At 37.7% G+C, this 144,179-nt stretch overlaps 1 protein-coding gene across 6 annotated transcripts; it reads left to right on the forward strand.

Moving 5' to 3' along the window:
• Positions 1 to 24,407: 24,407 nt before the first annotated feature.
• Positions 24,408 to 100,414, forward strand: SLC13A1 (solute carrier family 13 member 1). 6 transcript variants are annotated; one of them, XM_072965414.1, is made up of 15 exons: positions 28,597 to 28,727; positions 33,372 to 33,508; positions 35,678 to 35,865; positions 36,476 to 36,533; positions 36,621 to 36,663; positions 51,959 to 52,110; positions 60,921 to 61,040; positions 65,356 to 65,454; positions 65,826 to 65,927; positions 69,049 to 69,155; positions 71,179 to 71,288; positions 76,029 to 76,190; positions 77,524 to 77,661; positions 99,214 to 99,324; positions 100,192 to 100,276. In XM_072965414.1, the coding sequence occupies exons 1-14, from the start codon at positions 28,686 to 28,688 to the stop codon at positions 99,283 to 99,285; spliced, it is 1,530 nt and encodes a 509-aa protein (XP_072821515.1). In that variant the 5' UTR covers positions 28,597 to 28,685; the 3' UTR covers positions 99,286 to 99,324; positions 100,192 to 100,276. The 6 variants fall into 6 exon arrangements, with proteins under 6 accessions (XP_015093088.2, XP_072821515.1, XP_072821514.1 ...); XM_015237602.3 differs by lacking the exons at positions 28,597 to 28,727; positions 99,214 to 99,324; positions 100,192 to 100,276 and adding exons at positions 24,408 to 24,533; positions 79,354 to 79,801; XM_072965413.1 differs by lacking the exon at positions 99,214 to 99,324 and having other exon boundaries at positions 100,192 to 100,414.
• The last annotated feature ends 43,765 nt before the right edge of the window (positions 100,415 to 144,179 follow it).

Below are 144,179 nucleotides of genomic sequence, written 5' to 3' on the forward strand. Positions count from 1 at the left end.
GGTAAAGAAAATGGACAAGAATGAAAGCATAAATAACTTGCCAGAATAAATGTTGGGATATTTCTTCATAAGGTTGCTAGTAACCACAAGGCACACATTTCCTTCCCTTAAGAGTGAGTTTACTCTATGAGTAACCATTTTGAACCGAAAGCCACCAAATCCAAATGGTAATAAAAGGCCAAGTCGCCAAGAAAAGCAGTGATGCTGTAGCTATGCCAACAGAAAATTACTGCAAGAGGGCACCCTGGCTAACTTCCTGTAGTCATGTTAATGGCATATTGTGAAATATTCTACGCTTATGGAAAAATTTATTTCCAAGGAAGATGGGTTAGCCTGGCGGCTGGATTGTGTCAACACCGCTTACTACACTTAAAATAAAATCACCATCAGGAACTTTATTTTTTCATTGTCATCAAGGGCAGGAGATGTACCAGGCTCAAATGGACAACAGTTTTGGTGGCAAAGATGGTGGGAGAAATACTAATTTTTTTTTTCTGGGAGAGAAAAATGGACACATTTGGCTATGAGCAACAGTGAATTCATAGCAGCACTGAGATTACCAGGGCAAAACTTTTACCTCTGTGGCTTCTTTAAACAGGTCTCTCTAGCTATACCCCAAAGCAGTTCCTGACTGCCTAGTTTGAACTATATGGAATGCTACTGACGTCCGAGGAGGGGACCCTCGGGTCAGCTGGGCTGGTATGGTAGCTGTATGTAATTTATTTCATGGATCCTCAGCTTCCATTCTGAGGAGTCCTAGTGCCACAGCAATCCTCTTAGAGCACCTCGAACTCTGGTCTCCTTTCCCACCCAGGTACTCGTTATTTATGCTACATCCAGGAGTCCTGGCTCACTTCTGAATACCCTAAAAGGTCTCACGAAGGTCCCCATGCTGTCTCATGTGTGAAGGCTGCTGCAGTACGATTATTACAGAAGGTGACCGGGCAGGGAGGTGAGGGACAAGCAGGGAGCAGGAGTAAAGAGAGATCTAGACATTTTGGGGCAGCTTTATTCAGTTTCCTTTTCTAACAATATGCTGCTTATTAGAGCATGTCCTTTCTCCTTTCTTCTTCCCAACATCCCCCTCTTTCTTCTTCCATCCCTGGATTTTCCCCTTTTATCCCTCAGGGTGCCCAAGAGAAAGACATGGTCAGGGAAAAACGTTCCTCGCACCCAGGTGGAGGGTGTGACCGGTTGTGTCTGAACAGGAGTGCTCAGCTGTTCAGGCAGCTGCTGTTTTTGCCAAAAATAGATCCTCCTCTTTTGGAATTTGCTTTGCTTCTCGGTTCATGGGAGTTCAGGTCATCACCTTGTAGGTCATGGTTCAGTCTCCATCTGTTCAGTCAGTCATTTACTTCATGGTATTGGAGGAATGATTATTGAAGTTGTGGTTAATAATGAATGATACCAATTTAGGTGTCTAGAGGGTTGTGCATGAGCCAGGAGTCTCTAGGGTAGATTATCCATCCCGAGGTAATACCTTTATCCTTTATTTTAGGCAATGAAAATAAAAACTGATACAGTTAATTGATGTGGGCCTGGAAATTTCACTACAATATTCTTACATTTCACTTTCATCAAGGGAATTCATCATCTTAAGGAATAGAAAAGTTGAACGTGAAGAAACTGAAAATATTAAAAAGTGGTGAAGGGAATGACTGCTAGATGCCAGTTAGGAGGGGAAAAATGATCTTAGTTTTCAGAGTATCTAAAAAGGTTTTAGGGCATAGCTCACACATGGAGCTCAGAGAGTAAACAATTTACGATGCAGTATCTGGAAATGATAGAATTTATGAAGGTAACCAGAATATATAAAAGGGGATGGACCATGAGTGAGATTCAGAATTAAGGATTAGTTGAGGCTTAGAAATAAATGACTGTGAAGAGAAAATCTGACTTACATCCTGACTCGACAATCTCAACAACAGCAATCAGCTAAAACTGGACTGCACTTTGAGCTCCACACATTCTAACGGTGAAAATTGGAACACACAATTGAAGTGAATGCAGTCAGTCTTTTATATACAAATGTTTATAATGCCTGCTTTCACCAACAGGAAAGGCTTTTGACTTTTTTTTTCCTAGTCAAAGTGTACACTGAGCATACACACTTTCTCATCTAAGTATTTATATATATATTTGCAATGGAGCAAATATTCCCCCGTTGAGCAAGTCGTATCTCTTTGAAGTCCTGAATGCTTTATTGAAGAACTTCTCCTGTAAACCACACTATATAAACAGTGAGGCTAATTGGTTCCCGTTTATCTACATTTATAGGTAAATCCAGAGAAAATTTTCACCGAGTATTCACCTGTCACTTTGCTAGGGACATAGGGAAGGAAATTAATGTCCCCTGTACTCAGACAGTTAGCAAGTTTATTGAGGATTTAAGATTTATGTGCATTATATCACCCATGTATGGGATCAAAATAAAAAAGAAAGAAAGAGGACATTTATGAGCTCATCTGCAAAACAGAAACAGACTCACAGACATAGTAAATAATCTTATGGTTGCCAGGGGAAACGGGGTGGGAAGGGATAAATTTGGGAGTTTGAGATTTGCAAATGTTAACCACTATATATAAAAATAGATGAAAAACAAATTTCTTTTGTATTGCCCAGGGAAGTATATTCAATATCTTGTAACAACCTTTAATGAAAAAGAATATGAAATGAATATATGTGTGTGTATATATATACACACACACACACACGGCTGGGACATTATGCTGTGCACTGGAAATTGACACACTGCAACTGACCGTAAACTTCAATTAAAAGAAATAGTAATTAATTTAAATCTGTCTACTCACAGGCCAGAATGCATCTTACAGATACTGTGTCAATGGGTCTCAAATCTTAGTGTGCACAAGAACTTCGTAGGGATCCAACTAAACATGAAGACACATTTTGACCCAGTAGGGCAGGGAATCTGCACTTTTGTGGAGCTCTCAAGACTATTCGGATACGGTTGGCCCAGGAGCTTCCCCTGTGGAAAGCCAGGAATCATCAGTTTGGATTTATAGGAAGCAGCAGATTTGAGATGAGTCTACGAATTCAAACTTTGAGGATGGGTGGGGTTTAAAGACAGAGAAAGGAAGCATGTTCTTGGAATAGGGAGAGACTTGAAGAAGAGCACAGAGTTGAGAGTTAATGTGGCATAAGGAAGGGGTGGCCAGAAAACAAGCCTGAGAGAAGTGTGTGGCATGGTATGAAAGCTGGTTTCTGCTCCCCTCATGTTGACTGTCTATACAACTTCAGCACCAAACTTCTTCATGAAAATAATCAGAATATAAAGAAGGAATCTTTCTTTCTCTTTATGCCCGAACCTGATTTTCACGTAAGTTGTGTCCCATCATAAGGCTTGATGGACATTAACGTAAACAAGCCCTAGAGCTACAATCCGTCCCTCAGCCAGCCAAACCACGTGCCGATATACAAATGCTGGATTCGATGATTTAGTGTTTAGTGTCCAGTTAACAGTCAGCATGGTAGGCACATGACATATTACCCCCAAAAAATGCCTTAGGTACGAGAAAGAACTGGATTTAAATCATTGTTATACCACTTAGTACCTGTTGTGTTTTACATGGCCTCTTTGAATTTTAGTTTCAAAATCTGTACGAGAGAAATAGTTATAAAAATACACACAATACCAACAATGTGCATTGGGTTTTGAAGGTTAAATGAGATGGTAAACTTTCTGGAACATAGTATATAACTGTGAATGAATGAACAATATTTGTAATATTCTTATATTTGTAGAGAAGATGTTTTAAATGGACTAATCTTTGATTACACAATGGTGTGATTCATTTTAGGTCAGATAGATAAAACAATACATTTGTGATGTAGTAAGAGAGATTTATGTTTTTCTGTACCAAGAAGAGGTGAAACCTCATGACTGTGGAACTGGTTAGTAATGTGATGTGATTTGAAAGACACCTTAAGATATGTTTCCAAGGGGCCCATAGTCTCCCATTAGCGTTTCATTTCCTGCTGACTCTTCCAGAGGTAGGTAGACCGCTCATATTAGTCATTCGTGTTTAGTGTGAATTGTTCTATCAGATCTTTTCTCTCTATGATAATGGAGAGAAGACCCTTAGGAACAGAAGATTGGCTGGACATAAAGAAAAGTAGAACCATTTTTTAGTAAGGGGCCACCACAGAAGATGGAGCTGGCTAGAACCTCGGTTTATAGGAGGGTCCTGCAAAACTTTGTCCGGTGAGAAAGGGGCACCAGAATAGAGAAAACAGGGCACAGAAAGGAGGCCCTGACAGATGTCAAGTGTTTTTCCTTTAGCCTCTGTCTGGTTTGAGTGCCACTAGTCCCTGTATGCATAGGCACTCACTTCCATTAAATGTCCCATCAATGCCTTTTCATTTTTGGTGTCATTTCACAGAGTAAAATTTAAGATGAGGAAAGTGAAGTTCAAATGGTCTCACCAGGTGGCCCAGGAAATTTCAGAACAGAAATGGTTTCTTGAAAAAAATCTCAAAAAAAAAAGCATGCAATTAAATGTACAGGGTGTTATATATTGAAAAAAAATGTATCAAAATTGCTTTAAGTAACTCTGTTCCTTTAATGTGTTTTTTAACACTATTATTATTACTGCTCATTTATTACTGCTCACTATTTATTGCTACTATTTATAATTACCCACTTTTTTTTTCACCTGAGAAATTCAAGATATGATGTGCCTTTCTGGTTTGGAGACTTTTTTTCTTCTGTGTACTATGGTGATTTTCCTGAATCACTATATATATTTAGAAATTTAGACTTTTACAGGGAAGAAAATGCTTTCTCACCCACATTAACAGTACAGTGAGTTGAGTGTTGGTGAAATTATCTTCCTTGATGGAAAAAGAGAGCAGAGTTACATTAGTGAGGAATTAGAAATAAGGTCTGAATGCTAACCATAGATTACATAAAAGTAAGGTTATTTGTGCCAAGAGACATTGACTATAAATTATAGAAGGGAATGTGTTTTGTTTATACCTAGGGCTGGGTGCAAAGTAATTGTTTAGTTGATGTCTTTTGGATGATTAATTTACAACACAACGAGAAACAAACCACCCAGTCCCTAGCCCTGAGGCATTTCAAAACAGATCCTTGATATCACTGTCAGAACATCTCCCATCTATACGCATACACACGCAGCCCCTCGTACATGGCTCTAATGACTTATCTCTGTGCAGGTTCCCTCATAGTTAACTCATCAGTCTAGTCAGTATCAGAGCAATACTATCAACTCAGTCTTTTGGTTTCCTATTGAAAGAGGTCACAAAGTCCAAGAAATACACAGAACTTTGCTTCCAAACAGTGAAGAAGTCATTGTACAACCAAGTGTGGTATTGGGGGTACTCACTGTCAGAAGCAGGTATTTATCTTTTGAATGAGAGCAGAGAATTCCTGAACGAGAGAGGTCCGGAGCCCTCCTCTGGGCCGAACCCCACGTGGGCAGTGAGACAGCTGCCTTAATACATTATCTAAGAAGCCCTAGAAAAACCCATCTGCACCCAAAACTTGCCCTTTCACACTGGAATTCCCACTACTGGGGCTGCTATTTCAATTCACACTCTGAAAATGGGCTTCACTGGACAGGACACTGGAGTGACCCAGTAAAGACTTGCTCAAGGCACCACCCAAGTGTGGAGCCTCAAAGTCAGGGGACATCGAAACGGACAGAGGGTCCTCACTGCGGGCAGACTCAACCCACTTCACAGTTCTGCCTTCTCCTAGGCTTGGCTGGTCTATATTCCGGTTAATGTGAACAAAGGAAATAAGGAGAGTTTGGCCTTTCAAAAACCGTACCTGTAAATGGTCTTTGGTTTCTTGAAAACACTGTTGGGCTTATCTCTCCATGTTAATTGTGACAGTAAAACAATAAAAATCAAGATTTAATTTTAACTCATGTTGGTCAGTCTGGGGCAGTAAATGAAGATGATGAGCTGGAGAAATATTAATCCAGGTTGGTTATTTAACATCTGCCTTATTTTGAGGAGAACACTATTGAAGGCACCTGCTCGGGACAATGAAATTCTTCAGTTATATTCTAGTTTATCGCCAGCTTCTCCTTGTGGTTTTCAGTCTGTTGATCCTATTGCCATTGCCAATCGTCCTCCACACCAAGGTAAGCGAACCCAGAGAATAGGCTGGTGGATTTTCTGATTTATCTAATTGTCATTTATTGTTGCTATGTAATTGGCTCAGAGCTGAATGGATGGTGACACTTTGGGCTTGAAATCAGGATGGTTATACATTGTGTTTTGTCCATTTTTCTCCTTTTTAATGACTAATGTTGTAGATTCTCAGTATGGTTAACTAGCATAATTAAATAGTATATTCAAGCAGAATTATTCTCTGCCTGGTAACCAGGTGAGAGGAAGAACAAAAAAAAGCACAGCTCTTGAGATCTTGTTGTCCTGGTTATCCGTCTCCAGGGAGCATCCTGGGTTAACACAGTCCCTTTCCCTGAGATTAGGCAGCACTGTGACATTGGGGGAAAGAGCTAGAACAACTGGTGTAGCACAGACTAATTTACTTGTCAGCTTCATGGCTTGGTGTAAGCCTTGGAACTTCTGGAAATTTAGTTTCCTCATGGGATAAGAAGACATTGAAAACATGAAGTAATTTTCTTGGTTAATCAGAAAATCTATTAAATTATTGTACATATTCTAATTCTTTGAGATTTTATTTTGGTGTACTTGTAGGGATTTTTCTGTTTGCTTTTACCTGTGGTCAGTCTAGTAAGTCCAGAACAATAAACCCAATGCATTTTTAATACTTTGGTAAAATGATTTGTATCAGCAAATATTTAATGAACATCTTCCCTATGCCAGGCACGACAGGTGTCTCTTGGTGCTAAGAGGACGGTCACGAGAGCCAGGCTGTCTCCTTGAGGTGCCAGTATTCCACTTAGAGCTGTGTGACCTGGGAAAATTAATTAACCTCTCTGTGCTTCCATTTTCTCATATGTAAGATTGGAATAGTAGTGGGCTTGTTGTGAGGATTAAATGAATAAGCGCTCATCAGGCACTTACTTGGAGCAGTGGCTGGCACATCGTACGTGGGTTAGTGAGCATCTCCCCAAACCTGTTGACCCCACAGCTGTGTGATTCCTGCCACCCCATGACGCCTTTTCTCTGAGTAGAAGAGAACGTGTCTGATGTTCTCCAACAAGTATTAACCAAGGTTATACTAGTCTTAGGTTAAAATAGAATCACGGTAATTATAATACTCCATCCTGCCTCAGAAGCCTGTCACTGGTCTGGGAATCTCTGAAGGAAATTCACGTGAGATAATGAAAAGTCCTTTTGAACTCTGCCAAGATCTCCTCCACCTGCAAAGCTGACAGAGGGACCGACCTCTGCTGCCCACAGCTGTGGGTCACCTCCTGCAGGGGATCGGGGGGCAACCACTCAGCTGGGCCTCTCTTGGCACTGAGGTCTTAGTGCCCGGTGGAGGGGGGGAAGAGCTCCCCTCACCCCCTTTTCATCAAACATTGTTCTTAACCCTGAAAGTCTAACAGAATTTCTAGTGAAAACAGCAGGCACACTCCAGTTCTTTATGGTTTGGTGGTTTTGTTCTTTAAATTCTGTGTGACTAATCCTCCCCTCTTCCCTCTGCCCCCCAACCCCACCTCAGCTACTTCTTTTTTTTAATTAAGTATGTTCAGTTTGCTATGTTGTGTTAATTTCCGATGTACAGCACAGTGATTCACTTATACATATATATACATATATTCCTTGTCATATTCTTTTTCATTATAGGCTGTTACAAGATACTGAATATAGTTCCCTCTGCTATACAGTAGGACCCTGTTGTTCATCTATTTTATATATAGTAGTTAGTATCTGCAGATCTCGAACTCCCAATTTATCCCTCCCCACCGTCTTCTCCTCCTGATAACCGTAAGTTTGTTTTCTATGTCTGTTAATCTGTCTTTCTTTCATAAATAAGTTCATTTGTGTCATTTTTTAAGATTCCACAGATAAATGATATCATATGGTATTTTTCTTTCTCTTTCTAGTGTACTTCACTTTGTATGGCAATCTTCAGGTCCATCCATGTTGCTACAAATGTCAATATTTTATTCCTTTTTATGGCTGAGTAGTATTCTATTGTATATATATACCATAGCTTCCTTATCTAGTCATCTGTCGATGGACATTTAGGTTGCTTCCATGTCTTGGCTATTGTAAATAGTGCTGCTATGAACATTGGGGTGTATGTAACTTTTCAAATTAGTTTCCTCCAGATATATGCTCAGGAGTGGGATTGCTAGATCATAGGATAACTCTGTTTTTAGTTTTTTAAGGAATCTCTATACTGTTTTTCATAATGGCTGCACCAAACTACATTCCCACCAATAGTGTAGGAGGGTTCCCTTTTCTCCACACCCTCTCCAGCATTTATCATTTGTGAACTGAGGACCCTTCTATGAGTCTCTGGCAGCCAGTAGATGACAAATTTGAGTCACAGACACAAAACTCTAAGCTGAACTCCTACCCTCACCCTCTTCAAAGACCCGATACTCCATCTAGTGTGTGTGATGGATTTCTTTTTCCGACTCCCCTGGTCCCACTTGTCCCCTAGACCTGGCTGAATCCTACCATGAGTACATCTTGATTCATACCGGGACCCCTGCTATATTTTAATATTTCTGGATTAGTCTCAGCATAAGTCCTTACTTAAGGCAGAGAAACTAAGAAGTTAAAGTAGTCAAGACAAACTTTGGCCATGACTGCATATCATCAGTGATGCTCCTTTGACATATATACACTCGACACTTTGATTATCTTGCATAGTTTTCAGAGAAAGTGAGTATAAACTCTTTGAAAAGGCAAACAAGTAAATAAATTAAAAGCAACAATCTCTGTGCATGATTCATTAACCAGAAAGTGTATTCTTGCTAAGAAAGGCAGTCGCTGATTTTTTCCCTGAGGTGCTATGATAAGAGTACATTAGGTCTGTGGGGAAGCCTGGCATCAAGTTGCATTTGATGAACTGTGTTCCTCTTTCTTTTCCTTCTAATCAACTCATTTGTTAAAACTCAGTAAATGTTAGTGAGAGGATATTTTCCTAGTACAATAACATGATTTCATTTTTTGGCTACTTTAAATGCATATTTAATCATTCAATCAACTGCTAATTAAACTCAAAGAATATTATTTTAACTGTTGCTTACAATGAAAGCAGAACTTTTTTTTTTTCAGAGACCATGAGCCTTTGGAGGGTATAAAATTTAAGTAGAGGTTTACTTTGACAGGGCTGCAAATCAATGCATTGTAACTTTTAAGTTACCAAACTGGAGAACTAATAGAACAACTAAAGAATTCAACCCCCTCAAATAGTCAATTTTGCTTTATAAAAGCACAATCAATCTATATGACATAGAACCAACAAACAATAAATTATTGACTGATTTTTTTTCATTTTCCTCCTGATTATTGAATTGTTTCTATAGACTGGCCTTAACTCTTACCTTAATTCCATATCAATTCAAAAATGTAGTATCAGTGGTGAGAGACCCTAAGTGATTTTGCAAGGTAAAGTTCAAACAGAAGAGAAAGGGGTTCATTTTGCAGAGCATGCTTCTGCTCCAGGTATTCTGCCAGCTGCTTTATCCAAATTATCTTCTTTAACTTTCATTACAAGCTAATAAGACAAGCACATATGTTCTATCATTCTCCTTTCACACTTGAGGAAACTGATACTCCAAGACAGTTGACCCAACCAAAGCCACACAGATGTTACTGACACTGGATTTGAACTCAGGTTCTGTACATAGTTACATAAAGTGTGGCTTGGTAATCATTTACCAACTCAGGCATATCTCTTTAAGATAATGCTTTAGACAGGTGAAACCAGAGAAGAGGTATATCTTAGCCATTTCCCCAATTGGTCTCATGTTACTCAGTGTCTTTAAGATAGAAAATTACAGTGATTCTAACTACAGGATGTGGAACTATCAGAACCAGTCATTTGCTGAATGTCCCAGAGTCCCAGCTACACAAGCTGGTATTATCAACTTGTCAGGATGTTTTTTTCTTCCCTTCACACCTGTGCCCAAATGTTTACTATGGATCATAGCATTAGATTGGCATCTTGATAACTTCTAGTTGGAAAGAGACCTTGGAACTATGTACTTGAATGTTTTCACGGAAATAATATTTTATAGGAAAGGAAGGTGTGTCTCGTCCCAGAAGCCCATGAGTGTAAGTCAAACAGAAGCTCAAATTCAATCCTTATGAATTCGCTGTCATACTTGGTCAAATTATGCAGATCGGAAATGGAGACAGAAACAAGTAAATGGCTTACCCAGATGTGGCTATACAGATGCTTCCTACCAACACCTGTCTGACTCTACGGCCAGTGAGCCCATATTTGTGTCCTTATAGCTTCCACAGTGGTAATAAGTATACTCCTAAAACACTGGTGTGATGCCACTTTACTAAAGGAATCCTGATTTCTTACTGCTTTTTGCTAAAACATCAGAAATCCTGTCTTTTTAACTGCCACACAAACATAAAGGTAGGCTTGGTCTTCCCCAGTCAGTAGTTAGTGATCAGTAAAACAAGCCTGTCATGTAACTGATATTTATGTAAATGTTTGAATAACATTAACAGGCTGCACTGAACCTTTCCCTTTCTGGAGCCAAATTTTCTTAAATAACCCCAGATAAAAACCTGTTAAAACTGGTCCAGACTCTGTGCCATAGTTCCAGTGATGTTCTCTACGCAGCTTTGTTCTTGTATGCCCACTTCTAGCAGCTTGTTCATTTTTATTTTTCTCAGAACTCTGTACTATTTTCTTACTTATTTCTCTAGTCCTTGGCTTTTCTTCATACTTCTTTTGATGGGACAAAAATGATAAAAAGAATGCCAGATTTGTTTGAGAAGGAGTAAGAGAAGAAAATTGAACAATAATACTTCCTGTTTGTAGTGAGCATTTCTTCCAGGTACGCCACTCCTCCATCCAGTTTATCCATTCATTATGGATCCCTTTTTCTCAGTTAAGGAGTCGGGAAAACAGCCGCACAGATATTGAGCAGCATTCCCTAGTTGATTGGTTGTAAAACCGAGACCAGATTCTGGATTTCTGTCAGATACTTCAGGATTTCTCTAGAAGATATTTTACGCTGAGAGAAACTTGAAGAGAGAAGAGAGTGGGAGCATGAGCAGAGCAGAGTGCTGGTGCGCAGGACCGACCCCGTTAGACATGGAGGAGATACGGCTGGGAGGGCCGCCTCTGTTCCTGCAGCTGTCATGTGCTGCTTCTTTCCTTCCCAACCTAGGCATCTGATGCATCACAAATATAATAGAAATTATAGTAAGGATAAGAAATGATGCATAGTGAGAGATGCGGTGCTACATCTGTACAAATGAAACATGGGAGAAATACAGTGCTTGTAAAGAAGTGTAAACTTTGGCGGGATACAGGCTCTAAGGGGAAGGGGAAAGTGGTAGGTTGGGAAGTCTGACAAAGCAAATGAAAATGAGTGGGAGAGCATTTTAAAAGACTACAAGTGAGAGAAGAGGGAGGGGAGGAATTCCCAGAAAACATGAAGAACTTTCAAAGCAGGAAATCGAGTAATGAAACATATTAATAGAAACAATTGGTATTGTTTTGGATGTTGGTTTAGAATATTGTAGGGATTTAAGATAAGGGGGAGAATACTATAAAATCTAAGACAGTGAACATTTTAGATCCAAAAGAGCATCAAAATGATGGCAGGCAAGAAAAAAGAAAACATAGAAATCCACCAATAATAATGTGGTAGGAAAGGACCAAAACCAGAAAATCCAAATGTGAGATACATTTATTTCATGAATATTTTCTGAGAACCTGCAAAGGCCAAAGGGTCGTGCTAAGTGAACGGTGACATTACACAGAAGTTTAATGTTTCTGCTTTCCAGGAGCTGGTACAGTTGCTGAAAGTCAATATATACTGTGGCAAACATTCATCACAAAACAAGGCTGCTTATAAATTTATGCCAAATGATTGGAATACATCATTTGTGGTATAGATGTGTAACTAAAAGGTGGGTGCCCCTCTAGGGAGTCATCATCGTCCTGCCCTCTGTTCCCCCGACCACACACGGCCCCACTTGCCCACAACCTGCTGCTCCTTCTGTTTTCTTTATCTCAGAGAATCTGCTACTCTTCACCCCACTTCCAGGCCTGAAACCTGCGCGTCATGTCAGATGCTTCAGAGATTCCTGAGCTCCCATCACTCAGTGTATGTAGCTTCACTGCCCGAATCCACCCATCTCCCATCTGCGGCCCCATCTCCACTCCCACTGGCCCTGCTCTCCTCGAGGCTATCTTCACCTCTCTCTTCAATAGGCCATCGTCACACTCCTTCCCCGCCAAGTCTCCTGCCGGAGCACCAAGTCAGAAATGCCAGCCTGGTCCTATTGTACCCCTGGTCAGACTTCTGCAATGGCTCCCTTTTGCTGACAGGTGGAAAATATCTAAATAAAACACATACGTATTAATGGAGTTTTAGGGTTTTGTCATTTATGTGTCCTAACAGCCCTCCCCAAAACCCCCCATACTTATCTCCCACATTCACATTTCCTGCATTAACAGTATTTCACTGTCTGTTGCCCTTGGAATACTCATGACTATTCTTCCTCTCTGTCTGTGTCCTCTTCCTGGAATGCCCTCTCCTCCCGCCCTGTGCTCTTTGGGAAAGGCAGCTCAGGTTGAGATATAATCAGAATCATCCTCCATGCTCTCATTGCACCATCATGGAGATGTCGGCCTCCACTACAATATGTATTCCTCTTTGCTTTTATCTTTGCTTCCCCCTCTCAGCCGTAAATACCTCAAGAATATGGAATGTGTGGTTTGGCTTGTTTCCTCCTCTGGCCCAAATGCAGTGCCTGTCACCCAGGAGAGAGTTGATCATTGTGCTGAATGGATGGACTAAAGACCTCTTGAGGCAGAAGGATGTAGGGACTTCAGCCAGATCTTATAGGAAAGATAGGAGGCAGGAGACAGAAGATGATGAAAGGAAGGAACTTCAAAAACAGTGAAGAGAGTGACTAAGAGACAGGACAAAGGGTGTGTCTCTTCCATGGAGCTCTTCTTGACCTTTCATGATACATTTTTATACTTTGTTTGGTAATAATATATGTGAATGTTGGCTATCAGCCTCCTAACAACCATTAGAAATAGTCAACATTATCCCCATTTTACTGATGAGCAAATGGACACTCAAAGAGGTTAAGTAATTTGCCTAAAGTCACACAGTCTATAAAGAAGGTGGGAGGATTTAAACACTGACTCCCAAGCTCATCAATGATATTGCCTCTTCAGTGGCATTTATATCAGATTTCTAATAGCTCGTGCACCGTTCTTCCTGCATTTGCAATTACGAAAACACATACTGAGATGAGTCTCCCACTGACTGGATTGCAGACCAACCACAATCCTTGATGAACAAATAGTGTGAACAAGAAATAAATTTTGGTTGTTGTAAGCCGCTGAGGTTTAGGGAGTTTTGCCACAACATAACCTATGCTGTCCTGACTTGTCTGCTATATTCTGAAAAACTCCCCAAGTGATTCCGTCATGCTGCCCTCTGGGCCATGTCCTCATCTGTAAAATGAATAAGACTCTTAAAAGTGTTTTAGATATTATCTGTGGATTGGCTCTCCCAGATTCACCGGAGGTACTTGTTTAAAATCACAACCTCTGGATGTGAAGTCTGGGATGCTGCACTTTCAACAGACTCCTCGTGATTACGAAGCAGTTAATCCAGGGACCGCATTTCCATCACACCCTAACAATGTAAAGTCAGGTTGGAGAACCGGATGACCTCTACAGCTGTTTCCAGTTCCACTGTGTGCATGGGGTATGAACGCAGTACATCTCCATTGCTAAACGGTGGTAGACGTTAAATGAAAAGAAAGAGTTAAAAATCCCTTGTAATTGACATAGTGGAGCCACCAGTTGCCTTTCCCTGCTATCCATTTTGGGCTAAAGACTAACAAGAAATGCTGATTATTTTTCCTTGACTTTGTAGTTGAGCTCTTTCTTACTCTCAAGATCAAGGATTAAGTCTTGAGAAATTCCTGCAGCAGTAGGGGTAGGTGTATCACGAACCAGGCAAAGCCCTTCATGGGCTCTGTCAAATAATAATAGTGTTTTTCTTGTAGCACACAGATTTAGAAAGCATGATTTTTTTCCCTTCTTAAATTGCTTGGCGTTCCTTTTAGAAAGTCAACTGCAGTGAGTGAGGCCTGGGATTGGTCCTACTTTTCTCAAGCTGTGCTGCTCAAGCTGATCGTACCCACATACATGCTAATTCATCAGCCAAATTACTCCCTAATATCAGTCAGTGTGTTATTAAAAAGGGGGAGGTGAAAAGACTATATTTTAAAGCCTAATTTATATTTCAGTTCCATCTGGAGTTATAATTTAAAAGCGAACTAAGGTGATTTTTCAATATAATCAGCCACATTTCCCAAGAGAATATGTTTGGCACTCAGGACTTTGGGGGGGGGTAGCCGTGGCTGCCTCCTCGGATTGCATTTGCTTTTCTGCCTCGGGGGCAGTTGCCTGGCTGCACTTACTGAGGTGGTGGAGACAGGAGATGACTATAATATTGTCAAATGGGGAAGCGGGAGAGTGCCAGGTATGGGAAACTGACCTACGCAGGTAAAAGTTTTAGTTCCAATTCTAGCTTTTTGGCAAGAGAGATGAGAACCTCAGGAGAAATAAGCATTTAGCCACCAGGACGAGGGTCAAGAGATCCACTGCCAGGCAAGAAGAAGAGAGAACAGAAAAGAAAACAAAGCAAAAGATTCCCGTGCTAAAGAATTTTATGGCCAGGATGGTGATTGAGTGTTTTATTTAGGGGTCAAGATATATGAATTAAAACAGTTGTAGAAAAGACAGAGTGAAGGGGGAAAACCTCATCATTCAACAAATGTTACTGAGCACTTACCATATGCCAGGCACTGTTCTGGTGCTGGGAATAGGGCAGTAAATGAACAAGAGATGCTCTCATGGGTCTACGTGGATTGAACTCTACTACATACTAGCAAGGTGATTATGGACCCTTGGTTCAACATGGAATTACAATACCTACTTTCCTCTCCTCTTATTTAGTCATAGGTCAGAAAAACAGATCTGTCTGCTTATTGGCAAATATCTTCACCTTGTAAATACGATTGCCTGTCTATAAAGCCTGTGATCAATCAGCAGTCTACATGATGTTGGTGCAGTTAAGACCCCTCCACCCCACCACACTCTCCACCATAAACACAAGGCAAATAAATATTTCTGTAGACCCGAATGGGGCAGAAAAGCAAACAAGCAAACCCCAAAAGTGAGAACCTGTATGGTCTACTATGCTCCCACATCATTCTGAGGTCAGAACTAATGTCAGTGCCACAGACTAAGGGCTGGAGAGTGGTTTTCTTGCAGCTATGAAAGCGCTAAAAAAGTAGACTGACCGCTGTCTGTGGTGGCATTCACAGAAAGCAGCCCAGCCTCCCAGCCAGCTAGAAGCCTGGATTTGCATTCTTCTGGCAGGACAGGACCTCAGGCTGACAAATAAGGCACATTCTGGACTGTGAGCCAGGGACTGGCTGGAGGCAACTGTAAAACTTCTAGATGGGGAGTAATGAGTACAGAAAGAAAAGAAACCACTAAAACAAAACAACTACCACTCAAGGTGAATCTGAAAATAAAAATAAAAATGCAGTAAGACAATTAAGAAAGTCTGACAATGGAATCAACACAAAGATGAAAACAGTCCAAATAAAATGAAAATAACAGGGCAATCATCAGATGAGGAAGGGGGGAAATTTGCAAAAGATGACAAATTATTTTTAAAAGAGAAATATATCAATTACACACCAACAAATTGAATAATCTAGAGCTAAATAAATTCCTAGAAACACACAGTCTATCAAGACTGAATCATAAATAAATAAGAAACCTTAACAAACCAACAATTACTGAAGCGCTTGAATCAGTAATCAAAAACATCCTAACAAAGAAAAGCTCAAGACCAGATGGCTCCACTGGTAACTTCTACCAGATATTTTAAAAAGAATTGATGCCAATCCTTTTCAAACTCTTCGAAAATACTGGAGAGGAGGAAACACTTCCAAACTGCTTTTATGAGGCCAACATGACCCTGCTACCAAAGCCAGGCAAAGAGACTACAATGAAAGAAAATTGTCCCTAATGAACATGCACATAAAAATCCTTAACAGAACACTAGCAGACCAAATTCATTAGTGCATTAAAGGATCATACAACACGGCCACGTGGGATTTACAGGGGTGATTCAGTTATACACAAATCAGTTCATGTGATGCATCAGAATAACAGATTTTTTTTAAATCATATGATCATCTCAATAGATGCAGACGAATCATTTGACAAAATTCAACATTCTTTCATAATGAAAAAAAAACTGTCAAGAAATTAGGCGACAACAATTAAGGAACAAACCTCAACATAATAAAGGATGTATATGACAAGCCCACATGTAACATCATACTCAATGTTGAAAAACTGAAAGCTTTTCCTCTAAGCTCAGGAATAAGACAAAGATGCCCATTCTCACCGCTTCTATTTAATACAGTGTTGGAAGTCCTAATCAGACCGGTTAGGTAAGAAAAAGAAATACAAGGCAACAAATTGGAAAAAGAAGAAGTAAAATGATCTTATGCGTGGAAAACTCTAAATATGCCACAAAAAACTATTAGAATTAATAAACAAATTCAGTAAAGGTACAGGATTCAATATCAATGTAAAAATTCAGTTGTGGAATTTATACACTAACAACTATCAGAAAAGAAAATTAAGAAAACAATTCCATTTACAGTAGCATCAAAAAATAAAATACTTAGGAATAAACTTAAGCAAGGAATTTCACCTTCTACACTGAAAATTACAAAACTATAAAACATTGATGAAAGAAAACAAAGCCATTTGGACATTGGTCCAAACCTTGGACGTGTCTGTTTATGGTGATGGTGACTGATTGTGGTGACAGTTATATGGGTATGTGTATATATCACATATATCCAAACTCAGCAAACTGCTTACAATACATATACACAATTTTTTTGTATATAAGTTACACCTCATTAAAACTGTTTTTTAAAAAAGAAATACGAAACAAGAATAAGTAAATGTAAAAAATGACTAGTTAGAAATCCAGGAAATGAAAAAGATAATCTCTGAAATTAAAAAAGAAAAAAAGCAACTCAATTGGAATTTTAAAAACTCAAGATAAAATAAACTATAATCTTTAAAGTGAGTACACCTGAAGACATAATTATGTGGACTAAGAATACTAGGAATTCACCTAAAAAATCAGGCAGAATAGTAAGTAAATACGTTTTAAGTTAAAGAATAATTTGAGGAAGGAATTCAGAATTCCCAAAATGCATGCAAGAGGTATTCCTGAAAGAGACAGAATAGAAAAGAGATTATATTCAAAGTAATAATGGCTAATTTTTTCAGAATTAAAAAAGACATCAATCCTCAGGCAGAATATACATTTCTAAGTACAAAATAATTTAATATTAGCCCATGTTCAGACACATCATAAATGGAACTTCAGACCATCGAAAATAAGGAGAAAATGTTAAAGCTACTAAACAGTAGAGAGGAAAAAACTTTCTACAATAGGATGATAATTAGATTCATTTCTCATTCTCAGCAATAATGAAGATATTTAATAAAGATATACAAAACTCCTGCAGAGAAAATTATAAGATATTATAGAAGGAATTTAATGAACACCTAAATGAATAGAGAGATTAATAGATGGGAATATTTTAAGGCTATTTCTTACTCTATAAATTCTGTGTAATTTGAATACAAATCTAAAAATCAAAGAGAAAAATGAAAGCTTAAAACGATCAAGGCAAGTTTGAGAAAATGTAAGTTAAGGGACTTTAGATAGAGATTATAAAACTTATTGAAAAGCTATAGTAGTTATAAGAGTTTAATAATTCTACAAGAATTGATTTTTGAAAGCTGTGGTGAGGGTAGGAGTTGAGGGACAAAATTAAAAAGTCCATAAACATATGTGCCTACATTGTAGAAATTCCTGTGTAGCAACATGAATTTGTGGGCAAAAGATGGACCATTCAATAAAAAAAAAAAATCCAGACCATTTTGGTTATTCATTTAGAAAAAGAGTTATCAGATTCCTACACAAATAAATTTAGGACCTACACTTGAAAAACAAAATTTAAAGCTTTAGGAAAAACATGGGAATACAATATAATATAGAGAGAATTTTTCATACAAGACAGTAAAAACATAAAACATAACAGAAAGGATTTAAAATAACTGCATTAAAATTGAAATCCTCTTATCAACCAGAAATACAATAAAACAAATTTCATAGATGAGCCAGAGACTAAGAAAAATACTTGCAAAAATATACTTATAAAGAAATATTATCAAGAATCTAAAAATAACTCCACAAATGCATGAAAAAAAGGAAACAACCAAACAGAAAGATAGAAAGAGACTATAAACAAAGTAATTTGCAGGAAAGAAACAATTATGTTCAATAGCCATAAAAAAATACTTCAGTAGTATTCAAGCAAATGCAAATTAAATTTAGAACTTTCCATACCATCAGATTGTCAAATACATAAATTAGTCCAATATACCAATGGTTGGTGAAACTGAACTTTCTCACATTGCTGGTGCTAATATAAACTGACACAAGCATCTTGCATAGCATCTGGCAATTCCCAGTAAAGTTCAAATGCATCCCTTCCACCCAGAAATATTGATACTACTTTTATACAATACCTTAGAAAATCTCTTTCCTATATTCACATGGAACTAGGTACAAGGATGGTCATAGTCTTGTGATAATGAAGAATTGGGGAAAGAGCCCTAAAGAGCCATCAGTAGAAAAAAGCACAAATGAATTGTAATATATTTATAAAAAGAAATGCTATATTCACTTAAAAGTAATTAACAATAGGTCTACATGTATCAACATGAATGCATTTGAAGTACATAAAATACTGAGTGAAGAAGCAAGTTGAAAAATCACATACACAGAAAGTCTTATTTATTCTTAAAATTGCATGTTTATTAATGTATTAATGTCTACATATAGTAAAATCACAAAAGCATGGATAGAAGGGATGCAGACCACACTCTAAACAATGGTTGACTTCTAAGATTTCCAAGGAGAAAGAAATGGAGTGGTCTATATAAATCTCGCATGTTTTATTTAGTTTTTAAAAAGTCAAGCAAATGTGGCAAAATGTCAACATTTTTAAAATGTGAATACAAGTGCAGTTACTATTATAATTTTTCCATGTGTTCTTAATATTTCACAATTTTAAAAATATTTTTAAAAGATATTCTGCTAGAAGAGTTATACTTAAATTTTTTTTTTTTAAATCAGGAAACAGAAATTTCTCGTCCCTGTTGGTAATAAGTCTGCAAGGAATCGCTTCATCTGTCTGGTAGTTTGAGAGAAGCGTCTTTTAATAGGAAAGGTGGAGATGGCCCTAAAAGAGCCAGAAAGGCATAGTGTACACACAGAGCAGGAAAGCATGGTTACTTGACATTCCACCTCATACTGTCTGACAGAATTTACAGCATCTGTTTCTGCACAGCTGCCCCTGTCTGGATGGATGTGATTTGTTTGCTGAACTTCTCCATGTAACTTTTGGAAGTGGTAGGGGGTGTATAGATTTTTAAAAAGAAAAAATTTTGAGGAAGTCCTCTGGACTTTCCCCTTTTTGTTTCATATAGAGTTTTGAGAAGGAATCATGACTTAAAAAGTATTCTTATAAGATCAGTCAGTCATAATTTTGAATCATTTTTTTCTTCCTATATTTTCCTTCACAATAAACAAAATAAAAGTGGACATTATTTGTGTTGCTCTCATTCAGTTCAGAATTTTATGATACTGAAATGCTTTGCTTTATCTAGAACAGAATTTGATTCAACATTACTTGTTATGGCTGCAGGATTAATTTTATGAAAGGCATCGGATTGTAGTCATGACTTGCACTAGACTTGAGAGGGCTTGAGAAAGGAAAATGATTCACCCACAGTATAACTTATTTGACAATTGGCCTTCTTTTATTGTTGTATTATTGGTTGTCGGTGGTAGTATTAGCGGTGGTTGTGGTATATAACGGTGGTGATGGTGGCGTCCCTCTGTTTTAGGAGTAGGGGCTTGATAAGAAAGTAGAAAAAGAGAAGTAAGAGAACAAAATTAAAGAGCTCAATGAGAGACAAAGATACTATAGCTAGAGAGAACAGGTGATGAAGCATTTCCAGGGATAAAATGAAGCAATTTTCCCCTTTATCTCAGAGATGATTCTACAGATCAAACATTCAGGGTGTCTTTGGAGTTGCAGCACATTCAGACAGGGATAATTCTGTTTTTCTCCTATTCTAGGCTTTGAGTTTAAGATATGGGGACAAGGAAGCATTTCCTACAAATTCTGGGAGGGTAGCTGTCAGAGACAATAGATATGGTGCCTTAGCCAGATGCAGCTGTAATCCCCTGGGACATAGATGCAAAAATATGAAATGTACATAAGTGTTTAGGGGAAGCTCTGCAGACAAGACGTAAATTTGAACTTCACATTGAAGAATGGATAAGTATTCAGAATAGGTTATGAGTCTAAGGATTCAGCTTAAGCAAAATGACCCTTCTTGGAAGCGTGTTTCTGGTTTGAAAGTTGGACCCAGCAATAAAGATAAAAGGGAAGGTCCAAAAGAGGTAGTAACCCAGGGCTTAGCAAATTTTAACTTAATTAATAATCAACTGGGGAACTTGAATATGGTGATCTGGACTCAGTATGTCTGGGGAAAAGCCTGAGAATCTGCATTTCTCACAAGCTCCCAGTCCATGGACCACACAGCCAGTAGGCAGAGAAATCCAAATAAGCAATCCAGGTATTGATGCGGGAATGGTAAAAGAAGATGGTAAAAGGCAGTGTTTTTATTACCGGAGATTTTACTTAAATACTAAGGCCAAATGGGAAAGAGAATGAATTTGATGGTGCAGAGTTACTGTACACAACCGCAAAGCACAAGTCAGCCTCTAAAGGGGAAGCTCTCCTCGAATCTGGAGAGTTGTTGACCTGGAAGAATATGATCTCAGTGTTACCAAATTCCTTAGTTTGTCAAGAGAAGCCAGAAATTCAGGTTTTATTTCTAACGTGAAATCTGTTGATTTACCAATTTTGACCCAAATTAAATGCGCGCGCGCACACACACACACTCCCCTCATTGTAAGTCAGATAAGCTGTATTTTCTTGCTAGAGTTGGCCATTAGCTTGCAACTACTTCATTTAAATAGTCAAACTTGGTCAAAGGGCCCAAGAGGCCAGAATATAGTCATAGGCAGGTAGAAGCTGTCACTTAAGAGTATCTGGGGGCTTACTGGTATGAACGTTATGGATTAGAGTTTAGAAAAAGAGTGCATGATGAGGAGCAGGGATCAGAACCCAAACATGAGGAAGGAATGCCACTAAGACTCTTTAGAAATATTTCAGGAAATACTGGGATGAGTCTTATTATAGTTAGAGTGAAGATGGCCTTGAAGGCAAGATGAGGATTTTGGATTCTTTACAATGAACTACTGAAAAATCACTAACTTGATCATTTTAAATCAGGGCTGTGCCAGTTAAAATATGAAAGCAGTCTAGGCAAGTTAATAATTTAATACCTGAAATTTTGTTTTTTATTTTATCTCCAAAATTGCCCTGTCTAAGCAGACCACACATGTCTAGTTGAAGTAGACCTAGGTGGAAGTGAAATTTCAACACGATGGCCAGGGTTATGTGTGGTGAACAGCATCCTCTTGCACTGTGTTTTCTATTTCTTTTCCTGGTGTTTTAGCAGGCCCTTATAGATTGGTGCTCCAGACAGTTGTCAGGGTAGCTAGTCTTTTAATCCAGCTGTATGCAAGAGGATGACAAAATCGAAGTGGATTCTTGGAAGATGATCTGGCTTTGAATCAGCATTGCCTACAGAGGAGGACATGGAATGGAGACTAAAGGGCAGATCTGAGAGGTAAAGGGGCAGATTTGAGAGGACCAAAAGACTGGTTAGCTGTGGCTAAAAAACAAGGTAGTAAAAAGATCCATTTTATCTTTGAAATCTAGGTTCTTATAAGTAAGATAGAAAACACAGAGTCACAGTGAAGAACTTTTGCTTTATCCATGTGTTCTGACTAAGAGAAAAAGCGGACCCCGTCTTTCTTTTACTCTGGCATTTTAAATCAAGCCCGTATTCACAAATTCTCTCCGGAGCAAGTCAGGAAGATTTAGTCAAGGCTCAGCTTTGTTTCACTGTTTTATTGTTTGTCAAGATTATAGAGGCAGACTTTGTATAAAATTGTCAACATCGAAACGCCTTTATTCTTTCTCCTTGAAAAAGAGTGCACAATAAAGATATGACACAATCTTGGCTTACTAAGAATTGCTTACAAACCCACTAAAAGTGCAGGGATGCTGGGTGAGTAAATACCAGGCCCAGAGGACTCACCCTGAGGTAGGTGAACCAGAGGGCAGCAGAGCTAGAAATCTTTATTGCCCTGGGAAAGCCTTAAATAAAAGACCTCATTAACTCGGACAGCAGTTTTGTAAAAATTTTAAATGCAGCTCAAAATTTGCAGAGATTAAGCTTTGTGAGAGCAAAACAAAGCCACAGAAGAGATGCTAACCTTTACCGATCACTTAGTACATTCAGGTGATTTCATATCAAAATTATTTCTATCAACCAAATACAATGATAAATTTCAACCATTTCTCAACAGTGGCCTAAAACAGAAACCCACACTGTTAAACGTAGCAAGGCAACAGTATCTATTAAGAGTGTCTATCCTGTTGAGTCTCCCTGTGTCTCCCTAGAAGCTCAGCTAGCTTTCTAAAAAGCAAGGCAGAAGGCAATCACCTCTAGGCCCGGGTCACTTAGGAGCTAATTCAGTATTATCCATGCCATGTAACTAGGCACTGTCGTCCTTTCTCTGCAAAAAAAATACCAAAAATTTTCTTCTAGGTTGATTTCCCTTTTTAGTAGAGGGAAAGGAAGGCAAGTGCGCATGGGTCCCACCCAACCAGGCACCAAAAAATGCAGTTAAAAGGCAGGTGTGTCCAGCCCCGGGGAAAGGCGGTAATTTGGCTATTTCTGCACTCCAGGCAGATGGGTGTGCATTTTATAGGCCACACGAAGGTGAGTGCAAACACCCATATATGCTGACAAAAGCACAGACAACTGATAATATACTGTTATCTGTTGTGAAGGAAATGCGAAGGAAACTTCAATGAGAATTTTTTTGTATCATTGGTTTTTCACATGTATTAAATTTTGACTCTTAGAACCCCTAAGAGATGACTATTTGCTGCCTAACTCAAAGGTGCAGAGGTCTTCAGTTTCTTCTTGACTTTCTCTGTGACTCAACTCAGCTCTATTCAGCAAAAGTGTGATTTTTTAAAAAAAAATTTTTATTGAAGTGTAGTTGATTTACAATGTTAGTTTCAGGTATACAGCAAAGTGATTCAGTTATACATATACATAGATATATGTACATTTTCTCTTCAGATGCTTTTTCATTATATGTTATTGCAAGAAACTGAATATAGTTCCCTATGCTATACAGTAGGTCCTTGTTGTTTATCTATTGTATATATAGTAATGTGTGTCTGTTAATCCCCAATCCCTAATTTATATCCTCTGTCCTTTCCCCTTTGGTAACCATACTTTGTTTTCTATGTCAGTGAATCTGTTTTTGGTTTGTAAATAGAATTTTTTATCATTTTCTTTTTAGATTCCACATGTAAGTGATATCATATGACATTTGTCTTTCTCTGTCTGACTTCACTTACTATGATGATCTCTAGGTCCATCCATGTTGCTGCAAATGGCATTATTTCATTCCTTTTTATGGCTGAGTAGTATTCCATTGTATGTACACACCACATCTTCTTTGTCCAGTCATCTGTCGATGGACGTTTAGGTTGTTTCCACATCTCAGCTATTGTAAATAGTGCTGCTATGAACGTTGGGGTGCATGTATCTTTTTTGAATTAGAGTTCCCTCTGGATATATGCCCAGGAGTGGGATTGCTGGATCATATGATGACTCTATTTTTAGTTTTTTAAAGAATCTCCATACTGTTCTCCATAGTGGCTGCACCTTACATTCCCACCAACAGTGTAGGAAGGTTCCTTTTTCTCCACACCCTCTCCGGCATTTATTAATTGTAGACTTTTTCACGATGGCCGTTCTGACTGGTGTGAGGTGAGGTATGAGGTGATACCTCATTGTAGTTTTGATAGTGATTTGAATGTGATTGTGATTTAACTGATGATTTCCAACCTCGTTACTTCACCTCGCACTATGCTTTTGTTCTGTCCAGGAAGCAGAATGCGCCTACATCCTCTTTGTCATCGCCATCTTTTGGCTGACAGAAGCTTTGCCTCTGTCGGTAACAGCTCTGCTGCCTGCTTTAATGTTGCCTTTGTTTGGGATCATGGCTTCTAAGGAGGTAAGTACTCCTGCGAATGTTTGTCATGATCAGATTCCCTACTCTGTGCTGATACTTCCAATGAGAAAGTTGTATTTAAAAGGAGCGATGATCTTGTTGATAAGGCTTCCACATAAGTCCTCCAAGCTCCTGTTCGTTTCTTGCCTCTAGAATTCTGCGTGTGTGTCCACCTTCAGGTGGACAAAAACAAAACTCAAGCTGCAGCTTTTTGAGTCATGCGTGTCAGTGGAAGAAATGTGTGTCCCATCTCCCCAGGCTGACATCTGTGCCCAGTGTCTCCCTCCCAACAAAAGGGCTGACTTTTTCATGTCCTGCATCAGCTTTTTTCTATTCAACAGAATTTGGTCTCACACAGTGTTGGAAAAGCAATTTTTGTTTTTAATGAAGAAAAAGCCTCCCTGTTTTCTTTTCCAGAAACCTGCCATTTCAGAAGATAAAGCCAAATTAACTTTCACGTGCATTTCCATTTTGTTCTTGCTGAGAGGAGTTTATTCATGCTGCGAGGTGTTTCTTACCTTTATACAATCTAAGGGTACCCATCTGAAGAAAATAGATTCAGTTTCCCATTAAAAGCATGAAATGCATTGAAACCAGGATATCTATCTCCATGCAGCTTTCAGCCACCCAGCACACAGCTGCCTAAACCACCACTGAAACGTTCTCAGGAAAGATGTCACGTTCAAGATGCCAGTCCATGCAGTTTATCACCCTTGGACTTCTGTCTTCAGTCCGGGTCCAGTACTGCTAACATGAGGCTCATCTGTCTTGTAATGTGGGCTGAGATTTTTCTTTTTAACTAACCCGTGATACAGTTTTTTTACTTTCCTATAAGAGAAGCTATTCCTTTTCTGACCTTCATGTCATTCTTCCCCATTTTCGAGTCCAACTCCATCTCTTTGCCTTTCTGATCCTTTCTGCTCCTCTTTTCCATCTGCATTTTCCCATCCCTCACAATCCTCACTTTTTTCTTTAATAAGCACCACTGATTTGGAAGAGAGTTTAGCCAGGGCTGTATTTTGTTCCTTTCACCCCAGACTGAAGCTTTGCTGCCCCCCAGAACCCAGGATCTATAATCTAAGAAGTTTCTCAAATGCTCCAACAAGGCTCTCAATAAAGGAAATATAAAAAGAAGGGGTTGAAAAACTCTCAAAAGTAAAGTGTCAAGTTACCAGCCCCTGTCTTGCTGGAGTGGGGAGTCCTACTCCCAGAGTTAATTAAGTTTGACAGTCGCACAGTTGTCCCTTGTGATTTAATAACAATCAGTTTTTTTAAAAGGAGGCTGAGATAGATTAACTGGAATCACGAGGCATCTGTGTAGCAAGCAGGCTAGAGGCAGACAGGAGGAAGAGGATGCCTAGGAGGGCCTGGCTTTGTGGGAGCTGCCAAAGAAATCTCTGCATCTTTTGGGGCTGTGGAGGCCCAACTAGAGGCAGCAAAATTCTAGGTGCCAATGGTAGTTGCATTATTCAAGCTGCCAATTCCTGCCCAAGAGACCTCTATCCTCAAGAGTATAACCCTAGACTAATTTCACAGTTGTAGACTCTCTGACTTGGAAGGGAGTTCTGGGTCACTCACCCTGGGCAAGGACTCCCCTCCGCAATATCCCTTACAGACGAGATCACTCAGCAAGTGCTGAAGAGTTCCCTGTGTGGACCTGTAATACCTCACAGGGATATCCATACCATTTTTGAATAATTTTAACACTTAAGCAACTCAGCTTTATTGAGCCCGTGTCTGAACTCAGTGACTTTGATTCTTTAAACTTTTCTCTAACATCTAAGATTCTACAGATAATTCTTGTCTTTATTCCACATGATAGCATTGCTAGGATTTGAACATAGACACTATGTCCTCAAGTCTCCCCACCTGCAGTCTTGATGGTTTCCAGAACCAACTCCCCATCTCTACCCACCACCCACACCTCCATCATCACCAGCATCTCCTTTTCTCTTCCAGGATCTGTGTCTAGTTTAGCAATGAGATTTAAGGACTCAATAATTAATAACTGTAAAGTCTGTCACAAATTAAACACTCCATATATGTTAGTTAATATTATTGTTATTTGTATATTGACAAATGTGAATAGATCACTCAGGAAATGAGTGTTGCAAAGCTTGGTGAATCTATCCTCTCCCCTCTGGTATGTCAGCCTAAATTTGTTTTTAACGTGACTTCCTTCTCCTGTTAAGCTTGATGGGGACTTGGAGCAAATCAGAAGTCCTTAGGACTTTCAGTGGAGAAAACTATTCTTTGGTCTTGTGATCCTCTTTCCAGGCAGGGTAACTGACCTTTTACTCAGAAGTAGCTGAGCAAAGCTACAGGGAATGAGCTACAGATTTGGTCAGAAGACCTGAGTTTAAGACCTAATATTCATCACTAATTACTTGTATGCCTGATCATGTGTCTTAATAATGCTTTTTTAAAAAAATCTGTAAATAGGGAATGATAATGCCTTGTAATTCAAGGGTTGTTGTAACCATTAAATCAAATAATATATGTGAAACATACTAGCTATCAAGTGTTCCCATGAGTTTTAATAGTGACAGTTAAAGTTTGCTTGTGAGTGTTAGCCTGCTGTAACACTTGGAATCTCAACTCTGTCATGGAGGAGACTGATGTATTTTCAATATCCTTATCTAAGTTTAGAGCCCTGCACATCACTCTCTTTGGTCACCACAGTCTTCAACTTACTTTACCTGTTTGTTAATGCTTAATACCTATATCTTACTAAGCACATGGTTGTATTGAAGAATATCAACAAATATTGACTTTCTCTCCTATCTGTTGAATTAAACCTGAAATGCTAAATATTTAGTGTTCCTAATTAGATATTTCAAAACATGTATACTTATTATTATTGTTGAAAATATGTTTATATGTAAGTTTTACATATACAAATGTTAAGATAACATACATCTATATATACATATATATGTTATATGTATGTGTGTGTGTGTGTGTGTGTGTGTGTGTATATGTTATAGTACAAATTTACTCAGTCAGTAAATAAATACATGCTAGGACTCTGCCAGGCACTTGAGAGTACATTAATAAATAAAAACAGACAAAAAAATCCCTATCTTCCTAGGAGAAAAGAGACAACAAACATACCTTAATGACCTGGTCAGTTATATAGTGAGTTAGAAGGTAATTGATGCTATGGAAAAAATGCAGAAGGATGATGAGGATTAGGAGAGGGCTGTAGTTCTAAATAGGATGACCAGAGAAGACCTCAATGAGATGTCAGTACCTGGAGAAAGATTTACACAGGATGAGGGAGTTAGCCATTTGGTAAAATGAGGAACATACATACTGTTGCAGAAAAATGTGTTACTGCTCAGTGTTGCAACTCTTGTGTTACAGCTCAGTTGTGACAGCAACCTGGATCCGGGTGAGATACCAAGCAGCACTCACAGAGTTGGAGAACTCAGGTTTATTATGCCAGTGGGCCCAGAGGAGTTAACACTACAAACTCTGGACCCCGTCTGTAGGTTTACACAGGGTTTTATAGGCTGCCGGTTTACACCTTGCAACATCGTATGCAAATAAGGTATAACAAAAATTGACTAATTAGGAACAAGCTTTGTAGAAATGGACCAATCAGGAGTGAGAGAAATAACCAATCAGGAGTGAGCTTCATGCAAATAAAGTACTACAAATGAACCAATCAGAAGTTAGGGAAATGGACCAATCAGGAGTGAAGGAAATAACCAATCAGGAGTGAGCTCAGGGAACCAGTAGAATTCTAGGGGTAAGTAAGCCATTTCAGAGGCAAAAAGTGAGAGAGCCTCTGGGCCAGAGAACTGGATGGTGCTGGCAGGAGAGTAGTGGCCCTGCGTGGGAGTCCTGCCGGTCTTTTTATGGGGCTTCCCACCTCAATACCATTGCTAACAGGGCAATATTCAGTGCAGAGACCTTAAATTGGGTTTATGTCTGCAGTGTGACTGGAGCAGAGTGAAGGGGAAAATGAGAGATGATGGTGACACCAGGAAGACAATGTGAAGAGGGACTGGATCATGTGTGGCCAAAGTAGGCCACCGTGAAGTTTAACTTTGAATGAAGAGACCCTCTATAGAGTTTAAAGTAGAAGAGTGACATGATCCATTTATCTTTCATGTAATAAGGATAACTTGGGCCACGGTGTTGAAAAACATGGTGAAAAATGGTGACAGGGAGGTTGCTGCAATAATCCAGGTGAGAGGCCATGGTAATCCAGACAAAGGAGACCAATAGGAATCTTGCATATAGTATTGATATATTTTTAAGGTAAAACCAACAAAATTTCCTAAATAACATAATATGGCATGATTATGGAAAGAAAGGAGTCCAGGATAACACACAGCTTTTTTTACCTGCCAGGTGATAAAATGGAGTTGCCACCAATTGAAATTGATGGGCAGAGTAGGCTTGTTGCAGAAGAAAAGCTGACACCTGGAGTTCAGTGCTGCACATGAAGGTTGAAATACCTGTTTGACATCTAAGTGAAGATGTTGAGTAAGCAGTTAGATGCAGATGAGTCCAGAGTTCACGAGAGAGACCTGAACAGGAAATAAGGATTTGAGAATTATCAGCATGTGGATGGTATTTAAAGCCTGCAGTTTGATAAGATCATTTAGGGAGTGAATGGAGGTAGAAAAGCAAAGAGGAGTAAGAACTGAGCCCTGGGGAATTGCTTCATTAGGGTTTGGTGAGAGAGAAAGTTACTAGGGAAGAATACTGTGAAGGGGAAGTTACTGAGGGAAGAGGGAGACCCTAAGAATGTGGAATCCTGGAATCCAAGTGAAGCAATGGTTTAAGGATGAGGCAATGATGAGATATGTTATACCTGTTAACAGGTCAATTAATGTGAGAACTGGAAATTGACTTACTGGATTTAACAACACAAGTCAGTATTTTTTAAAAAAACAACAAAAAAATAGGCTTTATAATTATACACAGTATAACTGACAAAGCACCTTTTAAAAAATTTCATTAAATTCACAAACTTAACATGAAGTATTATTTAACTTTTATAGGTAAATATATTGATTTGTAGAAAGATTGCTGAACTGGTATAAATTACATAGCTAAGAGAGAACACAGGTGTTTTGATCATAAATGTTCATTTTTTTTTAATGAAATCCCATTTTCAAGCATAAATGTAACTACCTTGATCTTGTAAATAGAATTCAAATTTTATTAGGACTGTTACTTGAAATACTAATTTTTCCTAGAATATAGTTATATTTACCTATGCCATTTACAACCAATAACATCTTTTCTTATTACATCTTATACAAGTAGATTATTAGCAAACACATTTGCCTGTGGCTAAAGTTCTTCTGCAAATACACTAACTGATGAAAAACAAAGAATGGGTAACAAAGGAAAAGAGAGAATGTGAAAATTCCTCCTTAGATTTAACATCTAATGTCATTTAGACAACTGAGCTGCAGGCCATAGGTTGTTTACATAGTCTACCAAGGGATTGACAGGGATGAGTCTGAGGGCCAGATCCAGCCAGCTACCCAATTTTTGAAATAAAGTTTCATTGGAAACACACAGCTGTTCATTTACATATTGTCTTTGGCTACTTTTGCGCTCCAAAGACAAGCTGTGATAGTTGTGAAAGGCTCATAAAGTCTAAAATGTTTATTATCTGACCCTTTACAAAGTCTGTCAACTGCTGGTATAATTTAAAGAGATTATGACCAGAATATCTCATGTTCTTAGATTTCTTTCTGTGTTTAATTGCTTCCTAATAATGACTTGCTTCTATGTGTCCCTTTGTAGTTTTAAAGTAATTCTGTATTTATCCTCTCATTTAATTCTCAGAGTGTTGGTGAAATAGGGTCAGTGGGGTTTATTTCCATGAGCAAAACTGCAAAAGAGATAAGGGCAGAGGAAAACTCAAATGTCTATTAATCTTTTAATAATCAACACAAATATCGGCGCTTGTGAGAAGACTTTTTCAATTCCCCTAGGAAAAAGTGGTCACTTACCCTTTGAATCCCAACTGTATTGAAGAAGTAGCTCTCATGCCCTTACGATGTGTTATTGCACTTTTCATTAACTTTAACAAACAAACTTGTTTCACTTGTTACAGTAACTTGTAAGCTTCTTGTGCTTAGGGACTTACTAGTTCAACATCCACTACGTGCCAGACATGTGCTAAGTCCATAAATACAGGGATCAATAAGACACACTTCAAAAAAAAAAAAAAAGACACGTCTGCCTTCAAAATACGTCTGGTCTAATGAACAGGGTAGTTAATTAAATACAGAAAATGATCATTGTATAGAGTAAGTTGTGCTATAACAAAAGGAATTACCATCCAACTAAGTAGAGGGTGGTCAGGGAAGGCATCTAGGAAAGAATGACATCTGAGTTAATCCATGAAGGAAGATAAAGTTTAGCAAGGTGAGAGAAGAGGGTCATTCCAGGTTAAATGACAAGAAGTGCTAAAGCATTTCTGTGTTTGGGGAACTGCACACGTGGGGAGAAGCTGGTGCAGCACTGAAAGTGTGTGCAGGAGAGATGAGCTCAGACCAAATGATGAGGAGTCTTGTAACATATTGAGAATATTGGATTTAGTCTCAAAAGACCTGGGGTCTGCTAAAAGAGTTTAGGAAAGACAGTGTGATCAGACGTACCCGTTGGAAGAGTGACAATGGCAACAGTAAGGGGTAGATAAGAAAAGGATCATACAGTAACCAGGTAAGAAATGGTGAGGCGCTTAATTAAGGTAGTAGTGTGCGAACAGAGGAAAGTAGACAAATTTAAAAGGAACTAGAAATGATAAGACTTGGTGATACACACATATTGGAAGTTAAAAAGGCATCATAACTGACCCTCTGGTTTCTGGCTTGGGCAACTGAGTAGATGGAACTTTCATTCACAAAAGGAGGTACATGAGGAGGCGCACGTGTGAAGGATGCGGAGTGAGAAGATGAGAAGCGTTAGTTTGGACATGTTGAGTTTTTAGATGCTTGTGGGAAATTCGAATGGAAGTATCCATTGGATACACCGAGTCTGGACCTCAGCAGACATATCTGCCTGGATGCAAAGATTTTAGTGTCTTTAGCATTCATTCAACAAATGTGTACTGAACACCTACCATGTGCCAAACATTATTTAGACACATAGAAACGGTAGCTGAATCCATAAGATTCAGCCATCGAGTGGATAAGACAAGAATACTGCGGAGAGAACCCTGTAGAACACCAGCATTTAAGGAAGGCAGCGGAAAACGAATTTTTAGAGTCGGCTGAGAAGAAAACTTCAGAGAGGCAGTGATAGAACCAGGGAGGTGTAAAAATAGTTCACAAGTGTAGAAACATGAGTAAATTAGTAAATTGAAATAATGCTTTTACCAAGAGTAAGTTAGAGGGAGTTGGGAAGATAGGAGTTTGGGAAGAGAGTATAGACAATGGGCTGAGTTGCTCAGAGACCACAGCTTATACATTGACTCCCGCCTACTGCCCACTCTCCGGCCCAAAACTGTGCGAGGTGCCAGATATGTGATGGTTAGCAAAACAGATTCCTGGCCCACACGGAATGTGTGTATAATAGAAAAGATATACAATAAGCAAGTAAACAAATAGTCTTTACACAATGTCACAATGTGCTATGCTATGAGGAAAACAAACAGGGCTCTGCGATGCAGAAAAATGGCAGGACCTACTTGGAAAAGCTCACCGTTTAAGAATTGTAAAGGCATAAACAGGGAAAAACCATGCTAGACATCTTACCGGTATCCCCTGCTCCTGGAGCAGTTTTGGTGCATCGTAGATGCTCACGCAATGTTAGAGTAATTAACAAATGAAAATAATAAGGAAATTGATGCAATTACTTACTTTCTATTATACAATTACTACAAAGTGTAAAGAGAAATATAAACTTTGAAAAGCATCATAAACTAACCTTTCATAAACCATAAACCACTCATTGACTTTTAATTCCAAGGGTAATTTTCAATTTTTTTTAAAACCCAGGCAGGCAAGCTTAGTGAGTTGTATTAAAAATGCAGATACAATTTAAAATAGCAAATTCATCATCAGAATTGATTTTCCTATTCGTTCATGGTTTCATAACAGAGTAGTTTTGTTCCAACTCTTTCATTTTTTCTACTAGACGTTATGTGATTTTTTTTTAAAGCGATATTTCCTCTTAGAATCCTCTCCTCTTCCCACAGTCTTGTGATTCAGTTTAGCCAAGTATTTCATACAGTCAGGACTCTTGAATATCTATACCTTGAGGTAATTTAAAATAATATTTCTATGATTAGATAAGTTTAGAAAACACATAGTATAGGGTATCCCCCTCGCTGAGAGTTATAATAGTATACACTGTGTTTAAAGGTTTTGAGAAGGTCTATATAAAAGAAGATTCTAGAATTTTAGAAAACAGTTTTCTAAACTTATTTGACCACACGGCTGCTCGATTAAGTGTCTGTACACTCTACTAATCTCCATTCAAAATACAAAAGCGTGACTCTGCAGGTTTGGCATAATGAGTGGGGATGAAGATATTGGCGAGCTGGTGTTAGTCACGGCCAGTTTACAGATGGAGAAATTAAGGCATAGAAGGCACTTACCTGAGGTTACTCAGCTCTTTCAAAACCTAGTATATGGGTACTTTTTAAAATGTATTTATTTTTTTCTTAACAGTACTATTTCTAGGTAAGGATATGGAACTTATCTAAATTTGTATTCAGACACATCTACATTTCCTTCAACAAAATAGAAAGATAATGCAGTTGAAGGTCAAATTTAAGAGCAGTGAGAACAACATCTTTCTTATGCAATGTTATTTTCCCCTCACCAACGTAAATAATCATGGGTTTAATTGTAATTTCAGGTGGCATCTGCTTATTTCAAAGATTTTCACCTACTGCTAATTGGAGTCATCTGTTTAGCAACATCAATAGAAAAATGGAATCTGCATAAAAGGATTGCTCTGAGGATGGTGATGATGGTGGGTGTGAACCCAGCATGGTAAGTACTGTGTTTACTGTTCGAGATTTATATTCCAAACAGAAAATTTTTGTGCAGAGCAAATAACCAGATAAGTAATGCACATCCAGACAATCATTTGTATGGCAGTGTAATTCATGATTTTTTTTCCCTCTCTGCAAATATGAAAGTGATATAAAGGGCACTTGAGTTGGAGGGGGGAAAAAAAACCCCAGCAACTTTCCTTTCACTGCCGGTCTAATTACAGGGAGATTGGAATAAGTGCACACAACTCTGTCACCTTTTATGCACCATAGGAGTCAAAGCCGAGAGAAGCCTTGAACCTCAACAGACAAGACTGATAGACTTCAGAGTAGATTTCAGTGCTATCTTGTTTATTTGGCTGATTACACATTCAAGACTTGTTCAAGAGTATCCTTGATCATCAGGGAGGATGTTAAGAACCAAAGACAAAGACGTTATTGACAAAATACAAATGTGTGCAGAAAAATTCCAAGGTGAACTTTTCTCTTTTTAAATGAACAGTTGCAAAGTGAAGCAATTACGAAGTTTCATCTATAGAATGTGAAAGCAGGCAGTTGACTGAATTTTCCCACTAAAATAAATGTTCTTTTTTCTTTAAATTAATTGGGTGTTTTGATTTTAATTCTAGCTCTTGTTAAGAACATAAATGTGAGTTAAAAAAATTCCAGTGTCATAATCATTTGCATAATGGCATGCTTTAAAGCCTTAGGTGGTTCTTTCCTTCTCATCTTTCTTTAGAAATAGGAAAACTGTATTGAACTGTGTTGCATAATTCATTCTAGGGTATAAGCACGTCTGTGTTTATCATTTGTGGAGCAAACTGTTTTGTTAAATAGAAAAATATTAAATAACTCAGATGAGACAGATCTTTAAAAAAAGATTTGTTACTGAAAAATTTTATAACATGCAGGTATTAAGGGCATTTCAGTCTTAAAATGAAATGATGTTCCACGCTTCTCAAAGCGCTATAGAAATGTGTCTCTTCTTGGCCACTGACCCCAGGGGGTAGACAGAGTGGGGCACTGCATAGTGTGCGAAAGTCCTGTTCATTATACCACTAAATGGCTTTTCAGTTTAAGGCATTTTTACCAGATAGAAGGTTTATTAGATCCCAGCCTTTTTGTATTGAAAGATTTCATGTTTTGCCAATGCCTTAAGTTAAAATTGTTTCTGTTTTTTTTTAATTAAGAATCATTTCTGGTTTAAACAATTTTCTTAAAAGTTTTCTTTTAGAAATAGAAAATATTTGCCTTATTCGTAATTGAAACTTATACTGTGGAATTTTTCTTATAGATCTGTTTCAAAAGAAGAGTCAAAGAATTTCATAAATGGCTCTATATGGAAAGATGTGCTTCTGAGTGATTTTCTGGAACCTCCTACTCATACGAGATCATGTTTTTTTTTTTTTCTAAGTGTGATTTTGAAAGTTTATAGACATGGTTTAAAATCCTCTAATCTTAGGTATGTTATTTTTAAGGGAGAAGAATTACTCTATTTATAAGAGAAGACAATGCAATATATCCAGTTCTGACAACAGGCAGGAATGTCAGATTCAGGAGAGCATAAATCATTGAATCTACAGAAAACTCTGAAACTTCATTTTAGCTAGTGGTTTTAAAACCATTTCCTCCACGTACCACGTATTAAACCAGAGTAGTGAACAAGTGAAAAACAGATTTATAAATATTAATCTCCCTCCTTGCCTTGTGCCTCCCTGGCACACTAATAAACAGAGCTATAACCCAAAGACAAAGGGAAGAATAAGTGTTCTAAATTCAAATGCTGATGGCACCATGTCTTACCAGGATTTGAAGGTAGGTGTCATCTGTAAAGGGCATTCAAATATTGGCATTACATTATAGCTGGTATGTCATCTACCAACTTGCAGTTTGATTATAAGTTTTATCATTTTTCTGTTTTTGGAGAGAAGATTCTTAACGGTTTCCAGGGAGACAAATCTCATAAGAAATCCACTCTTACTGTGTGCCATTTTGATTTCCACTTGGCTATCACTGTCCTCAGAGTTCTTCATCTGGGAGGAATCCTAACCTTCTGTGTTTTGAAAAAATTAATTTCCAACTCACAAACAACATCCCTTACAGTTAAATAACACAGAGCTAGTTAATCTAGACAGCAGAGTTCATACTAAACGCCCTCTCATTTCAGGCTGACCTTGGGGTTCATGAGCAGTACCGCCTTCTTATCCATGTGGCTGAGCAACACCTCAACTGCGGCCATGGTGATGCCCATCGTGGAGGCTGTGGTGCAGCAGATCATCAGTGCTGAAGCAGAGGTCGAGGCCACTCAGATGACTTATTTCAGTGGATCAACCAACCAGGGACTGGAAATTGATGGTATCTCATGCTGATATGGCCACAGTGGGGTCTAGTCATTTGGGCAATAGAATAAACTCAAGAATTCTGTATTGTATTTTGAATGAACTGTTCATATATACATGTACGACATGAAATTAACCTTCCTTTTTCTGTATTTCCCAATATTATACAAAGTAATTACATTACCCAAATATTTTACCTGCAATTAATGGTTGAATTTACATTCTCTGGCAAAAGGGAAAGAATAAGGATGACTTTTCTATTCTTCAGCCTTTTTATCTCTCTTTTAAGGGTTTATCAGTAGACCTTCAGGTTTCTCTTTTGTACTGAAATGACTTTTCTGCATAGTATTGGGAACCTTTAATTCCTATATTCTGTTTGGAAACAGCATCACATTTCACTTGGTTATTTCTGGCCCTGAAAAAACTACTCTAATGCAGTGAAAAAATGTTGGGAGGACATTTGTATTTGTAAAATACTTCATTACAAGGAGTGTTATCTCAGTATAAAGTGAATTCATTTATTTTTAGTTTCTAATAATGCTTTCATCTTCATACACCCCCCCACCCCTCAGACACATGCTGATAATCCTTCATTTAACTTTTTTTTTCTATTTACTATTTTGCAGAAAGTGTTGATGGAAATGAAACAAATGAGAAGAAAGAGAAAACAAAACCAGTTCCAGGGTAAAGAATATTGACATTTTGATTAGGATTTTCCAAATTACGTTTTAATAAAATTATAAACTGGGTCAATTTATTTTTCATATACAGGAATGATGCAGGGAAAACGTCAAGCAAGATGGAGCTGGAAAAGGTACATTAAATTTGATTCTTTCTAAATAATTATACATGAAATTATATTAGATCTGCAGTTAGATATTGTATGCATTTTCAGACCTGTAAAACCTATAAATTATTTGCTTTCCTAAGTCAAAGCCTGGTATAATGGTTTGATAAGCCTTCATGGGTAGACACATAATCAACATCCTGATAGGAAACATTTTAGGCTCTGAAAATTAGCATCATTTTCTCCTTTTACCAGGTTCATGGTGATGTCAGTGAGCACATGTGTTTTAAAGAAATGCAATGCTGGTCTCAGAATATTGTTTCACTTTCTTATTAAAATCTTGCTGCCTGTTTTATTAGGAGCATCCTGTCTTTCAGGTTATGAACTTAGAGCAGCTGCTATGTATGTAATTACAACCCAGTTATCTTTAGTGTCCTCACTGCCACTAGAAACTGCGATGCAGAATTCCCGAGTCGCTACTGCCCAATACAGATGGGGTTGGAGCTATCCTAGCTATTAAAGGAAGGAAGGAGACTTTTGTAAATTATCCCATAGAATTCATTTCCCCAAGATAAATCAATATAAAAATACTATACTAGGTTGTATTGGGAATAATATATCTCGAGACCACTGAAAAATAATCCTGCATAGAAATAGTCCTACGGTAACCATGGCATTAGAAATATGAGAGTGGAGCATATGTTCCTTCCTCAGGCTATGATGCATTAGCATGTAATTCAATAGGAAGAAGAAAACCCTTTTGTTATTTACAGAAATCTTCAAGGGAAGAACGATTTCTATATAAAGAGAAAACTGATACAAAGATTAATTTTAAGCCATTAGCTACCATATATATTAAGGGTTTTTAAGATGAGAATTGAATATGTATTTATGAAAACCTTATCATCTTTAGGGCTGGAAGTAATTGTTTTAAAACACAGAAAATCAATAGTATGCCAGGTGTATTACAGAAGAATACATTAGAAATAGTTTTTAAAAACTGTTGGATATACTTGCACTCAGTAACTTTCTTGTGGTCATCTTTAGAAACCCTGTTTTCTGGCATGATGCCTAAATTTTGGGTCAAAGCCTTTCCAATAGATTTGCCATCTAACGCTGCCCCAGGTGTTACAAGAAAGTCTATTGATGAAAAGACCTGCTCCTTAGTGTAAGCAGCTCAGAGTCTAGTGGGGAAGATGACTTTAGAAAAAAACAAGTGTGATATAAATACCACAGCACAGGCACATACAGAGGCCAAGTCTTCTAGAAGCTGGAGCAACCAGCTCACCTGGGCATATTGCCAGAAGGAAATATGAGGTAAAGGAATTTGAGAATGGAGGGAAGATGGCTCTTGCAGTCAGAGGAGTGCAGATTCCATGCCTGCAGGGACCAAGTCTGCTTGGTTCCCCATTCAATCCCCTAGCTCGTTCCATTGCCTGAAGCAGAGTAAGTATTCAATAGATACTTACCTTGACTAATGAAGGAGTGAAAAAGAAAGAGGTAATGTACTCAGAATACAATGTATTCAAAGACCCAATTATTTAGAGAGCCGGGCTTTTTCAGAAACATCTCCAGTGCAGGTGCCGGGTGATGAGTTGTAGGGAGTGAAACGTTCAGATAGGTTGGACCAGGATAAAAATAGCTGTTCATGCTATGCAGAGGAGTTTAGTTTCTCTTAAGGGGAATAGAGAGCCTTGAAACTAGGGGACGGCATGGTAGATTCTGCCCTTTGAAGAGCTTACTGTGGCAATAATGCGTAGGGCAGAAGGTATGGACCTAACTGGACTTCTTGATTAATCTGACTGGGTGGATGAGAGAGAGAAAAGCACTGGAGATGCCTCTGCTACAGGAAGCTGGGCAAAGGCGGGGTGTGAAGCCACTGACGAGGTGAGGAACACCAAGGGAGCAGTAAGTTTTGAACAGGGGAAAGTAAGATAATTTGGGTGTATCTTAGGCCGTAAAGATTGAGATCTGAGTTCAAACAAGGCCTTTGAACATAAAAATGTAGCTTTATGTCAAAGAAAAATTAAGGGATAACGTTGTAGTCTATAATAGTATTCTTTGTAAGAGATTGCATGAAAGTATTATTTTACATATTGTAGATTGGAGATGTGTTTTGATTTTTAACAATTATAAATCTTCGATATGCAGGTTTTGTATAGTTTGTGTTATAATTGTTATAAGTTGTACCTGTTCTTTGCCAGGTTTTAACTAGATAATTTAACATTAACTGATTATGTGGAAGAATCTGTATCTAGTTAAACTAGCTATGAAATGGAAGGAATATTCATAACATAATATTTTGGTCTTCTGCTTTCTTCATGATGTAGGTGAGGCATTTCATTTAATTAAAAGTAAATCCTGGGTGGTTTGACTTTGAATGTGAACTACAAGTCAAAAAGATCTAAATATCACTCCCTTTGAAGAGAAATGGTTTAAAATAAATTTCAAAGAAGAGGAAAAACAATGAAGGGCATAGACTTTTTGGTAATTTGCACTAAAAAATTGTTTGATTTCTATGAAAATTAATGAAATTTCACACATTGGAATCACCAATCTGTTGATTTGATATACCTATATATTGTAAATGATTACCACCAGTGTTATTTAACACCTCCATTGCGGTACATAATTACCATTTCTTTTTTTTTTTTTTTGAGGGGGGGAATTAGGTTTATTTATTCATTCATTCATTCGTTTGTTTGTTTGTTTGTTTGATAGAGGTACTGGGGGTTGAATCCAGGACCTCATGCATGTTAGGCGCGCACTCTACCACCGAGCTATGCTCTCCCCCTCCATAATTACCACTTCTTTACTTCAATGTGACCATTTAAGATCTACTGTCTTAGTCGCTTCCAGCTATGTATATAGTACTATTAATTATAATAGTCATGCTGTACATTAGATCCCAAGAACTTACTCATCTTATAACTGGGAGTTTGTACCCTTTGACCAATGTCTCCCCATTCCTGCTCCCGCCTCCCCTCCCCAGACCCTAGTCACCACCACTCTACTTCTGTTCTATGAGTTTGGCTTTCATCGATCCCACGTATAAATGATACCAGGCAGCATCTGTCTTTCTCTGTCTGACTTACTTCACTTAGCATAGTGCTATTATAATGACAGCCATTCTAACAGGGGTGAGATGATAACTCTTTGTGCTTTTGATTTGCATCTCCCTGATGATTAGTGATGTTGAGTACCTTCTCATGTACCTGTTGACCATTTTTATGTCTTCCGTGTAAAAAAGGTCTATTCAGTTCCTCTGCCTGTTTTTCAATTGGATATCCTGGGGTGGGTTGGTTGGTTTTTTACTGTTGAGTTGTATGGGTTCTTTATATACTTTCTCAGCCAAAAAATTCTTGTTAATAGCACTGCAAAGTTTTGATACAGATAATAATGGTGAATAATTTGAAGATAATTTTCCCATTGCTGCTGCTCCTGCAGATGATGGTGATGATTATATGTTGATTTTGAAGATGATGGATATTCAGTAGTCCCTTAGATTCCAGGAACTGATTACAGAGCACTCCTAAGAGTCGTATTCCTATGCTTCGTACATAAAAAAGAGATGTCTTCCATGACTCCCCAGGTGCCCTTTTCACTATAGGCCACGACCCAGACAATAGCAGCGTTCCCTCCTTGTGCCCCGAATAAAAGCAGTGGGTAGACACTTAGCCCATAAATTCTGTGTTACTTCAAATTAGCTGAAATATTTTAGAGAAGAAAAGGAACAAGAAGAAAGGAAGGCCCCAAAAGAACACTGACATACATGGGGGAATAGATTCGGCAGGTTCCAGTGGAGAAACTGGGAGACCAATCATTGCTTATAGTATTTCCATGAGAAATAAGTTCTGAGTATCCAAAAGTCAACTTCTACACACCGAAAGAAAAACCAAGTTACTGTATTTTTTTCCTTCATGACACTAGTGTTATTCAAAGAGATACCCCAGATTTTTTATACCAGCTCAATTTCTAAACCTCCAGGCATCTTTGAATGAAAACAATTGGAAAATCAGTATGCTTTTAATGAGAGGCCTAAGGTAATTGTTTTCCGTTCATCTTATATAATTTGAACTTCCCCAAAGGGAAAAGTTCAAAGGAAATTTTCCTTGAACAAATTGAATCTTGCTTTTAATTAGGTGATGTTTAGTTTGGGGGTGAAAATTCTTGTTATTCAAAATCAAATTCTGTAAGACAGAACTCTTTAATGTTCTCCAAGAACTCAAGGTACCATGCAACAGTAATAAGCACGGGTCATAATACTAGGGACTAGGGACATTCGTTCTGTCAGGTAAGAAGCTAGCAATTCTAGAATATCTGGCCCCTAGATCAAATATGGAAAATGTATTTTACTTTAGATCGGGTAGGTGCTACAAACCACAGTCCTTCTTGACGACTTTCCCCTTCTCCTAGACTGGGTGAAATTGGGCAGCAAAGCCAATTGTTAGTGCTGCCCAGTCCTGACCTGACACAACCCAGGCGTCTCCTTTACTCATCCAGCCAAACCCTGACGTTTACAGAGAGGTGAGCAGGGAGGGACAGAGACTATCACACACCCTTGAGGAATCACAGAAGCATCAAAAAGACAAGAGGTAACAAGTGTTAAACGTGGGGAGAATAGGAACCCCTTTTGCGTTGTTGGTGGGACTGTAAACTGGCGCAATCACTGTGGAAACCCAGGTCATTCATTCTCCCTTTGGCTATGTCTGTTTTGTTGCTTAACCCATTGACTGAATCTTTTAATTCAGTAACTTAAATTTCAATTTCTATAAATTCTATTTGTCTCTTTTTAAGATTTGCTTGGTAATTTGATAGTCTCTTTCTCCTTACTCATATTTCCCATCTTCTAACTTGTTAATCACAAATAAGTGTATTTATATTCTGTGTCTAATTGCTCTAGTGTCTGAAGCCCCGTGGATCTCATTCTTTGGCCTATTTTTGTTTTCTGCTGGTTCTCATTTTTGTTGTCTTATTTTCTTGCATGTTTTGTGCTTTCAAATATTGAAATGCCGATTTTCTTTGAAACTCTATGGGAATTCCTCAAGTCCTAAGCTGCAGTTGCCTGGAAGAGCTTTGAATTATATTGCTGTTTTTTGTCTAATGCACAGGTAGCATCAGTTTAGGCTAGAAATGCTCGTGGTTTAGGAGTTTTCAGGGAACATTGCATTTTTCCTTAAGTCAGCATGAGATTTCCTTGCCTTCTGCTTCTGCAAAGGATACCAGCTTTATGAGTGTTTTCCTATACTGTTCACCACACAGGGTGGGCCTTAGGCATTATCTGCCATCTTCAGCTCTCTCTGCAAAAGAATAAACTGAAATCCTCAGGTCAAAAACTGTTTAGACACTTCACTTAAGATTCCCACTTGCACATTATTTGGGGCCAAGGCAGATTCCTTACTTCTGTATCAGTTTAGTGATATATTTTTAAAGGGACTTTTTAATATTTTAAACAGCATTTCATTTAACAGAAAATCTGATTTGTCAATCAGCTGGATAGAGAAATATCTGTTATATTATTTACACATTATTTCAGTCATTTCTATCACTATGAAAAGAAAACAAGATTTTTTTTTTTCCAACAGCATGTATATTTTTATTTTTTGGTCTTCACTACGAAATCACAAAGGAGGCTTCTAAATAACATTCAAGATACAACATTTTGTAAAACGGATTTTGGGTTTAATTGATTTTCAACATTGCTGAAAAAATATAAATTTTATGAAGAATCCTCATGTCTTGAGTGCTAAATTTTAAATATCCTTCTGTGCCTCATACCATTACTGTATAAACTAATATCCCAATTCACAATATGTGACATAATTCTTTATTAACTACAGTAGATATAAATCATATTTCAAAGAGTCCTACTGATTACTTCAAACTTGTCACCAACTCTTCTGCGCTGTTCAGGTTATTGCTGATTAGGTCTTCACCAGATCCTCATGAGGAGGTCATATCAGGAGTAGGAGAAGGATGTCTCTTAAAATTTTCTTGCGTGTTTACTTATGCATTATCTTCATTCTACAGTTTCGTTACATAAGTCATTTCCTATAGAAATTATTTAAAGCCATATGTACATTATGGGAGGGCTGGCTTAATTAAAACTAGAAAGGTTATTCTGTTATCCACTTAACCAAGCACATGTAAACTCAGTGTGCCGAGTGAACAGAGGAGACAGGCCCCACTGTCAATCCCCTCTGTGCACCATGGACTCTCCCCTCCCTTTTGCCTAGGGCATCCACCATGTATGGCCTACAAGGGCACCAAGGTCAATGCAATGACTACTAGTTAAGAATCATTTAGTTCTTGGTTTGTTTTTTTTAATGTAAAAAGAGAAATATTGCATCTTCCAATAAGATGATAGATTGAATGGGCCCATTTACCTTCACTCTATCCCAAATCTCCGTTAAAACAGGAATAGACTTTCTAAGTCATAAGTCACAGTTATAAAAATGTCAAGAAAGGAGATGACAGCAAAATCACTTTGGAGGCCAGAAAGTTAAAGAGTGAGTGGGAAATGCCTCAGTTATCCCACGAAAGTGGAATCCCGTCAGCCGTGAGGAAGGACAATAAGCTACTGATCTAATTTACTCAGCCGCAGCCCTCAGAGTCTTAAAATGTTGAAAAGTGGGAGTAAGTAAAAAAAATTGCTTATGAAACAGTTAAATCCCCAAACTTCTTCCTCAACTCCACCTGAATGCAGCTGCTTCCCCTCCACCAGACAAGTGTCATCTTTAGACGTGGTAAAGCAGAGGGTAAGGAGGACCCGACACCGTTCAGGCTCAGGAAAGGGCTTCATAGTGAAAACTGAAGCACCGAGTGATCGTTTGTACGTTCAATGGTGAGAGCCTTGCCCCATCTCACCGGCCCCAATAGCCAGGCCTCTACCCTCCAGGTGTCAGCAGGCAAGAGGCCAGGTTTTTCTTCGGGGAATGTAATCAACACAAGATAAAAGATGAAAATATATTGCATTAAGTTTTCTCAAAAAAAAGATCCAGGCAGATGATAGCATCTATGAGCCCACAGTCAACAACAAGTTCCAAAGAGCAGGTACAGGGCTTCCAACCAGCTTTCCACTGCCTTAAATAGGAGCAAACCACCCGAGTTCTTGGGTACCTGAAGACAACCGCAGGCATGAAAGAGAGAGATCCAAACAAACCAAAAGGAAACAAACTGGCAGGAAACAAAACTGTGCAGAAAGATGAAAACACAAGAAAAAAAATTATCATTAATATATATTCAGAGAGGTGAACAAAGAAATTGCAGTCATGAAATATGAATGAAATTTTATAAAAAAGGAATAAGACAAAAATAAATATATATAATAGAAAATAAATATATAAAATACAAACTATAAATATAAAATATATAATATAAAGATAGAAATATAAAGCTATAAAATATAAATGAAAATTTTAGTATAAAAATAGGAAGAAACAAGATAAGATAGTAGGAGTTTCAGAAAAAGAATTGCGAAAACTAAGAAGGTTACCTCAAAATTCAAGAAAATTTTCATAGTGAAAGAATATAATTTTTATGACATACAGCCCCACTGGGTGCCAGCAAAACTGATGAAACAGACCCACATAGGAAAGGGCCTTGAAATTTCAGAACATGGTAAATGAAGAGAAAACCCTAAAAGTTTCCAGAAAGGGGGAAAAACAGATTCCTTAGGATAAAAACATGAATGACAGAAGACTTCTTTATAGCAACACTGAAAACTCAGAGACAATAGGGGAAAATGCTTTCAAAATTCTGGGTAACATTGTTTCCAATCTAGAAATCAATACCCAAACTATCAATGAAGTGAGAGGGTAGACCTGAGTCTAGATAGCTCTTTGCAGGTCTAGAAGAAGAAGATGGGGATTTAGGACAGGCAGGAAAGCCCTGGAAGAGATGTGTCTAAGGCATGGAATTGGTAGAATATTTGATGTAGATTCATTATCCTATCATTTGATCATGTGGAGAGAAGATTTAAACAACCACAGAATATTTGGGGCTAATTTGGTGGTATCCACTTAGAAAACTAAGCAAGTAATGGGGGGATACAAAACACGAAAAGTAATATATATCCTATTGTTCAGCTGTTAATAGATCTCTAGACAACATTCTGAACGTTGAGCTCTGCTCTACGCAAAATTTCAATGCAGCCACTGATGGGAGGATGATGGTGACATAAAAAGTATGAGTGTGTATGAGTATTGAATATGGGAGGAGGCTGTGAAAGAAAGCTAAAGTCTCATCTAACATAGTGGAATTTTAATTGTAATGCCTACAACTGAGAAATCAGGAGATTTTATCATATGAATATAGTTAAAATAAGTGCAAATAAATATCCAAAAATAGCTGGAAGGTTTTAAACTGGCTGTATTTGAAAAGCAGAAAATTGTTAATGAGAACTAACATTTTGTGCAATTAGCCTTGAATAATTACTTGAATATAAATAGAACCCCTAATGTTTTTATATCACACTCACCCAAATGAATTATTTTGTACTCGCAGTGGCGACCACTGGTTTAGTCCATGGTGATTCGTGTGTGCATTACTAGCACCCGAGATCCGTGTATAACATGCCCCTGGAATCTGCAACCACTGCCACCAGGTGGCAATAGTGAGTTATATCTGGACTTGCAGGATTTTTGTTCTGAAATGTCCCGGGAGCACCACTCGTTCTGTGATGTCTTAGGATTCTGAATTTGGTCATATCCTGTATAAAATGCTTTCAGCCACTTGGAAGAAGTTGTGGAAGACATACTGACAAGGTCTTAGATGTCACATATTTGTGGGAAATACGAATGTATGACAGAGAATTGGGATTGAATAAAATCCCAATAGGTTACAATTGGTTTGGATACAAGCGTGATGAAATAAAATTGACCGTAAAGTCTTATATCCATTAAAGAGCTCACATAAGTAAAAATTGTTCTGGAAGGCAAGGTGACACAAGGGAGATCACTGAGAGGGAACGCATATGCCATGGATTCTGCATCAGTTCTGCTGTGACCAGTTACGTATGTCACAGTGAGACTCATTTTACTCCTCTAAAAAGTTAGGTCTTTGTACAGATTATCTCTAAATATGTATCTTCTCTAGTAGTCTATGATTTTTTTAAAATACACTTAAAAACTTTTTTTTATGATTGTGGAAGATACAATAAGTATAAGGAAGGTAGTGGCTACTCCCCCCGCCCCATAATCCTATTGTTAATATTTTGACATATTTCATTTCAGCCTTATTTCTAGGCACATATATGTGTGTGGATATATTTTTTATTTTAAAAATTGTATTCTGTGTATTTGGTTTCAGATAAGTCTCCCAAAATGAAACATAAAGCAAGCGCTTTCCTAGTCTATCCATGGCAGTCTCCTTTGATCACCAGCACAAGAGGTTTTCTCTGGCCTCTTCATCCCTGACCGTCTCCAGCCTCACCTCATTAGATGCTTTGCGTCTCATCCCTTCTTTGTTTGTTTGTTTGTTTGTTTGTTTGTTTGTTTGTTTTCTCTCCCAAACCCCTAGGAGAAAATACACCATACGTGTAACACACACACGCATGCGCGCCGACGAACACCGATCTCCTCTTTCACTTACGGAAAAATGTGATGAGTTCTATCTGCAAACATGTGCTGTCAGGCTCTGGGTCTGATTCTCTACCCCAAATAACTTATTTTAACTCCCTTTTAGATCAGGGTCAAACCCTTGGTCTCAGGTTGAAACTACTGTCTCGAGCGGAAGACTGGCCTGCTGAGGACCCTCCCCCACCCCTTTCCGTACCAGTCGCTGGCTTAATTAGTGGCTCCTCTTAGACTTTCTTAAGAGCACTATTTTCTTGCCCATTGTCCTCTACTACTGTCCCTCTGGTCCGTAATCTTTACTTCTTACTACACAGCGTGGTCTCTTCAGCCAGTTCAGCCCAGCAGTCACATGCCCTAAGCAAAAAACGGAATAGAGCTGACTACCCCGGGCTCTTGTTTACTGTCTAGATAACACAAGTGGTGCACCCCATCCCGCCCCCCAGACACCTGCACTTAACCCTGAACATGTTTTGTGATGTATTAGGACTACCATTTACTGCAGAATTTCAATCTATCTTGAATTCATAATGCCTTTCTAAATTGTCCGGGATATTTACATAATCGTGTATGTAGCATTCATGTATATTTTAAAAGTCTTTATGTAGGGAAAAAGAGAGATGTCCATAAATTATGCCAATATATTAATATTTTTCTATTTTGATATTTTAACTTTGTATTTGCCAATGCAGTTTCATCATTGCTTCATATATAGGAATATATGTGCATTTATTGCAGTTAAGCTTTAATATGGAATCTAATTTTTTTCTTTATATTTTGGAAGTTTTAATGTAACAGTGAGAAGTTATATACACATTACATCTCTATGTTTGTCCTTATTATCAACTTAATAGTATCCAAATTATATATCACTTTCTGATTTGCGTTTGAGGTCTTTCCTTAGTAAAATAGTTAAAAGTTAAGCCCTAAATTTCATTTGTCATTTTTGCATCACTCGTAAGAATTTTTAAACTTATTTTGCTGTCTTATTTACGTATCATTTGTTATTCAAATTTCCAATGGAAAGTTTTATTATGGGGAAAATGCAGATCTTTTCCATGTAGAAAATATAAGGCAAAAGGAGACATTTGTAAATTAGTTTATTAGGGGTGAAGAGTGGGTACCTTTGGGGGCTAACCTTTAAGTTAATTAGAAAGTTAAAGGCAAATTACAGTGCACCTGACCCTGCCATGCTAAATGCTATGCCCACACCCATGATGGCTTTTAGAGAGTAGAAATTTTCTCCTGTCATTCATATAATTTCTCAAGAAGATCTTTCAGTGCCAGTGTCGCACACAGCATGCTTATTTGTGTGAGATAAGGCAATTCTTCTGTTTGCATATTTCTTATTTCTTAAATACATCTAGCTTTTTAAAAGGCTCAGTGTTGAAGACAGTTCTGAAATAGGCAAGAATTGAAGCACCAAAGGCTGGAAGGAGCTATTGCAATAACCCAAGTCAGGGACAATGACAACTTAGACTCACGTGGTAGCAGAGATGGAAAAAACCCAACAGAGTCCAGACGTATTTAAGTAGATAAAATTGACAGGATTTCATGGGATGAGGAAGACAATGATTTCAAGGAGGACAAGCAATATAGTGTAGTGGCTGACGGTGTGAGGGTATAAGCCCTACATGGTCTCAAACTTCAAGTCTGCCATTTCCAGGCTCTGTAACCTTGGGCAACACACTTAACCTCTCTGTGTTTCACATCTTCATGTGTAAAGTGAGATAAAAGCAGCTCTACCTTCATTGTGTTGTAAGAAAAAGGTGAATTAAACCATTTATTTGATTGTAACTTAAAGCAATGCCTTTACATACGAAGCCCACTCTAAGTGTTTGTAATTATGGTGCTGGTAATGCTATTATCTTATATAGATGATCCTGAAGAAAAACAGCGTTTGAGAAAGGAAATAATGAATTCGGTTTTGAACATTTTGGGGTTGGAGTTTTATTTTAAAACATTCAAATTATGTTGAATGGACAGTTGGATATATAGGTCTAAAAGGAGTCTGGCTAAAGACAGAAGTTCAGTGGTCTCGTATGTCTTTCATTATATCAATGAAAACATATGAAATTTCCTAAGGAGAAATATTACTGTGAGAAGAGACAAGTACCTTTGATAAAGTTTCAAGCAATTTGTTTTAAGAAAGGATCAAGGGAAATAAACTGGTGAGGAAGACAGAGGAACAGGGAGAGATGTAGAAGAAAAACTGGAAGACTGAGTTATCACAGAGCCCAAGCAAGAGTTTTCCGGCAGAAAGGAGTGATCAGCTCTTTTATGTGCTGCTAAGAGGTCTACCAAACTGACACTGAGAAGTATCCATTGGGTTTAGGAATGTGGAGGTTATTGATAATCACAGCAAGTGCGTGTTGGGTGGATTGAAGAGACAGAAGCCAGATTTGATTGGGTAAAGCAATGGAGTCAGTGAATGCTGAGAACTCTTTTGAGTAGTTTGGTTGTGAAAATGGAGGTGATGTGGGTCATTGAGAGGGGGCTTAAGAAGGCCTTCTCTGTTTTCTTTTGAAAAGATGACTTGAAAATGATTAAACATTGATGGGAAGATTCCAGTAAAGTCTACTGTATAAGGTTTCTGAGAATGTCTGAGAGACAGGAGTCCAGAAACAAGTTGAAGGTGAGACATTTATTCTTTTGTATGTTGAGAGGAGGAGAAGGAGGGGCAGGTGCAAGTAGGTTTCTAGTTTGTCTGCTGGCTTCCATTTTCCCTGGGGAGTGGGAGGCAAAGCTACGTGTGAAGAGTGAAAGGAGGGAAGTGGGAAGGTTCCCAGGTTTCTCGGGGAGACAGCTAGAATCATTTGGTCAGAGAAACACAGCAGGGTAGAGGTGCGGCAGGAACGAAGCAATTGAAGGCGGTGATCCTGAATGTAGGGAACCCATTCTCTACCGTGTTTAATTCTCACCACCTGTACTGGGCTGCTCAGGGGCAGACATGACATGGAGAAAGTAAACGGTTGGGTTCATCCAAAGTGAACATTTTGCTGAATAACTACCACTCAGAGAGAGACAAGAGAGTTTAGGGTTTTGTTGAGAAAGTTATTGATGGTGGTGATGGCTTCCTAGGTATGTACTTATCCCCAAACTCATCAACTTGTATGCATTAAGTATGCACAGCATTTTACATGGCAATCATACCTCAGTGAATTGGCTTTAAAACTACACGCCTAAAAAAAGAGAAAGTTACTGAGTTGGTTTACCAAGGAATCCAAACTGGATAAGACAGGAAGCGAAGAGAGGAGAATAGTAACTAGGTACTTCGGTGACCTAGACTTGTCAGTAGAGCTGAAGGAAAGCAGAGATAAAAGTAAGTCACCAGCAGTTGGAAAAGACGCTGTGGTTAAACAGGAGAACTCTTGGTTAATAGGGTGGTAAAATGAGACTCTTTCTATCCCTGAAGAACAAGCACATACCATAAGTATTCCCATGCTTTTTTTGCATGGGATTTGCAAAGGGAGCAGCCAAAAAACCCTTTTAGACTCTTAAATTTAGTTTTGAAGATGAGAGGGCTGAAAGATAGTCTACCTTTGAAGGAAGTTAGAATATTTTCCCAAACCCGGTCTGACCTGTATGGTCAAGGTCGGGGCGGGGGGAGTCGTCCACTTACCTCAAGACAGTGTGATAGATGTTGAGAAATCACCGCTTGGAGAACTTGAGAGTCTGTTTCCTAGACTTAGAGGCAATCAATAGGCCAGTATTTGAGGTACTCCTGAAATATTTAGAAGTGAAAGTCATGGCTGAATCTCCTTACTAACGGAGTTCCAGCTGCACTCTCACTGAACAGGTAGAGGAGCCTGTTTCCCGTGGACCAGATATAGGGAATATATAAAAGGAGTGGCACTTGGGGTCATTTCAAAAGCAACTTTCCCCAAAACAGCTTCTTGACAGGCATGTTGACCTCCACATAAAGAGACTGGGTGGACGACCATCACACTCAGAAACCACGAGTGTGTCGTAAGAGGAAGAGATGGATTACTACACAGGAGGGGCAGCAACCTGATGTCCCTACCTGGGTGATAGGAATCCATAATCCATAAAAATCCATGGCAGGCCCACTGGATAGAGCCATTTTGAACACCCATCAAACCCACAGAGTACTGATGTCACATCTAATTTAAACCAGTCAAATAAGACCTCTTCTAAGCTGAACCACTCCTCTCCTGAACCTGTTCGTTCCCTGCCACTCCGAATATGGAGGATTTAGAAACTTGAACTAGCAGGTGGTGGGAGCAGTTGGAGCTAGAAGAGGGAGACAAAGCCTAACCCACAAGCCCACTTCTGACTGCGGGCTGTTCAGCGGGCCTGACCTAGGGGGCGAGTGCAAGTAACCTTAGTAGAGGTGGGACTTTTGTTATTAAATAGCACACGATTCATTTTAGCCCTGAAATTAGATTTTTTTTCTAAACATGACTAAAAGATCATTTATTAAATGAAGTGATCAAAAAATGTAGATTTTGCCCCAGATACCACCCCAACGATAGCACGAATCAGACCCACAGAGTGTGTTAAATGGGCCGTGCATGAGAGAAGGAATGAAGTTCCTGTTATCTTATCCCTTAGGAAGTTCCGTTCTTAAGCAAAAATATTAAAATAGTGATTTTTCAGATGGAGCCATTTGAGGATGTGCTGTTGTCCAGGAGCTGTAGGAGGGGGTGACTGAGGGAGAGCAGGCTTGAAGGTCTCTAAAAAATGTGTAAGGCCAGGATGTTTGAAGGGCTATAATGAACACGGTATAGTTACCCAGATGCTGATGGATTTGGAGGATAGAGGAATGCTGTGTCATCTTAAGTGGAGGAATGCAAATGTCACCTTAAATGATAGCCGTGGGTGACCAGGAGATTAGGACATCATATTCAAAACAGAGCAGAGAGAGAGAGATACCCAAGTTACATGAGCCTTAAAGAAAAATAGGTTTATTTCCATGTGAGTAGAGGATTAATGTTCTGGAAGAGAGTAGGGAACAGGAGAACACTAACTCCATCTCTCAATGCCGAAGTATACGGGGTTGAAAGCATTCAATTTAGACATAGTTGTATCCTCTGGGGGGCCATCAAAAGCACCAAAGCACAAAAATAGAGAAATGCTCTAAAAAGAGGTTTAGGAACTCATTGACCGTGTACCACCAGTGCAGAGGGAAAACTGGGAAGATTTGGGGTGGTGGTGAGAAGGGAAAAAAGGAGGTAAGAGTTAGCTCAGGAATAAGAAAGAAGAATGACTGAATGAATGAAATTATGTTCATAAAATATATCAGTGTTTAAATATTTTTATTGTTAACATTTCTATTGATGGAAAGACAAATGCTGCATTATTGGGCTACCATAACAGAATACCATAGACTTAACAGGAATTTATTTCTCCCCATTCTGGAGCCTGAAAATCCAAGATCAAAGTGCCAGCAGGATTAGTGTCTGATGAGAGCTCTCTCCTTAGGTTGCAGATGGCTGCCTTCTCTCTGTGTTCTCATGTGGCAGAGAGAGAGATCAAGCTCTCTGGTGTCTCCTTTTATAAGAGCACTCATCCCGTCATGCCAGGGTCCCACCGGCATGATCTCATCTACCCCTCATTACCTCCCAAAGTCCCCATCTCCAAATACCATCATACTGGGGGCTATGGCTTCAGCATATGAATTTGGGGGATGGGGTAGACACAAACATTCAGCCCATGACAGATGCCATTACTGCTTGTTACGACCACAAACAGAGCTACTTCTCATAGTACATTTTATTGTTGAACAGAATTCAGGCACAGGAAACAGATATCGAACGAAGAAGGACCACATGATGTGTAAACTTATGTGCTTGTGCATTGCCTACTCTTCTACCATTGGTGGACTGACAACGATCACTGGTACCTCCACCAACTTGATCTTCGCTGAGCATTTCAATACGTAAGTAAAATTATTGGGTTGGTGATTTGCTAAATGGGCAGCACACAAATTATAAGAATTATTCTTAACTTGTTTCAGAGAATCCAAAGACAGAGATGCCATATTGAATCCCGCCAGGACTTCTATAGGTCTAGAAATGTTCTCTTCTACTGAGAGTTAAATATGTAGTGAATTAACAGATGTCTGCAGATTCCAAGGCCAGCTTAGAAGAAATAGCTTGTAGATGACCACGCTAATCGAACACAGGAGATACTCTTCATTACAAATAATATTGCAAATTATAGTTACCTAAGGGAAAAAGGGATTGTTTACATGGGACAATTTATGTAGGGCTTGGCAACTGACATTTGAACTTCAGTGATGAGTGGTAAACAGAAGTGCCCATCACAGAAGGTTTGGCATTGCAGTCGAAAAAGATATGAAAGATTGAGCAACTACAAAAAAAAATTGCAGTAATAGCATATTCTAAGGACAGATGTACAAATCTAAATATAGTTAGTACTGTGATGTCAGTCCAATGCAGGAAATGGGGAAAGTTGGATACAGTCAGAGCATTTGAGTTAAAAATTCCATAGTTTCCAGTCATTTATTTGGTGAATTTGAACAATAAAAAGTGAATAACTCTTTTTTCATATCTCAAATAGTCACAGTTGATATGATGATTGTGAGAATTAAATGAAATAAACTATGTAAAAATACTTAACACTACATAAGAACTATTGGAGCAGTAGTTTGAAAGTCCATGCTTCTTTGTGAGAGCTCAAACTGATCCGATACCCAAGGTGTATTTTCAAGTACTAATAGAATAGATAATAGTCAGAGTTTCAGAAGGTGGGTGGCATTGAGGATGTCCTGGAACAGGATTTAGGTCCTTTTCACAGAAAAATTAGGGTTCAGAGGCAGGAAAACCACATTCTAGGAAGCAGATTCACAGACTTTGTGAACTTTCTGAAATTATTTGCAAAATGTTCCAAGAAATCCAAGATCAAAAAGTGTCGTCCTCCATTCTGTAAAGAATGAAAGCTTGTGTACAAAAAACACTGGTGGGTATAGCTCAGTGGTAAAATGTATGCTTAGCATGCATGAGGTCCTGGGTTCAGTCCCCAGTACCTCCATTTTAAAAAATAAAGAAACAACAAAAAAATCACTGGCATAGCAGTTTAGGGACAATATAACACAGACCTCCACGTGCACTCATTGTTTCTGTGAGTACACATCTATCGTGCAAACTCCGCCTGCCGACTTAGAATAGAAATTTTGAAAGACATTTAGTTTGTAAGTGGGAGACTTCTGAAGTTCACAGTGCCAGAAAGGATTTATCCAATATATCTCCTAGTTCAAGACAAGACAGGAAATGTACTTGATCCTTTTCTATGAGCTGGACCTCTGTCCTTTCTCATGAATTCCCCAAAGAAAGAGATTCCACTTCTTAGTCCTTTCTGTAAATCTCTTTTTCTAAAAATTAGAGCAAGTTTTTCTTGTTTTATCTTTTTTGATGTTAAAGAACTGCTGGTTTCCATCATTCCCATGAAATTAACTTGAGATCGTCAAAGTAATCCATATTGAGTTTGCCTTTGGTCTTTGTGTTCTTGCCCGATGTATCAACGAGATTTCCTTTTTTTTATTTAACTGTTCCCGTGACTCTCTGAATGCATTCATCCATTTGCAGTGACAGATTGAGAGCACTGTAGCACTTTGAGCAAAACGCTTCAGCAACTATTTTCTCTAATTGTCTAAACTTCTAATTCTCCTAATCATGGGAATTTGGCCAAAATCTTCTTTAAATTTAGAAAATGCTTAAAATGTACTTTGAAATTTAGTGATTTTTTTTTCTTCAAGTTTGTTTAACATTAAAACTTATTTGAAAACTGGAAAAAAATCAAAGTATCCCCTCTTGATAGAAAATATTGAAATAGAAGGGGGAAAACAACCTTATGTGACAAAATATAACTGATACTATTAAACAAGCTAGATATTTAATAAATGTTTCCATGAATATTGACCCAGAAGGATACAGCAGCATCCCAAAGTAACAATAGGATGAAATGCATTCAGTTTCACGGGAAAAAGTTCCAGAAACTTAAAACTGCAAAAAATAAAAAAAAAGATTCCTACTGTATGTCCAGATGTTTGGAGTCAAAGAGAAATCGCCCTTTATTTCCAAATCCATTACAATAATCTCACCTTTCGTCTTGACACTGTTTGCCATCTCTTTGAGCAATACCAATGATCATTTTGTACAAATTCATTTTGGGTCTTACCAAGCTCCAAAGGGCACATAAGACTGACAGTCAATGATTTCCTACCATTGACATTTAGAGAAAGGCAACATCTTACAAATGAACTATGGGAGGAAGAGATTGGATAAAACATTTCAAAGCTTTATCTATCTGTCTATTTATTTGTATATAAAATATATATTTATATTATATATGTAATGTCTTTTGTTCTCTTTTTTACACAAAGAAAATAATAATGAATTCTGAGAAAACTAAATTTTATTCAGTGCAAATAAAAACACGTCTTCATTCATTCACATAGTCAATCAACAAACATTTGTCAAGGACTGACTTGCACATTGCACAGTATAACCAAAGGCAGAGAGTTCCTTTAGAACAAAGGAGATGTCAGTTTGCTTTTATACTCAGAGAAAGGAGCCAGTAAAAATAGATACGTGAGGTTTAGGGGAAAAAAGAGAAAGAGAATATTGATTGGCTAAGTGTCAAGTGGAATGAAATGAAATTAGAAACAAGAGTAGAAATGTTAGTCTTGGAAAAGAAGGACATGTCCTCCTGAGTGATAATGAAAGGGAATAAGTGAAGACAAAGAAATCTCACATTGAGTATACAATGCCCTCATTTCACAGGTGAGGAAACCAAGGCTCCAAGAGTTTAAGTGACAATCACTAGTCAGTGGAGGCCCTGGGAGGTGAAGCAGATGGCCTGAGTCCCAGTGCCCTTTCCAACCTGCAGCCTCATTGCCTCGCAGACCATCTGTGAGGGGCCATGTGGGCAAAATTCTAAAAAAGAAAGTTTGCTGCCAGTGACAATTAAAAACTGCATTGGTATTTGCACTCATGTGTTGCAATTTCTTTTTCATAAAGTATAAACATGCACATGTAACAGGTACAGTTTGAAATAGTTGCAAAGCTGAGAATGTGGCTAGTTTGGCTGAACCATCTCCTTCTTGTCATAAACTGATGTATAGCTTGGAAGGTGATTTTCAGAACAACACTAACAAGACTGAGGCGATTAGCTAACTCAACCATAAGGTATGGAATTTCTCGCATTCTTAGTCTTTGAATCTAGGACCTGTGGTGCCTGAATTCTGACTCCCCTGTGATTAATTCATCATTAGTTTTGACTAATCTTTGGGGTAGGGCATTCTGGAAATGTTCTTTGTTCACTCTACCTTCTGTTACGATCTGACAGGTCCTTTGGATTCTTGTTGGCTCCTCATTAGGGAAATCCTGCTTGCTCGGTGCTCTACCTGACCCTTCTGCTCCACTGCTCCACTCTTCCAGTCATCACCCAATCTTCTCCTTTCCTCACACTATTGTTAGTAAATGCCATCCTGTAATTCACCCATTTCTTCCTACTCTGCTTCTAGAAAGACCCACCAATTCTGCCACCTTCTTTCTCGACTTGTGTGGATTCTATACCATTTGAGACTCTGTTCAGTTTCTCCTAAACTTCCGTTCCCATCTCCTCTTGTCATAAACTGTGTTCACATTTCTATAAACTTGCCTCATCCACATACATGCACAGCCACCACCCTGGGTCGCCAGCTTGTAAAAGCTGAATGAATTTTGTCTCCTTCTTGAAGCCTACACGGGGCACCAGTAGGTGATCGATAAGCATTGATTGAGATGAACTGTACCAAGAAACTCATGAAGTGCTGACTGTTCCTGGGAATCACCTAAGTAACTGCATAATCTTTTGATATTAAAATAAAATTATTAAGGGAAATACTACTAGGGACAGTTACTGCTTTCCTAACAGTGCAGTTTTGATGCATCAATATCGCTTAACAAATACAACAGCTATTAGTTAAACATAAAAAGCAAATCTTTTTTGTTTAAGATCAAGAATGGAAAAGTATCCCAAGTAAAATTGCACGGCTTGCTGATTATCAAAGTATATTCATTCAGCTTGTGGGTGTCAGCTGTGAAATACGTGGGTACACAAAGCAGCTTAGAAGGAAGTTGAATTATCGATGATTAGCACAGTCGTTGTTACTAATTACATGTTAAATAATAACTATTATAGGTTCCCAGACCAAGAAATAGTAAAAGAAATGTGTTTATAGGTGCCCTAAATTCAAAGCCCACCTCCCTAGCCTCTCTTCTTGGCTAATTAGAGAGGGAGAAGGTAAACCAGTTACTTAGCAATAGCTACTTTCAAAAGTTACTGTGATTTTCCTCTGCAGAAAAGAGCAATATGTAATTCTAATAAAGAATTTCTCTAGCAGATACTATAGAAGAAATGTGGGCATTGCAGAGTTTGGATTCAGATTTTGGTTCAGATTTCAATCTTGCCATATATTGGCTTAACTTCTGTGAACATCAGTTCCTTCATCTGTAAAATGGGGACGAAACTCCTCATCATTATGAGAAATAAATGGCTTAATGCATACATGGCTCTTAGCAGGGGGTCTGGCAGGTAGGAAATTGTCAATAACGCCAGCCATTGAATTGGCACTAATTCTTCTTTAAATGTTTGGTAGAATTCACTAGTGAAACCATCTGGCCCTAAGCTTTTCTGTGTCGCCACTGCTTCTAGTTTTGCTATTGCTGTTAGAAATCTAAGCCAGGCTCATGGGTAACAGGTAGTTAATGTTTGAAAAGAAACCTCTGGAAGTACACAAATACAAGACTGAAAAGTGACTTTGACTCAGAAATAATCAAAATGGTCATTAATCAAAAGGGCTATAATCAGTATGGATAACAGCTTATCATCCTCTCAATGGCCAAAATCTGTTTCAAAGCTGTGAATGTCCACAACCACATCCCTTCTTTTGAGATCCCTGCTATGTATTTAATTAGTATTATTTGTGATTTTGTAGTTGGGCATCAGAACTGCATCAATAACACTGTCTTCTTAAATTCCAACATTGACGCACATGGATGCTTTAAGTCAAAGCATGTCTCTCCTATGCTGCAATCATTTCTACTGTGTTTTGAAATGTCCTTAAAACATAAGGTTTATACTCTAGCTTATTTATATTTTGCAATATATATGGAATTTTCTCTTTTTGCCTGGGAGCTGGAGTTGAGAACACCATGCTTTAATGAAAAGAGGTTGTGTTTGCAGCACGCCTTGTGGGTTTAAATATCCAGCTTGACTGCACATTCTGTGACCTTGAGCAATACACTTGACCTTCTGAGATTTGGTGTTTTCTGTGTAAAATGGAAATACAATGTTTTTCTCACAGGATTTTTGTTAGAATTAAATGTTCTTAGCCCATTCCTACACCTCTGCCTGACTTATAAGACTTAGGGTGCATTCCGTGTTCCTAACACCTCCACTTACTCCCAAAATTATCACGCCCATTTCCATGGCTTATAAACCCACCTGTATGTTGGTAACCACCAGCTTTATGTCTCTAACCTGCCTTCTCAATTCCAGACTCATTTATCTAACTGCCTACCCAACATGGCCACTTGGGAGACTAAGGGACATCTCAAACGGACATGCCTGAGCAGCATTCTTGATCCACCACTCCCTTCTGCCAAACTGTTCCTCCCTCAGCCTTCATTTCAATCAATGGCACCTTTTCCTCATTTCCTACATTTTATCTCAAATATATGTAGAATGTATTGCCTTCTCTTCATCTTTGCTTTTTACCAATCTAAATTAAGCTAAAATCTACTCAACTCCCTGCTCTATTCTGCTCCTCTGTAAAACTGCCTGACGGATTTCCTGTCTATGTTTTCTGTTGCTGTGTTACAGCTTACCATCAGCTTAGTGGTTTAAAACAGCATGAATTTACTGCCTCATAATTGCTGTGGGTTAGAAGTCTAGGCTCTGGTTAGCCAGGTCCTTTGCTCAGCTGAAATCATGGTGTCAGCTAGGCCTGTAATCTCCCCAGAAGCTCAGGGTTCCACTGCAAGCTGATTCAGATTGTTGACAGAATTCAGTTCCCTGTGTTTAAATTACTGAAGTACCCATTTTATTGCTGACTATTGCTATAAGGTCACTGTCAACAACTAGAGGTTACCCCAGACCCTTGCCATGTGGCCCCTTCCTTTGACAACATGGAAGCTTACTTTTTTAGGCCAGCAGGAAAATCTCTTTTTTAAGAGTTCACTTGATTAATTCAGGTCCACCTAAGATAATCTCCTTTTTGATTAACTCAAAGTTAATTGATGGGGATCTTGATTATCTCTGCAAAATTCCTTCACTTTAGATATAAAAGAACCATAAAAGATAGCAGAAATAAAATCTCATTGTATTTACAACTTCTGTCCACACCAGAAGGGGAGAGGAATATACTAGGCATATATACTAGGGGCAGGAAATTTAGGGGTTGCTTGGAATTCTGCCTCCCACACTTGGTTTCCACTCGTCTTACCTTCAATCTTGAGAATCCAGCTAGCCAACATGTTTTATGAAATTCATAAATTTACATAAACTTTAAATTAGATCATGATACTAACTTACTATGTTCCAATTACTCCTAATTGCGTTAGTACTAAAATCCAAATTCCTTCTGATAGGCTACAAGGTTTTGCATGGTTTGAACCCTATTGACTACTTCTTGGACTTTGTTTCATGTGACTGTAAACTTAGCTCACTACCCACAGCCACACTGGCCTTCTCTCTGACCCGCAAACATTCCAAACTCATTCCTACCCCAGGACCTTTGCACTTGCCATTTCCTCTGTCTGGAATGCTATTTCTCAGTTATTTACATGATTGGTTCCTTCTTTCCAGTTAGATCTCATCTCAAATATCACTTTTCTTGGTCACACAATATAAAATTTCTCCCTCTGCCTAATAACTTTTTAATCACATTAAAATGTTTTATTTTCTGATTCAGTATATGCTTATCTGTTCATTATCTGTGTCCTTCATTTAACTGTAAACTTGTGAGAACCTGGACTATATCCATCTAACTAACCATTATATCCCCAGTAGCTTGAAGAGCACCTGGCACGTGGGAGACAGTCATGGTGTGTTGGGTGAAAGAAACGGATTCCATCAGAATTAAATGTACTCAGCATAGTTTCTGATAGAAGAAATCTATGTGGGCTGAACAGAATAACATCGGTCATTGACCTGTAATCCAAGTCTAATAAACTGACTGGAGATAAACCTCTTCCTGCTTATTTTATTTTTCAATTGGAAACAACATTTTTTAAGAAGGCAATTCTCACTAGAGCCATGATAAAGCATTTTTTTCTATTCATCAATTCTGTGTATCCTTTAGCATTTTTTACCTATCATTTACCACTTTCTAACTGCATAAATATATAAGCTAATTCTAGGATCTCTTCAGGGTGGGGAAAATCATCCAGTTGCCAGTGTTAACTCTAGGACCCAGGGAGATTAGTTCAGAGAAATTGTAGACAACTTCAGAAATCTTCAGTTTTGAAAGATTATTTTTGGTTTTTTTTTTTCTTTTAAAACAGCCTTTGCATTGCTTAGGAACCATTTTAAAGTAGAGGGAGTACTCCAAAATAAATAAATTTGGCTTATTGTTGATGCAGGCTTTATTTATTTACATGTTTTTAAGTGGAAAAATACAAAGTGTGATTTAAATAGAAAAATACTGAAAATCTATCATTTCTATAAAGTTCTTTATAGTTTTTATGATTTGAAAAATAATAAAAATATGTTAATGGTGTTTTTATTACTTCTGTGTTATTTTCTGTACTTTTCCAATGTCCAATTCTTGGTGTTACTGCTTCAAGAAGAAAAATTAAAGACAACTATTTCTCAATTTTTCTTTTTTTTCCCCACAATAAAATAGATAACTGAATGAGAATGTAGACTACATTTGGAAACAATAGATGTGAGGTTACCAAAGAAACTGTGCTTGTACCTGACCTTCTTTATTGCTATTCTTTTTTGTTGTTGTTGTTGTTGTTATTCTGTGAGCCAAAAAGCTGAAAATAACTAGGGGAGATAAAGGAAAAGTTGATATTTTTCACAGAACTTTTAATTATTTTTGTCTGGTCCAGATTTATTCCATTTGACTACGCCCCAAAGCACTATCTATTCTAGGAAGAGCAAGAATACGTCTGGTAAGATGGTTGCAGTTACTTTGGGGCAGAAGAAACAGAGGGGAAACAGCTTTGAGAAGCAAAGTGGACCAGACCAGAGTCCCTTCAGAGCCTGGGATGCCAGCTACCAATGTGAAATGCTAACGGACACATTCAGTTCTGTTAAGCTCATTTTCATCTGCTCCCAAGTCTGCTCGTTTGTCTTTCCTCACTCACGTGCGGATGATGTGTGTACTAACCACAAAACACCCCCCCCCCCGCACACCCGTTTCTCGTGCATTCCCATGAGTATCAAGTACTGCGCTAGGTTCCTTCGCAAGCACTTCCTTTTAGACTGAATAAAGGGAACAACAATTATGACATACTCACTCTTGTCTTTGTGGGAAGCAGCGATGACTCTCCAGTTAGAGAGTCAAGAGATGCAGAGTCAAGGTCACCTCTTTCCTCAGTGGTGAGCATCCCCCTCATCTCCCTTCTGCGCTGGTAGCACAGGGAAGGCGGGAGCTGCCGCTTCCCACTGACCGTCAGAGACGATTCTGCTCGTGCTCCTTCCGTGAACGCTTTTCCCCGTGTTTTCACACAGGCGCTACCCTGAGTGTCACTGCATCAACTTCGGGTCGTGGTTTATCATGTCTTTCCCGGCTGCTGTTATTATTCTCCTCTTGTCCTGGGTCTGGCTTCAGTGGCTGTTCCTAGGATTCAAGTGAGTACATCCTCCATTTCAGTCGGAGAAAAAAGGTGTCTGGGTTCCACGTTCTTGGCTCCTCGTGCAGGGCGTTTACACTCATTTCACATGTGCTGCGTTTTTTTGCACTACTTTTGCCCCGCACAGCTGACACGTATGAACACATACAGTAAAGATACTCTAGAATATCACCTAAACCATGCTGGCTGTGAAAGAGAGTTTGCAGAAAGCAAATGCATCTTGGTCTCCTTTGATCCTAAGCCATGAAGGTATTAATAGACCAGAAGGGCATAAGGAGCTTATTATGAGGAGGACGGACACAGTCCAACCTGTTAAAGTGGAATTTTCAGAAGTTTTGTCTCTCCTCTTGGTTTAATGTGGGGATTTCCTCAGGTTGTCAAGTTACCTTAAACTGATGTGCAGGGCTTCCTGCTTCATCCTAGCACCAACATTGATACATCCTTGAAAAACTAAAATAAAGATCTGAGAGTATGCTCTGAGGAAAGAATATTGGATTGGAATCAGGAGACCAAGGACAAAGCTGTGGCTTCTTTCAAGCCAGATGAGTGACCCTTGCAAGTCCCAACCCATTCTCAATCTTAGTGTCTTCAACTAAATATGATAGAATTTAACCGGAAGATCAGCAAGATCACTTACAACGCCGTGATTCTAACACGGATGGGCCCAAGGTGAATACAGAGAAGTCAAGGTAGGATACACTGATCAATAAAGAGCCAGAAGTTACCTACCTCCTCCCAAAGAAAATAAAATTTAAAAACAAAGAGCCAGAAAATGTCAAATATACATATTCACGGAGAATTTGCAAATGTTACCTTGGCTGGGACTAAAGTCGGTGGTTCATAAATACCGATGAGTCATATAACTTATCCCAGCTTTGAAAATTATCATGCCAGGCTTCAGAGCAAAATCTCAAATGCTGCATCATAAATCCAACATGACAATACTCCAAACAGAAAGGGGAAAGGGCTGGGTATCAAATCTTGAGGAGTTTTTCCTAAAAATAACAAAACAATTTAACTTCATTTTTAGAGAGTTTGATCTGAATAATTGCAGGGACCTATCAATGAAACAGCATGTTATCCACCAAGCGATGAAACTGAAGTCAGCTATTTGTGCTGCCTTTGAAAAGTCAAACACTGAGATCGGGTGGTGGTCCACACCCATGTCCGAGTTTTCCAAGCTTGAGTCATATAAGGACTAATATTCTTCCCTCTCCATTCCTCTTCCAGGTTTTTCTCCAGAACTGCTATAATTTTGTTAGTAATGGGGAGATGGCACTGATGATTTTTTTAAAAATCTATTTGTCCAGATTGTGGGAGCAGTGTGAGGCCATCCTCCTGCTGAAACAAATGTGTGGAATGTCACTGACTTCAGCAGGTGGGCATCAGTGGGGAGAGGCCAGCTGCATACCAAATGCCTCTTCCTGGAAATCCAAGCCTTTGGGAGTCTATTCAGTCATACAGGTAGCAACGCAGGATGCAGGGGGCAGGGATCCCCAACCAATGGAGAAAGCATCTGGTCCCAGACCCACAACTGTTCCTTTCTCTTTTTTCTTTTTTTTTTTTCTACTACGTATAATGACTTTACAAAATATGTATGCCACCCTTGTCATTTTTCTCTTGAAATGTCCCACCGTTTAAAAAGGAGAAATTAAGAAGATAAAGGGCAGATGAAATGTGTTCTCTATGAGGACAAAAAAAATCCTGTGAAGTGCATACATTAGGCAAAGTCCATAAATCATGATCAGTGGCATGTTGAAACAGTCCCTTTGCTGTCCACTTTTGGTTCAACACAGCGCAGCTTCATGCTCCAGCTAATTTTTCAGTGTCCTCTTCAGTCTGCCAGGGTGTTCACCTCCGGAGGTTTTAGATCGACAAACAGAAATTATCAGCCACTCCCCTGGCAGGCCACCATGCATTCTGATTAGTGTGTTGGCTGTTCACACAGTTAATTCACTCATTATAAATGACCCCAGCCTACCTGGGAAGTGAGGTCATCTATCCATGCCACCGAACTTATTCAGATGGAGAGGCTGATGCATTGTCATATGCTTCATCTGTTCCTTTGTGAAGGCATTAACCTTCATTTGTAGCAAAGCCAATTTGGCTTTTGACTTAACTATTGCTTGGCCCCAACCAAAGTGACAAAATACACATACAGTCTACTGGGTAGAAACCAGTTTCTGAGGAGACTCACTTCTTCTTTCTCTAACTCTCCTTTTTTATTCTACAGATGGTTCTCAAGGTTGTCTGTGGATTCGTTTCTTTTAATGGTAGTATTTATGCTGTGACAAAGGGTAAAATTTCAAGATGGACACTAGTCAGTAATTTAACTGAGACTCTAAAAATTAAATATCATCTTGCTGATCTTAAATGCAACAGCTTCCACCTAATCGCGTTCAGTGGGGGTCGTGTGGGTAGAAGGGTGATTATGAATCTGTAGGATGGATGACTTAAGAATTGAGGAAACTCTGCTCCTTCGAAGGTAATAACAGTCCATCTGAGTAGCAGAGTTGCAGAAAACGGAGTAAACATAACACGTCTTTGTGTGATAGCTGCCCTCCCACCATAGCAGTCTTCCTCTTTACTCCATCATAAATATCCATGTTTACCCCAGCAATTTTACCAAAGAAAATGTCCCTGCTTCTTTTCTTTCTTAAAACTGCTGTATTCAGGTATGATTGACATACAAAAAGCTGTACATACTACATGTACACAGAACTTACTGTCTGGAGGTAAGCAAACAGCCATGAAACCATTGTCGATATCATTGCCGTAAACTTACCCATCACTTCCAAAAGCTTCCTCCCATCTCCTTTGCTTTTTTGTTGTTTTTTTTTTCCTTCCTACTGTAGTACAAGCACTTCACATAAGATCTACCCTCTTAGCAAAATTTTAAGTATATAGTATAATATTGTTAATTATAGGCTCTATTTTGTACAGTCGATCTCCACAGCTTGCTTACTTTGCATAACTGAAACGTACCCTTTGATCAACGCCTGCCCATTTTCCCCTCACCCCAGCCCCTAGCAATCACCGTGTTTATTTTAGACTCCACAAATAAGTGAGATCACACAGTATTTGTTTCTCTGTGTCTGACTTACTTCATTTAGTATAATATCCTCCAGGTCCATCCACAGTGTAGCAAGTATCAGTGCTTCATTTCTTTTTATAACTAAATAATATTCCGTTGTATGTGTGCACCACTTTTTTCTTTATCCATTGGTCCATCCATGGACATGTGAGTTGTTTCCATATCTTGGCTATTGTGAATAATACTGCAATGAATATGTGAGTGCAAATAACTCTTCAAGATTTAGATGCCAGTTCCTTCGGATATATGCCCAGAAATGCTTTCTATACCAACATATAACATATTCTAATTTAGCTATTCATATCATACATTCTAAGAGATAATCCATAATAATCTGACCATTTTCCCTTTTCTTTCTTTCTCTGGGTTTTTTTTTTTTTAAATCAGGCTTTAGAGCAGCACCTTACAAAAAAAAAACTGTTCAAGGTTTTGAAGACCCTGGACTTTTCAGGATAAGAAAATTATTCACAGGGGAAAGAGGTCACTAAAATAAGCAGCTAAAATAAGAGACTGACAGTTGCTATTGAAAGTATATTGGAAAATTATCTGGTGGATGCTATTAGGACATAAGAAGTGAAGAAACTCAAAGAAAAATGGAATTGGATTTAGTTCTAAGAAGAGACCTAGTTTGAACTTTGTTCACAATCAGTGTGTGTGTGACTTTCCATCCCTAGTGTATAACTGTGAAAACTGATGGATCTAACAACCAACTATCTTATAAATTTGACAAAGTTAATGAGTCAAGTATTTATACCAGTGTTTAGAGATACTGGGCCAAAGAAAACATTCTTGAAACTGCCCCCTGCCCTCAAATAATTTGCTTTCTCATTAGTGAGATAAATCTTATACATATGCACAATGAACAATTAAGATACTTAAGAAATACATTAAAATATGTAGCAATCAGGTGTATAATAAAGTATTAAATTGGAAGTGAGTGGCACATGGCAGAATTCCAATGGTGCAAAAGGACTTGGAAAAGGAAGAGATCAGTGGGAGATGTCATGGAAAACGTGGGAGGAAAGTCAAGCATTGAACACTGAGCAAACCAGGAAAAACCAGAAAAGAGGGGAGAGGACATTCAAAAAAAGGAGATAGAGGTATAGACAAAAAGCACAGATTTCTATTATTGGCAGAGAGATTTGCATTTCTGACTTTTTCACACAAAATTCTATGAAGGAAAAATTCTTTGCTTAACAGGCTTAATTATTCTTTTCAGTTTTAAGGAGTTGTTCAAATGTGGTAAGACCAAAACATCCAGACAAAAGGCTTGTGCTGAGGTGATTAAACAGGAATACCAAAAACTTGGACCAATAAGGTAAGATACACACACACACACACACACACACACACACACACACACACACAGAGCTATATGCTGCTTATACTCCAAGTACTTGTTTAAAGGCAAATATGCACATAATGTCTGTAATGTATTTATTAACCCTTGAAAATGTTCTAACCTTTGCGAATATAACTCAACATAATAAAACACATACCTCATCTAACTAAAAGGTACCGGATAGGACAAGAGGCTGGCAGGATTCTGCTGATTCTCTTATATTACTGACACGTCGGGGTTTTACCGTGTTTAGTGTTCTGCTAAGATCACACTTGACAACAGCTCAGGGAGCTTCTGCAAATGTCTTGGCTGAGAAAATACATGAAAGGATTGGAATTTTCCCACAGGTATCAAGAAATTGTGACCTTAGTCCTCTTCGTTACAATGGCTGTGCTCTGGTTCACCCGAGAACCTGGGTTTGTTACCGGTTGGTCTGCACTTTTTTCAGAGTAAGCATTCCATGTTATGTTTGTGAACCCTTTCTGTTTTATACTCTGCTTTTCTTCTAAATGATTTCTGTAATTCTGGGAGAGTGTATGAGATTCTTTTTTTCTTCCTTTTCCATTGAAAAGATTTTTTTCATTCTAATCTTTTCAGGAAAAAAAAAAAAAGATAAGGAATGAAATCTAGGATAAGGCAGCAAATGAGATGACCAAACTGCCCTGTAACTAAAAATCAGGCTCGTTCAGACAAGGCTATTTTCATCCTTACGAAATTAGAAATATAATTGGCAGGAAAGCCATGTTTTAAGATGGTTCGGAGTATGGACTTTGGAGCCACATTGCTTGGGCCCCATTCCTGGCTCTTCCACTTACCTTGGGCAAGTCACTTACCTCTCAGTCTCTCCATCTGTAAAATGGCACCAATAATGGCACTTGAAACAGTGCTCCCCTTCTACCCACAGGGAGTGCAATATAAATACTTATTATGTGAACTAAATGCCACTCAGCATTTCTTAGTAACCTGATCTGAATTCATAGTCTGTGATTTTTGCTGACTTATTTTTTTGTATTTCTGTGGAGGGTGGTTTGCTTGGTTCGCTCTCTTGTCTTTTCCTCTACTGATGTCCATCTCTGTATGAGTTCACTATAAACCCACCCCTGCCCCTATTTTATAGGTGAGGAAGTCCTGAATAAGTATTAAGACTGAGTGTACAAACTAACATTAGAAGCTGGGCCAGAGTTAATTTTATCTCTCAGCGTCTTCTATCCCGGCACACGTTGCTGAGTCATGTGAAGTGAGGGGGAGATTGTAGCATACTTTTCTAAATTAAGGACCGTCCTACATGCCAGTATAAATACTTTGGTTTTGCGATTTGCGTTCCCAAGTCTTATCTTTCACCGAAGCACTCCACTTCCTAAATTCAGCAGATCTCTGATTTGAACTTCCTGTCTTACACCCCCCAGCGAAATTCAATGTAGTTAGGGGCAGAAAACAAAATTATTTGAGTCAGATCTGTTCTGCCCACATGGAATAAAGAAATTCCTCTCTTCTTGAATCAGAGCCTTCTGGTGATATAGGCACTGCCAACATTTTTTTAAAGCTGCAGAGTCCGTGTGCAAATTCCTAGTGAACACACGAGTGCAGCACTGCTGGGTGGTACATGTTACAAAGGGTCAGCTGCACCCTTGCAAACTTTTTCTTTCCATTAGCACTAAAACTTCTCATTTTAAGAAGTCTAAGCAAAAGGCAGTATCCAATCCTTCAAAGCAAGCTATTCAAAGCAAACTGTTGCTTAACAGTTTGATTAGGACTTTGTAGTTTGGTAAGAGGACCTAGACCAACAGAAAAAATAATTCTCCCTCCTTCTTAAAATCCCACCTCTATCATTCCAGGTAGGGAGAGTCTTCTCTAAACACCAGTGTGTAAAAACTAAAAAACCAGACAATGGCTAATAAAAACCAGGCAGAAATCCCAATAAGAAATTCAATATAATCAGTTTCTAATTTCTATTCCTTATGGGAGGAAAATGTAGGAGATGTTCTGTCTGTAGCAAGAAAACAACGTATTTGTTATGGGGAGTTGCTCATGTTACCTAGAATTCTGACAAAACCAGAAGAAAAGGAACGAAGGCTTGAGGGAGGAAAGGATTTGAATATATGCATCTAATTGGCTATTAGACTTATAAATTGCCAAAGCAAATAAAATTCGCAGAGCTTAATATTTTATAATATTGAGGCAACCTAACTTAGTTCATAATAAACCAAGAGTAAAACAGTAACATTTTTCAAGTTTTTTGAAAAGCAGTTATTTCAGTATTTATGGCTGGATTTTATTTAAAGTATGTATTCTGTAGAATATATTTGTAACATAGAGGTTTTAGGCATTTAGAGTTTCCAAAGCTAGAATGGCAGATGAAGATTTATAGCTACCACCTCCTGTTTTCATTCCATCTGTTTGAACCTGGAAGGAATTCAATATGTCTTTTCATATAAAACAAAATCAGATTACATGATGCCTGACCCAATTTGGCCAAAATTCAACCAAAATGATAACTGAAATAAGAGAAATAAGAAGCAACAAAATAATAAATGTTGGTTAAGTTTGTTGAAGAAATTACACCCAAGGCAGCTTTTTACTCCACAATGAAATAAAGAAATCTATATTTAGGGAAAACAGACTGCTTTGTAAAATTATCAGATTGAATAAAATAATACATTTCCCTGATTATTCAGATTGCTGAAGTAAATTATAGGAGTAGAGAGCCTCTATAGTACGTATGCACTGCTGAGTTACAAGGTAGCAAATTAATCTTTAGGGTGTACATACTTTTCAGACTACAAGCATTCACTAGTTAATATGCTGAATTTTAAAATTGATTTCTAGTTATTTATGCCTGTTCATATCTGGTCTCCAGGTCCTTCTTAACTGTTGAGGCTTCTGGGAACCTGTCTTACTTGCTAGAATGACCCGGTGATTCTAAGGCCCCATCTGTTCCTGAATCACTGTTAATTTGTATAGTGATCATTTTTGAGCATCTCTCATAAGCCATCCTAATCATTTATATTCTTGATTGAGTTTCACAGAGTGCAAAGCATTAAATGGGTTGATTTCATGTGTATGATGTGGCCAGGGCTTATAAACACAGAAGCAGATGTCATATCTTTAAAACAAAAATCAATTCCTTTTCACAATTCCAAAGAAGAGTTTTAGAGGATTCTAGAAACATCCATGCCTTGCCACAGTTTCAACAGTAGCCTTTTATAAATCAGTTATACAGGACTTGGCCTAATGTAATTAAAAGCAATAATTCAGAGAAGGAATTGTTTACCAGATCCATCAGCTTTACCAAAAGGGGATTTTTGGCCTATAATATCATCATGTGTATGTATACACAATTTTGAAACTAAGGAGACACATACAGACAATGGGAGCGTGGTCTGAGATTTTCAGTCCCACTGTTACATATTTAGTTGGGAACCATAGATTTTAGAACAGATTATCCAGAACAAATAGCCTATACCACCACTCCTACTTTATGCTCTAGGCATAGTCAGGTGGTGCCTAGTTCACACAAACTCTTGATGGCATTTTTAAATGCATGTGCTTGTCTTTTTTTTTTTTTTTTAGGTATCCCGGTTTTGCTACAGATTCAACTGTTGCCTTGCTTGTAGGACTCCTGTTTTTCCTTATCCCAGCTAAGAGACTGACCAAAACTACACCTGCAGGAGAAACTGGTTGAGTATTATTTATAGTTCTGACTGAATTTGACAGAAGAGCCAACATACAAAATCCCCTTGGTTTCAGTTAGCACGTAGAACAGAAGGATGGACTCGGACGCAGCCCCTGAGATACATACCCCGTGTGCACACGGCAAGCCCTAACCAGGCAGCACACACCCTCCTTCCCCCTCTAAAGGATCATCAGACTGTGCAGAATGAGAGGTAGACTTCCTTATGCACCACGATTAGGATTCTGCTACGGGTGATGCATTCGTTCAGTCTGCTATAAACCCCCCTCCCCTGTCACAATCAGAATTAACCTTACTATTGGCAAACATAGAACCAAAAACTTGGAAGTCCTACTTCATGATGAACCCTTGGTAATAAATGCTAAGGATCCAACGTGAGGAATTTCAAGGGAAAGAGTACTTACAGCCTCCTAGTAACCTTGGAGAAAATGCTGATCAGCCCCATACTTAGCCATAAGCTAGTGTCACAGTTGAAAGAAAACGTATTCAGGGAGCATTCATTGTCTTTATAACTCATGGACAAAGAAGTGTGTATGTTTATGTGTTTATGCCCCTCCTTCGCACAATACACATACTTCTTAAATACAGGATTCATTTATGCCTGCGCTTTATTCTAACACAACATGTTTTGGGTAGTCAGATTCCTGTGTTGTCAACGTGGGACAAAGGGTTTAAAATTGTTTGAAATAGCCTAATAGAGTTGTGGCTTTTAGTTGTTTTTCCTTTCTTTCCCTCCTTCCTCCCATCCCTCCTTCCCTTATCCCAGTAGTTGCGTTGGCCCACCTGATTCCTTGACTCAGAATTCATAAATGCCTATTGAGTCAGATTTCTAGGTTATGATAAATGTGAACAGTGTAGGGTATAAATAAATGACTTTTGCTCTTCACTTGAGACTAGCGTAACTCAAATGTGTTATAAGCAGATGTTGTGATATAGAGCAATGATTGCTATGAGACCCTGAGGACTCTGACCATGCAATCAAAGCCCTACGGCCTTGCAGTGGCAAGTGTTACACTCGGCTTGACTCCTCTGGCTCCCACAGCTGGATCCCCCTCTCAGAAACAGCCTTGCCCAACCCATTAGTCTCTCTCTTCTCATGCTTCAGCTCATCTCCCTGAGAAACTCATTCGCACTAGGTTTTAAAATGACAGCTAAGACATAAAATGTTCAATTTTACATGAGAGGTACAATCCGAGTTGTTTACATTTTAACAGGACATATGGCCTTAATTCAAGTAGGAAATAGCAAAACTTCCATCAACAGTGAGGGTGGGTTTGGTTTAGCTTCTAGGAAAGGAGGTAATAAAGAGGCTTATTAGTAACCTTAAAATCTCACCTTGTGGAAGCCTCCCTGTTACACACAAATGTTAAATGGGACTCGTGTGTTCATGGATGATCTTTTTTTCTAAGAAACTCAGTGGAGCCATCAGTGCCAAATATCAAGAGAAATCTTTAGGATTATTGCTTTATGAGTACTTTAAGGGTCTCATGAATAATATGTAAATTATTTAATCTGAATTTTGAATAATTTTAAATTGAAATCCTGATGAATCTATCATGACCCTCCTCATGATTTGAAAAAAATAATATAATGTTCAAATAAATGTTAGTGAATCATAATTATAATGCTCCACTGATGCTGTTAGAATCAGAGGTATATTACAGACATTTTCCATAGCAAAGGATAGTATAGTCCAATGCACATGTTACTCATAGGCAAAGATGTTAGTGGAATAAGTGAATAAATAAATAGCATTATAGACGACAATGTTATTATTTTTATCTAAATTTATTCTCTAATAAAATCCAAAGGATTTTTCCAACTTATGGCATTTTTTTTATAATATTCTACCAAGGCCAGATGAAAATTACTCGAAGTCCAGATCAAATTCCTATTTAAAAACAATATAGGAGTATTAAGAACTTCTTTTGAGATGGCCCTTCAGGATAATAAAGAATGTATATTGTCGTATTTTATGCAATGTGTAACTGTAGGACTTTTGGTTGCAGTTGCTTTTGATTACTCTCCACTGATTACTTGGAAAGAATTCCAGTCATTCATGCCCTGGGATATAGCCATTCTTGTTGGTGGAGGGTTTGCCTTGGCAGATGGCTGTGAGGTAAGACTCTGTGTCTAAGATAGTTGGTAATTAACCAGACTGTTCAAGAGGAGAGCGCAGAGACCGGCAAGGTTTGGCATGTTCAACTTCACCCTCACTGTAATGATGCAGACTTCAGTAACCATGCAGTCAGTATATGACACCGATTAGGTGAGTTCAGAGCTCAAGATTTATTACAGGCATAAAACATCATTTTTTTATGACGCCCCAGTATATCAAAAGAAATAAAATAAAGAAAATTAGAATTCTTAATCCGTGAAATAGTATTAGAAGACCAGCTCAGTAAGAAAATAATTATATAAAAATTATATGTTCAGTGACTCCTAGCAGAACACATTTTTTTGTTTATACCTTTACCCTATTTTATGATGAGTTTAAGTAGCTCTTAGACTTCTCCGCAATATATTATGGTCCTAAAGTTGTCAAAGAAGAAAGAGAAATAATAGTACTTTATAATATTGCTTAATTATTATATATTTTTATTACATTAGATACGTTAAAGGTACTTAGTACATGTTTACTAAATGAAGTCCAGAAAGAATTTCACATAGCCGTGTTTAATATTGCATTGTGTCTAATTTTAGGAAGAAATAAAACCACCGTGAGAAATAAAGTTGGTTATTTTTTTGGCCTATCTTCTATCCAGTTGATATAAAGTAAAAATCTGGGGAGGCCTGTGTCCCTTGAAATGGGCCTGGTCATTACAGGGTTGCTCAAAGAAAAGTATCTTCTCCAACACTCCATGGAAATCCTTCACTCTTTGACTAATTATAAACCTCTCATTTCTGGATTTAGCAGCCTTCAGCAAAACACTCAAAGCTCAGGGATATTCCATTTCCTTATTCAGTCATCAAAATAAAAAGGATGGTGAGAGAGATGTTGCATCCAGCCCTCAGTTTCTGAAAGTTAAATTTTTATAGTTTTCAAGGCAAATAGCAGTCTGTTCTTGTCTCTTCTTGATAACCTAAGGGAAGACTGTTTTTTGCTTCGGACTTTGTCATTTTTTTTCTGTATGATATTTGGATACTGAGCTTTCAGCGGTTTAGTAATAGATGGAAGTGTTAGAAATTGTCTAAATTCTGAGTGCCCCTTACAGTGTCATTTTAGGTCTAGATTTGGCTTGCCTCATGGACTGTTCCAATATAAATGATAGAAATAGAAGACAAATACCCTTTTCTGCTAGCTCAGTAGTAATGAGATCTGGTTTCTCAGAATAAATAACTCCCATTTCTATGTCTGCTAATTTGAATTATGAAGAAATCAGAATCAGCAGTACTGGCATTGATGGAATTTGTTCATCCTTCCTTCCCAGAATTGAGATTGGATCCTAGACTCTTAAAGTAGATTTAAAAGCATTGGCCAGATCCCAGAATAGCAAAACCGAAGGAAATGAAAAGGTGTGGACTTAGTCTAATGCACCAGGCTCTCTCACCGGGAGAATTGGGGAAATCATGAAGGGAGTCTGTTTTGCTGTGAAAACCCTAGTACTTAGAATCAGACTTCTATGGGATACCCAGAATCGCCTTACCCCTGAGTGGCCAGACTGAAGCCATGAACTTAAAAAAGATAGCTGTGGAGAACTATTCCCCTAGAAACTGGTTTTACAAAGATTTGAAGACAGTTAATTTTTTAAAATTTTGTTCCAAACTGTAATTAGTTTGGCAAATATCCAGCGCTAGATAACCTTTCCAGTTGGGAACTGTTTTGAGGTAGCAGTTCCTACAGCACTCACCTCATTTTCATCCCCTCTCTTAAATGCCTCTGGATTTTGCTTTAACATGATTGAACTCTCATGAGCTGTGATTGTCACCTTCAAAATCTCACCGGTGAATAACTCCTCCCTCCCTTTTTCACACATCTTTCAAAATTTTTCTGTTAGGTTCAACATGGAGGATTTAGCACTTTTACTCAGATCTCTGCTAACATGGCAGTAACAACAAAAAAGTATTACTCCATAAAGATAAAGAATATACAGCAAGAATAATAACATACAAGAGATATTGATAAAATTTAGAAGATGAAAAGAAGATATTGAAGGGGTCAATGACTATGCACAGTAGAAGAAATAGAGAAAGATTAAATCTATGGGCCTGCCAAAAAAAAAAAGCCAAAAAGAAACAAACTGATTCAGCCACAAGATTCCAGAAGAGCATAGGAATTGGAAGCAAAAGAGTAACTGAAAACTAAGGGAAAAACCAGGATTAACAATGAAAGATTGCTTAAAAAGTATATTAGGAGGTGTGAGACTCCCAGATACCCTCTCCAGTCCTGAGCAGACAGGCAACTGCTCTCTCTCCTTCCTGGTGAAAAGTGTAAATTTACTTTAACAAAATTCAGTCATTGAGACACTGGCTCACAGTTCAGTCACTGTTGTAATGTCTTCTCAGCAGTCTTTACCCAGGCACAAAGAGCTTCCAATCATCATTTTATCGCCTCCCTTTCAAACATAAATAGGTAGTCTGGGATCCCCAGACAGTTGGGAAAGCCTCTGATACAATAACCAGTAACAAAAAAAAATAATAATAATAAAAGAAAGAAAAAGAATACAAAAAAGCAAGGGAAATGTATAAAGCAAAAGAGAATTTTAAAAAATTGTTTGTTGATGCTTCAAAAACGTGTTAGAAACATTAAAGTCACAAAACCAAAACAGAATGTTATTTTTTAAGGGAGTAGACGGGAAATAAGAAAAAGCCACTGAAGAGAAGAAAGATTATAACAGTGAGTTAAAAATTCTGTAGCATGTTTAGAAGATGAAGTATGAACTTATCCTAGAAAATAGAACAAAAAGATGAAGAGAAAGTAATATTTTTTAAAGGAAGGGATAAGAAATTTAGAGCATCAAACATGTTCAACAGCAAACCAATAAGGATTTCAGAAAGAGAAGAGAAACAAGAAAGATGGAAAACAAACAGGAGGTCATTTCCAAAAAATAATACAAGAAATTTCACAGAACTAAGGAATTTGAGATTTGGGATTTAGAGAGCTACTGAGAACCTGATACCAAAGCACCTCATGTAGAATCTCAGAACCCCGGGTTTGATGATAGGACCCCAGTGACTTCCAGAGAAGGGGAACAGTAAGTACTGTAATCTTTTCCAGCTGCATCTAATTATACATAGATAAAATCTGTTATTAAAGTATATTTAAAGATGAATTTGTGCCAATGTAATTTCAACAGTAGATAGTCTTTTCCATCTAAAAGTTAAACCCCAAACAAACAAGCAAAAATATAAGTCAAAACTACAAGTTACATACATAATATCTAGTATCCACATCTGGGGATGTTTTTGGCAGCTTTGATCTGAGAGTATACTGCCTGTAATTAGAGCTTTACTGATGTCCATCCTATGTCGTCATGAGCATACAGAATGACACGTGCAGCAGTGCATTGAAATCTTCTCACAATGGAGAATTTTCCCTTCTATTTTAGGGAGAAAAGTAGAAAAACATATCTATTAACCTGAGTGTGGCTATTTTTCTATACTATGTACAATGAATCAAAAATCAGAAAGTCATCATGCTTCTAAAGAACCCAACTGGAAGCCCCAGGAAATGGAGCAATAATTATTTGGAGTGGTAATTATTTCAAGTCTAGCATTGTACAATAGCTTAACTATCAAATCAAGGCAAAAAGAAACGAAAGAGATTTTCAGACATGCAGAGACTAAAAAAAATTACTTCCCATGCACTAGTTTTTAGGAAGCTATAGAAATGTGGTCCTGTGGCCCACTAGCACAAAAGAGTTAACAAGGAATGATTTCCACATCAGAGGGCAGTGAAGGGAATCTGTAGTATGCTGGTGGAGAGGAGTCCCTTTACCATAGTAAAGTAGATCCAAAAAGCAACTAGTCCCGATGGAGCAGGAGGGAATGCTCCAAAATGGACAACTCCATGAGGGAAAGTGAAAAAGAACAATTACCTGAAATGTTTGTCTACTTGTGAGGAATTTTTCAATTTCACTGAAGCATGTACTGAAGACTTAATGATAGAGACTTAGAAAACTAAGGCAACAAAAGAATTAGGCAATAAAAATTTCCTGGAAAAAAAAATGATCAAAAGGCCAACTAAAAAACTGAAAGCAGTCACAGTACACTAAGTGACTCAGTTGTGAACAATATAATCATAATGGCAAACTTTAAATATTGATTTAACCAAGGATGTTGATAAATGAGTGTCAGGAAATGGGGGGAGGGGCACAAAATATACGTATGGTGGAAAGTGTAAGAAAGCTGAATTCTCATGTAACATATTAGGAAGTCAGTAAATAATGTCTAAACTTAAAATTTAGAAATCTGAAAAAAGTATAATTTTGTAAAATAGCTATAAACACATAAACAGCTATAAATAGCTGATATCAGTTGAAAGCTGTTGCCTGTGGGGAACACAACTGAAAAGTGGAGAAAGGTAGACCAGAAGGGCTGCTCTTTTCTTAAAGCTCTGTAATACCACGTGGCTTGTTAAATACCACATTTATTAATTAGGTAAAATTAAACTTCAACTGAAAAAATGTGGGAAGACAATTCAAACTTCTTAAAGTATGTTGGTAGCATTAAAATAATAATTGAGAACTTCTCTAGGTCAAGGCCACCTAGATCTAACAAACCACAGAAACAATATGAAAGGTTAAAATTACGTTTTAGAAACTGAGTTCTAAGAGTGAATAATGCTTTTTATATATTTAAATTGTCTGATTAAAATGAATTATTAATGAATAACAAATACTGCAACATTTTTTTTTAGGAGTCAGGACTATCTAAGTGGATGGGAAATAAATTATCTCCTCTAGGTTCATTACCAGTCTGGCTAATAATTCTGATATCTTCTTTGCTCGTCACGTCTTTAACAGAGATAGCCAGCAATCCAGCTACCATTACCCTCATTCTTCCAATACTGGCTCCATTGGTGAGTATCTCGTTTATCCCATTTATACTCTTCACTTAAAGAGCAGTGTTCTACTTCCCTTGTTCTCATTGTGGTGTGGAATCACTCTGGGCCTGAATGGTCCCCCTGTCAGTAACTTACAGAGTGGTCCTTATTTGCATTCATGCTTTCTTAGGAGATCTCAACTCAAGAGAACTCTTTTGGTCCATGTTCAAGCAGCATGATCTTAAGTGAACCCTTTACCTTCTTTCTGCCCAGAATTTTCATTTGCAGATAAACAGGAGGGTCAGCTCAGATCCTTTCCAACTCTAAGACTTTGGGCTTCCATGTTATTTCCTAGCAACTTTAGTGTTTAGATCTCTGACACTGACACTCCAGAAGATTAGTCTTGAGTTTTTGAGAAGTGCTTCATATAAGTGATTTGCAAGGGAATAAAAAGCTAGGTTTACACTTCAGGCTTCAAGCTTACGTATCTTAGACACAGTTCTCTACAGCCCAGGGAAGAATTTAAAAAAACAAGTAAGAAGCACATTTGCGAAGAGAGAGAGGGAAAGACTGTCTTCTCTTCTTGTCTGCAACTAGCTAGCAATTACAAGAAATAGCTTTGGGTAAAACGTTCTTCTTACTGGGCCGGATGAGCTTGGTGATATTTTGATATTTATTTCTCAACATGGAGCTGTTAAAAATTACGTGATGAATTAAGAATAGTGATAACTCTTCTGTAATAATCTCTAAGCAAATTTTAAATTATATATGTCACCAGGGCAGTAAAGTTAATGGAATGATGAGAAGCTTTGGAGCCAAAGGGACCTGAGACCCTCCCTAAGCTCTGTTGCTTGCCACCTATGTGTCCGGATCAGTTAACTTAGCCTTTGTGGGACTCAGTTCCTTTATCTGTTATTTGGGGCTACAGTTACCATCTTATAAGGTCATTGTGAAGATTAAGTTATATGTATAAATATATGAAGATCTATTATGTTATACGTTACCTAAGTTAAATTTTACATGTATCACATATATAAATATTTATATATTATATATGTATAAATACTTAACACAGCACTTAACTCTAGATAAATGACAAGTAGTTATTTTTATTTTGCTTCTGGAATAGATGATACCTTATTTTCTGTATGAACTATAATTCTTAAATGGGCACCAATAACCATGTAAACAGCAATGAGAGAAAGATGCATTTTCTAAAACATATTCTCCCAGTTATAACTGCATTATGTATGTAATTTTATGTCTTTATATTTCAACTTGCTTCTGGGATAGTTTATCATAATTATTTTGCTCATTTGGATGCTTATCTCAAAACCTTATTTAAACTCCTTTTTATCTTTTCCACCAGGCTGAAGCCATTCATGTCAACCCTCTTTATATTTTGTTACCTTCTACTCTGTCCACTTCATTTGCATTCCTCCTCCCAGTAGCAAATCCACCCAATGCTATTGTTTTTTCATACGGCCACCTAAAAGTCATCGACATGGTGAGTAAGCTGAAAGAGTACCATCGGGTCCAACATACATGATTCTGTGATGTCTTAGCTTGTCTGTCATTTCACACACTAATCAACTGCTAGGGAATACGTAGCTTGAGTTCTGCTTCTGAAGGTAAGTGCATGACTGGCCATAGAATTGTTTTCAAGAGTGATAACCAGCAGCAAACATGCCATTAATATGGACAATCTCAAATACAGAGATACTGAATGCATCAGTAATATGCTGGAAGAGGAAGAGAGCATTGAATATACTCAACACAACGGCTTAAACTTACATGTTGAGATCAGGATCCAGCCTGACTGGACGAATGGAGGAAATAGGGTTAATGACATTCAACCATCAAGCTGTGGTTTGCTGTCACGAATATTCACACAAACCAACATTTGCTCAGAATAAAACATTGGGTTCAGTGCCTGACTGATGAAAAGTCATCTTTCTTGTTCCGATTCTAATAGTGGCACCTGAAATGAAATGATATTAGCATAAGTAATAATAGAAAATCTATGTGACAAAACGTGCACATTTTTGCCAAATACAAAAGTAGTGGTAGTCAAGAACTAACTGGGGAACATTCTAGCCTTCTCTTAATTTTGATCACCAACTTCTGAACCAAACCAAGTTAAGTATATAATAAAGTAATTTCAACAAGTTAGCTGTGTAACATGAAGTTTCAAGTTAAGTCCCAGGTTCCTTCCTTCCACACAGATTGCTGTCCCTAAACCCCTGTAATGTAAAAATTCTGTGAATGCTTCTATGCAGAAGCCATATAATCTCCTTTGGGTAAAGGAAATGTACATAATATACAATGAAAGTAATGTGCTAGCTTTGTGAGTTAAAAAAATAAAAACGGGATTCTGAAATAAATGAGTAGCTTGTATGGACAGAAAAGGGGGCCTCTATAACATTCACTGCTAGGTATCCCCATTTTGCCTTGCGGCTCCACGTTTTGATGCAGAAAATGCAGAGATAATCAAACTTCCTCTGTAAAGAGCCAGGTAGTAAATACTTGACACTTTATGGGGCCATACAGTCTCTGTCACATGTATCACGAAGGTGGCCAAAAACAGTATGTAAACAAATGGACATGATTGTGGTCCCGCAAAACTTTATCTACGAGAACAGTCTATGGGCAGTTTGCCAACCTCTGTTTTAATAGCTAGAAAGCAACTTTGAGATTGTTAATGGACATGAGAATAATGATGTCAGAGCTAGAAAAATGGGACCTCTAAGAAAGATGGCTAAGAGAGGCATTAAATTTAAGTGAGAGATGTACTCGCTAAGGCTAAACTAAAGATGACGTCGATTGAACATGAAGGGACCAGTCATCATATAATGACCTTAACCTCATTCACAGAAGTACAAAACTACAAAACTCAAATCCTGATTTGACATGAAATGGTAGACTTCTAAAGGGATTCTCTAATCAGAATGACTTCAGTATATTCCTAAGAGAAAGCTCTCTGAGTCTCTTTAGCTAAATGGCATTTAGTTGGCAACAGATTCTCTTTCAACATAAATGGAAGGACTCCTTGTCTTATGAAAACAATCATTGATACTAATCATTTAGGATGCATGCAAATCTGCCATATGCCTCTGCAACAGTATTCCAATTCTCCTATAGGTTTTTTCTGTTTGTTTTTTGTGGAAGAAGGCTGAAATTGATGTTTTGTGTATTCAAGGTTAAAGCTGGACTTGGCGTTAATATTGTGGGTCTTGCTGTGGTGATGCTTGGCATGTTTACCTGGATTGCACCCATGTTTGACCTCCACACTTACCCTTCTTGGGCTCCTACAATTTCCAATGAGACCATGCCCTAACAACATGAATGCTCTGACTATCCTGTGGTGAGTTTGGGGAACCATTAAGAATTCACTGCAAAACCTGGCTATAGAAAACTGATGACACACTTAAATCAGCCCTGGTATAGCTGCTACAGTTCCAGTGAACACCCAAAATCTGCTGTCACAACTTAAGAGTCTGCATTCCTTTGAGATGCAACCAAGATCATCTATGTGCCTTCATCAAGAAGCCCACAGTTGAGATTTTGCTCCTGAACCATATGCAACCTGCTTCATCATAAGAATAATTCATGACTTAACCTTCTTGAAAGAGATTATGTCATTTGCTTCATCTTACAGTTTGGGTTCAATGTAACATTTCAAATGTCAATTCATTATTTCAGAAACTTTCCATGAAGCTGCAAATAGAAAATAAAACAAGTTAATTAGGTATTTGTATAAATCATTTTTGTAGTCTTTGTCCAAGAGAATTTTCTGAAAAATCAAAGCTGGTGGTGCAAAAGAAAAGTTTAATCTAAATAAAATGTGCATTCCCTCACTTAAAAAAATTCCAGTCAGATTACTCTTGATATATACATAGAGCATAAAAATTGAAATTAAGTAGTAGTTATAAAATAATAGCTGAATCCACTAAACAACAGAAAACAGATAAGGATTAATTTCTGTTTGATTCAATGGCTAAAGTAATATAATTCACACTTTTATGATCTCAGTGCACTGAGAAATGCGTTTTGTAGAGCTATGGATAAGGCTTCCTATGATTTGCACAATTAGCAAAGTATAGTTAGAAAAGAAAGGTAAACAGTATAAATCTATTAACACATTTGTATATTTGTACAATAGTTGTACTTACGTATTTATTTTATTTCAGAAATACATAATGTCATACATGAAGACAAGAGATTTAGAAATTTAAATGAATTATCACTGTTCATACAGCCATTAAAATGTCACATAACTTCATGACATCAACATTGAAATGAAATACCAGAGAAAGTAAAGAATAAATAATTGAAACTGTTGATATACTTACAAAAGAGATAAATAAATTATTGATGGGCAGACAAAAAGAAAAGAGAACTAAACATTCAAATAAAAATGGGAAAAGAATAGTCTCCTAGTATTCAGGACGTGAATGAGTAAGGTCTATTGACATTCCAAAATTAGACTAAAGGGAAAAAATTGACAATCCAAGACAAAAAATGTGTACAGTTAGGAAAATATGCTAACAATAAAATAGAAGAAAAATGAAAAAAACACCTTTGCTATTTTTAATTTTCAAAGAAGTCATCAGAGACCTGTATAGTTTTTGCAAATGACATTATAAAATTATTTTTGAAAATAAAATATGGTAAAGAGGATTTTTTTAAGTAATACATTTCTTTAAAAAATTATATATGGTACATTGCCCATGTTCATTATTTGTCAATTTATTAATGCAAAATTAATCATTTTTTCAAGAAAAAAAAATGTGTCCATTTAAACCTGACAATATAATATTGCTGCTTTGTGCAGATCATCTATGCTCACCCCATGCACTTGTTCCCTTCTGATTCATATGTTACACATTTGTTTATGATCCATAGTATTTATTACTTTTCTGCTTTTTTCTAGTCATTCAATTTATCTCTGCTGAATTATATTATAGGATAAATATATTTTCATTATGAAAAAGTGAAATGACTTTTCAAATTATAATGAGTAAATTTTGCTCTCAAGAAAATAATAGAAACATTTCAGCTTGAATCATTTTAATAAATTGCTTCCAACAGCTGCCAGCTGAGTACAGGAAAATGATCCTTAGTCAAAATTTGTTTAAGTGAGCCATATGGTTCTCTACATCTTTATGTTTGGTTGATGTATCAAAAATGACTCAACTCATCCATTTCACATTTGTCCCATACACATCAGAGTTCTCAAGCTCTTTCAGTCTGGAAGTTGCAGACTGTCTTCGAGAGTTTCCAAAAGGCATCCGAAGCAGATGATCTAACAAATCTTTGTCCTCCCACTCTAGGGCAGATAGCGTTTTTGTTTTTGTCTTGAGCCTTACTCAGAGATTAACTAGAAATCTTTGTCACTTTAAATCCCTGCATCTTACTTAGGATCAGGTCTTGTGTGGATAGTAAGAGCAATTTCACTAAGTGACTATTTACTGTCTGTTTCTGCGAGTGCTTGGAAGGCTCCCCAGCACACAGGTATCCTTCACTCACCACAACTGCCACTGTGCATCTCAGCACCTCTAGAATTCAGATTTCTTTCTTTTCAAATGTGTGCACTGTTTTCACCCTACTTGGTCTCCAAGGCTTTGTTCTCTCTTTCTCATCCTGGGAGGTGGGGAGGTACACTTTTAGCCAATATTACTAACTAAACTTATTAGCAAAAATTGATAAAACAATATCATGACACATTAATTGTCTGGACATTTGTACTATGTATTATTAGATGTCAAAGATTAATATTATTTTATTGTATCTTTGCTTTGGCTAAATATTTGATAAAAGTCTTTGTCAAGGCACTTTTGTTCCGGAGTTGGTTCAGTTAATGCATGACTATTATCTTGTGTGTGGATTTTTCCCAATTAAATGTTTCTATTTTTAGGAGGGGGAGGTTGTACTAGCAATGAAAGGGTAAACCCAAACAGTTTTACTACTGTAACGCAATATAAAAATGAAAATGGTTTAAATTGTTGCCCCAGCTCAGCATCAACCATGTTATTCCCAAATGAAGTATTTTAGTGAAAGTAGAAATTTACTAGGTAAGTTTTGGGAATGCAAATATCAAAAACAGAGGTCCCCAGTGCGAAGCAAGATCAGACTAGTCCAGGAGTACAATAAAAATAGCACATAAAGAAAGTAGAAATTAAAAGGTTTTTCCAAATATAGGGAGTTTTAATTCCTCCAGGAAGAAAAAGGCATGGGGTTTTAAAAAAGCAAAGTGCTTTTCTTAATGAAGTATGGTGGTATAGATATTGGGAGCAGGAAGAGGAAGATCTTTAAGCCAAATAATAAAACATATTGTATATCATACATTACTGTGGCTGCAAAAAAATAATGGAGGCCCTCAAAAGAGGAATATGGTGAAGGACCAGCAAGAATCTAGAGACTTAGGCAAGGACTGAAGGTGGCAACTGCTAATCCCTAGAGATATTGAAATTTTCTTTTAATAAGTACACTGGTTACAAGGGACGGGAGACAAAGCTAGGAGCCAAGCAAGTCAGGGCTTGAATGGAAAATTCCATAGAGTTAGGATCTCAAAAGGCTATATTCTCAATGAAAATGAGAGAGAAAAAAAAACCACCCTATTGAGGGAAACGTCAAGGGAAATTTAATGTTTTGGCCTATGCACTTGGTGGAGAATGTAAAATCTTTGAAAATTCATAACCATGCAGGTTAGGAGGCTTAAGTCGCAATATCAGTGTGTGTGTGCAGGGGACATTAATCTGAAGCTTTATTTTAAAACAATCCTAGGTTGGTAGATTCGCCAAGTACCTGGCAAAAGAAAGAACACCTTCTTCAACCTGGAGCTCAATGAATTTCTAAGATTTTAATCAAAACTCATAAGTTCTGCCAAGACGTAAATCATGTTGTGCAAGAGACAACATAAACAAAAGAAATAGAACCCCATATACAAAGACAAGAGATACTCTAATTATCAAGTAAAGAATATAAAATGAAGAAGCATAATGTTTGAAAATATGGAAGAGGATAATGGAAGTATAATAAGTATGGTTGGCAGAGTTCTAGAAATGTCGCCCCAGATTTCTGTCTCCTGGTCATGTAATCAAACACTAATCTAGGTACTACTATACTACTATGAAGGATTTTTCAGATGTAGTCAGGATTATTAATCAGATGATGTTAAAGTAGGGAGATTATCCTGGACTATCCAGGTAGGCCTGATGTGATCACATGAGCTCTTTAAAGCAGAAGAGGAAGGCAGAAGAGTCTGGTGGGTGTGATGGGACAGAATGGGAAATCAGAGAGATTTGAAACATGAGAACTACACCCATTGTTGCTGGCTTTGATGATTAAAAAAATCACAAGCCCAGGAATGCAAGTAGCCTTTAGAAACTGAGAATGACCCCTGGCTGAAACCCAGCAAAGAAATAGAGGCCTCAGTCCTACAGTTGCATGGAGTTGAATTCTACCAACAATATAATAAGCCTCGAAGTAGATTCTCCTTAAGAGCCTCCACTAAGGAACACAGCCCTGCAGACACCTTGATTTTAGCCCAATGAGGCTTGTTTTGGACAAGTCTATTAATCTACAGAGCTAATGAGTATTGTTTTAAGCCACTACATTTGTGGTAGTTTGTTATAGCAACAATAGAAAACAAATTCAATAAGGAACAACAGACTGTGAAAAGTGACCAGACATTTATGAAAAGATGTCAGATAGACATTTTAGATAGAAGAAGTATAATGATTCAAATTAAAAACTTAATGAATAGGTAAAATAGTACACTGTACAAACCAGAAGAGAAAGTGTATGAAGTTGAAGACATGGTCTAAAAAATGATTTAGAATGCAACCCAGAGATGGACAAACAAATGACTCTGAAAGGGAAGTTAAGAAAAATGCAAGCTAGAATGATAAATGAAACATACGTTCAGTCAGAATTCCAAGAGTAGAAAATAAAAAGAATGAGGGAGACACAATCATTGAAGACACAATGGGTGAAAATTTTGCAATACTAATGAAAGAAGCTAATCAAGATTTGCAGGAAGCATGATGAAGCCAAAGCAAGATTTTAAAAAAGGAAATCTACCTTTACCTATATAATAGTGAAATAGTGGAACACTCAAAAGAAAGAAAAGAAACAGAAGACAGACTACATATAAGTGATGACAATTAGACCACGACCACCCTCTCAAGAACGGTTTGAAACAGTTAAGCGTCTCCAAGTGCTAAAATAAAGAGCTATCATTGTATGCCTAGAAAATCTGTTTCAAGAATGAAGGAAAACTAAGGAATTTTCAAACCAACAAAACTAAGAGAGCTTACCACTAACCGAAGCTCATGAAGGTACTCCTAATGCTTGCGTCAAAGGAAAAAGAAAAATAATTCAAGACAGACGTGTGACACAATAAGGAACGGCGAGTAACCAAATTGCTAAACATACGGCTTAAAAAAATACAACTCGAATGAAAATACTGAAAAAGCATAAGATACAAGTTCAGAGAAGACAGAGTATTCTAATTTAGCTCTTAAGCATCCATTTTCTTCACGGCACAACACTTAATCTAACTAAATCAAAGTCAATTTAGTCATTTGTGTTTTTACTGATTTCAGAGTTTAACTTAGTCAACTTAGGCTTTTGTTTTTTAGATTCCCTCTCTTACTCCTTTCTTCTTGCAGTTTTTATCTAAGTTCTGTGAATCTTACATATGAGACTCGCACCAGATGGGTGAGATGCATCTGGTCTTTGTGATTAGCAATTGTCTATGTTGGCTTCCACTGAGATGTACAATCCTCTGAAATGTATGGTTCCTGTTGGTTTTATCATCCACTTCTGATTCCAGAATCTGTTCCTGCTCTCTGGCTCATGCCCCTCACGTCATGCCTGAAATCAACACCTCTTCATCACAGCCACAAGTCCCACTGACCCACCCCTTTAAGGGCTTAGGGAACTTTTGATACCCTCTGTACCTCTCTTGGATCCTAGGAGTCTTGTCATTAACCCACTCTACTGCAGGTCTTCCTGTTAAGTGCAAGAGAGAGGGAGCCTGAAGCTCACATCTTTCTTGAGAAGAGTCGGTATATTAATTAATGCATGGCAAAAAATAGCTGATGTAGCCTGTGGCCACAAAACAGCATATCCGCTGAGCTCAAGTTGAGACCAAAACCATTGTGTCTAGAACAGTGCTTAGAAGCATCAGATTTGGAGACTGACTTCCTCTGCTCACCACGCCATCCTAAGACATGTTACCTTACTCTACGTGCTGCAGTGTCCTCATCCAAAAATGGACCACTGATGGCACAAGAATATCTTCACAGGGTTGATACACATAAAACAGAGATTTCCAGAGAATGATTTAATTTTTACCCAATTACTTAATTCTTGGTTGAGAGAGAATACTGGAGGTAAAAGAGTGAACAAAGTGTACATTTAAAAAAAATGCATATCCATTTTACAGAATTCAGCACACAAAGAAAACACAGGAAATTTAGACAGTGTATACAATACTAAAAATCAAGTTCAATAGCTTATCGGAAGAATGTGACATGTTGGTAATGAATGAGCCACTCTATTAAATGATTCTCATCATTAGCTTCCTCTTCAGGGATGTTGAGAAAGCTCAAACCCCTGCGTTGTCAGGGCTCCCTGGAGCACTGTCCGCAGGGTTGTTGATGGATCTGGACAGCTGTAATTCTGTACACCTGCTAAGCTGAACCTACCCTTTGACTTCCCCTCAACGGCAAGTCTGCGGCTGGGCCACCAAGTCAGCCTCTGTGCCTCTGTGGTCATTGTTCTATAAAAAGTACATACTGAAGATTACCAAAATGTCAGAAAAGTCACATAGCCTCTCCTTCATTCAAAGAGCACTAATGTGCACTTGCATCCATGTAATAGCCAGCATTTCCATTATTTTTCTCATTTATTCTAATTGCTTAATTCCATCTTATTTTATTTTGTGCGCCTTTCTTTCTTGACACAGTGTCCTTGTTTAAGAGCTGCAGATGTGCTTGGACTCTTCAGAAAAGTCAGAAACTGTGTTTGTTACAGTGTCTCTAAATTAGTGACCTCTCATAGTGCTTCTACATGAAGAAATTACAAATCGTTTCCTACATCTACTTCATGTGCTATGACCTAGGGATACGTTTTCAAATGAAACTTGAAAATAACATAACTTATATGTTATGCAATGGTTTTCAAACTCCAAGTCATCCTGAAAGAGAGTGGGGTGGGGGTTGAATTTTAGTGGGAAAGCTTAGGGCAGAAGAGAGAAGATGTTCTAAAGACATCATGTTTGATCCATCTAAACTTGACTGCCATGAAATCTGTTTCTAGTTTAAAGACTCCAATTCTTCAAACAACGTTCTGTCTTTTAGATGTTGGGTTTCCAAACTATCTTCCAGAATCCTTCCTTCCCTCACACTTCTTGAGGGTGTTTATGGATTTTTATCACCTTAGAGAATTTAAAAGAAAATGTATACCCACAATGAAACATTGTGAGACTACAACAGGAACTCAATGAACTCTAGTCGTAAATGATAAATCATCTTGGGAAGAGTTGACATCTTAAAATTTTTGAGTCTCCTGATCTATGAACACACTGTCTCTATTTAGGTATTCCTTAATTTCTCTGAGCAATGTTAGGTAGCTTTCAGTGTACAGTCCTGCTCATCTTTAAAAATATCCATGAGTATTTCATATTTTTGACACTATTCTATTTCATATTTTGATGCTATTGTAAGTGGTATTTTTTTTAGTTTCAATTTCTGATCAATAGTTGCTAGGATTTAGAAGTACAATACATTGGGGTTTTTTCCTATTATTATTCTGTACTCTCTAAGCTTACTTATTAGTTTTAGTTCTTTTTTGTAGATTTCATAGGATTTTCTACATAAACAGTAATGTCTTATGTGAATAAAGACAGTGACACTTCTTACTTTTCAATCTGGATACTTTTATTTTTTATTGTGTCTTAAGATCTATCCTTATCTTTTTTATCTTCCCTCAGCAATAAAGCCCCTTTTTTTTTTTACCATTAATTATCAATGTTAGTTGTAGAATTTTCAGATTGAGGGAACTCTTCTATTGCTAGTTTGTTGAGAGTTTTTTTGTCAGGAATGGATTTTGGAGTTTGTCAAATGTTTTTGTTGCTACTTTCAAGAAGATCTTATGGTTTTCTTTTTTAGTCTGTTAACATGCTAAATTACATTGAACTAAACAAACTTTGAGCATGATATATTACACTTTTATATATTATTAAATTATATTTAGTAAAATTTTGTTAAGAATTTTTGCATCAATGTTCAGGAGAGACATGGGTCTATAGTTTTCTTTCTTACAGGTTTTTTTGTTTGTTTGTTTGTTGTCAGATTTTAGTATTAGGGTAATGCTGGCCTCAGAGAGTGAGTTAGGAAGCATTCTCTTCACTTCAAATACCTGGAAAAGTCTGTAGCATTTGAACCCTCTTAAATCTATTGAGATTTATTTACAACAGAATATGGTTTATCATAGTAAATATTACAGGTGCCCTTGAAAAGAATATGTATTCTGCTATTGTTGAGTGGAGTGTTCTAAAATGTCAATCAAGTTGGTTGATAGAAATTTTCAATTATCTTTTATTCTTATTGATTTTCTCCTTGTTCTATCAATTATTGAGAGAAGAATGTTGAAATCTTTGCCAACAGTTGTGGATTTGTCAATTCTCCTTGCATTTTTATTGGGTTTTGCTTTATGTTTTTGAATGTTCTGTTCTGTACTGTTTTGTTATATTCTGGTATTTGGTTGGTATGTAAACATCTGAAATTGCTTTGTATTCTTTATGAATATATGTCTTTATCACTATATATAGCTCTTTTTATCAATGTTGATATTCTTTACTCTGAAATACATGGCTATTAATGTAACTATTACAACTTTTTAAAATTAGTTTTATTTTAGTATGATGTATCTTTTTCCATCTTTTTATTTTCAACCTACAGTGTCTTTATAGTTAAAGCAAATTTCTTGATCCAGCAATCCCACTCCTGGGCATATATCCAAAGGGAACCTTAATTCAAAAAGATATATGCACCCCAGTGTTCATAGCAGCACTATTAACAATAGCCAAGACATGGAAACACCCTAAATGTCCATCAACAGATGACTAGATAAAGAAGTTGTGGTATTTTTATACACTGAAATACTACTCAGCCATAAAAAAGAATAAAATAATGCCATTTGCAGCAACATGGATGGACCTGGAGATCAGCATTCCAAGTGAAGTAAGCCAGAAAGACAAAGAAAAATATAATGTGATATCATTTATATGTGGAATCTAAAAAAAAAAGGCAAACAAACTTATTTATAAAATAGAAACAGTCAAAGAAATAGCAAATAAACTTATGGTTACCAGGGAGAGAAGGGAGTGGGAAGGGACAAATTGGGAGCTCGAGATTTAGAGACACTAACTCCTATATCTAAAATAGATAAACAAAAAGTTTATACTGTATACCACAAGGAACTCTATTCAATATCTTGTAGTAACTTATGGTGAAAAAGAATATGAAAATGAATATATGTATGTTCATGTATGACTGAAGCATTATGCTGTACACCAGAAATTGACACACTGTAAACTGACTATATTTCAATAAAAATATATATACACAAAAAAGTGAATTTCTTATAGGTAAAATATAAATTGAATCTTGCTTTTTTGGTTTTAATCAAACATGACAACTATAACACAAAGCTGTAAAGTTTCTACAGCTATATCTTTAGGTTCACTCTTTCATTCTTTTGCAGTGTCTAAACGTCTGTTAATTCCATCAAGGCTATTTTTCATCTCCAACATTCTAATTTTCAACTCTAGAAATTTGTTTTGGGTTTCATATATTTTTCCTCTTGCTACTTAGCATACTCAATTTTTTCTTCTATGTTCTTGAACACATGTAATATACTTTTAAAATTCTTGATATTTTTGTCTACTAATTTTAACTGCCTCTATTCCTATTGCTTGATTTTCCTCTCTTTTAAGAGCCATATTTTAGTTCTTTTTCTGCCCAGTAACTTTTTTCAGCTGAGGGTCAGACATGGCTGATCTATTGTTTAATACTGGATGTATTTTTATTTCTGTAAATATTCTTTAGTGTTATTCTGGGGCACAGTTACGTTATTTGGAAACAGTTTGCTCTTAAGATTTATTGGGTAAGGCCAAAACTATCTTTAATCTAGGGCTACATTTGCGTCACTGCTGAGGCAGTATTTTTCTGAGTATTGCACTTGATGCTCCATTAATTTTGAGGTTTTACCCTCTTGTTGGAACATGGATTGCTCCCAACTCTGTGTGAGCCCTTGTGATTACCTCATCTAATAATTTTGAATGATTCTTCCCTTACTTTCAGGTAGCTTCCTGATAGGCACGTATTGATCAGTATTCAGCAGGAAAATGGACAGGATTTCTGGAGATCTTTCTGTCTGTGCATGTTTCTCCTCCCTGGTACTCTGCCCGGCAAACAGTAGCCACCTGTCCTCTCCAGACTCCCAACTCCATCTGAGCAACTCAGGTTATCACCAGGATCTACCTGGATTCCCCCCTTTATTTTTTGGTGCTGCTGCCTGGAAATTTTCCCCATGTTGTAAGTTGGAGCAATCATAGGATGCAACTATTTCCTCTCTGCCAGAGATCACTATCTTGTGTTACCTGATATGCAATGTCTGAAAACTGTTATTTCATTAAAAATCTTTCTGTTTTTCAGTTGTTTTAGGAAGGAGAGTAAATCCTGTTCCTAATGCTGCATCTTGCCAAAAGTGGAAATCTCAAGAAAAGTCAAATTTAATTATAATCCTTTTTTCTCCTAGTAAATTTGGAATCAGGACAAGTTGAGTTAATTGGATGACTCTGACGTCTCCAATTTTGATCACTGGTGTATAATGCAGCTCTTAAATAGGAGAGTAAATAGTGGATAAGGAGCCTCTGTAGTGGCATTGGGAAGTAGAGAGGATTCTTCTGAGTGCAGTTTTGAATTTGTTGAGTTTGAGATTTATTCATCACTTATGTGAGAGTCAAGAAGAAATGACTAATGGCACTTGAATAATCCAGATGTGAAACTGAGGACAGTGATCACACCTGCATTTCTGTCCACACACGTTTAAAATATGTTTCTATAAGATGCAGTGAGTCCAGAGCATACAAAAAAATGTGTAAGAACCTCTTTTCTATTTTTCTTCAACTTCAATACTATGATAGCTACCCGATAGTCATATCCTGAACTGTTTGTTACATTTTTGAGTTATTATTTTAATTCAGACTGCAAGATTTCATGGCCATGGTTAAAAGCATATTGGGACAAACATAATTTATACTTTCTGGTTTTATGTAAAAAGAATTAGGGGATGTAAAGGTTTAAATCTTGGGGAAATTGTTCAGAAAATATTTCAACCCCAACATCAGTTCAACCTGAGGAAGCAGGTCTCTGACATGGTTTGACAGGAATATTTTATCTTCACAGCCACAGGGCTTTTTGGGTGGTTCATCTAACAAGTGTTAAATGAATAATAAATAATGGCAGGTTATTCCTCAGGGGCTGGGAAGTCGTATTTGACTACAGTCCTTGACATTCCTCTCCATAAACTTTTAATCTCCATCTCAGCTGGGAAAGTAATTACTTCCAGTCAGAGATGAGGGTCCACTGGGTGTGAGCACTCCTGTCCTCGGAGAATCTACTAGGTTGCTTTGAGATGCCCTCGCCTTCCTCCATACAGAACCTACTCACGGGTCCTCCTTAGAATTTGAAAAGGGCCAGAATCCATCATCAGAACTGGAACTTGGCATCTCTGTTATTGCAGCTGTAGTCAGGACTACACGTGGGATTTAATGTGCCAGATAATTTATACTTTGGGTTAAAGCCAGCTTTATAGGTAATATTTTCCCAAAGGCTAGTGTTACTTGTATTTACTTCCCAATTTATTGAAAGCCAGAACTGTGAGGGTTATAAGGAGCCTCAGTCTTCCCCTGGGGAGAGAGGTCCCATTGGTCCCTAATTACATTCCAGCTCCTGCATCAATTTTCTTTCTCTTCATATATTCACTTGACTAAAGAATGTAAACGGAGAAACAAAACTGCATACAATTCCCTAAAGCGTTTTTGACCATTTTTAGTAACTTGCCTTTTAAAATCTGATGTGGGTCAAGTACTTTACAGAATATAAAGCAAATTTGCAAGAAAGAGTATTTTTAATCAGTAATCCTTTGTGTATCTTCTGGAAAAACGGATATGGAAGTCAGAGATGATAACTAAGCGCCAAGTACTAGCTGCTAGATAATATGCCATTGCATCTCGTGCACCCTCCTCTGAACCTGTTTGCCAAACATTATGGATGTTGAATCAGTATTTAGATAGTTCTGTGTATCCATTAAGAGTATTTCAAGGGGTTTAAAATAGACTTTAAATTTAGATTTCTTTTAGTGACAAAATAGAGCCAGGCTAGTTTACCCAACTTTGAGACATTATACAGATATCGTAACCGAGACTTTATGGTACTGGCAAAGGCACAGTCACATATAATTGACACAAGATAGAGAACCCAGAACTAGTCCTGTATAAATATGCCTCACTGAATTTTGACTAAGGTATGAAAGCAATTCAGTAGAGAAAAATATCCTTTTTTAGCAAATGATGCTGGAGTGGTGGACATCCACAAGAAAAACAAAAAACAGAAAATATCCTTGACCTTTAAATGTCACACTGTATACAAAAATTAATGCAAAATTGATCATAGACTTAAACACTTTAATGTAAAACATAAAATTATTAAAACCTTAGAAAAAAATACAGAAGAAAATCTTCAGGATCTAAGGCTTGGCAAAGAATCTATAGACTTGATATGAAAGCATAGTCCACAAAAGCAAAAATTATTAAATTGGACATTAACAGTTTAAACCTTTTCTCAGCAAAGAACCCTATTAAGGGGATGAAAAAATAAATTTTACATAATGAGAGAAAATTTTTGCAAACAACAGGGACTAATTTTGATTAATACATAAAGAACTCTTAAAACTCAATGAACAATCCAGTTAGAAAATGGGCAGAAGATAGGAAGATGCATTTCAGAGAGGAGCATATACAGATGTTGAACACATGAAAAGACTTTCAACATTATTAATCATTAGGTAAATGCAAATTAAAACCGCAATGAGATATTACTACATACATGTCAGATGGCTAAAAAAAAGAATAGTGACTGCCTCAAATGCTGGTGAGGATGTGAATAAACAATCACTTAGATAATGCTGGTGGGAGTGCAAGTGGTCCAGCCAGTCTGGAAAACAGATTGGCAATTTAAAAAAAAAAGATCTGAACATGAAACTACCCTTTAACCCAGTAATTGCAATTCTGGGCATTTATTTCAGAAAAATGAAAATGCAAAATATTTTTCACACAAAAATCTACATTTATAGCAGCTTAATAAAGTCAAAAATTGGAAACAACCCAAATGTCTTTCAAAGTATGACTCGTTCAGGAAATAGTGACGCTTTCATATCATAGAATATTACTCAGCATTAAAAAAAGAACAAACTTTTGATACATGTAAATTAAAATTAACCTCCAGAGAATTTTGATGAGAGAAAAAAGCCAATCTCACAAGGTTCCAAACTGTATGACTCCAATTATAGAACATTCTTGAAATGAGAAAATTACAGAAACAGGAAACAAACTGATGTTTGCCAGAAGTTAAGGAGGAGGTGAGGGTGGCATGGAAGCTCATGGGGCTATGAAAGGGCAACGTGAACAATCCTCGTGGGAAAGGAATTGTGTTGTATCTTGACTGTGTCAGTGTCAATATCTTGCTTGTGATGTGTTTTACAGTTTTGCAAGATGGGCAAAACTGGGTAAAAATTATAGGCGATTTCTTTCTATTATTTCTTATAACCTCATGTGAATCTATAATTATGTCAAAGTAAAAAAACTTAACTTAGAAGATACATTATAAATATATTTTTAATATATTTGAAATGTTATAATTTGATACATGTAAACATTGTGGAATGATTACCAACATCAAGATAATTAACACACTTATCACCTCACATAGTTAACTTTGTGTGTGTGTGTGTGGTGGGAATGTTTTTTTTAAAAGTGATCAAAATAGACATTTTTTAAGTGTCAAGACAGAAAGGAGAAACTCATACCTACTAAGACTACTTAAAATGTTACTTCCAGTTATTCCTGAGGCAATAGGGTGCCTAGTATTATCTTTAAAATCTCCTCTTGAACTCTAAGCCTGCAAACATTTAGTGTACCCCTTTATTGTCCACATCAATGGAAAAAAACATAAAGAAGACTATAGAAAGCTGGAAGGCTTACACACATTTTCCTGGACAACCAACCTTATTTGTTAAACTATAGCCTTCCATCTTTGTTTCTCACTGAGTTGAGTCCTTTTAAGATCTCAAGTCCAATGCACCTCTTGAAGTGTTTCTAGTGACACAAGATGACCAGGTGTGCCTTGACTATTTCTTCAGTATCAGTGATGGTTTGCATTATTGAAGTACTAAGAACTTTGTGGAGTAGCTGTAAATATGTATTCCTTACATTGTCTAAGGACTCTGTCTACAAAGAGTAAATTAAGGTAAAAACAAATGTGGAGATGGAGGTTGAGACAGCAGACGTTATCGACAGACTGGCTCTCAGAGGTACAGACACCACTTTCCAGCTATGCCTCAGCTTTGGTAAACTGAGGCGATGGAAGCAATACTCTGCACATGCAGGAGTGATATTGAGTCTTGTTTTTCTCTTTTTATTTTTCTTCTTCACAATCTATCTGCTTTTCATTTCCACCATCTGAATGGCTGATGAAGTACCTTTTTAAAGCACTCAGAATGTCAGTGTGTGAATTGAAAGATGCATCACACCATAATTGCATGTTTTCAAGGAATTTTAACATTGTTCATTTTTATTAGAGTCTGATTAAGTGCCCCCTAAGAGGTAAAGCAACAATATCTGAATTATCAAAGTAATCATCGCCAGCATATCTTCTAACTCTTTTCCATGAAGAAATGTCAGCTTATGAATTAGGAGATTTTCAAAAAAAGTGTTGACATTTTCTAATCCCTTTTCTCTATCCTCTTAGAAAAAAATATAACAAATGATGATTTAATAGTGCCTTCTGTCTCTCCAGTATTGTTCTGAATTCCTACAAAAGAGTTAAAATTCTTGGAAGAGTTAGAAAACCAGCTATTCCCCCTTGTGCAGAGGTTAGAACTAGTTGTGGGTTGATTCAACCCATTGTACAAAGCATAATTCAAAAGCAAGACCTTGTGGTAGGTTCTAGGATTTCTTCATGAAAATGCATCAGCATAATAAACACTCTTGTCTCTCTTAGGGAAAAATTTTAAATCAACAATGGTCATGTGTAGAAGACCATTTAGTCCACATTTTCACTTTTGAGATAAATATGAATGCATAAAGATCCTTTGTATGAAAAAAGTCATCAATCAGTTGATTTTAAAGAAAATATGACTGGGTTGTTGTTTTGATTGTATGAGTAGAGCTGTGAGAGCCTGGGGGTGTGGAATTAAGGTGAAGAAAAACATATCTAAAGAATGCAATAGGAAGATTTTTGTACAGTTTTATCTGAATATTACCAAAATGCCTTTGCATTTAGGTTAATTGCCAGAGTGCAATTATCTAATTAAAGTCTAGGAAAGTAAAGAGTAAGAGTTAAATTAACTTGAAAAGATATATGTGCCCCTATGTTCACTGCAGCATTATTTACAGTAGCCAAGATACAGAAGCAACCTAAATGCCCATTAACGAATGAGTGGAGATATATATATATACATATTTACAATGAAATACTACTCAGCTGTCAAAAAAGAAAGAAACTTGCCATTTATGGCAACACAGATGGAACCTGGAGGTATTATGCTAAGAAATAAGTCAGACAGAGGAAAACAAATACCCTATGATCTTGCTCAAATGTGGAATATAAAAAAATTAATGAAATAAATGAAACACAAAGCAAAGCAAAACAAAACCCCACATATATACAAAAAATAGAGCAGTGATTATCAGAGAGGAAGAGGCAGAGGTGAAACAAGTAAATGGTGCCACCTGTATGGTGACAGATGGAAACTAAAATTTTGGTGGTGAGCAGGCTGTGGTGTATACAGAAGTCAAACTGTTGTATATGTGAAACATATATAATGATACAATGTTATAAACCAACATTACTGTAGTTAAAGCATTTTTTTCAGCAAAGTAATATAATAAAAAAAATTAGAGTCAAGAGCATGGTTTTGGAGTAAGAAATATCAGGGCTTGAATATTACCATTTTCTAATTACATTACTTTGGCCCTGTTATTTAATTCTTAAATCTCAAGTTTCCCTGCCTGTAAAATGTCATAATAATAGTACTTAACTATTAGGATTATAAGATATAATTCATATATTTAGTTTTCAGGAAGCACTCTTAAATAGTCCTTACTATATATCATTACTGTTTATAAAATGTTTTTTTGCCTATGTGGATAACTGCTTTTACTCAAGAGAAGAATCAGGGATTCAACTCCTTTTTTGAATCCTCTTGATAATTTCTTTTAATCTGCTTATTTTCAAACATTTATCTGGACTTCCTTCCGACAAGGATTTCAATTAGAGTCTAGATATTTAAATCAAAGAGAAATTTTTTACAAATAGAGGAAGAAAGAATGTAAAGAAAATAAATACGGGAAAGTCAGCTTGAGCTAAATATCTTATGGTACATTTAAGATATTTTCCATATTGTCATGTGTCTTTTTATCTTGGTAATATAGACGATCTCATCCTTAATGACATTAATGTAATTGTTAAATGCCTGGACTGTTTCTTAGAATATGCAATACTAAAAGCCCATAGAGTAACGACAAAACATCACTCAGGAAAGCAAGTCTTGTCACAACCCGAGGTGGAGGAGGCGGGTTGGGGAAGTGTGTTGAGATGGGATGAGGGCAGAGTGGAGGTAAAAGGCCACCATTGTGTTTCAGGTAAAGGATACCTGACCAGCTTGACTGAATATTTCATCTAGAGAAGGAACATCATAGTCTTTGGAATATTTTCCATATATATATCAATTCTTTTTATCTTTTAAAAATGTTTAATTATGAAATATTCCAAACATATAGAAAAGTACAAACATGATAGTAACAGCACCAGTGTGTCCATCATCCCATGTAACAATTTGTAATATTTGTTCCATCTATTTTTCCCAAAAGAGATAAACAACTGAAGCCTCCTAACTCATCACTGCTCCCAGAGGTAGTCACTAGCCTCAGTCACTAGCCTTGGTACATGTCATCCCCTCTGCATGATTTCATGGTTTTCCTACATTTTTGTGTATGTATGTATATGTGATTTATAATGCTGTGTTTAGAGTGTTTTACAAGTTTTATACAACTATTATTCTGTGGCTGCATTTTTACAACATATTTTTCTTCATAGCTGTATAAATATATGTAGATCTAGTTTATTCATTTTAATTTTTCTCCAGCCTTAGGTTTTATTTTAAAGGACACCTTTATTAATTCTCCTAATGATGGACAATATGTTTTTTCCCTAGTAACAACCTTGCACATGGCTTGTTGTGCACATGGCTTGTTGTGCACATGGATGAATTTTTCTAGAGAAGATCACTGTCTTTGAAACTGCTCCATTCTAGAGTATGAACACCTCCAGTGTTACTAGATGTCCCCTAGTTGCTTTCAGTAGTGGTTGCTGCCATTTATACTCCCGATGGCAGTGCATGAAAGTTTCCATCTGCCCACATGCTTGTCAATATTTACTGTTCGACATTTCAGTGCTTACTGTTCTCGTAGAAATTTTATCTTGTTGTTACTTTAACATTTCCCTAATGTGTTATGAGACTGAACATACTTCCATATATTTACTAGCCCTTGGAATTTCATATTCTTTGAATTATCTGTAAATATATTTTCCCTATTTTTTTACAATTTCTTTTTAGTGTTTATTTATAAGAATTCTTTACTTTAGGTAATACTCATCCTTCTGACTGGCAGATTCTTGTTTTTTTATTTTTTAAAATTTTTTTCATGGTGGATTGTTGCTGAGTCAAATTGTCAATTTTAGTATAGTAAAATGTGTTTTCTTTTTCCTTTAGCCTTTGTGTTTTTTGCCCTTTATGGATATACTTTATGCATCTTATTTAGGAAACAGGTCCCTGCCGGCAGTGTCATAAAGCTATTCTCTCAAGTTTTGCACCAAAGCTCACATACAAAATTAGTTTATAATTGTTTTCTTTTTTGTCTTTGTTCAATTTTATTACCAAGGTTTGTATTATTTTTATAATGCGAGCTCAGTCTTTTCCACCGTTTCTATTCTCTGAAATCATTTATATTCGATACGGGTTGTCTTTCTTCCAAGCCTGGAAAAATACTGACGACATCAATATTTACAATTTCCCCTGAACGTTCTGTTATGAAAATTCTCAAGGAAACAGCAGATTTGAAAGAATTTTAGTGAACATCCCTGTACCGCCTCCTAGATTCTATCAGGAACATTTCGCTCTGTTTGCTTACCACCTATCTGTCTGTCTGTACACCCCTCTATCCAACTGGTGAGTAAACAGATTATAAATGCTGATTCTGATTTAATGTTATAATTCAACTCAAATTTTTAAAAATTTTGTTGAGTGACTTTCACTTTAGTTTTCAAAGTTACTGGAATAAAGTGTTTAACATGATCCTGTTATTGTGTCTACTCTTTTTTGTTTTTACAAATTACTTGATCATAAGCTAGTTTGCAAAGCAAGTCTCAATAAATTCAATTCTAGACAGTGTTTTCTGACCACAAGGCAATAAAATCATAGCTAATAGCAAAAAAAAAAGTTCAAAATTACCCCGCAAGTTTAGAAATTTAAAAAACTGTTCTAATAAATTTTAATGTAATGTTGTATTATATGTTGTAGCGTATGGTATATATGCTCTGTTACTTGCCTGAAACATCTTCATGCTCTCAGCATGTACTGCTACCAACTGATTTGTGATTATATTCAACATTCATTTTCTTTTGTACTCCATTTGTTCCGATCTCATTGTATGCACTTTAATGAGATTCCACAGTTTTATTCTTAACAGTCGAGTGCTGGTTTTGTGTTACTCATGTTATCATCAGCAGAACAAATACTTTTCAACTGGGCTACTCATCCTGTTTAATTCCATACAGTGTTCAACAGACTCACCATAATCAGTACATGCCTCCCTCCGCTTGTTTCAACGTGGCTAAAAACTGTCATTCCATCTGTTCTTGCTGGGAGATGGCATGTGCCACCGATTTTTCTCACTCAGATTTTTGTTTGTGTTCAGATTACCTCTTCTCTTTCTAACTCCAGAAAGGGGTCAACTTGAAGAACATTTGCTGGACGCAAAGAATGACGGTTGTGCATGGCCATTACTGGAGCTGGTATCTCAAAGGAATATATTCCTCTTACAAATCTTAGAAGAATAGATTCCTTTTATAGGTAGACAGATTTTCCTCCTAATGTTCAGAATCAGCTACAGGAGGACTTCTGGACTGAGAACACTGCTCTTACACTTCCTTCATTTGGTTATAATAACAAGACACTAGATTCAAAGCTGTATTTGCACTTGACTTTAATAAAAACAGTAGCTCACATTTATTGAGTGTTTATCATGCAGCAGGCATGGTCCTAGGGGATATACACGTACTTACATATTTCGAGTGTGGATACTTTATTTCACAGTATTCATAATAACACTTTTAACCTTCTTCCTACAGTTAGATGTACTTAATGTTTGTTTCACAAGTTAAGATTGCTGCAGTTATTAGAGTAACATAATTTCAGTTATTATTTGCATAGGCTTTGGAAAAATATGCGAAGTCAGTGAAATATAATTTATTATTTAGCCTTAAATACACTTAAAGTCTGGCCATTTACTATGGAAGATTATAAGTGATCTTCACAATTTTTAAAAATCATTTTCCATCTCCATCTATTTGGTGCCATTTACTAAAGCTGTACTCACTGCCTTTGCATGCTTATTTAATGGTTTTTGTTCATGTTCAAATAGATGAGGGAAAGTACATACAGAGTCCTCATACAGTCTGTGGAGGCAGGACCTGGCTTTAATGTGTTATTCTGAAAGCTGAGCTCTCCAATAGAGGACTGTTTTCTAATGCTGGTAACTATCTCCTTGTCCTTCCGGGGTTTTTTGTTGTTTTTTGTTTGTTTGTTTGTTTTTGTCTTTGTTTTTTTTAAACTGTGTTGTATCTATTGATAGAGCCAAGAGATCCAGGGTTTTAGCTCTCTTTTGAGTCAGATTCTTTAGGCTTGCCCTTCATCTTCTGTGTTCTGGCGAAAAGTCCTTCTTTCTGATCACTAGGTAGGGAAGTATTTGCCCTTAGCCAGGATCTGCCCCAACTTCCAGTCCCATAAAGAACAGTGAAGAGGACAGGGGCAGCTCCACCAACCACTCCTACAGAGAAGAAGTCAAGCAAACAAATGAAACACGCAGCCTTTAACATGCATTAGAATGTCTTATTCTAGGAGAGTCTGCTTTCTGTTACACATTTGCTTCCTAATTCATCTTTGAATGTCTTTCCTTCTCCCTTCAATATAAATCAGAGTTTGATATATAAATATCAAAATACTGATATTTTGGCCCAGCTGAGGTTTTTTCTGTGTGTTTTTTGTTTTTTGTTTTTACGTCAGGAGCTGTCCTGTGCATTCGTACCTCTGCTATCAAGATGCCAGTCGCAAACGCCCTCCATTTGCGGCAACCAAAAATATCTCCAGACTGTGTCAAATGCCCCTAAGGGGGCAAAATTGCCCTCAGTTGAGAACCACAGTTATATATTCTATTTAATTATATATATATTTAATTGTAATTATATATAATAATATAATTTACAGAAGATAAATAATGACAGAAAACAGGGTGGCTATTATAACAAAATATGTTTTGAAATTTTATATTTAAAGCAAGTAAAGTACTTTTTTAAATTGGTCAGATTGACAACAATATTAACAAATTTATGTTGCATTACAGCCACCAGGACATAACAGCTGGCTATTAGGCATTTGCATGACAGCAACTGAGAGGCACCACTCACTCTTTCCTTCAGCCAGTTTGGAATAATTACTCTAGAAATTGTGCAGAGGATGGAGATCGCAGACATGAAATCAAAATCAAACAGTCCCTTTCTTCAAGTAACACGTTGTTGGCAAAGAGTTTTTCTAAAGCTATAATCTTCAAAACGTTAAGGAATAGAAACATAGTATTAAGTAGATATTGAATAAAAGTTTAACTTCACAGGTGTCAATAAAAAGTAAAATTTCACTAATTTTATTCAGCAGAAGAGTGTTACAAGTTCTCAAAAATTATTTCGTAAATCTTTTTATTTGCATTGCCTGATGTTATTCAAACTAAAGTAATAAAAGTTCAACACCAAAACTTTAGGGGATCTGTTTTCATGACTGGACAAACATGATTTGAAAGTGACCTGTCATTTGTTCATATTCATATAGGTTTCTTTTATGTATGCATTCTCTTCATACATATTCAAAATATAACATGATAATACACATATTTCACTCATTTTAATGAATGTAGAAAATGTCTTTGTAAGACTATATTGTGGAGTATTTGTATTTCCTCCACTGATCTACACTGAGAACATTAGCAGTGTTTCCTTATTACAAATGATGCTGCGGTGAATTTTCTGCCCAACAACTCTGAGTCTACTCATAGGGTCTGCACAATCTGCTTCCCCCTAAGACAGACCATACCACCAATAGCCATGAAGGCTGGCCAGATAGAAGCTGTCCTGAGGGGTGTGTGGAAAGAGCTTGGATGTACAAGCTAAGGCCCTGGTGTCCGCACACATGTGTGCATGAGACCTTTGGGGATGGAAGAGAACAGGATTGGGCAAAGGCTCATGAGCTGGAGTCAGAGGCTTGCTTTTCCTGCACCATCACATTCTCTCACAGAACTTCAGGGATCCAAGAATTATAAATTCATACTCGCCCTTCAGGTCATTACAAAGGTGTATATGCCAAGATAAAAATATAAAACATTTTTCACTTTATTGTTTGACTCAAATGTAAATAGTGCCAAGGTTGTGAATCTTTGCCCCAGATGACACAGGGACATGTAGCACCCACTGTGACACAAATATACATACATATAAGTGTATGCATATGTTTGTATGTGTATGAATGTATTGTAATCAGTGCTTCCCTTTATCTGAGATTCTCAGAGCAATTTACCAACGTTATCTTGTTAATCTTGATTCAATGTTCTAGAAAAAGGTGTCAGCTTGATTAGGCTTGTTTTATTACTTCAGAGACAGATTAAGTGCTTTACCCGTGTTCATTATAAAAGAAAAAGTATTGAAAACGTACTTCATGAAGTTCTCTGTTTCAACTATTATGTGATGGTTGACCATCTCTTCCTTTCTTCTGCTTATAAAAGTTGGATGACTTTTCTTTTAAGGCAAAAACATTCTTCCTACTTTTCAACATACTATTGAATTCTAAGTACTTAATTCTCAGCATAGAAATGAATCTAGTTTTAATACACATTTAAAATTTTATTTGGGTGGGTAGAAATACTGTCATGCTTTAAGGAAAGTAATTATTTAAAAAATTATAATGGTTTAGTGATTTAGAATCCTCCAAAAAAACCTAACATTGTAAAGGAATTTACTAAACTAATCATGATAAAACAATGTCATTAAGTTTTAGATTTCATTAGATTTTATTTCTGAGCTTAATGTTTGAAAATAAAACATTTTTCAGTAATTCTGAAAGATTACTATGAAAGTATTGATGATCCTTAAGGAATCATAAATCTGGATGTGGCTATAAAAGAATATTTCATACTGAGGTTATTAGTTGTAAGGGCAAGTTTATTATCCTTGCTCTCATAGCTGGTGAGTAGGGTTATACTTGAGAATGTATCACAGTTAATTATGTGTCATCTTGGCTGGGCCATGGTGTCCAGATACATGGACAAATATTTTTCCAGATATTTCTATGAGAATTTTTTGTATGAGATTAACATACAAATAATACCTAAAGCAGATTGCCCTCCATTATGTGGGTGGGCCTTGTCCAATCAGGTAAAGCCCCAAATAGAACAAAAGATTGACTTCCTCTGAGCAAGAAGGAATTCTACAGCAGATGACCTGTGTACTTGAACTGCAGAATTGACTATTCTCTGGATCAACCTACCCTGCAGATTTTTGGACTTGCCAACCTCAATAATCACATGAGTTAATTCCTTAAAATAAATTTCTTTCTAAGTATATATACACATCATATTAGTTCTGTTTCTCTGAAAAACCCTAAGTAATACAGTATATAAAGAAACAACTTATGATTTCTCAACAATATGCAGAAAGAGGGATAACCATATACTTTGATTTAAGCAGAGTTATACACAATGTTGAGTAGCCAGTTGTGTTTTCACTTACTCGACTATTTTTTACATATTTTGTTTTTAAATCTCTACTTTCAGATCCCATCTATATGCTGTGAGTATCACAAACATGCTGAGATAAATACTAACTATCCAGTTCTCCTTCTTTCCTGGACATATGGGAAACTAAACTCCCTAGAAGTTCTTGCAGTTAAGCAGGCCAAAGTGACTAGTCTTGGCCAAAGAAATGTCAATGGAAATGACCACGTCACTTCCAGGGTGAGGGAGTAAAAACCTCCCTGGGCAATTTTCCAGTCTCTCCCTTCATCTCTGGCAGCAAACCCTGAAACTTCATGTTGAAATGCCAATGCCTCTCTTAACCAGAGTTTTTGGGCAACTCTGGAGCAAAGCCTGCCTCTGTCTGGCCTTGAACATGTGTGCACGATACAGAAATGAACCTTGACTGTATTAAACCACTAGGATTCATGGCTAATGTTTTACCATATCCTAATATACATGGCAATGCATCCTTGCTGGCACAACATAACTGCTGGAAGGAAAGCTGATTGCAATTATATCCTTATGAAACATGATGGGACTCTCTGGAAAACTAAAAAGTTGAATACAGAATTAATATAATAAAAACTGAATATGAGAAAGTTCTAATATTAACACTATCACTGTTATTTGTTACTTTGACTGAATTCAGATTTGTGAACCACTTTATGTGTATAGACACAACGCCTCTGTCTCATACTTTTCTCTGAAATTATTGTCCAAATAATTTTAATTCCCTGTGCCACTGTTTCTTTACCACAATACTATAAAAATTAGAACATTGACTAGTTTTTGAACTTGATCTTGTAAGTGTCTCAGAGGAAAACACTTAACAAAAAACAGCACAGCTTTTATTTGAGGCTGACCTTCCAGGGCACATACAAATAAAGAAATGGTGATTACATAATTTTAGATGCCTAAATGTATCACAGGATGATACAAATTGACATGACATATCTGACGTTGCTCTTTCTTCTACTTCCTCTCCTTCTGGAAATGATGAAACACAAACATAATATTTATAATATTTCTCTTGCTCCTAAGCTAGCCTGCCCACCTACATGGGAGGAAGATTTACTTCTCAGGGGAAAAAAAAAACACTTTAAAGCTCAAACTTAACCTAGCAACAAAAGGTCTTAGTCATTTGTACTGCCAGAATAAACTCCGTTTCTAAATCTAAAAGTAACGAGAAAGGTGCTGGATTTGCTTTCATCTCTGGACGCAAGACCTGGATCTAAAAATTACTCTCTTTGTGATGCTGAGACAGTCATTTAATCTCCCTTACCTGCAGTCTCCTCAATCCAAAAATGTATAAATACGTAGCTTATATGTTTTCATCTGGCATTTAATAATTACTGAAAATTATATGCTGATTGAATAAATACAAAAATGGATGGGTGGGTGGTAGTTATGAAATTAGGCTGAAATAATGTTTGTATAAAAGATTTCCTAAATGATTAAGTACTGTAGAGACTATCAGTAAATAACATGTTTTGAAAACAGTATTTTTAATATTAATGTTTGTTAGATGTGAGTCTAAAAACTGATGGGTTAACAACATAAAAGAATTCTTACGCATCCTATAAGCATTTAGTGAACTTAACTCAGAAGTTGGAGACTTCTATTCTGTAGCAACCTCAGCGAAAGGGGACTCCCCACCTACAACTGGAGGTGAACGTTTGCAACATGTTTGAACTTTGCAATGGAGCTGGAGTGTCTGTACTAAGAAGATAAAGTTTGCTGTTTGGGGGGACCAGAGAAAGGATGTGTATAAATCTCAGCCTTCTACACTCATCTCTCAGAGAAGCTAGACTACCTCGAAAATACCCATCCTCACAGGGCTCAGGGAGATTGTTCTCCCTGACAATGAACACATGTGAAAGACTTTGGACCTTGAAGATGTGCAGGGATCAGGTTTAATCTGCAGTAGAATTTAGGGCCTTGAAATCATTGGAACCTCCAAAAGGTGAAGCAATAGCTTCAAACCAGATCTTCAAAGAAAGTCCCTCATTGAGTTTAAGCTGAAGTACTTCAAAACAATTACGGACTCTGACAGCTCTGAGTTCTGCAAAAGACCAGCTTGCCTCTGATCCTGCTTTGCTATTGATCTAGAGGAAACTGCTTAGTTTTAGGGGGCATCAACGTTTGTCTTTGTCATAAACAAGAATCTCTGGTATCTTTCTCCCTCCAAGACCCACCTTAGAGCCTACCTCTATTCTTCCCAGAATTCTGAAAGTATTTCATCACGAGAAATGTTGACTTTAACTCAGGAGCTTTACTGAAAACTTTAGAAGTTTAGGCAATTTCCTAGTTATCTGTGAAATTGATCTTCGATTGACAGTTAAAGCTATTAAATTGTGCTATTATCATTTTTAAGAGAGTAGGACTGCCTAATTAGGCAGTGACTAGAGATTACAATTGTACATCTTTTTGTTCTTTGTATTATTCTAAACTCCAGTCCTTTCCTCGCACCACTGCCATATCACCACCACAAACAAACTCTCTTTTCTTCAGTATAATCATGTTCTACTGGGGATGATCTGAAGATAAACAGTAATAAAATGTCTCAAAAAAAGAAAATTCATTTATTGATATATTTAACATTTTTGGAAATCTTTCATTTAGGTTTTAAGAATTTCAAGGAGCTCGGTTCATAATGGATACCTACAAATGTGCATGGTCTGCCCTAAGTCCATAGATGTTTTCCAAAAATAACTTTCCTTACAGTCACTATGTTAAGTCAGAATCGGTTAACATGAGGGCAAAAAGTTCCCCTTGGTTTGCTGCTTTCTTTGCTGTGGTCCCTAATGTTTGCTTTCAGGGGTCTCAATGAGTCCTGCCTGATTTATTCTAAGCATGTAAGAAAGAGAGCACCAACCCAGCTTGCTCAGTGTCTATTTCAATCTCTCTCCAACTATCAGTCGGAATACTCTTCTGTACGACACCCAATAATGTTCCTGAAAGAAAATAAAACAGAATCAATCATTCACACCAGAAACTGTCAAACTCCTTGTAATAAGATAGCTACACAAATTATGCAATGTAATCCATGGTTTTATTGTTATTTTCATTAAAATTGAATAGATGAAGAAGTAATAGAAACTAATTGCTACATGCAAATAAATTTTTTCCTAAACTCAGCCTGTCCCTGTCCTTAATCGAAAAAAAATCCTTCTAACCTCATTAATTCTATGAGGCAGCTGACAGGGACATCAGAGACTTTCACAACCACCATAGACATTCACGTTTGGATGTCAAAGCAAAAATTCCGCCAAAGTTAAACAAGTAAGAAAGATTCTATTCAAAGCTATTGAAACACAGGAGCAAGGCCAGAGCTGGGTTTGAATTCATCACCACTAAAACAGAAAGCAGGAGAGTTTTAAAGCGCTGGGGTGGGCTTATGGGGAGAGTGTTGGAGGTTATCATGGGGGAAGGTTGGTTAAGGCGATGTCTGGAGCCATTGAGTTATTCCTGAGCTTGCAAATGCTTTTCTCGGTGATTATCCCATCCGTGTTTGCTAACCCGTAACAGTTTAGAAGTTAGGCTCTTATTCTCCCACATGGACTCTATCTCCATGATGATTACATTTCAAAGGGATGACTCCCAGGTCCTGCAGAAAGACATCCCTGGGTTGTAAAGCTGGCACTGAAGCTCCTAAAAGGTTTATATCTCAAAGGGGCACAGAAAGAATTTACATGCTTTCTAAAGGAAATCCTCTGAGCACAAAGGAGGTCAGAAGCCTGGAGTTAGGAAAGAGCATTGTCTAAAGTCACGCCAGGTTAGGGTTATGTGAAGGCCATGTTAGATCCTGCTGAACCACAGTGTCTCCACAGTATGAGTTTTGACAAAACAAAATTTGGTGTAAAAAATGGATTTGTCTTAATTCCATACAAGAAGGTTTGGCTAAAGAATGACTTCACTGGGAGCAGTTTTTCCTCTAAGTCAGATCTCTACCCAAATACATGTTGAAAACCACATGACATCAGCATGGTTTCCCAGAGTCTTCCTGACTAATATGATTAAAGCACAAAACTCATTTTCAAGTGAAATCAAGTCATCGTATGGTTCAAGTGACCTGAAGAAAGAGTAGTTCGTTTCTGGGCACTTGCTTTATGCTCAGACATAGAGGCGGCATTGTTAGACCCTGTTTTTCTTTTTAGTGATATGTAGTGATGAAGTTGTTCCACATCCCACACAACAAACTTTCTCATCAAAAATTAAGGACTTCCATCTTCATTCCCAACTTAAACCCTCCCTTGCTCCTACCCACAGCATTTTTGGGTTTTTGTTTTTGTTTTTGTTTTGAAGTTGAGAAGTTTATTTAACATCTTACTTTTTAAGCAAGATTTGAGTGATGTTTCTTTAGGCACCCAGAAGCCAGAAAGCATCCCATAAATAGAAATTAACTGCATTTGGAACCAGGCTGTAGGCTGGTTAATGGAAACTGAATAGAAATCAACTCTCATCCCTGCATTCGGAACACCTGTCCCAACAAATATAAGAACGGTGGCTTAAAGAGTAATATTCTGTGTATAAATCTCTCTGTGTATTCTTAATCATACTTATCATCATACAAGCAAAGTATAAGTTAGAAAGAAGCTCACTTCCCAATCGTCGGAGCTTGATTTTGTAACACTCACAGACAAGGATGCTGCTTGGATTAATCGCCCAAACCCGCACAAATTGTGCCCCGTAGCAGTTTTGCTACTACCAGCAGCCGTCAAAAATTACCCAGCCTCACAGCTAGAATATTGCCCTAATTGCTATTTCTCTATGAATTGCTCAAAGCCAAGGGCTCCCAGTACCGCATTTTTTCTAAAGGGTACGGTTTCTTAGAATTCCTATGTGTTTTCTCTTGTCTTTTCCCATCTTTATTAGGATACGATTGGCTTATAACATTGTGTAAGTTTAAGGTATACAAGGTGTTGGTAATCATCTGGTAAATGATTACCAAAATAAGATTAGTGAACACCTTCATCACCTCATGTAGCTACCTTTTGTGGGTGTGTGGTGAGAACATTTAAGGTCTCTTCTCTCAACCTCTGAGTATACACTACAGTATTGTTAACTGCAGTCATCACACTGCATCTTAGAGCACTGGAATTTATTTCTGTTACAACTGAAAATTTGTACCCTTTGACCGACATCTCGCCGTTTTCCCCACACCCCATGGGTTTCCTTGAGAGGAAATCCTATTCGTTTGGCGCATGTTTGGCTACTCAGTTGAGTTAGGTGAACACAGACTGCAACTTTTTAAAACCTCTGACTGCCCACGTTTACTCTTAACTCAAGTCTTAACATTTCCAGAATAGCTAGGATAATGGGGGAAGAGTATAGCTCTGCTAGAGTCCATGCCTAGCATGCACGAAGTCCTGGGTTCAATCCCCAGTACTTCCATTAAAATAAATAAATAAACTTAATTACCTCCCCCCAAGTTTTTCTTTTTAAAGATAATGGCCATCTATTCAGAAGGATATACTTCAAACTCACTTCTGCAAGGCATATGTTTTGGGTAACACCAAGTCATCTGCAGTCTTACTCAGTCTGTGTGACCAACAACTTAAATGAGAGAGACCACTGAAGATTTTAGATACAGGGCAAAACCATGAAGTAGAGTCACTTTAGTAAGATTAGATATTGTTATCAATCCCTTGAAGTAACATGACACAAACTTCATGGGAAAAAAATTACTTATTGAATGTTCATAACAAAATTGGTCAGAAAGAAAGAAGGAAGGATAAAATGGATATGGGTTATAGGATTAGCAAAATGCAGGGTTTTTCCTCAGAACAATGTGATTCACATTCATTTTGTCATTTTTTTAATATGTTTAAGTTACTCATTTAATCAATGTTCAATTGTTGGACATTTATAGTATTTATATTTTTGTTATTATAAAATCTTCCACAATAAACATTCATAAACACACCCTCACATGTGTTTAAAAAGAAAGAAGTGCTATGACCCAGCAGTGTACATACCAGACCCAGTACAGCATTTATTGGAGCAAACTAGCCATGGCAGGGGTCATCTGTGGCAGGTGCACAGTTCCCTGGTGTCCATCACACCTAGAGCCAGTGCTCAAGGAGAAAGCAGCGCCAGAGAGGAGCCCTGGATTTCACGGTCGTGATGGGGAAGGCCCAGCCCAGCCATTCCCTTAGGTGCAAGCTTTGTGATTCCAGCAGAACGATGGGGGCAGAACTCTGGCCTCCTTCCCTAGTCTACCTGTTCAGCACTCATGGCTGACTGAAGATGAAGGGGAGAGCCTAAAGAGAGGAGATAATTTGGAAAAAAAATAATGGATAGGTGATATTTTTAAATCTTTAGGCAAAGAGAGTATTTTGGGTGACTTTGTGCTTTTCAGGAATATTTTCCATGTTTTGCAAATCCTTCCACAGACTTGAAAAAGAGGGAAGGTTTCCCCACTCATTTAATGAACTCAACATTATTTTGATATACACATTTTGTAATAACAAAGAAAAGAAAACAACACGCCAGTTATACATTATATGGTTACATTTATAAATGTACGAAAAATGCTCAGAAAGAAACACACCAATGTGGCGACAGCAGCAGAGGGGACTGGGGTTGGGACAGTGAGCACAGGACACTTTGACCTCGTGTGTGAAGCATAATTATGTTTACAAACAGAGTGATCTCAAATATTAGATTATGTGCTTGTGATTATCTCTTACCCTCCATTATTGACCTAAACTCTATTTAATTTAGACCAGTTGATATTTATTTCAATTTTTTAAGCCCTGTACGTTATTAGTGACATGTTTTGCCATTTAACGTTTGCATTCTGTTTTGGTTTACAGTACTATTGAACTATATTACATAGATCATAACATTCATCTGTTTTAAGTGTACAATTGAATGATGTTTAATTTATAGAATTGTGCAACCATGATCACAATCCAGCTTTAAAATATTTCTATCACCCCCAAAAGATCAGTTTTGCAGGTTTCCAACCTATCTTCATTTCAAATGCCACTCTAAGCAACCATTAAACTGCTTTCTGTGTCTGCAGATTTGACTTTTCAGGACATTTCATATAAATGGAATCATACACTATGTAGCATTTTGCCTCTGGCTTCTTTTACTTCACACAAATTTTTTTTTTTCATCCATGTTGTACTGTCCATCAGTAGTTCGCCCCTTTTCATTGCTAAACAGTATTCCATTGTACGGATATACAACAGGATTTTCCTTTAGTTATTTATCCACTTCTTAGCTCATGCTAACTTTCTGCTTGATGTTACCAATACTCAAACTTCCTGCTTGGCAGAATTAAACTTGGCCCTTTTGTGCTTTTGTCTCAAATATTAGTGTTGAATATTGGTTAATTAGGGTCCAAATCGCTTCTCCTCCTTAGGAGGGGTGGCTGTATTCTTACAGAGCTTCCTTTATTTCCTTCCCCGATGCCATTTTTTTCTCAGAATAACCAAGCAGATTTAGCGTTTATATCCAGCAGAATTCCTTTGATATCTCTGTGATGTGGCTGACACCTCTTCCTAGTTTCTAACACAGTTGTGGGCTCTAAAACGATTTTACATGCCCTTGGTCTTTTTGGTGGAAATTTAGGAATGTTAGCAGAAGACGACTTTGCTCATTTTTCCCATCCAACTTTGCAAGGATGTCTCATATGTAACGTTTTGATTCCTAAAGCAACTCAGATTCTAATCCTGTTGAGATACTTTCCTCATAGATTTTTCCCACCTTTGAGCATCTGTCGGAACACCCTTTATGGTCGTAGGTACACAGCAGCAGATCTGCAGTGTCCTTTATAAATATGTGTATGGCTGGACATAGATGCTGTTTGGGCCAAGGCATGCTCTGGAGATGGAAACAGAATATCTGTTTGAACAAAGTATTCCCGGCAAAGGTGTCTTCACTGAAGTCTGGCCTTGTTACCTTGCCAGGGACCGCAAAATCTGCAGTGGTGATTTCCCAAGTATCTCATAGTTTGGCAAAGTACGAACGCCAGGAAATCATCACCGTACAAACTGTCAGTGTGAACCGTTTGGCCCCCATCATTTCTAATCGACTTTAGGAACCCTCTTTCTCTGAGCCATCTCCCCACCCGCTAGCCCCACGGGCCACTGGGCATGCTAACCTGCAAAGCTGCATCTGAGGAGGGAGAGTCACATCTGAGGAAGGCAAAAGAGGAAGCTCCCAGAGAGAGAACTTAAGGCTATTCACTTTTAAAAAATTGAAATCTGTAAGATCAAAGACCAAACTTCGGCAAAGCGCTTGTGGAGGAGCAACCCTAACTCTGCAAAGGAAATAACCACGTACAGGATGGCTGGTTCCCTCAGGGCAAGGATCACACAGATTGCGTCAACTGTGGCGCTGCAGTGCTGACGTAGTCTTTGCCGTATAGCACGTGCCCGAGGAAATGAATAAACCACTTCAACATTTTCTTTTTAATAGTCCTCCTTTAAGAGTGTACTGATTAATACCCATGAAATCTAGCCCAGTTAAAAATGTTCTGTTGGGCAGAGTTTGTATGACTAGAGGTAAAAATTTTCCCCTTAATTTAATGTGTCTACCAAATAAAAGTTGAAAAATGTTCAAAGAGTAGAACATAAAAGTGAAGTCTACTCTATTTCGAATGATCTGTTAAGTAAGTTCCATTGTACGCAACACTTGAGCTTTTGAAATATTTCTAATATTCCTCATTTTATATTTGAGAGGTCCATGTGAAATCTAAGTACTAAGCAGACGAAGTCATACCTCCTTTCAGCGATGTGGATCATGAGATAAAGAGGGGAAGTCGTCCAAACTGACTACCTTAAAACCCCATGTGTCCTATCCTGAGTTCAGAATAAATTATTGTTATTATTAATGACAGACATCTTCTGTTACTATGTTTCTGCTTCCTCTCTGGAAATGCAAATTAAGACAAGTTCAAAAGAAACAAAGAAAACTATACTAACTGAAAATGGTACTAATGAAATAAAAAAAATACTAGCAAAAGTATCTAGCCCCAGTGTATCTGCGTTAAGACCTAGCTACTTGTATGGACCCTGTCTTACCAACTAGATGATGACCTCCTAGATTGGTTCTAACACAAATATCGTGCAAACTACCTGTGTAATTTAACATTTTTCTACCAATACAGTTTAAAGAAATGAAGAAACAGGTGAAATTAATTTCTAGAATGTATTTCATTTAATCCCAAATGTTGCCATTTCACCATATTCTACTCTCTACATTTACATTTCAAGGAAGTGCTCCATCGTGACAGGTGGCTAGTGGTTAGAGAACTGGGTGTTATAGACCTGGATGGTTGCATATGGCAGGGACCGTGCCATGTTCAGATGTATATTCCCTCCTGCCCAACACAGCAAGTACTCGACAAGTATTAAATGAATAAATGGACTGAACTGCTGAATAAGTTGCTGGAAGAATATCCTGCTTGAGGTCACTGGGCTTCTTCCATTTTTAGGTTTTCAGCAATTTGAAGGAGTTTTGGTCTTGGTCTTCAAATATTTCCCCTACTTGTTCTCATTTTTTTTATCCTGGGACTTCAGTATCATGTACGCCAGACTACTGGACATTACCCCACATGTTTCTGAAGTACATTTCGTTTTTCTCCAGATTTTTCTCTATGTTCTTCTAACTAGAAAATAGTTAACACTGTATCTTCAACATCACTGATTCATTCTCCACTCCCCTAAATTTTACATTAAGCCCAGTCAGTGTTTCCATTTTAGTTCTCATAATTTTCGGTTCTAGAATTTACAATTTTTAATAGATATCATTTCCCTGCTGAGATTTCTTACTTGTTCCCTTAGCAAGAAAATATTTTTTTCATTATTTGAACATATTTTCCATAATTTTTTGGAAACCTTACTTTGAAATAATTGTTTGCTAAATTTAATACGTAGGCTGTCTTGGTGGGGTGTATTAATGACTTTTTTTCTTGAGTGTGAGTCATGGTTTCCTGTTTCTTTGCATGCTGAATAATTTTTATTGTCTAGGCTTTGAGAATGATACTTGTAGAGAGTCTAGATTCTGTTACCTTCCTGTGAATCGATGGTGGGATTATAGGGTGATCTACCTTGAACTTGAAAAGATGTGCTTTTACACTTTGTTGGGCATATAGAAAGATTGCCGGAAGTATTTCTTAAGCTGCTCTAATTTGCTGGGTCTGAAACTCCAAAAGCTATCTCCCTGATTCCACTCTTTCAACCTTACCTGGGCAACACCTAGAAGGACTCCCTCGTTAAAATATAAATAAGAACATGTCACTCCCCTGCTTAAAACTCTCTAGTAGCTTCTAATGGCTGTGAGAATAGAATCCTTCCTTCTTACGATTGTCTACAACATTTGAGTGACTTGGTTTTTCCTAGCTCTTTCAGCTCAGCACTTCAACTTTCTCACCAGTTTCCTTCTTTCCAGAGCCTTCCCTCAGTTCCTGAAAAAAGCCAGGCTCACTGCTGCCTCAGACTTTTTGCACATCTGTCTCTTCCAGATACCTGTATGGCTGGATTCTTATTATTCAGATTTCAATAGAAGTTTGTTCTGAAGGTCTTGCCTAACCTCCCAAGTTCACTCCAGACATTCTCAAGTATATTGCTCTGTTTTCATTTCTTCCTAGCAATTAGCGTTACCTGGAATTCCTTTATATTGTTATTTGTTTACTTTGTGTCTCCCCCAAACTTGAAAATAGATTCCATGAGGGGAAGGACCTTGTCTGACTTAAATTCCTGGCACCCCAAACCGTTTCTGAATCACTATGCCTGTTCTGTGAATATCTGTTGAAGAGAAAATGAATTCTCTTCTATTACCTTGAAAATTACCCAGTTTGGATCTATATTATGTAATATGTTATTATATATAACGAAGTCGACATTTGTTACAGTGTAGGTGCACAACACACAGGGATGAATATAGGTATAGTGTGTGTACATGTGTGTGTTTGCAGTCAGCGTGATAATGAGCTTTCGCTGAGACTGGAACACTGGTAACTATCCAAAAAACCAACACAGCAACATCAGAATTGACTTCTCTCTTCCCCCTGCCCCGTGAGTCCTGCTTCTTCTGAGAGAGAAGGAGAGGTGTTAGCCCTTTTTTTATGCTCCTGACTGCACTCTGCCAGGGGTTGTCTTTCCTCACTGCAGCGCGAACAAATTGGGGGCAGACAAAGAGGTATTTCCTTTCTGGAGTCCAGGTGTTTCTTAATGTCTCGACCATGCTGAGGTCTGCAAAATGCCAAGGGGCTCCTGCTAAACTGCTGTCAACAGCCTCACTTGGAAAACATCCTGCTCTTAGAAAAGCAAACTGGGGTGGGGTGGGGCACATGGGATGCCCCGGGTGCTGGAAAGTTAGGGAGACGTGACCCAGGAGAAAGATCTACCTCTCTGCTCCCCCAGCACTTGCTGGCTGGGGGTCTGGGATGTCCCTGCCTCACCTCTCGGCCCTCAAGTTCATAGCTAAGGTCGGGTCATGATGTCTCTGTTTAGTCTGAGGCATTGCTTCTATTTTTATACTTTATTAGTAGCTTCACAAGTAGCGAGAATTCTGGGATTCTGAGGAATATCAATGCTTGATAGGAACTCCTGCCGTCTTTGAGACCCCTCATTGGCTTAATGCAGATTTTTTGTTTGTTTGTTTCATATAACTGTGCTTCACAGCACCTGGCTGGTTGGACCCCTGTGAATTTCCCCTAAGCCTAAACAAGAAGGTAGGGCACATCTACCCTGCTGTCAACAGGCAGGTGTGATCTCAACGTGAAAACCCAGGAACTACACTCCTTGTTTTAGCCTCTGTGATTGATGATCTGCCACAAAAATCGAAGTGGGCATAATTATTTCCTGATACTGGCTCCTGCAGACTATCCCATTAACCTAAATCTCTGCCCAGCCCCCAAGGTCTGCAAGCCCTGTGATAATTCAATATATTTTCTAACCATGAAACAATGTCCTCTTGCCCCATATTCGACATATACCTGTGAAATTCCTGTGGCAAACAGCTTATAGCAGTGTTACCCAGACTTGCTTGATCTTGGCAGCCCAGTCTCCATGGGACCTGGTCTCAGCTGCTGACAAGTTTTCAGTCTAATTATGAGCATCAGAGACTTTGGCTCCATTTCTAGGAAGGACTCTAATTCCTAAATAAACTGTGAGTGACAGATAGGAACGACAAAAACTTGTTTCCAGCCTATACATTTAAAGTAGAGTTTCTTACACTCTTTCCTTCTGGATATGTCACATAACACTGCCTAAATCTAATTCAGCTGTGTGTGGGGCAGGGTGGGGAATAGATGAGGAAATTTGAAACATGGCTTTTGTGCATATTCAGGAAAAAATGAGGTGATTATCAACCAGAGGCCAGAGACTGCCAAATGTCATTTCTTGATGTGTCAGTGCACAGCTCAACCCAAGATTATCCCATGTGCATCTTTAGGAATTGCTTTAAGATCCACAGTGGAAGATGAGCCTTTAACCAAGGAGAACAGACCTCATAAGGACATCTTATTTCTTTTTTTTAAATCTTTTTTAACTTGAAGTACAGTCAGTTACAATGTGTCAGTTTCTTCTGGTGTACAGCACAATGTCCCAGCCATGCATATATATATACATATATTTGTTTTCATATTATTTTTCATTAAAGGTTATTATAAGAAATTGAATATAGTTCCCTGTGCTATACAGGGAGAAATTTGGTTTTTATCTATTTTTATATATAGTGGTTAACATTTGAAAATCTCAAGCTCCCAAATTTATCCCTTCCCATCACCTTTTGAGATTTAGGTATGTATTTAAAAGGTAAGAGAAGCCAGGGAAATCAGAACAAAGATGAGGTCTATAAAGAGGTTTTGATGATTATTCAAGGAGATAAATCATTCAGGATGTTTAAACTGCATTTTTAACTTTTAGAAAGTGTGACAAAGTTCTGTTGATTACAAGAGGGTTGATTTCCTCTTCCATTCTCTGTCTAATACATCAAACCCAGACATTGCTTTATCACAGTGCTTGCAATTCCTATTCCAGAATAGCTTCCATAATCTTCTTATTCTAAGGTGGTTGCCGTCCATTCTCCTGAAACCATAAATCAAGCATCCTGGAAAAGGTGATGTTAGAGGCTACCAATTCAATTAGAGTTGTAGGTAGGCAAAGCAGACAATAGCTCTTAGATCATTAAAATGGGGCTCCCTGGGGACTCCGTATGGTGATACATCAGAAACTATAGAGATGTGTTTAGCTATTTCTCCTCCTCCTTAAATTTCTACTCTTGGATACAGCAGGTCAAAAATTGATCCTTTTCTCTTTGCACACAATCCTTTTTAAGACCTGATCTGCCTCTTCCATTTCCTGCCTTCCTTTTCAGGGCTCCTCATCTGAGCCCCAGCCAACCCAAAGGCCATCTTCCTGCAACAAATTCTCACCTTGGGAGGAGAAACTGCCTCCAGCTTGAGCTGGTTTTCTTAGAAAGAAAAAAAAAAAGAAGCAAAGGAAGAAAGAAAGAGAGAAAAAAAGAAAGGCAGGAAGGAAGAAAAGAAGGAAGTAAAGAAGGGAGGGGGAAAAGCAGCCTCCTTGGAATTTTCCAGCTTCTACGTGTGAAGGGGAGTTTAGATGCTGGCTGTCTTGAGTCAAGCATAAAGGCTTTTCTTACAGACCTTTTGCACAATATTGAGAAACCCAATTGCTCCCTCTGCCCAGAGGTCGCCCTGACTGGGAATATTTTCTCCTCACTCAACTATGCTGTATAACAGCATATTTGTAAAGTAACTGTTTTCTCTTCTCTTTTTATTTTGCAGCTGATGCTTTCAGGAGATTGGATAAGGTAAATACACAAGTACACAGATACAAAACTAAATTCTAAAGTTTTACAGTTGGCGTCCTGGCTCCTAAGTGGATTTCAAAGTTCAATTCCAAACCTGGGTTTTCTACGCTCCCCATAGGGTCTCTGTTAACTGATTCTACTTCTCTGAGATTTCACAGAGAGGCAGTGAGGTTCAGTGGTCATGAAGGCAGGTTCTGAGACATCCAGCTCCACCCTCCCTGGCAGGTTATTCAGTCACCACTCTGTGCTCCGTTTCTGTTGATGTCAGTTGGACAAATTGGCATCAGGAGAGCTGCTCAGCTGCCTGTGATGAGATCCTGAGGGGCCACCCCTCCCCATCTGACTACAGATGAGGACTCATTGCTAAGTTAACCTGAGCATATCTCTCCCTTGAACTCTTCAAGATCCTAAGACACTATTGTTCACATGAAAATATCTGGAATGCACTCAGAATCTAGATTTTTTTAAGTGTATGAAACCACTTTAATTTTACCAGAACAGCTCCCCCCAAAATTGATCAGAATGTAAGTGAACCATCCTTGAACATAATTCTGATGTGTTATAATGTGATTTATCTGTAAATTTAAGGATACATTATAGATTTCTCCAAAGAACCTAGAAAGCGATTTTCTCCCAGTTCCAATGGTTTAAAATTTTTATTCCCTAAAGAGTTCTAGCATCCTGGAGGGGGAAGTTATAATGCTTTCATTTAAAGATTCCACATTGGCCAAAAGGAACTGATGTAACTTTCTTATTTCCTAAGATCTTTTTTTTGGTAAATTACACTTTTTATTACATGAAAATTTTGTAAAGAAAAAAAATCAGAAGAGGTAGAAACTAGCTCACCTACTTTCCTTTCCCAAGCATACATTTTTAGTGTCTTGCACAATATCTTCTCTGTCCCAGATTATTTTTAGCAAAAGGTTTTTTCAATTTGATGTATAATTCAAGATAGACTATGAACTATTTCATTGTTAGATTACATATGGATAGACTTCCAGAAAAATTATCGTTAACAAATGGTGCTTAAATGACAGTTTTTAACAGTAAAATATGAGACTCTGATTAATAGCTATTGTTGAAATGTCAAAACATGTCACACTCTTTTCACATCTTGTAGTCTGTGATTAGCCCATTTGGAGGAAAAATATGTCTCTGATATGTTGTCTTTGACTTACAATTTTTCCAAAGATTATTTTCAATCATATTTTTTCCAACTTTCTGCTTAAGTGAAATTGTCTCAGAAATTAGATTAACTAAAACATCAAATGCCTGTTTAGAATAGGAATTTGCAAAAGCAGTGTCTGGTCCCTGTGCCTTTTAAATCAATCAAATTCAGTGCTATACATTAATTAGAGTCACCTGAGAAAATTTAATTTTTTGGTGTTAATAGTGGAGGAGCCCAAAGATTTTAACTTAATGGGACAAGAGTGGGGCTTCTAAAAAGAACCAAGATTTGACTGATTGACCACTGATTTTCCCTAAAAGACAACATTGAAAGGTTAGGAGAAGCTGTAAGACCAGGAATCTGGTTGTACATTAGTTTATATCTTTTTATTCCATGAAAGGTCTAAGGCTAAACAATGGTACAAAACTCCCTTATCTCCTTTCTTATGTTTGGTCTTCCTATATATTTTCTTGAATTTGGTCTGCCCAAATTCATGCAGGACCTTCATTTGTGAGCAAGCAGACGGTGCAACAAACTTCCCAGAGAAACTAATGAGCCGCGTTACTCTAAGTGTGAAACCCCCAGACAAGCTTCTTTACGTGGAAATCTGGACCAGAGCTCTTTATACAGTCAGCTTGCGACATCACCCGGTAGAATCTAAAGGCCCTGTGAAGGGTGACAAGCCACAGAAAGCACTACGCTTCTGATTCCAAAACTGAAAGTCTGGAGAGATCAACGTCCCATCCTCCGCTGATGCAGAAGGAGAGAGACAATCTTGAAGGAAAGCAAGAGTTCCTAACCAGGCCCGGAAGTGTGGAAGGCCTGGGCAGGAACAGCAAAACTCATTGTTTTCCAAAGTATTTGAGTTCAGGGGCATTTTGCTCATCCAAAGGACACATTTCTGGCAACCGCCCCCAGGCCTGGCACATAATAGATGCTTTGTAAATATTCAGGGAACTGATTGGCAAAGATGGCAATAATAAAATCCTTGAATTCACAGGAAAAGAAGTCCTCTTTCAAACCTCTGATAAAAGCCCCCTGATTTACAATGATGAGGAAATGAATTTTTTAAATTGAACACATTTGGTTATCTCTGTCCCGAGATTACAGAAAACAATCTTTTAGAAAGAACCACCAGACTCTAGTGCTGATAGATGACGCTGAGAAAAAATAGCTGATATAAGACCCAGAACTAGAAAAATAGGGTCTCATTGTGTTCACAGGAAAGCTGAAATAACTCAAATTCACCACTGCGTTACCTAAGAGAAGTTTATGGTTTGTTTAGAATACTGTGCTTAATAAGATGGGAAAATATCTAATGTGCATTTTAAAAGATGTGACTTAAATATCTACATGGCTTAAATATTAGGGTGAATAAAATCTAAGTCTCGATTATTTAAACATTTTAATTATGGGAAATAACTTATTTTCTGATGAAGCTAAATAGGTGAAATGAGTCTTTCTTTCCTTTTGCTATGTAAAACTAAGACTTCTGGCCCCAGAGCAGGTATATACTCTCCACGTTCCCGCTGAAATATAGTAATTGCCACACTTCCTTCTGTTACTGTTCTAGCAATGGATTGAAAGCCAGTCAGTGTTAGCTACCAACCCCTGGGGGCTTCTGACTCTTGCATGCTGACTCTGTAATTAAAAGCCTGTGCAAGGAAGCAACTGTCAGCTCAAGCCTTCCCTCCTACTGTTGGATGTCTGTCAACTCAAGGATTTATTTTTTTAATATGAGAAAATGTCAGTTGCTGTCTGAAATAAATTTTTTGATGATTCAAGCAAACATTGAATGCCTGGTGGTTAAATAAGAAAAATACAAAACGTACCGCATTGCTTTGAAAGCAGCTCCCTTCACATTGGAAAAAGGATTTTACCCAAGAACTCAGCATAGATCATAAACGTTACATGTTTCCAATTTGTAAATGAAGGAATACATACACAAGTGTGTGTATATATATATATATATATATATATATCTACATATGTATATATATCTACATATGTATATATGCAGTATTTTTAAAGCTTTCGTCTTTATTTTATTGAGGAACTGAGCAACCAACTATTGTAAAATTTTGTAAAATGTGTGACGCTAATATGGTCATTGTTGAAGTTCATGTCAAGAATTCCATTGTCTTAACCGAAACCCAAACCTTTGACTTAAAACTCCACTTTCGCCATTTCCTAGTGTGCTACGCAGTTGGATAGGGTTAGTAATTTTAATAGAAGAGCCTATTAAATGATCTCTTATCACTCCATCTGTTTCTGTGAATACAAAAACATTTTTATTAGGAAAACACCCTGAAGTGTGGTTACAAAGATGGTATTAATTCATCACGAGTTTTAACACTTGATCAAACAACTGAAAGCCTATCCTGACTTCATGCCAAAATAACAGGCTAGTGTTTTTTAATTCAGAAAAAAAAATAGTTGCCATGTTATGAATACGAGCCCATGGTAGTATTTCTCTACCAAATTCCCCCTCGTAAGTTTGAGTGTGCCTTATCTACATTTGTTTATAAAAGCCTGACCTATGATTTTGATAGAAACAGAATAATGCTAATAGCTCATTTCATTCTTGTCATCCCATCAACTAAAATTTCAGCCATGTAGATTCCCATTAATTACTTCTGGGATTCCCATGAATCATGTCTGTTCTCAAAACAATTCTAATTCTGTAAGACATCGCTGCTGCCCCACCACATTTCTTCCCCCTAAACCCTTCCCTAGAAAGGACCAGTGAGGCCACCAGATACCAGTGTTCTCACTGTGCTGTGACTTGGCCATTTCATGTGTTCTTCCTGAAAACGGGCCATTCTGGTGCATTTCCCTGCTCCCAAAGAAGTTTTGAATGGAGACATATAGCGCACTGTCCCTGCCTCTTCCTCCTTTTCTTCTCCTTCCTGTCTGAGCTCTTCCAGCACCGGCGCCTTCTTCTTCTATTGTCAGAAACAGAAGGTCTCATGCAAAATGACTAATCCAGATTAATACATCTATGGTTTGCTCCAAAAGGCTTTTTGACATTTTAAGTCACAGGTAGGATAACCTGTACATATTCATTTCTTCCACAAACATTAAGACTTCTCAAAATTTCTAGTGCATCAGTTAAAAAAGGCTATAAAGGATGAAAAGTGATGACAGGATGTTAGGAAAGAAAAGCACACTAAAGCAAGAGGAACATTACACTCATTCCTCTTCCTAAACTAGATGAGGAGCAGCGGGGTGTACATGTGTGATGATATCCACTACCTGCTTTTATGAATTGCCTCTAGATGACTTCATTATAAACCTTAACAGCAAGAATTCCATCTTTATTTCATAGTTTTATGAATATATCTAGAGACCTATTTGAGGAGTACACTCCATAAATCCAGTTAATAGCTAATAACTCGCTAAGATTGCTCAATTGCTAAAGAAGGTGGCACATGCTAAGATTTTATTTGCAGGCACTGAAATAAATTACTACATTTTGATTTCACGCAGCTAGAGGTAAGGATTACGAAGATGCTAAGCGCCGTTACTAATCACTTTCTTGCACAATCAGTAAGTACATTTTCGACCTCCTGCCATATATGAGAAACTATATTAAGTATTTTGATGCATTAAAAAGTGCAAATAATGTCACTGATTTGAAGATGACATCTAGTTTGGGAAGAAAACCATCTATGCAAAAATAAAAATCAGATCATATGCTATATTTTAAGTTTGTAGAATTGATAAAGCTATGGAAATTTAGAGTTGCTTTTTCTTTTAAATGAGCACACCACACTTAGACAAGAGCATAGACCCTTGATTAGTAACTGTTCAGAGATAAGTTTTGTGGTCTTAAACTTTTACCACATAATCTCTGTGTTGAGACTTCGTCATTGACATAAGAATATCATTCCTTTTGAAATAAGAACATGTTTTCTTTGAAATACATTCCTGCTGTCTCTTTGTTTGTTTGACAGGGAATAAATGCACTTGGTAGGATATTCAAAAGGTAAAATATATAAACAATGGAGGGTAAATCCCAATCTCTTTTCTCTTCCATAGTTACCGGGCCCCCCTTCTCTGAGATAAAACTTTTACCAGTGTCTTGTGCATCTTTCTAGAGAAGTGTTATACCTTTGAAAATCATACATACATACTCTGCTTTTTGATATAACCAGCAGCAGGCTATACACACTGTACCTGGTTATTCACTAAATATCACAGCTTAAAGTTTCTATGATATTTATGGTATTTCCACATCAGTCCATGTAAAAGTGGATATGTCATAATGCACTTAATCAGCCCCCACTGAAGGACATTTATTTTCCTACTCTTGCTACTAACAAACAATGCCTTCATGAATATCGTTGTATTACATTTCACACAGCAAGAGGAATTGCTGGATTAAATGGAGGTACATTTAAAATTTTGATAGATGCAGTCAGTTTCCCTCCAGCAATAAATGTCCTTAATGGCAAAGATCTGATGAATTCTCTTTTTCTTTAAGGATGTAAGCATCTTTGTGTTATGAAGTAGCATTTAAGATGTAAATTTATGGAAAATCTATTTTTCTTAAATATGGAGGGGAAAGGGGGAAAGGAAAATTACTTGTTCCCATCTATTCTACAAAAATTTACTCAATCTGTGGCTGTTTCTGTGGATCATCAGATTCTTCTTGCTTTTACTCTGATTCATCATCATTCATGGGAGAGGCTTTAGACTTCAAAGTACTGCCAGGTGATTTCTACAAAGGGTCAGTAGTAAAGCTCATAGTGGTCAAGAAATACCAGGGACACATATATCTTCAAGGAAACGGAACATCTGTTTCCTTATGCAAGAGCCAGGAAGTTTAAAGCCTTATGTTTTAAGGCTTTATCCATAACCAGAGTGGCAAAGCCAAAATTATTCAAGACTTATTTTAAATGTAGTGTTTGTCTTTAAAATTAATCACAGTCCACAGGGTACAATAGTCAAGAGACAAATACAGGTGACAAATATTGGGGGCTTTTATTTTTAACTAACACTGAAATCTTAAGCAGGGTAAATTGGAAAATTTTCTGTCTATAAGATCTATAAATATGGTCTAATTTTTCTGAACAATTTCTCAAAGTGTTTTTTAAGTCACCAAACAATATTTGACAAATATTTATTGAGTATCTACCATGAGTCAGGCACTGTTGTATTTAGATGCTGGGCACAACAATGAATATTTCACGGCCTCTGACTTCTATTTGTCGAGAGCCTTGTACAGGGAGAGCAATATGTTAAAAAAAAAAAAAAAGCAGTGAAGTGTTACAGAAGTGTTAACAAGGATCAATGGGTATACAGAGGAAAAGATCAGTTACATCGGAGAGAGAAGGAAAGACTTCGCAGGAGAGACAACGCTTGAATTGAGTTTGAAAAGACAAGTTGATATTCAACATGCGCACTGGAGATGCGGATGACATGAGGATGTAGGGGCCAGGAGGATGGAAATTACATATATTTCTTGAAGAAACTTCAGAACAGCCAGAGTGAAAGAGAGACACAGATAAAATGTAGATACAGATATAGATATAGAAACACACAAACACATAAATTAGTATGTTTTACATATATGCACATATACAATACATCATATATCTATGATACTTATTGCCATGGATTAGGGAGGGTAAGGGAAAGAGCAGAAACTGAAGGCAGCTCCTGATAAATTTGGAAGGGAAGGCATAGACTGGGAGAGCTTTGTGTGACATGTTACAGTATTTTGACTTTGTATCCTCTAGGCCAAAGTTTCCCAGTGTGCCACATTCAAATTCTAGGTTGAATCTGTTATAGGCACACATTCCAGGAACAACTCAGCTCTCGAGAGTCTGAGGGTGCAGTAAAATCTCGCTGGCCAGTCACTCAGGACAAGTAATCTCACCCATTTACCCCAAGATACATGTCATTTTCTATGTGTGACATGATAAGGGAAAAGCAGAGACATACTCAACTAGATAGTAAGGAGCTATTTAAAACTTTTAAACTAATAAATTACATGCAATCTGAAAGGCTCAGTAGCAATTGCATAAAAGATATAGAAGGTTTAAAGGTCAAATATAGAGTTGAGAATTGCCAACAAGAAGGTACCATTAATAGCTCCAAGGAGGAAAAACGATGAGCCCACATTTTGGTTCCACTGACTAAGGGAATCATGATACCTTTTACTAAGTTGAAGAATAAAAGATAAGAAAAGGTTTTTGTGAGAAGGAAGAGTGGAACATTGCATATCAAATGCCACTGGGACATATAAGATACATGTGCAAATGTTACTACTGGATATATGTGTACTTAAAATCAGGTAATAGAAACCATAGATACAATTATCCTGTTCCTGTTAGAAACTGCCCTGATTGTGAATCACAAATACGGGAAAAAGTGGATTGAACAAGATAGAGATTCTTCCCCCCAGATAGCGTGGACCAGACTGGAGCTGGATACGCCAGGGCTTGATGCATCCGCTTCAGGTGTGACCAGTGACCCAGGCACCCCTAGGCTTTTCCACGGCACTTTGCTTTCTGGTGGTTTCCAGCCTTAAAATCACCGCAGGGTCATAAAATGACGGCTGTAGTTCTACCCCAAACATCCACAATCCACGAAGGAAGAGGAGCAGGAGGAGAGGATAAAGGGCACTCGCCAGCTGAGTTTAGTCACTCTGGTCAGACTTCCCACAGATCCTAGACAATAACTTCTGTCCATACCTGGGTGATCAAAACCATGACGCGTGGCTGCCTTTGTCAGCAAGGAAGCCTGGGAATGTGATTTTTCAGCTGTGCGCTCTGCCATCCCAGTTGGGAAGGAAAAGGGGAGATTAAACACTGACTGTATTACTAATAGTCCCTGGCACTCAACCTACATTGATTAAAAAGAGGGAAAAAATCAAATGAGCACTTATTTTTAAAACATGCCACTCCACAATTACAAAAGGGTTTTTTGTTGGTTTGTTTTTGCACTTTTCAAAGCACTTTCTTGTACATTATCTCATGTGATCCTCAAAACCACCCAGCGAAATAGGTAAGAAGTAAATGTTTTCTCGGTGATTTTAAAGAAGTAACAGAAAAACCAGAGCTAGTAAGCAGTGAAAATAAAATGAAAAGCCAAATTTTATAAGATTAGGATTTCTGCCATGGTAGCAGGGAACAAGACTGACTGTTTTTTAACTGAATTGACAGGACATTTTTAATATTATGTTGGCTCAGTTTCTCCATCCTTCAGAAGGTGCAGGAAATTACAGTGGTTTATTTTCTGGTTAATATCAACTCGGAAAAAGAAAGAGTCTACAATTTGCCTAAACAATTCAAAGGCCATTATTAGGATGGCATCACAAAGTCCCTTCAAATGGACGCAATCAAGTGTGTGTGAGGGTAAGGAGACATCAGGAGAATGAATGATCAGACAGCTTGCTCTCACCCCTTTACTCTTGTGTGCATCTTACTCTCGTGGGGTGGGGCTTTGGTAATGCAGAGACTTCGTTTAATCAAATGTTACCATGAGACACAATTGAATATGTATATTGTAGATGGCCCATTCTCAAGAGACTGGAAAAAAAGAAGCCTCTTGCTTTGAGGGGTGGTGAGAATCCATCACTGTCTGGCCATGGGAACTGTCCTTATCCACAGAGATGGTGAAACTTGCCTTCAGAAAAACTGGACCTTGTATGAGTGACAAAAGTCTAGAGAAGTCAGAGAGACTCAGGTGGAAGAGAAGGCAAGAGACTGGAGAAACAAAGTGGGTTCTTTCTGGATTGCCATGTGTCAGGAGAATTAGTCTCTGTGTCTATGGTTACAGCCAAATTATGGTGCTGCCTCCGAGATTAGAGGTCCTCTCCAGCTGACACTTAATTTAAACATCTTTGTATACCAGGGAGAGGATCTTCAAACAAATTAAGACTTGAACACATGACAACGTAAGGAGGTCACAACATGAGAAACAAAACTATGGACAACCTCCACTCTTTTAGTCAGATTGGAGCTCAGGTATCTCTCTGGAGTTTTTCAGAAACTTGCCAGCATTTATAGAAGAAGGTCAGAGCAAGTTTAGAGAAATAGAATAAAGAAGTGTTGCTTAGGGGTCTTTTAATTCCAGAAAGGGGGGGGGGGTAACTCAATTTAGTTTCTTTTTCCCAGTGATTTTTTTTTGCTTTTGCCTACTTGTGATGTTTGCTTGCTGGTAAACGCGCCTTGTAAGTCTAATTTCTAGGTTTGTACTCTGGCGTTCCCACTGCCAAGTGTTAGTACAATGACAACGTTCTCTGAATATTGCATTTCCTTCCAAAAAAAACATTTTGATATTCTTTGTCTAAGCAATTACTCATTAAATAAAAATCACTTACTATGGTCATGATTATTATATAAACAATCCAATTTTTGACATTTCTGCTTCAAAAACATCATATCCACCAATCACCCTACTCTTTTCAACACTATTCCTTTGATGACTCATACGTTTCCTTTCCAATTATCGTCCTATTTACCTTTTAAATTAATACTTAGTGAAAAAAATGAACATAATCCCACACTAAACCTTTAAGACTTTTATTTCCCATGAATCTCCATTGTGAAAGTTTTCTTCACTTCTTGTGAAAGATCAATCTATCAACCAAGAATTACAGATTTTTTTTTAGGAATTGGAGCCATTCCTTATACTTATGTGTCCTGCACCAGCTCAGTGACAACACGTCCAGGCTCCTCTGAGCTGGCCACATCTCAGTGGTCAGTTGGGTGCATCACAACCTACGGCTTTCTGTAGTTCATTAATAATGATGATTGAATTTTTTAAGTGGTAAATATTCTTGGCAGCTCAGGTAACCTTTCTGGGTTTTTTTTTCCTTCTTATTGTATGTGCTTTTGGCAGGATTTGTATCATCTTTTTTGGGGTTTATTTGTTCCTTCTGCCTTCTATTTTCTTCTCCTACTTCCGTCAGCCAGGAAATATAGAATGTATCTTTTACTTTCATTCTCGAAATTTCAGTCCTTCACAAAAAAGTGAAGAGAAAAATGTCTGAAGGTAATGAAAGGCAATTTTTCCTTCACCCACTGGGGAAATTGAAAATGTGACCTTTCTGAGAGACAGTCTAAAGACTGATAAAATCTATGTCAAATTAAGTGATCCCCCATCCCATAATTGCTCATCAAGCAGTTGAACTCAGTCCGGATTACTCCAGGGCTGGCTTGTCTTGGACAATTTACAAATACTCTCTCCTTTTTTCCCTGTGAATTACCCCTTAGTTTCAGCCCCATTACTTCTCTATGTCATTTTTTCAGCTTTCACCCATTTGCAGATCAAATGACACATCAGACACCAGGAATCTTGAACACCAATTTCAAGCGCAGTAGGTTGAAACGAAGAAGGTCATAGAAATGTCTCCTTCAGCTGAGAAAAGCATCTTCATTTTTATTCTGAGGAGAAAGTCCGTGTCCTATTCTGGGTTTAGATATAAGTAATAATTTAACCTGCATCCAACCTCATTTTGAAATAATAAAATAGGGATGAATAATCCTTTTAGAGTGGTTGTAAGAGTAGACAAAGGTATTGTTCTGATTATTGAAAAATAGACTCTAAAAATGATAAAACTCCTACAGGCCAGTCTCTCACTCTACCCATAAATCATTTCCACAATGTATCACATCCTCTGGATTCTTCTTCAGTACCAATGCCAGGGAGCTTTCCGTCTTGTGTATGCCAGCCTGTTCCATGTTAGTTTGAGTTGTCCTGTTCTCCAGACCCTCTGACCCTAGCCCACTGGATAACAGCCTTATGATGGTTCTACATATATTTTTAAATAAGTTTCTTTTCTGTCATCACTTCTCTCTGACAAATTTCTCCAAATCCTCATATGAGACAGTAACCTGGTTTCTCTCTAGCCTTGGCATCTTTTTGGACATTTTTGAATTGTCAAAAGAGCATCTGGTTGACATCTCAGCTCTCTTCCCTCTAGGACATCAGAGGAGTCACTCAGATATTTGAAGCCTTCACCATTGTCTCCTGCCCTCCGTGGAGGGATGAGAAAACTGAAGCCCAGAGAACTAAGTCACTTGTCTGCAAACACAAAGGTCGTGGCTCAGGACTCCTGGACAGCCTCCAAGGATTATTATTCTATTGCTGTCATAAGATTAATGATTCTTCCTTCTTAGACATGCAAATATGAAATACTGATAACTCACTAGGATGCTAAAGCAATCACTGAAAGAATGCTTTCAAATTCCAGAGAAAATTATTTGCAAGACTATTGTTGAATCTCTGCTGTTGACCTGTGGTATGACTAAAGGAAATGTCTTCAGTGTCTCCCAGTTACTAAAATTAGGCTACAAAGGGGACTGTAAAGAAGAGTATAATGTGTTTACAGTGTATCTCTAAGATCTTGGTACAAAGAAGTAGTAAACACACAGACATTTATTAACTGAGGTATAGGATGTTTTAATTACTCCTCAAGCTTTCTGGCTAATTGAGCTTTCATCTCCTTATATAATAACATTGCATAAGATTTCGCCACAGAAATTTTCTTTTATGTGTGTATAATTATGTGGTTTTCTATTTGAACAATGTGTTTTTAGAAATATGGTAATTCTATAAACTAAAATCTGACAGCAAGATAACCAATAACAACATTAATACATTTTAAAGGGAGTTTAATTAAGTTGGCACACAGGAAAAATAAATCCTCTAAATTTTACGTAAGTAGAAAGCTTAAGGAATTAAGAATAGTATTAATAACACCAAAATAAAGCAATCACAAAAATAAGAAGTCTGAGGTGTTTCTGAGAAATAACAGAGGCTTGAGAAGTATTTCTGATGGTCACAATTAAAATGCGATAGTTTGCCCATTCATTGCTGCTTTATCATCTTCTAAGATGGACCAAGATCACTGAAATATCTAAAAACATGTTGATTTTTCTTTTTTATCATAGCAATAATATCTATTTAACTTAGAAAACTGGGAAATATAGAGAAACATATCCACAAAAATTAAAATTACTCCAGCTCCATTACCCAAATGTGAGTAGTATATCCATTCATATCCATTTAAATATGACTATAAGTATTATAACATGTAAATTTGAATTTTAGGGTCATATGGCATATAATAGAGTGTAAATTTTTTTCACTTATGAAAATAACCTTAAAGACTTCCATATTTTTAAATATCCTTTAAAAATGATTTTACTAAGATATTGTTGGTACATTATTATGGTTATATCAAAATGTGTTTAAGTAATTCTCCTATGATGCATTAAGTTGTTTCCATTTATTGTGATTAAATTCCTTTCTGATAAATAATATAATATGCATATTATACATATATATATGCATACGTATTCTGGGGACCAAGAGGATATAGCTATTTTGAAGTTCTTTGGTACATATTACTAAAACATTTTACAGAATTTAAGGATCTGTACTCCCAGACAAATATGGAATGCCTATATTTTCTTAACTCTTGTTGTTTTTAACTGCTATTACTTTTAAGCTACGGTGGTAGACCAGGATAATGGTTCCCAAAAAATGCCTTGGTGCATCTCCAATCCTGTAAATGTGTTACCTTACAGAGCAAAAGGAATTTTGCAGGTATGATTAAGTTAGGCTTCTCGAGGTGGAGAGATTATCCCAGATTATCCTGGTTGACCCAATGTAAATCACCAGGATCTTAAGTGGGAGACAAGAGGAGGCAGAGAAGGCAGTGTGGTGACAGAGACAGAGAAGAAGATGTAGTGATCGAGGTAGAGGGGGAAGAGAGAGGGATCTGAGGATGCCACACTGTTAGCCTTGAAGATGAAGGGGCCATGAGCCAAAAAATGCAGGCAGCCTTCAAAAAGCTCAAAAGGCAAGGAAATAGATTCTCCCTGGGAACCGTCAGAAGGAAGGCCACCTTGCAGACCCATTTTAGCCTTCTGACCTCAAGAACTGGAAGAAAATGAATGTGTGTTGTTTTAAACCACTAGATAAGTGGTTTGTTAAAACAGCGCTAGGAACTAATAGAGCTACTTTCATTCATTGTAGTTACTATTAAATTATCACACTTTATATTTTCTGATTTATGAATTGCCCAAACCAAGAAATACAGCCTAAACTTTAAGACTATAAATACATTTGTTTTTTCACTTCTACATTCATGAATGCATAAAATGCTTAACGGCAGTCAGAGCCCAACTGTGGTTACTACCCAAGTTAATAGAATCATAGGCCTTACATCAACAGAAGAAACAATTTTCATTTACTTACTAGAAGACACAGAGACTCAACGACCATTAGCTCTCCAACAGAATTTAAAACCTATATAGTCCCACAAGAGCTGAACATTTTTTTTTTCATAAAGACTCCTTCAAAGTTTTGAAGAAGTGATGTGCATTGAGGTGAAAGTTTCATTTCACTTAACTTAAATTCAAATCATAGTGATATTAAAACAGGGCTTAACCAGCAGAATCATAATTGCCTGCTGTAATAAACATGTAAAAAGAAAAATATCATCAAAGCATCTCCCAATACTAGGACAGGTAGGGAGACTGGTGAGAACCTAGGACAGAGTCACGCTAGATAAGAGGAGAGGCAACAAGCAGAACTTTTCAGGCTTTCCTCGTGAAACATAAATGACATAGGATGGTACCTCCTACAGCGTCCGGCCCCTATTTCACAAGCACTGAGTGTAGCTCCCAGGCAGGTGCACCTGGAACAACCCCTCTGCAGAGCATCAATCAGCACCTTGCAATGCCCTGCGCCAACTTCTTTTAGGACTTTGTCAAAATAGGAGTGACACCCTACTTGAGCTAGGTCCAATTTAATTGATTTTTTAAAAAATAAACAATGAAATGGAAACTTCTGGATACCGAGGAATGGAATTCCATTAAAGGGATTTCTCAACTTACACTTTTCAATACCTACTAAGGCAATTCAAAATAACATCTCACCATCTATCTGTCTCAGATTTTTGAGCAAATGTTATGTTAGTCTAAGTTCTCCAAGAAGTAGACATCAGGATGGGATTAAATGAATGTAATATGGGAAATGCCTATGTGGACTAAATAAAGAGGGAGTTGGAGAAGTCTGGGAGAGACTAGGATGGAAGTCTGACTTCAGGTGAAGGAGAGAGCTCGTGTTTCTCCATCCAGCCATGACCCCATGCTCTGGAAATAAGAATATCTGGTTCTAGATCCCAACTCTACTCTGCTAATTAAAAATTATATGACTGTGGACAAGAGAAATGTCTCTAAACCTTAGTTTCTTCAGCCCTTGAACAGGATGCTAATAGTGTTCCCCTGCTAGAGCTGTGCTAGCAAATGAAACAACGAATATAATTCAGTACTTGGCATAAGCCAAACTTTCAATAAACATAGCTATTGCAAATATAACTTGATTAGCGCACCTTTTTTCTAGGTAAAAAGAAAATGGGTTAAAAACAATATTTCTCTTTTGAGATGCAGCATCAGCTAGTAAAAGGTGACATACAGATATATAAAAAGCATGAGCTTCGGGATCCTAGAGGTTGGAATTTGAAGTCGCATTTCAGCCCCCTGAAGCTTAGCAACACATTGCAAATTAATTAAAATGTCTGAGGCCCTCCTCATCTGTAAAATAAGGGCAATGATAATATTTATAGCACACTGTTGTTTCAAGGATTAAATGAGGTAATAACTGTGTTCGAAATGCCTATCCAGTGCCTAGCACATAGTAAGAACACAATAATGTTAGTTATCAACAATTGTTCTCTATTATATAATATTAGGTATGATATAATATACTTTGAAGGCTGGTGAGTTAAATAGGGTCATCAAATCCTAACGCCAGGCACTGCGAATTACTACCCTTAAGGTTTTCATTACTTTTTAAAAAGTGTTTTCCAATCTCTTTTCATGTGTTTATTCATTTCTTAGGGACTCGGGAATCATGCTCGTCATCCTCACCAGCAACAATGTGCCCATCGTAGTGGTTTGTTCCTTCTACTTAGATTCTGCTTCTAATCTGCTAGGTTCTTGGTAACCAGAGATTCAAATTTAACCCAACTGTGTATAAAACAGTAATAAATATATCATGAATGAAGGTCTGGGAGATTTTTCCTTATGCAGCATTGAGCTTGAGTACCAAAAAGTCGATGAGAAGCATTTTACTTTCCAAAGGCTATCTTCACGTGCCTCCAGATTCTGTATTATTCGCCCATCAGAACTGAGTCTCGGGCAGGTTGCCGTTGCTAACTGCAGTCCTGTGTACATAAAAGATGCCAGTAAATGGTCATTAATGGAAAGAAATGGATTAAGTTGAAATTTAGTAACATGATGCCCCTTCTTTCAGTGCAATAGTGTTACAGACTCAGTGGTCTATAAATGTTCACATTCTTTTATTTCTATCAGTCACTCCACATATCTGGTCATGTCTTTAGTGACTGACTTTTCACCTTTTATACCAACAGAAGAATGAAGACGGTCCTGGCACATCCTTTGTGAGGACCCCTTCCTGTGTCTGATTAGACAAATGTTGGAATGTGAACCCCCTTTAGTCGCGGCAAACATTTCCTCTCTCTCTGCTTATTTGGCTTTAGAAATGTTTGTGAAGTGTAGGTCTGGGTGTCCTCAGCAACTCATTTCAGTTCTTTTCCAAGTGGCATTTAATACTGATCAGAGGTTTAGAATTATCCTTGGCCCATTGTGTTTCCATGGTTACAGGTCTGTGTTGTTCATCTTCCGAATTCAGCCTCGATGACTTACACTGTCTTTGTGACCCCCGCTTATTAAATCTTGATTACTATGTTCTCTCCGTGTCGGCCTCTTATTTATACACTAACAATCGCTTCTGAAGGAGGCAGTCTTCTGGCATTGTGACTGAAGCGCCCGAACACAAACACCCCTTGTTCGATATTTCTCACCTCTCATGACAAAGTCCACGCTAAAATAACTGGCCCCTTTTCAAGTTACTCTGAGGGAAGCAAAATTTTTTAAACCTCTTTTAACAATGTTATTCTTTCACAATTCTCTGCAATGTATGATTAATCATCCACTGTTCTAACTTCTCATTTGACAAAACTATTGTCGGTTTGTTTGCTTATTACCAGGGTAATGGACAGATTAATGTGACATAAAAAAATCAATGAGATTGTGCTACCAGCTTAATAGAATATTACACCACTAATTAATAGAAAATATTAGAAAATTTTGAAAATAAAAATGTAATTCATTTGGAGTGCCTGCCATCCTTTGAGAGAATATTTGGGAAAATCTTAGATAGGAATATAAGTAAAATAGAGAAAATTAAGTCAATTATCCAAGGAAGGTAATTGAAAAGCAGTCTGTGTCAGAATTAGACATGGTTGCATGTAACAACAGTCACAAAAATAACAAGAAAAATAATAACGTCTTAAGGAAAATATTTCTCTCACAAAGAGATTCTAAAAGCAGGCAGTCCCTGGAAGGGATGGCAGCTCCAAGGCCATCAGCGACCCAGACTTCCTGTATTTTGCTGCCTCAGAATTCTTAGTGGGCTGATTTATGAACCAGTATGGTTACTAGAGCTCCAATTTTCCTATTCACGTTCCAAGCAACAAGGTGGAGAAAGAAGAGGATCCCTGGATATTCCACTTATGGTGTGTTGCTTACATCTCTTTGGCCAAAACTTAGTTACATAGTTACAAGTAGTTGCAAGGAGTCTGGGAAATGTAGTCTTTTAAATAGGCTACAAGGTGGCCAGTTAAAAATCAAGATTCTGTTACTTCAGAAGAAGCAGGGAATGGCTGCTGAATCCAAGTAGCAGTCCTCACCATAAATTCAAAAAGTACCTGACATAAAAATACAAAGAATGCAGTGGACAATAGGCAGAACAGATAAAATCATATTAAAATAAGCACTGTAGCACCAATCACACACATGCACACACACAAAAGAAACAATTTCAAATTCCTTAAAACAAAGGAATAATTGAAAAATTAAATTTTAATCTTATCCCCCTTCTCATCTCTCACAGTGTCACCTGTGTCTTCGGTAGGCCATTTGAAAGCAAAGAAAATTAACATTTATTGAGCGTTTACTAAGTGCTAAACATGAACTAAATTCTTTATGTGAATTTCTTTTAAACCTTCAAGTCAACCTTTCAATGTGGCTATAATTGTGTTCCCATTTCATAGACAACAAATTGAAGGAGATAAGTAATTTGACCAAAGTCACAGATCTACTAGGTGGTGAAGCCAAGACTTTAACCCAGTTAATCTGACCAGGGAATGCTGTTCTCATTACACTGCAGCATTCTTCACTCACTCTAATTATCACTTGTCTCTTGTGCTACTTCTAGATACAAATCTTGTTTCCCTCCCCTTCTGCTTTTTACATCCAATTACTCATTTCTTACCAACACTCAGTAAATGATCTAAACTTTCTACTTAGAAGCAATCTGGGGTTAGTGTGCTCATTGTCTTACTCTGCCTCCACATGGTTCCTTGCAGAAAGAAAATGTTCACTAAATAGTTAGGGCAGAATAACAGAAAGTAATGGGTGATATACTGGTGAGTGGCTTCAGGAAAATGGTGGAGGAAGAAACAGATCGTAAAGTGTGAGCAGAAATGGAAAACAGAAATGTTGAGCAAGTCTACACCCTGGAGTTTTGCATTAAAACATTGATTGAAAAAAGGCTACCAGGATTTGCAGGGTTTTGTGCAATTTTGATTTCGATGGTTTAGTTTTTGTTTGTTTCGATTTTTGTCATTGTGAATGTTTGAGGGTACAGAAAGCCTCTGAGGAGACAGAAAAATAATATTGATTAAGGGAGAGGACAAAATATGAAAATAACTCCAGAGGGAAATATGAAAGGGTGGGATGAGGGGGCAACATGAAGAGCAGATTCTCAGCAAGGAGAGAGAAATCCATTTTCCTGAGCTGGATGGAGGGATAGAAGTATAGGCTCCATAAATAATCTCCTGTCCAAAGTTGGGCAGGCACTCATGTTAGTTGAAACATTGAAAGTAGGAGACGAAATTGAATAAGAAGGAGTAAAACAGGAAAATGTTGCCGTTGAGCTATGAAATGACCCACGACCTAGACATGGGATGGTAGGCACACAAAAATTCTCAAAGAGCATCACTACAGATGGGCAAGTCAGGATGAGAGCAAGAGCAAACCCGAAGGGCTAGTGAAGAAGTCATCGGCATGTGTGTGTACATGTGTGAATGAAGCACTACGCTGTGCACCAGAAATTGACACAACATTGTCAACTTCAATAGAAGAAGAAGAAGGAGGAGAAGGAGGAGGGGGAAAGGGAGCAGCTGAAATAGATGACGATACAGGGTGCTGAAAACCAAGTGGGTCAGGGGATCTGCAGGAAAGGATTGAGAGGAGTGGGGGAGGTGAGAGACAAGTACCCTGTGGTTAACATTCCCTAGTCAGGTCACTTCATTCCGAGGTAATTTGAAAAAACGTGCTATTTTAGCAGATGACAACAGAAGAGGAACAGAACACCCTGCACAGATCTAATCTCTGAGGATATTCAAAGCAGCAGCATATTGTTTATTATCATATTTCATAATCACAGAGTCATTTTTCTCCAGTACTCCTTTCACTTTCCTCACCACCACTCCATTGTACTTTCATGATCCTGTTTTCAGATTTATCTCTTTGGTTAAATGAAATCTTGAACTATTGCTCCATGAAATGACGAATGATTCAGTATGTACTCTGGACACAAGGCCACACTGCCACCAGTGACAACCCTTAGCTGTATTTCCAAACCACAGTCCTCGATCTGGTCCCCTCTGTGATAATGAGCGAATATTTATGAGAAGTTAGAAAAAGCCTTTGAAAAGTTTAAACTAGCATTAGCAAAATTTAATATAGCGTTCAAGAAAATATTCACTGGGCTTATTTTGATCCCAGTGCACAGAACAAAGTTTCTGCCATCATGACATTTACTTTCTGGTGCAGAGAGCAGAAACTAGACAGATAATTTAGTATATGGTATGCAAGTTGGGAATAAGTGCATGAGAAAAAAGGGAGGAGGAAAGGAGAGGACAGGTGAAGGACAGCTCAGGAAGGAGAAAATGCAACCTTATATAAGGGATAATGGAAAGCCTCCTTGTGGGGGCGATATTTGAGCAAAGGCCAGAAAGACTTGAGACAATAAAGTAGACACGTGGGAGAAGATGTTAAATGGGACTGGGAATAACAAATTAAAAGTCCCCAAGAGGCTCTGAAGTTGGAGCCTCCGTGGTCAGACAAATGATGGGGCTGGGAGCTTGTGGGGGCTTGCAGACCATTATGAAAAGCCACTGGGTGATTTTGTGTAAGAGGAATAACACGGTTGGGCTTACTTTTTTAAAAGATCGCTCTGGACGCTGTGTTGAGAACAAATAGTGGATGGCAACAGTGGGGTCAGACAGATGACAGAAAGGCTCCTGTAATATTTTCCGGATGAGAAGATGGGAGCTCGCTCCGAAATAGTAGTAAGTAGCAGAGGCAACAAGAAGTGATAGGTTTTGAAGATCTGTATTTGCTAATGCATGGGGTGTGGGATATGAAAGAAAGAAGGAGTTGACAATAACTTTAATATTTCACCAGATGCACCTGGAAAGCTGGCGCTGGAGGTGACTGCAGGAGGAGCTCAGGCTTGTTGCTTCTCTACTGTTGTCAAAGACAATACATTGGAACATAAGAAACACCACGTAATTCTTCCAGATGGCTTGATTAGCAAGAGGAGTGAGGAAGGGGCTGAGGATAGTTAATCCCAGTCCAGTTAAATCGAATATTCATCAAACCAAGACTCTTGAAGCCAAGGCCAATTCATTTTGCTCCAAAGAACAAAGCAGGAGGGAGAGGCCCCAGCCCCCAGGTCCTCTTCGCTGTCACCTGTCTTACAAGAAGGTCCTCTCTCAGCCAGAGTGTCCTCCCTCAGGCTGGGGGTGGAGGCAGCGGCTATCAGGCTATTCCCTCTTCTTGAAGTGGAGTTTGATCAATGGTGAGGTCCAGCTATGTGTTCATAGCAAGAGTGGATGCGTAATAACCAGAAATTGTAGTCACCTCTCAAATGTTTATTGAAACAGGGACGAGGTACAGGTCTTTGAGTAGGACTTGGGGTTTCTTATAATCCTTTTTAATCCTGCTTCAGCCTCAGGAATGGGAATCTGTTCACCATCACCCTCCATCCAAGGAATGCTCCTTCAGTAGCAGGGGTCACTTCCAATTTGCTCATAGACTCCCAAGAAAAATCCAATACTTACGGATAACTTTTCCTTAATGGGTCAACAAATTCTCATACTTAGTGAAGCAAAATTAAGTGATTCTAAAATAAAACATCCGCTGCTGTGTGAAAGGTGTCTCTAATTTTCTTGATCCCAAATACAGTATTACTAACCTACTTATCTTTAACTTTTTCCTAGTTCCCCCTTCTCTAAGTCAAGACACTCTTCAAAGCAAGACCCTAAAAACCCTGACCTTGATTTCGATTCTTCAGAAACCCTGTGTATGCTACCATGAGAATAAAGATTTCATTTATAAATTACAAAATGACCAGCTAGTGGACCTAAGTCACACATTTTTATTCCTCATTTGTCCAGAAGGGCTCTTTCTTGTGTTTACCCAGATGCAAGGAAAGAAAGAAGCTGATTCATTGTATCCAAAATAATAGATTACATCATGAAAAACTGGAAAGGGATATTGGAACTGGCATGCTGTATGTTTTAACATAATGTGACTATATAACATATACACTGTAGTATTTGAATTCATTTGAGACTTTCTGTGCCCACTGTGTTTCTCTGGAAGGAGATTAAAGGAAGATCTAAGAGACTAAGTTGAAAATAGACTTATATATGAAAATGAGAGAGAATACAAATAAGTGAAAACATAGGCACACAGACTGTTGGTCAAAATATGCAGTTTATTGGGTACAATCTCCTCAGACTTAGGTTTACTCGCCTCATTTTCTTTTATATAATAGAAATATTATAGGGTTTACAAGCAGAAAGAAGATTGCAAATTACAGTTGGGAAATTTGTCTTCAAAATTTTATTAGACATTCTATATATCTTTGCTTTCACTAGCCAGGTCAAGGAGGAAGGGCTAATTTGCATATCACAAGGATGCTCCTGGCTTGCCCTGGGAGGGGCAGGCTCTCCCCAGCCAGAAAGGCTTTTTAAGATGTCAAAACATCACAAGTTTATATTGTATATCACAGGGAAATACATTCAATATCTTGTAGTAGCTTAAGGTGAAAACGAATATAAAAATGAATAATTGTATACCAGAAATTGACACAACATTGTAAACTGACTGTACCTCAATAAAAAAAATTTTAAAACATCATATTAAAAATTAAAAATATATACAATACACATACAAAATAAGGAATTCCTAAATCCATCAAGTTAGAATGTCCCAGGAAGGGGAGGGAGGTAGTCATGGAGGAGACTAACCCAATTTTTTTTGTCTAGGTGGGCAAATTTTTCCTCTTAAGCATGATTTATTTCTTAATAGTAAAAAGAAAATTTTAAATATCTAGAGGATCCCAGAAAAAAAGGAAAAAACATTAAAGCCTTCTATCTCTTAAGCTCATTCCACTCAAGGTTAAAACAAGATGAAGAATTACATGCCTAAAAACAAACCATAAAATGCAAGTTCATCTGTTAAAAATAAATCTCATTTCATACAACAGTTGCATGTGGTTTGTCAACAAATGACTATTCCCTAGATAACTTGCATATTAGAGTTCTTAACTTTTAATTTTTTCACTTTCAACTATGAAGGTCTAAAATGAGCAAAGATGCTAGCACAAAAAAATTAAAAATTTCAAATGATGATTACTCATGGTTACATACGATTATTCAAATCTTGGGTTTTTGCTCTTTGGTTTTTTTGTGGGGTTCTTTTGGAAGGGCAAGGGAATAATAGGGAATTAGGTCATAAATTACTCCTTGGGGAAAGACATAGTCAGCAAATGTGAGATTATCCATAATCCTAAATCTTATATGAACCAAAGGAAGGATAGAGGAGGAGCTTAGATCCATATGTTTATAATTTTCATGAGTTTGGAATTTTTTCTGACCATTATTTTTTTAATAGCCTTTATTTTTTTTTAGAGCAGTTTTAGGTTTCACAGCAAAACTGAACAGAAAGCCCAGAGAGTTCCCATTTACCTCTTATCACCTCCCCAGGCCCACCCCACCCCCACACACATACAGCCTTCTCCACTATCAACATCCTGCTGGAGTAATAAATACATTTGTTACAATCAAGGAGTCTGCACTGACACATCAGTACCACCACCCAAAGTCCACAGGTTACATCAAGGTTGACTTTTACTGTTGTACATTCTGTGGGTTTTGACAAATATATAATGATATGTATCTACCATTACAGTATCATACAGAGTAATTGTCCTCAAACTCCTCCATTTTCCCCCGACCCTTGATAATCACCGATTTTCCATAAGTTTGCCTTTTTCACGTCATACAGTTGGAATTACAGAGAGTATGTAAGCTTTTCAAATTAATTTCTTCCACTTAGTAATATGCATTTAAGTTTCCTTGATTTCTTGTCATGGCTTGATAGCTCAAGATTTTAGCACTGAATAATATTTCATTGTATGGATGTATTACACTTTATTTTTCCATTTTTCTACAGAAACTTCCATTATTATTTAAAAATAACTCCAAATGTTTCTCTGTTCCTTCCCCTCTCCCCCATCTCATCTCCTTCAGGAACTCCAATTACATGTCTATTTGAAGATGTTTTCCAACAATGTTCTCTCTGTGTCCCTGTTTCTGTCTCTCTCTCTCTCCCTCTGCCCTAGCTTTTTTTCTCCTCTCCACGTTTTGTTTCAGACACATTCCACTGTTATTTCTGACAAGTTCACTGATCTTTTCATCTGCAGAATCTAATCTGTAATTTTTTCAGCTATATTGAGATATTATCGACATATATCTAAGTTTAAGGTGTATAACATAATGTTTGCTACATGTGTATGTTGCAAAATGATTACCACAGTAAGGTCAGTTAACATCTCCATCCCCTCATGTAATTATCACTTTTTGTCATGATAACACTTAAGATCTACTCTCTTAACAACTTTCAAGTATAAAATACAGTATTGTGAACTATAGTCAACATGCTGTATGTTAGATTCCCAGAACATATACATCTTGTAACTGAAAGTTTATCCCCTTTGCCCGAGATAGCCCCATTTTCCTCATCCCTCAGCCCCTGGCAAAAACCATTCTATTCTTATTTCTATGAATCTGGCTTTTTTAGAATTCACATATGTTATATGATACAGTATTTGTCTTTGTCTGACTTATTTCACCACTAGTGAAATCTTCAGCAATCATGCTACTATATTGTGCCAGCAACTCTACGTGCCCTAAATAACATTCATGTTGAGGTCCTCTTTGCCTGCTGGGATAAGAGTGAGTCAGTCCAAACCCCATCTGATCACCTGTTTCTCTGACCACTCCTAGTATACCATTCATGTTTGTTCAGACTTTCAAAAAGCAGACACCAAAATAGTACTAGATATACAAGGAATTTATTGGAGAAATGCCTGTGAAACAAACAAACAAAAAGGATGAAACTAGAGAAGACAAAGATAGAATCCAGATTGAAACTTGACCTCTATGAAGGGATGGAGGGAAGAAAGAGGATTAGGTTGGAAGATTCCAGTGCAGTTCTAAGAAAGTTCTGGCCTGAAGGAACAGTGTCCTGGAGCCAAAGTCACAGTTGGGAAGTCCCCCGCCTCACAGGAATGGATCTGCACTATTTGGCCTTCTCCCTCTGTGCACTAGGTGAGCACAGCCCATGGGAAGCACAATTGCAAGGAAGGGTAGACGCTGAGGCCACCAGTCATTTCGTTCCCAGCAGCACATGTTCAGAGCCATAGCCACCGCAGCTCCTTGTTGGCTGGTCTGTGCAGATGCGCCCTCCAGAGTCCTGCAAGGCACAACCCCTAGACGTCTCTGATGCCTACACATCTACCACACATGTTCGCTCTGTCTTTAAATTCCAGCATTCCATCCCTCCTTCATTCTCGACTCATGGGCCCTTGCTTCCTGCATCACTAAAAAAATTGGCATAATAAGAAAGGAACTTCTACATGCTATCACCACATATATGCTTCTTCTCCTCCTGCTATTAGAGGGGGGAAATCCTTGTATACAGCAAAGGTCAACTCCTCTACTTGACTAGGTCCCACTAGCTTGTCTACAAAGGACAAAGCTCCTGAAGGTAGTTCTCTCTCCTCTCTCTCTCTGCTGCTGCTGCATCACCATCTTCCTCTCCTCCACTAGATCATTCGCAGCATATAAAAATGTCCTGTGATGTGTGAAGGTTTGGGGGAAGGGGGCTGGTCCTAGCAGGATAGTGGCATGTGGTTGGCGTCTTTACTGTTGAGAAATGATTGTTTTCAAACTCCAGGGACATAGTCCCAGCACAGCCTCTCTTGCCTCTACAAAGAGGGTTTTGGTAGCCTGTGAACAACTCCAGATTCTGAGATGGGACAAAGACCAGGAGGCTTGAGAATGCCTGTCCTCTTCCTCTTCAATTCTTACTCCTGCCTTTTTCTTCATTTCCCTGCCTTTCCTTGTTGCTATTTTCATTTTCCCGGTTCTGTTTTTTACCCAGTGCCAATCCTTCGGTGGTACAGAGGTACCCAAGTCACCATGAGGGTTGACAGCACTGTGGGCACCCAGGGCTGGCTGATGAGTTACTGACCTTGTCGCTGAGAAACCTACAGAAGGTAACCAAGCAAAGGTTTCTCACAGCTCCTCCATTGTGCATCCAGCTCTCACTCTCCATTACCACATACTTTTATTAAAGATTTATTCCAAAACCTCTCACTAAAGTACTCAACCTCTGAAAATATTATAACCCCCCAAACTAGAACAAGGACATTTTCACAGTGGGACACCTTTTATTAAAAACAGAAGCAAAAACCTCACTTCTTTTATATTTTGAGAAAGTGTCAGCTGGGGCCCAGGTTGTGCCTTTCATTGGAGTCCAAGAAATCTGTTTACCACTGAAGCTTTCTGGGGAGTGACCGCACAGTAACCTGTATGTCCCAGGACCTGAGTCATCCCTATGCTAGAAGGAACCAGGCAGGATGTATTTAAATCAATGATTCTCAAACAGTATCAAGCATCAAGATCACCTAGAAGGCTTATTAAGATTCTAGTGTTGGGTCCCAGAATCTCTGATTCAGTAGATCTGCGGAGGGCTCAAGAACCTACACATTTAACTATTTTCTAGGAGATGCTAATGCTATTAATGCAAAGGAGCCATGGCTCTGGACATTGCAAGAGAGGAGTGTCTGAGGGTGGAGTTTATCTTTCTGCCGTAACCCCTCCCAGCTTCATGGACTTAGTATAAACTAAGTCCGAGGGAGAGACACAAAGTAAAGAAAACATCTCTGAGGCTCTGGAATGGTGCTTGGCTCTTGTTACCCTCTAGTTGAATGTCACAGGAGAGGGGAGAGCTATTCTCCTACACGTTACAACGGATCACCAGAGGCTCTGAACCTTGAGTGCTGAAACCTTCTAAGGTATCAGAGACAGTGCCTGGAAAGAGTGGTGAGAACAGGCCGTGCCCAGTGGAGTTACGCACGTCACCTGAATCCCGGTTGTTCTGCTGTTGATGGTGGGATGGTGGAGCGTCTTTAACTCCTTTTGGTCAGCATTTTGCCTCAGGCCTTTGGATGGCATCATTTTAGGATTAAATTATAGTTCTTGTAAATTCCATAATCTGCAATTTGTGAGTTGACTGGGTACATGCTCCCAGGGTTTCAGTAATGTGTACACTCAATAAGTTGGAGACTAAACAAATTAATGCCATGATTCTTATTTAAAGAATGAGATAAAAAGCAAAGGAAAAAAATCATCTTGCTTCAGGCTGCACAGGTTGGTGGCAGAATCAAAAATAGAAGACAGAATGAGTTCAGATCCAGTGCTTGGACCACATTAGTTTCTATTAGATACTCGTTTAAAAGGCTGACCATTTGGGAGTTGTTGCCACATGACAAAAGATCAATTTTGAGTGTTCCTGGAGGCTAGTAATACAAGGAAGAAAATGCGTTTGGCTGATTGGGAAACACCTGATTGCAGCGTTTTTTGTTAAATCTGGGATTGCTTTAACAAGGGTCAAAGGCAAACCTCAGTGACAAGCCTGGGGGGAAAGGAGTTCTATTTTTCAGGAAGGGAATTATAAGGGGAAGGCAGGTAAACAAAACATGCTATTCATTTTAAGGTGAGGATGAAATCATTTTTCCCCCACAGTCTTCAAGGATGAATGCAATTTTTCCCTGTGGACAAAAGAATCTTCTTGTACTATATGTAGGTGCAAAAGTAGGTTTAAGTTACCTCCAAAGCTGAATTATCTTTGGATTGATAGAACACAGAGATGCTAAAAGAGGTCCATACAGTATATATCTTCATAGGATCTTCAGAGAAGGCTTTGTTTAGAAGCCACAGCCATACATTTTGTATAATGTTCAGGCTCTAATGCTATTAGATAATTAAAACACACATGGAATCAGTGATTGCTTTGAAAACACTGATGTACATAGCATTAAATATTTCATTTGTAGTCACAGGAATGTTGTGGCTTTTCCAGCATGTTCAATATACCAGAATTTTGGATCATATAAGAAGAATGGTCTGCATATTCACAAATTTCCACTACTGGGCATGAATCTGGGGGAAACTCTAATTCAAAAAGATACATGTACCATAATGTTCATAGCAGTATTATTTATTATAGCCAAGACATGAAAGCAACCTAAATGTCCATTGACAAATGATTGGATAAGGAAGATGTGGTATATGTGTATACACACACACACACCACACACGCACACAATGGAATACTACTCAGCTATAAAAAAGAATGAACTAATGCCATTTGCAGCAACATGGATGAAACTGGAGATCGTCATACTAAGTGAAATAAGTAAGAAGGAGAAAGATGCTTATATGTGGAATCTTAAAAAACACGTTACAAATGAACTTATTAACAAAACGGAAGGAGACTCACAGACATAGAAAACAAACTTATGGTTACCAGAGAGGGGAAGAGGAGGGTAGAAGGATAAATTGGGAGTTTGGGATTTGCAGATAATAATTACTATATATAAAATAGGTAACAACAAGGTCTTACTATATAGCATAGGGGACTATATTAAATATAATATATATGTATAACTGAATCATTATGTTGTACAACAGAAATTAACACAGCATTGTTAACCAACTATATTTCCTGCTTCTAGAATCTGCCTGGATTCCTTGGTTCATGACTCTTCCATAATATCCTCTCCTTCTCTGAATCTCACCCTCCTGCCTCCTCTCTTGAAGACCTTTATAATTACATTGGGTCCACCCAGGTTTCCAGGATAATCTCCCCATCTCAAGATCTTTAACTTAATCACATCTGCAAAGCCCCTTTTGTTCCATAAGGCAACAGCTGTACAGGTGTTGGGGATTAGAATGAGAATATTCCGGGAGGGGTGAATATTCACATTATTTTACCTACGATGTAAATAAATGACCACATTATATTAACAACTGTTGAAGTCACATTGTTGAGTACACATTGCTTAACTTAGGATCCATGTGCCAACCCGTTGGTCCAAACACTGATTGATAATACAC

The sequence above is a fragment of the Vicugna pacos genome, chromosome 7 (genome assembly GCF_048564905.1).
Source record: "Vicugna pacos chromosome 7, VicPac4, whole genome shotgun sequence".
NCBI classification, from domain to species: domain Eukaryota; kingdom Metazoa; phylum Chordata; class Mammalia; order Artiodactyla; family Camelidae; genus Vicugna; species Vicugna pacos.

What these genes read in the sequence shown, in the direction of transcription:
- SLC13A1 (XM_072965412.1), top strand. Translation starts at nt 28,686, where the DNA reads ATGGTGAAAAATGGTGACAGGGAGGTTGCTGCAATAATCCAG. An exon ending in GTGGGTGTGAACCCAGCATG is followed by an intron (nt 33,509 to 35,677) that starts GTAAGTACTGTG and finishes CTCTCATTTCAG; the next exon opens with GCTGACCTTGGGGTTCATGA. An exon ending in GCAAGATGGAGCTGGAAAAG is followed by an intron (nt 36,664 to 51,958) that starts GTACATTAAATT and finishes ATTGTTGAACAG; the next exon opens with AATTCAGGCACAGGAAACAG.